General features: G+C 39.2%; 4 protein-coding genes across 55 annotated transcripts in view; 1 reads left to right on the plus strand and 3 right to left on the minus strand.

Moving 5' to 3' along the window:
• LOC106875637 (protein O-mannosyl-transferase TMTC3) overlaps positions 1-49,053 on the plus strand; it is a 79,501-nt gene extending 30,448 nt beyond the window's left edge. For all 3 annotated transcript variants that reach the window (XM_052977273.2, XM_089343244.1, XM_052977271.2), the window contains 3 exons: positions 46,049-46,153; positions 47,286-47,369; positions 48,695-49,053. In XM_052977273.2, coding sequence (XP_052833233.1) covers positions 46,049-46,153; positions 47,286-47,369; positions 48,695-48,907 — 402 coding nt within the window. In that variant the 3' untranslated portion in view covers positions 48,908-49,053. The remainder of the gene's footprint in view (positions 1-46,048; positions 46,154-47,285; positions 47,370-48,694) is intronic.
• Positions 49,054-53,920: 4,867 nt separating this feature from the next.
• LOC106870520 (CCR4-NOT transcription complex subunit 2) lies at positions 53,921-99,587 on the minus strand. Of its 48 annotated transcripts, none has more exons than XM_014916638.3 (20): positions 99,543-99,587; positions 79,930-79,965; positions 78,794-78,962; positions 77,490-77,555; positions 77,064-77,124; positions 76,108-76,164; positions 75,137-75,205; positions 74,663-74,804; positions 74,209-74,316; positions 73,184-73,239; positions 71,854-71,952; positions 69,469-69,555; positions 68,805-68,845; positions 68,171-68,288; positions 67,394-67,550; positions 63,925-63,990; positions 59,633-59,694; positions 58,898-58,947; positions 56,578-56,702; positions 55,411-55,867 (listed from the first exon to the last, which is right to left on the minus strand). In XM_014916638.3, exons 3-20 carry the CDS (start codon positions 78,896-78,898, stop codon positions 55,645-55,647), a joined length of 1,692 nt encoding a protein of 563 aa, XP_014772124.1. In that variant the 5' UTR covers positions 78,899-78,962; positions 79,930-79,965; positions 99,543-99,587; the 3' UTR covers positions 55,411-55,644. The 48 variants fall into 48 exon arrangements, with proteins under 48 accessions (XP_089199395.1, XP_014772127.1, XP_089199375.1 ...); XM_014916636.3 differs by having other exon boundaries at positions 71,842-71,952; XM_089343247.1 differs by lacking the exon at positions 99,543-99,587 and adding an exon at positions 88,780-88,918 and having other exon boundaries at positions 56,578-56,678; positions 71,842-71,952.
• Positions 99,588-106,640: 7,053 nt separating this feature from the next.
• Positions 106,641-120,976, minus strand: LOC106870517 (putative H/ACA ribonucleoprotein complex subunit 4). Of its 3 annotated transcripts, none has more exons than XM_014916632.3 (15): positions 120,941-120,976; positions 118,601-118,638; positions 117,865-117,951; positions 117,004-117,095; positions 116,094-116,343; positions 115,841-115,967; positions 115,199-115,329; positions 114,744-114,887; positions 114,024-114,144; positions 112,890-113,008; positions 111,135-111,235; positions 110,791-110,842; positions 109,201-109,314; positions 108,700-108,822; positions 106,641-107,522 (listed from the first exon to the last, which is right to left on the minus strand). In XM_014916632.3, the coding sequence occupies exons 1-15, from the start codon at positions 120,957-120,959 to the stop codon at positions 107,466-107,468; spliced, it is 1,575 nt and encodes a 524-aa protein (XP_014772118.3). In that variant the 5' UTR covers positions 120,960-120,976; the 3' UTR covers positions 106,641-107,465. The 3 variants fall into 3 exon arrangements, with proteins under 3 accessions (XP_014772118.3, XP_089199539.1, XP_089199540.1); XM_089343413.1 differs by having other exon boundaries at positions 120,746-120,976; XM_089343414.1 differs by lacking the exon at positions 120,941-120,976 and adding an exon at positions 119,726-119,890.
• Positions 120,977-122,815: 1,839 nt separating this feature from the next.
• LOC106870513 (protein C-mannosyl-transferase DPY19L1) overlaps positions 122,816-136,524 on the minus strand; it is a 25,674-nt gene continuing 11,965 nt past the window's right edge. Inside the window, exons 6-22 of the mRNA XM_089343412.1 lie at positions 136,154-136,247; positions 135,293-135,350; positions 134,708-134,799; positions 133,802-133,874; positions 133,160-133,264; positions 132,665-132,751; positions 131,542-131,598; positions 130,638-130,718; positions 129,616-129,717; positions 129,047-129,118; positions 128,437-128,507; positions 128,093-128,120; positions 126,964-127,083; positions 125,817-125,991; positions 125,041-125,140; positions 124,273-124,398; positions 122,816-123,526 (exon numbers count right to left, since the gene is read on the minus strand). Of these exons, the coding sequence (XP_089199538.1) occupies positions 123,376-123,526; positions 124,273-124,398; positions 125,041-125,140; positions 125,817-125,991; positions 126,964-127,083; positions 128,093-128,120; positions 128,437-128,507; positions 129,047-129,118; positions 129,616-129,717; positions 130,638-130,718; positions 131,542-131,598; positions 132,665-132,751; positions 133,160-133,264; positions 133,802-133,874; positions 134,708-134,799; positions 135,293-135,350; positions 136,154-136,247 (1,592 nt within the window). The 3' untranslated portion in view covers positions 122,816-123,375. The remainder of the gene's footprint in view (positions 123,527-124,272; positions 124,399-125,040; positions 125,141-125,816; positions 125,992-126,963; positions 127,084-128,092; positions 128,121-128,436; positions 128,508-129,046; positions 129,119-129,615; positions 129,718-130,637; positions 130,719-131,541; positions 131,599-132,664; positions 132,752-133,159; positions 133,265-133,801; positions 133,875-134,707; positions 134,800-135,292; positions 135,351-136,153; positions 136,248-136,524) is intronic.

A 136,524-nucleotide genomic window follows, 5' to 3' on the forward strand; every position in this document is an offset into this window, starting at 1 on the left:
TACTTACATACGTACGAATGTTCGTTCGTTCGATCGTTCGTTCGTTCTTACGTAAGTACATACGTTCGTTCTATCAATCGTTCGTTCGTACGTTCGTTCCCTAGTTCCTTCGTTCGTATGTACGTACGTACGATCGTTCATTCGTACGTACGTTCGTTCCTTCGATCGTTCGGTCGTACGTTCGTTCGTACCTACGTACATCCTTACGTTCGTTCGTTCCTTCATTCGTTCTTCCTTTTGTTTGTTCGATCGTTAGTTCGTTCGTACGTACGAACGGTCGTTCGTTCTTACGTACGTTCGTTCGTTCGTACATACTTACGAATGTACATACGTATTTACATACGTAAGTTCATTCGTTGTTCGTTCGTTCGTGCGATCGTTCGTACATACGTATGTTCGTTTGTTCATTGTTTCGTTCTTTCGTTCGTTCGCTCGATCGTACGTACGCACGTACGTACCTTCGTTCATTCGGTCGTTTGTACGTACATACGCTTGTACGTACGTACGTTCGTTCGTTCTTTCGTTCGGTCGTTAGTTCGTTCGTACGTACGTTCGTTCTTTCGTTTGTTCGTTCGTACGTACGTACGTTTTTTCGTTATTTCGTTCGTTCGTTCTTTTCTTCGTTCGTTCATTCCATCGTTCGATCCTTCTTTCGTTCGTTCGTTCCTACGTACGTACGTATGTTCGTTCGTATGTACGTACGTACGATCGTTCATTCGCACGTACGTTCGATCGTTCGGTCGTACGTTCGTTCGTACCTACGTACATCCTTACGTTCGTTCGTTCCTTCCTTCGTTCTTTCTTTTGTTTGTTCGACCGTTAGTTCGTTCGTACGTACGTATGTTCGTTCGTTCTTACGTACGTTCGTTCGTACGTACTTATTTACGAATGTACATACGTATTTACGTACGTAAGTGCATTCGTTGTTCGTTCGTTCGTGCGATCGTTCGTACCTACGTACGTTCGTTCTTTCATTCGTTCGTTCATTCATACGTAAGTGCGTTCGTTCGTTGGTTCGCTTGGTCGTTCGTACGTACGTTGGTTCGCTTGGTCGTTCGTACATACGTTCGTTCGTACGTATGTACGTTCGTTTGTTCATTCGTACGTTCGTTCGTTCATTCGTACATATGAACGTACGTACAAACGTTCGGTCGTTCGTACGTACATACGTATGTACGTACGTTCGGTCGTTAGTTCGTTCGTTCGTACGTACGTGCGTACGTTCGTTCTTTCGTTTGTTCGTTAGTTCTTTCGTACCTTCGTTATTTCGTACGTTCGTTCGTTCGTACGTACGAACGTACGTCTGTTCATTCGAACGTACGTACGTTTTTTCGTTCGTTCGTTCTTTTGTTCCTTCGTTCGTTCATTCCATCGTTCGATCCTTCTGTCGTTCGTTCCTACGTACGTACGTATGTTCGTTCGTTCTTTCGTACGTTCGTTATTTCGTACGTATGTACATACGTTCGTTATTACGTAAGTACGTACATACGTACGTACGTTCGTTCGTTCCTTCGTTCGGTCGTTAATTCGTTCGTACGTTCGTTATTTCGTACATTCGTTCGTTCGTTCTTTCTTACGTTTGCACGTGCGTACGTTCGTTCGTTTTTCGTTATTTCGTTCGTTCGTTCGTACGTACGTACGTTCTTTCATTTGTTCGTTCGTACCTACGTACATCCTTACGTTCGTTCGTTCCTTCATTCGTTCTTTTTTTGTTTGTTCGATCGTTAGTTCGTTCGTACGTACTTACTTACGAATGTACATACGTATTTACGTACGTAAGTTCATTCGTTGTTCGTTCGTTCGTTCGTGCGATCATTCGTACCTACGTACGTTCGTTCTTTCATTCATTCGTTCATACGTAAGTACGTTTATTTGTTCATTCGTACGTACGTACTTAGTTACGTATTTACGTACGTACCTAGGTACGGTACTTACCTACGTTCGTTCGTTCGTTCATTCCATCGTTCGTTCGTTCCTACGTACGTATGTTCGTTCGTACGTACGTTATTTCATTCGTTCGTTCGTTCATACGTACCTAAGTAAGTACGTACGTATGATCGTTCGTTCATTCGTACGTATATACATACGTTCGTTCTCTCGTTCGTTCGTTGGTTAATTCGTTCATTCGTACTTACGTACGTACGTTCGTTCGTTCATTCGTTCGATCGGTCGTTCGTCCGCACGTATGTACGTACCTTCGTTCGTTCATTCATACTTACATACGTACGAATGTTCGTTCATTCGTTCGTTCGATCGTTCGTTCGTTCATACGTAAGTACATACGTTCGTTCGATCAAACGTTCGATCAAACGTACGATCGTTCATTCGTACGTACGTTCGATCGTTCGGTCGTACGTTCGTTTGTACCTACGTACATCCTTACGTTCGTTCGTTCCTTCATTCGTTCTTCCTTTTGTTTGTTCGATCGTTAGTTCGTTCGTACGTACGAACGGTCGTTCGTTCTTACGTACGTTCGTTCGTTCGTACATACTTACTTACGAATGTACATACGTATTTACGTACGTAAGTTCATTCGTTGTTCGTTCGTTCGTTTGTTCGTTCGTGCGATCGTTCGTACGTACGCACGTACGTACCTTCGTTCATTCGGTCGTTTGTACGTACATACGCATGTACGTACGTACGTTCGTTCGTTCTTTCGTTCGGTCGTTAGTTCGTTCGTACGTACGTTCGTTTGTTCGTTCGTTCGTACGTACGTACGTTTTTTCGTTATTTCGTTCGTACTTACGTTCGTACGTCGTTCGATCGTTCGTTCGTACTTACGTAAGTACGTACGCTCATGCGTTAGTTCGTTCGTTTATTCCTACGTTTGTACATACGTTCGTTCTTTCGTTCGTTCGTTGGTTAATTCGTTCATTCGTTCGATCGGTCGTTCGTCCGCACGTATGTACGTACGTTCGTTCTTTCGTACGTACGTACTTTTGTTCGTTCGATCGTTCGTTCGTTCTTACGTAAGTACGTACGTACTTACGTAAGTACGTACGTACGTTCGTTCGATCAATCGTTCGTTCGTACGTACTTACGTACGTACGTTCGTTCCCTAATTCGTTCGTATGTACGTACGTACGATCGTTCATTCGCACGTACGTTCGATCGTTCGGTCGTACGTTCGTTCGTACCTACGTACATCCTTACGTTCGTTCGTTCCTTCCTTCGTTCTTTCTTTTGTTTGTTCGACCGTTAGTTCGTTCGTACGTACGTATGTTCGTTCGTTCTTACGTACGTTCGTTCGTACGTACTTATTTACGAATGTACATACGTATTTACGTACGTAAGTGCATTCGTTGTTCGTTCGTTCGTGCGATCGTTCGTACCTACGTACGTTCGTTCTTTCATTCGTTCGTTCATTCATACGTAAGTGCGTTCGTTCGTTGGTTCGCTTGGTCGTTCGTACGTACGTTGGTTCGCTTGGTCGTTCGTACGTTCGTTTGTTCATTCGTACGTTCGTTCGTTCATTCGTACATATGAACGTACGTACAAACGTTCGGTCGTTCGTACGTACATACGTATGTACGTACGTTCGGTCGTTAGTTCGTTCGTTCGTACGTACGTGCGTACGTTCGTTCTTTCGTTTGTTCGTTAGTTCTTTCGTACCTTCGTTATTTCGTACGTTCGTTCGTTCGTACGTACGAACGTACGTCTGTTCATTCGAACGTACGTACGTTTTTTCGTTCGTTCGTTCTTTTGTTCCTTCGTTCGTTCATTCCATCCTTCGATCCTTCTTTCGTTCGTTCGTTCCTACGTACGTACGTATGTTCGTTCGTTTGTTCGTTCGTTCTTTCGTACGTTCGTTATTTCGTACGTATGTACATACGTTCGTTATTACGTAAGTACGTACGTTCGTTCGGTCGTTCGTACGTACATACGTACGTACGTTCGTTCGTTCCTTCGTTCGTGCGATCGTTCGTACATACGTATGTTCGTTTGTTCATTGTTTCGTTCTTTCGTTCGTTCGCTCGATCGTACGTACGCACGTACGTACCTTCGTTCATTCGGTCGTTTGTACGTACATACGCATGTACGTACGTTCGTTCGTTCTTTCGTTCGGTCGTTAGTTCGTTCGTACGTTCGTTTGTTCGTTCGTTCGTACGTACGTACGTTTTTTCGTTATTTCGTTCGTTCGTTCTTTTCTTCGTTCGTTCATTCCATCGTTCGATCCTTCTTTCGTTCGTTCGTTCCTACGTACGTATGTTCGTTCGTACGTACGGTTATTCGTTCGTACGTACGTACCTACGTTTTTTCGAGAATTCGTTTGTACGATCGTTCGTTCCTTCTATCGTTCATTCGTTTGTTCTCTCATTAATTCTTTCGTTCGTTCGTACGTACGTTCTTTCATTCGTTCGTTCATTAGTTCGTCCGTTCATACGTACGTATGATCGTTCGTACGTACGTACATAATTACGTTCGTTCGTTCGTACTTACGTTCGTACGTCGTTCGATCGTTCGTTCGTACTTACGTAAGTACGTACGCTCATTCGTTAGTTCGTTCGTTTATTCCTACGTATGTACATACGTTCGTTCTTTCGTTCGTTCGTTGGTTAATTCGTTCATTCGTTCGATCGGTCGTTCGTCCGCACGTATGTACGTTCGATCGGTCGTTCGTCCGCACGTATGTACGTACGTTCGTTCTTTCGTACGTACGTATGTTCGTTCGTTCGTACTTTTGTTCGTTCGTTCGTTCTTACGTAAGTACGTACTTACGTAAGTACGTTCGTTCCCTAATTCGTTCGTATGTACGTACGTACGATCGTTCATTCGCACGTACGTTCGATCGTTCGGTCGTTCGTACCTACGTACATCCTTACGTTCGTTCGTTCCTTCCTTCGTTCTTTCTTTTGTTTGTTCGATCGTTAGTTCGTTCGTACGTACGTATGTTCGTTCGTTCTTACGTACGTTCGTTCGTACGTACTTATTTACGAATGTACATACGTATTTACGTACGTAAGTGCATTCGTTGTTCGTTCGTTCGTGCGATCGTTCGTACCTACGTACGTTCGTTCTTTCATTCGTTCGTTCATTCATACGTAAGTGCGTTCGTTCGTTGGTTCGCTTGGTCGTTCGTACGTACGTTGGTTCGCTTGGTCGTTCGTACGTACGTTCGTTCGTACGTATGTACGTTCGTTTGTTCGTTCGTACGTTCGTTCGTTCATTCGTACATATGAACGTACGTACAAACGTTCGGTCGTTCGTACGTACATACGTATGTACGTACGTTCGGTCGTTAGTTCGTTCGTTCATACGTACGTGCGTACGTTCGTTTGTTCGTTAGTTCTTTCGTACCTTCGTTATTTCGTACGTTCGTTCGTTCGTACGTACGAACGTACGTCTGTTCATTCGAACGTACGTACGTTTTTTCGTTCGTTCGTTCTTTTGTTCCTTCGTTCGTTCATTCCATCGTTCGATCCTTCTTTCGTTCGTTCGTTCCTACGTACGTACGTATGTTCGTTCGTTTGTTCGTTCGTTCTTTCGTACGTTCGTTATTTCGTACGTATGTACATACGTTCGTTATTACGTAAGTACGTACGTTCGTTCTGTCGTTCGTACGTACATACGTACGTACGTTCGTTCGTTCCTTCGTTCGGTCGTTAATTCGTTCGTACGTTCGTTATTTCGTACATTCGTTCGTTCGTTCTTTCTTACGTTTGCACGTGCGTACGTTCGTTCGTTTTTTCGTTATTTCGTTCGTTCGTTCGTACGTACGTACGTTCTTTCATTTGTTCGTTCGTACCTACGTACATCCTTACGTTCGTTCGTTCCTTCATTCGTTCTTTTTTTTGTTTGTTCGATCGTTAGTTCGTTCGTACGTACTTACTTACGAATGTACATACGTATTTACGTACGTAAGTTCATTCGTTGTTCGTTCGTTCGTTCGTGCGATCATTCGTACCTACGTACGTTCGTTCTTTCATTCATTCGTTCATACGTAAGTACGTTTGTTTGTTCATTCGTACGTACGTACTTAGTTACGTATTTACGTACGTACCTAGGTACGGTACTTACCTACGTTCGTTCGTTCGTTCATTCCATCGTTCGTTCGTTCCTACGTACGTATGTTCGTTCGTACATACGTTATTTCATTCGTTCGTTCGTTCATACGTACCTAAGTACGTACGTACGTATGATCGTTCGTTCATTCGTCGTTCGTTCGTGCGATCGTTCGTACATACGTATGTTCGTTTGTTCATTGTTTCGTTCTTTCGTTCGTTCGCTCGATCGTACGTACGCACGTACGTACCTTCGTTCATTCGTTCTTTCCTACGTACCTACGTTTGTTCGTTCGTTCATTAGTTCGTCCGTTCATACGTACGTATGATCGTTCGTACGTACGTACGTAATTACGTTCGTTCGTTCGTACGTCGTTCGATCGTTCGTTCGTACTTACGTAAGTACGTACGCTCATTCGTTAGTTCGTTCGTTTATTCCTACGTATGTACATACGTACGTTCGTTCGTTCGATCAATCGTTCGTTCGTACGTACTTACCTACGTACGTTCGTTCCCTAATTCGTTCGTATGTATGTACGTACGATCGTTCATTCGTACGTACGTTCGTTCCTTCGATCGTTCGGTCGTACGTTCGTTCGTACCTACGTACATCCTTACGTTCGTTCGTTCCTTCCTTCGTTCTTTCTTTTGTTTGTTCGATCGTTAGTTCGTTCGTACATACGTATGTTCGTTCGTTCTTACGTACGTTCGTTCGTACGTACTTATTTACGAATGTACATACGTATTTACGTACGTAAGTGCATTCGTTGTTCGTTCGTTCCTACGTACGTTCGTTCTTTCATTCATTCGTTCATACGTAAGTACGTTTGTTTGTTCATTCGTACGTACGTACTTAGTTACGTATTTACGTACGTACCTAGGTACGGTACTTACCTACGTTCGTTCGTTCGTTCATTCCATCGTTCGTTCGTTCCTACGTACGTATGTTCGTTCGTACGTACGTTATTTCATTCGTTCGTTCGTTCATACGTACCTCAGTACGTACGTACGTATGATCGTTCGTTCATTCGTACGTATATACATACGTTCGTTCTCTCGTTCGTTCGTTGGTTAATTCGTTCATTCGTACTTACGTACGTACGTTCGTTCGTTCATTCGTTCGATCGGTCGTTCGTCCGCACGTATGTACGTACGTTCGTTCGTTCATTCATACTTACATACGTACGAATGTTCGTTCATTCGTTCGTTCGATCGTTCGTTCGTTCATACGTAAGTACATAGTTCGTTCGATCAAACGTTCGTTCCCTAGTTCCTTCGTTCGTATGTACGTACGTACGATCGTTCATTCGTACGTACGTTCGATCGTTCGGTCGTACGTTCGTTCGTTCCTTCATTCGTTCTTCCTTTTGTTTGTTCGATCGTTAGTTCGTTCGTACGTACGAACGGTCGTTCGTTCTTACGTACGTTCGTTCGTTCGTACATACTTACTTACGAATGTACATACGTATTTACGTACGTAAGTTCATTCGTTGTTCGTTCGTTCGTGCGATCGTTCGTACATACGTATGTTCGTTTGTTCATTGTTTCGTTCTTTCGTTCGTTCGCTCGATCGTACGTACGCACGTACGTACCTTCGTTCATTCGGTCGTTTGTACGTACATACGCATGTACGTACGTACGTTCTTTCGTTCGGTCGTTAGTTCGTTCGTACGTACGTTCGTTCTTTCGTTTGTTCGTTCGTTCGTACGTACGTACGTTTTTTCGTTATTTCGTCCGTTCGTTCTTTTCTTCGTTCGTTCATTCCATCGTTCGTTCGTTCCTACGTACGTACGTATGTTCGTTCGTACGTACGGTTATTCGTTCGTACGTACGTACCTACGTTTTTTCGAGAATTCGTTTGTACGATCGTTCGTTCCTTCTATCGTTCATTCGTTTGTTCTCTCGTTAATTCTTTCGATCGTTCGTACGTACGTTCTTTCATTCGTTCGTTCATTCGTTCTTTCCTACGTACCTACGTTTGTTCGTTCGTTCATTAGTTCGTCCGTTCCTACGTATGTTCGTTCGTTTGTTCGTTCGTCCTTTCGTACGTTCGTTATTTCGTACGTATGTACATACGTTCGTTATTACGTAAGTACGTACGTTCGTTCGGTCGTTCGTACGTACATACGTACGTACGTTCGTTCGTTCCTTCGTTCGGTCGTTAATTCGTTCGTACGTTCGTTATTTCGTACATTCGTTCGTTCGTTCTTTCTTACGTTTGCACGTGCGTACATTCGTTCGTTTTTCGTTATTTCGTTCGTACGTACGTACGTTCTTTCATTTGTTCGTTCGTACCTACGTACATCCTTACGTTCGTTCGTTCCTTCATTCGTTCTTTTTTTGTTTGTTCGATCGTTAGTTCGTTCGTACGTACTTACTTACGAATGTACATACGTATTTACGTACGTAAGTTCATTCGTGCAATCATTCGTACCTACGTACGTTCGTTCTTTCATTCATTCGTTCATACGTAAGTACGTTTGTTTGTTCATTCGTACGTACGTACTTAGTTACGTATTTACGTACGTACCTAGGTACGGTACTTACCTACGTTCGTTCGTTCGTTCATTCCATCGTTCGTTCCTACGTACGTATATACATACGTTCGTCCTCTCGTTCGTTCGTTGGTTAATTCGTTCATTCGTACTTACGTACGTACGTTCGTTCGTTCATTCGTTCGATCGGTCGTTCGTCCGCACGTATGTACGTACGTTCGTTCGTTCATTCATACTTACATACGTACGAATGTTCGTTCATTCGTTCGTTCGATCGTTCGTTCGTTCATACGTAAGTACATACGTTCGTTCGATCAAACGTTCGTTCCTAGTTCCTTCGTTCGTATGTACGTACGTACGATCTTTCATTCGTACGTACGTTCGGTCGTACCTACGTACATCCTTACGTTCGTTCGTTCCTTCATTCGTTCTTCCTTTTGTTTGTTCGATCGTTAGTTCGTTCGTACGTACGAACGGTCGTTCGTTCTTACGTACGTTCGTTCGTTCGTACATACTTACTTACGAATGTACATACGTATTTACGTACGTAAGTTCATTCGTTGTTCGTTCGTTCGTTTGTTCGTTCGTGCGATCGTTCGTACATACGTATGTTCGTTTGTTCATTGTTTCGTTCTTTCGTTCGCTCGATCGTACGTACGCACGTACGTACCTTCGTTCATTCGGTCGTTTGTACGTACATACGCATGTACGTACGTACGTTCGTTCGTTCTTTCGTTCGGTCGTTAGTTCGTTCGTACGTACGTTCGTTCTTTCGTTTGTTCGTTCTTTCGTTTGTTCGTTCTTTCGTTTGTTCGTTCGTTCGTACGTACGTACGTTTTTTCGTTATTTCGTTCGTTCGTTCTTTTCTTCGTTCGTTCATTCCATCGTTCGATCCTTCTTTCGTTCGTTCGTTCCTACGTACGTACGTATGTTCGTTCGTACGTACGGTTATTCGTTCGTACGTACGTACCTACGTTTTTTCGAGAATTCGTTTGTACGATCGTTCGTTCCTTCTATCGTTCATTCGTTTGTTCTCTCGTTAATTCTTTCGTTCGTTCGTACGTACGTTCTTTCATTCGTTCGTTCATTCGTTCTTTCCTACGTACCTACGTTTGTTCGTTCGTTCATTAGTTCGTCCGTTCATACGTACGTATGATCGTTCGTACGTACGTACGTAATTACGTTCGTTCGTTCGTACTTACGTTCGTACGTCGTTCGATCGTTCGTTCGTACTTACGTAAGTACGTACGCTCATTCGTTAGTTCGTTCGTTTATTCCTACGTATGTACATACGTTCGTTCTTTCGTTCGTTCGTTGGTTAATTCGTTCATTCGTTCGATCGGTCGTTCGTCCGCACGTATGTACGTACGTTCGTTCTTTCGTACGTACGTATGTTCGTTCGTTCGTACTTTTGTTCGTTCGATCGTTCGTTCGTTCTTACGTAAGTACGTACGTTCGTTCGATCAATCGTTCGTTCGTACGTACCTACGTACGTTCGTTCCCTAATTCGTTCGTTCCTTCGATCGTTCGGTCGTACGTTCGTTCGTACCTACGTACATCCTTACGTTCGTTCGTTCCTTCATTCGTTCTTCCTTTTGTTTGTTCGATCGTTAGTTCGTTCGTACGTACGAACGGTCGTTCGTTCTTACGTACGTTCGTTCGTTCGTACATACTTACTTACGAATGTACATACGTATTTACGTACGTAAGTTCATTCGTTGTTCGTTCGTTCGTGCGATCGTTCGTACATACGTATGTTCGTTTGTTCATTGTTTCGTTCTTTCGTTCGTTCGCTCGATCGTACGTACGCACGTACGTACCTTCGTTCATTCGGTCGTTTGTACGTACATACGCATGTACGTACGTACGTTCGTTCGTTCTTTCGTTCGGTCGTTAGTTCGTTCGTACGTACGTACGTTCGTTCTTTCGTTTGTTCGTTCGTTCGTACGTACGTACGTTTTTTCGTTATTTCGTTCGTTCGTTCTTTTCTTCGTTCGTTCATTCCATCGTTCGATCCTTCTTTCGTTCGTTCGTTCCTACGTACGTACGTATGTTCGTTCGTACGTACGGTTATTCGTTCGTACGTACGTACCTACGTTTTTTCGAGAATTCGTTTGTACGATCGTTCGTTCCTTCTATCGTTCATTCGTTTGTTCTCTCGTTAATTCTTTCGTTCGTTCGTACGTACGTTCTTTCATTCGTTCTTTCCTACGTACCTACGTTTGTTCGTTCGTTCATTAGTTCGTCCGTTCCTACGTACGTACCTATGTTCGTTCGTTTGTTCGTTCGTTCTTTCGTACGTTCGTTATTTCGTACGTATGTACATACGTTCGTTATTACGTAAGTACGTACGTTCGTTCGGTCGTTCGTACGTACATACGTACGTACGTTCGTTCGTTCCTTCGTTCGGTCGTTAATTCGTTCGTACGTTCGTTATTTCGTACATTCGTTCGTTCGTTCTTTCTTACGTTTGCACGTGCGTACATTCGTTCGTTTTTCGTTATTTCGTTCGTACGTACGTACGTTCTTTCATTTGTTCGTTCGTACCTACGTACATCCTTACGTTCATTCGTTCCTTCATTCGTTCTTTTTTTGTTTGTTCGATCGTTAGTTCGTTCGTACGTACTTACTTACGAATGTACATACGTATTTACGTACGTAAGTTCATTCGTTGTTCGTTCGTGCGATCATTCGTACCTACGTACGTTCGTTCTTTCATTCATTCGTTCATACGTAAGTACGTTTGTTTGTTCATTCGTACGTACGTACTTAGTTACGTATTTACGTACGTACCTAGGTACGGTACTTACCTACGTTCGTTCGTTCGTTCATTCCATCGTTCGTTCGTTCCTACGTACGTATGTTCGTTCGTACGTACGTTATTTCATTTGTTCGTTCGTTCATACGTACCTAAGTACGTACGTACGTATGATCGTTCGTTCATTCGTACGTATATACATACGTTCGTTCTCTCGTTCGTTCGTTGGTTAATTCGTTCATTCGTACTTACGTACGTACGTTCGTTCGTTCATTCGTTCGATCGGTCGTTTTCCGCACGTATGTACGTACGTTCGTTCGTTCATTCATACTTACATACGTACGAATGTTCGTTCATTCGTTCGTTCGATCGTTCGTTCGTTCATACGTAAGTACATACGTTCGTTCGATCAAACGTTCGTTCCCTAGTTCCTTCGTTCGTATGTACGTACGTACGATCGTTCATTCGTACGTACGTTCGATCGTTCGGTCGTACGTTCGTTCGTACCTACGTACATCCTTACGTTCGTTCGTTCCTTCATTCGTTCTTCCTTTTGTTTGTTCGATCGTTAGTTCGTTCGTACGTACGAACGGTCGTTCGTTCTTACGTACGTTCGTTCGTTCGTACATACTTACTTACGAATGTACATACGTATTTACGCACGTAAGTTCATTCGTTGTTCGATCGTTCGTACATACGTATGTTCGTTTGTTCATTGTTTCGTTCTTTCGTTCGTTCGCTCGATCGTACGTACGCACGTACGTACCTTCGTTCATTCGGTCGTTTGTACGTACATACGCATGTACGTACGTTCGTTCGGTCGTTAGTTCGTTCGTACGTACGTACGTTCGTTCTTTCGTTTGTTCGTTCGTTCGTACGTACGTACGTTTTTTCGTTATTTCGTTCGTTCGTTGTTTTCTTCGTTCGTTCATTCCATCGTTCGATCCTTCTTTCGTTCGTTCGTTCCTACGTACGTACGTATGTTCGTTCGTACGTACGGTTATTCGTTCGTACGTACGTACCTACGTTTTTTCGAGAATTCGTTTGTACGATCGTTCGTTCCTTCCATCGTTCATTCGTTTGTTCTCTCGTTAATTCTTTCGTTCGTTCGTACGTACGTTCTTTCATTCGTTCGTTCATTCGTTCTTTCCTACGTACCTACGTTTGTTCGTTCGTTCATTAGTTCGTCCGTTCCTACGTACGTACGTATGTTCGTTCGTTTGTTCGTTCGTTCTTTCGTACGTTCGTTATTTCGTACGTATGTACATACGTTCGTTATTACGTAAGTACGTACGGTCGTTCGTACGTACATACGTACGTACGTTCGTTCGTTCCTTCGTTCGGTCGTTAATTCGTTCGTACGTTCGTTATTTCGTACATTCGTTCGTTCGTTCTTTCTTACGTTTGCACGTGCGTACATTCGTTCGTTTTTCGTTATTTCGTTCGTTCGTTCGTACGTACGTACGTTCTTTCATTTGTTCGTTCGTACCTACGTACATCCTTACGTTCGTTCGTTCCTTCATTCGTTCTTTTTTTGTTTGTTCGATCGTTAGTTCGTTCGTACGTACTTACTTACGAATGTACATACGTATTTACGTACGTAAGTTCATTCGTTGTTCGTTCGTTCGTTCGTGCGATCATTCGTACCTACGTACGTTCGTTCTTTCATTCATTCGTTCATACGTAAGTACGTTTGTTTGTTCATTCGTACGTACGTACTTAGTTACGTATTTACGTACGTACCTAGGTACGGTACTTACCTACGTTCGTTCGTTCGTTCATTCCATCGTTCGTTCGTTCCTACGTACGTATGTTCGTTCGTACGTACGTTATTTCATTCGTTCGTTCGTTCATACGTACCTAAGTACGTACGTACGTATGATCGTTCGTTCATTCGTACGTATATACATACGTTCGTTCTCTCGTTCGTTCGTTGGTTAATTCGTACTTACGTACGTACGTTCGTTCGTTCATTCGTTCGATCGGTCGTTCGTCCGCACGTATGTACGTACGTTCGTTCGTTCATTCATACTTACATACGTACGAATGTTCGATCGTTCGTTCGTTCATACGTAAGTACATACGTTCGTTCGATCAAACCTTCGTTCCCTAGTTCCTTCGTTCGTATGTACGTACGTACGATCGTTCATTCGTACGTACGTTCGATCGTTCGGTCGTACGTTCGTTCGTACCTACGTCCATCCTTACGTTCGTTCGTTCCTTCATTCGTTCTTCCTTTTGTTTGTTCGATCGTTAGTTCGTTCGTACGTACGAACGGTCGTTCGTTCTTACGTACGTTCGTTCGTTCGTTCGTACATACTTACTTACGAATGTACATACGTATTTACGTACGTAAGTTCATTCGTTGTTCGTTCGTTCGTGCGATCGTTCGTACATACGTATGTTCGTTTGTTCATTGTTTCGTTCTTTCGTTCGTTCGCTCGATCGTACGTACGCACGTACGTACCTTCGTTCATTCGGTCGTTTGTACGTACATACGCATGTACGTACGTACGTTCGTTCGTTCTTTCGTTCGGTCGTTAGTTCGTTCGTACGTACGTACGTTCGTTCTTTCGTTTGTTCGTTCGTTCGTACGTACGTACGTTTTTTCGTTATTTCGTTCGTTCGTTCTTTTCTTCGTTCGTTCGTTCCTACGTACGTACTTATGTTCGTTCGTACGTACGGTTATTCGTTCGTACGTACGTACCTACGTTTTTACGAGAATTCGTTTGTACGATCGTTCGTTCCTTCTATCGTTCATTCGTTTGTTCTCTCGTTAATTCTTTCGTTCGTTCGTACGTACGTTCTTTCATTCGTTCGTTCATTCGTTCTTTCCTACGTACCTACGTTTGTTCGTTCGTTCATTAATTCGTCCGTTCATACGTACGGATGATCGTTCGTACGTACGTACGTAATTACGTTCGTTCGTTCGTACTTACGTTCGTACGTCGTTCGATCGTTCGTTCGTACTTACGTAAGTACGTAAGTACGTACGCTCATTCGTTAGTTCGTTCGTTTATTCCTACGTATGTACATACGTTCGTTCTTTCATTCGTTCGTTGGTTAATTCGTTCATTCGTTCGATCGGTCGTTCGTCCGCACGTATGTACGTACGTTCGTTCTTTCGTACGTACGTATTTTCGTTCGTTCGTACTTTTGTTCGTTCGAGCGTTCGTTCGTTCTTACGTAAGTACGTACGTACGTTCGTACTTACTTACCTACGTACGTACGTTCGTACTTACTTACCTACGTACGTACGTTCGTTCCCTAATTCGTTCGTATGTACGTACGTACGACCGTTCATTCGTACGTACGTTCGTTCCTTCGATCGTTCGGTCGTACGTTCGTTCGTACCTACGTACATCCTTACGTTCGTTCGTTCGTTCGTTACTTCGTTCTTTCTTTTGTTTGTTCGATCGTTAGTTTGTTCGTACGTACGTATGTTCGTTCGTTCTTACGTACGTTCGTTCGTACGTACTTATTTACGAATGTACATACGTATTTACGTACGTAAGTGCATTCGTTGTTCGTTCGTTCGTGCGATCGTTCGTACCTACGTACGTTCGTTCTTTCATTCGTTCGTTCATTCATACGTAAGTGCGTTCGTTCGTTGGTTCGCTTGGTCGTTCGTACGTACGTTGGTTCGCTTGGTCGTTCGTACGTACGTTCGTTCGTACGTACGTTCGTTCGTACGTATGTACGTTCGTTTGTTCATTCGTACGTTCGTTCGTTCATTCGTACATATGAACGTACGTACAAACGTTCGGTCGTTCGTAAGTACATACGTATGTACGTACGTTCGGTCGTTAGTTCGTTCGTTCGTACGTACGTGCGTACGTTCGTTCTTTCGTTTGTTCGTTAGTTCTTTCGTACCTTCGTTATTTCGTACGTACGTTCGTTCGTTCGTACGTACGAACGTACGTCTGTTCAATCGAACGTACGTACGTTTTTTCGTTCGTTCGTTCTTTTGTTCCTTCGTTCGTTCATTCCATCGTTCGATCCTTCTTTCGTTCGTTCGTTCCTACGTACGTACGTATGTTCGTTCGTTTGTTCGTTCGTTCTTTCGTACGTTCGTTATTTCGTACGTATGTACATACGTTCGTTATTACGTACGTACGTTCGTTCGGTCGTTCGTACGTACATACGTACGTACGTTCGTTCGTTCCTTCGTTCGGTCGTTAATTCGTTCGTACGTTCGTTATTTCGTACATTCGTTCGTTCGTTCTTTCTTACGTTTGCAGGTGCGTTCGTTCGTTCGTACGTACGTACGTTCTTTCATTTGTTCGTTCGTACCTACGTACATCCTTACGTTCGTTCGTTCCTTCATTCGTTCTTTTTTTGTTTGTTCGATCGTTAGTTCGTTCGTACGTACTTACTTACGAATGTACATACGTATTTACGTACGTAAGTTCATTCGTTGTTCGTTCGTGCGATCATTCGTACCTACGTACGTTCGTTCTTTCATTCATTCGTTCATACGTAAGTACGTTTGTTTGTTCATTCGTACGTACGTACTTAGTTACGTATTTACGTACGTACCTAGGTACGGTACTTACCTACGTTCGTTCGTTCGTTCATTCCATCGTTCGTTCGTTCCTACGTACGTATGTTCGTTCGTACGTACGTTATTTCATTCGTTCGTTCGTTCATACGTACCTAAGTACGTACGTACGTATGATCGTTCGTTCATTCGTACGTATATACATACGTTCGTTCTCTCGTTCGTTCGTTGGTTAATTCGTTCATTCGTACTTACGTACGTACGTTCGTTCGTTCATTCGTTCGATCGGTCGTTCGTCCGCACGTATGTACGTACGTTCGTTCGTTCATTCATACTTACATACGTACGAATGTTCGTTCATTCGTTCGTTCGATTGTTCGTTCGTTCATACGTAAGTACATACGTTCGTTCGATCAAACGTTCGTTCCCTAGTTCCTTCGTTCGTATGTACGTACGTACGATCGTTCATTCGTACGTACGTTCGATCGTTCGGTCGTACGTTCGTTCGTACCTACGTACATCCTTACGTTCGTTCGTTCCTTCATTCGTTCTTCCTTTTGTTTGTTCGATCGTTAGTTCGTTCGTACGTACGAACGGTCGTTCGTTCTTACGTACGTTCGTTCGTTCGTACATACTTACTTACGAATGTACATACGTATTTACGTACGTAAGTTCATTCGTTGTTCGTTCGTTCGTGCGATCGTTCGTACATACGTATGTTCGTTTGTTCATTGTTTCGTTCTTTCGTTCGTTCGCTCGATCGTACGTACGCACGTACGTACCTTCGTTCATTCGGTCGTTTGTACGTACATACGCATGTACGTACGTACGTTCGTTCGTTCGGTCGTTAGTTCGTTCGTACGTACGTACGTTTTTTCGTTATTTCGTTCGTTCGTTCTTTTCTTCTTTCGTTCATTCCATCGTTCGATCCTTCTTTCGTTCGTTCGTTCCTACGTACGTACGTATGTTCGTTCGTACGTACGGTTATTCGTTCGTACGTACGTACCTACGTTTTTTCGAGAACTCGTTTGTACGATCGTTCGTTCCTTCTATCGTTCATTCGTTTGTTCTCTCGTTAATTCTTTCGTTCGTTCGTACGTACGTACGTTTTTTCGTTATTTCGTTCGTTCGTTCTTTTCTTCGTTCGTTCATTCCATCGTTCGATCCTTCTTTCGTTCGTTCGTTCCTACGTACGTACGTATGTTCGTTCGTACGTACGGTTATTCGTTCGTACGTACGTACCTACGTTTTTTCGAGAATTCGTTTGTACGATCGTTCGTTCCTTCTATCGTTCATTCGTTTGTGTTCTCGTTAATTCTTTCGTTCGTTCGTACGTACGTTCTTTCATTCGTTCGTTCTTTCCTACGTACCTACGTTTGTTCGTTCGTTCATTAGTTCGTCCGTTCCTACGTACGTACGTATGTTCGTTCGTTTGTTCGTTCGTTCTTTCGTACGTTTGTTATTTCGTACGTATGTACATACGTTCGTTATTACGTAAGTACGTACGTTCGTTCGGTCGTTCGTACGTACATACGTACGTACGTTCGTTCGTTCCTTCGTTCGGTCGTTAATTCGTTCGTACGTTCGTTATTTCGTACATTCGTTCGTTCGTTCTTTCTTACGTTTGCACGTGCGTACATTCGTTCGTTTTTCGTTATTTCGTTCGTTCGTACGTACGTACGTTCTTTCATTTGTTCGTTCGTACCTACGTACATCCTTACGTTCGTTCGTTCCATCATTCGTTCTTTTTCTGTTTGTTCGATCGTTAGTTCGTTCGTACGTACTTACTTACGAATGTACATACGTATTTACGTACGTAAGTTCATTCGTTGTTCGTTCGTGCGATCATTCGTACCTACGTACGTTCGTTCTTTCATTCATTCGTTCATACGTAAGTACGTTTGTTTGTTCATTCGTACGTACGTACTTAGTTACGTATTTACGTACGTACCTAGGTACGGTACTTACCTACGTTCGTTCGTTCGTTCATTCCATCGTTCGTTCGTTCCTACGTACGTATGTTCGTTCGTACGTACGTTATTTCATTCGTTCGTTCGTTCATACGTACCTAAGTACGTACGTACGTATGATCGTGCGTTCATTCGTACGTATATACATACGTTCGTTCTCTCGTTCGTTCGTTGGTTAATTCGTTCATTCGTACTTACGTACGTACGTTCGTTCGTTCATTCGTTCGATCGGTCGTTCGTCCGCACGTATGTACGTACGTTCGTTCGTTCATTCATACTTACATACGTACGAATGTTCGTTCATTCGTTCGTTCGATTGTTCGTTCGTTCTTACGTAAGTACATACGTTCGTTCGATCAATCGTTCGTTCGTACGTTCGTTCCCGAGTTCCTTCCTTCGTATGTACGTACGTACGATCGTTTATTCGTACGTACGTTCGATCGTTCGGTCGTACTTTCGTTCGTACCTACGTACATCCTTACGTTCGTTCGTTCCTTCATTCGTTCTTCCTTTTGTTTGTTCGATCGTTAGTTCGTTCGTACATACTTACTTACGAATGTACATACGTATTTACGTACGTACGTTCGTTCGTTCTTTCGTTCGGTCGTTAGTTCGTTCGTACGTACGTTCGTTCTTTCGTTTGTTCGTTCTTTCGTTTGTTCGTTCTTTCGTTTGTTCGTTCGTTCGTACGTACGTACGTTTTTTCGTTATTTCGTTCGTTCGTTCTTTTCTTCGTTCGTTCATTCCATCGTTCGATCCTTCTTTCGTTCGTTCGTTCCTACGTACGTACGTATGTTCGTTCGTACGTACGGTTATTCGTTCGTACGTATGTACCTACGTTTTTTCGAGAATTCGTTTGTACGATCGTTCGTTCCTTCTATCGTTCATTCGTTTGTTCTCTCGTTAATTCTTTCGTTCGTTCGTACGTACGTTCTTTCATTCGTTCGTTCATTCGTTCTTTCCTACGTACCTACGTCTGTTCGTTCGTTCATTAGTTCGTCCGTTCATACGTACGTATGATCGTTCGTACGTACGTACGTAATTACGTTCGTTCGTTCGTACTTACGTTCGTACGTCGTTCGATCGTTCGTTCGTACTTACGTAAGTACGTACGCTCATTCGTTAGTTCGTTCGTTTATTCCTACGTATGTACATACGTTCGTTCATTCGTTCGATCGGTCGTTCGTCCGCACGTATGTACGTACGTTCGTTCTTTTGTACGTACGTATGTTCGTTCGTTCGTACTTTTGTTCGTTCGATCGTTCGTTCGTTCTTACGTAAGTATGTACGTACTTACGTAAGTACGTACGTACGTTCGTTCGATCAATCGTTCGTTCGTACGTACTTACCTACGTACGTACGTTCGTTCCCTAATTCGTTCGTATGTACGTACGTACGATCGTTCATTCGTACGTACGTTCGTTCCTTCGATCGTTCGGTCGTACGTTCGTTCGTACCTACGTACATCCTTACGTTCGTTCGTTCCTTCCTTCGTTCTTTCTTTTGTTTGTTCGATCGTTAGTTCGTTCGTACGTACGTATGTTCGTTCGTTCTTACGTACGTTCGTTCGTACGTACTTATTTACGAATGTATATACGTATTTACGTACGTAAGTGCATTCGTTGTTCGTTCGTTCGTGCGAACGTTCGTACCTACGTACGTTCGTTCTTTCATTCGTTCGTTCATTCATACGTAAGTGCGTTCGTTCGTTGGTTCGCTTGGTCGTTCGTACGTACGTTGGTTCGCTTGGTCGTTCGTACGTACGTTCGTACGTATGTACGTTTGTTTGTTCATTCGTACGTTCGTTCGTTCATTCGTACATATGAACGTACGTACAAACGTTCGGTCGTTCGTACGTACATACGTATGTACGTACGTTCGGTCGTTAGTTCGTTCGTTCGTACGTACGTGCGTACGTTCGTTCTTTCGTTTGTTCGTTAGTTCTTTCGTACCTTCGTTATTTCGTACGTACGTTCGTTCGTTCGTACGTACGAACGTACGTCTGTTCATTCGTACGTACGTTCGTTTTTTCGTTCGTTCGTTCTTTTGTTCCTTCGTTCGTTCATTCCATCGTTCGATCCTTCTTTCGTTTGTTCGTTCCTACGTACGTACGTATGTTCGTTCGTTTGTTCGTTCGTTCTTTCGTACGTTCGTTATTTCGTACGTATGTACATACGTTCGTTATTACGTAAGTACGTACGTTCGTTCGGTCGTTCGTACGTACATACGTACGTACGTTCGTTCGTTCGGTCGTTATTTCGTTCGTTATTTCGTACATTCGTTCGTTCGTTCTTTCTTACGTTTGCACGTGCGTACGTTCGTTCGTTTTTCCGTTATTTCGTTCGTTCGTACGTACGTACGTTCTTTCATTTGTTCGTTCGTACCTACGTACATCCTTACGTTCGTTCGTTCCTTCATTCGTTCTTTTTTTTGTTTGTTCGATCGTTAGTTCGTTCGTACGTACTTACTTACGAATGTACATACGTATTTACGTACGTAAGTTCATTCGTTGTTCGTTCGTTCGTTCGTGCAATCATTCGTACCTACGTACGTTCGTTCTTTCATTCATTCGTTCATACGTAAGTACGTTTGTTTGTTCATTCGTACGTACGTACTTAGTTACGTATTTACGTACGTACCTAGGTACGGTACTTACCTACGTTCGTTCGTTCGTTCATTCCATCGTTCGTTCGTTCCTACGTACGTATGTTCGTTCGTACATACTTTCGTTCGTTCATTCGTACGTATGAACGTACGTTCGTTTGTTCGTTGTTTTGTTCCTTCACTCGATCATACGTATGTACGTACGTACGTTCGTTCGTTAGTTCGTTCTTTCGTTTGTTCGTTCGTTCTTTCATACCTTCGTTATTTCGTATGTACGGTCGTTCGTTCGTACGTAGTACGTTTTTTCGTTATTTCGTTCGTTCGTTCTTTTGTTACTTCGTTCGTTCATTCCATTGTTCAATTCTTCTTTCGTTCGTTCATTCCATTGTTCGATTCTTCTTTTGTTCGTTCTTTCAAACATACGTATGTTCGTTCGTTTCTTCGTTCGTACGTACGGTTGTTCGTTCGTACGTACGTAGTTCTTTCATTCGTTCGTTCCTACGTACCTACGTTCGTTTGTTCGTTCATTAGTTCGTTCGTTCGTACGTACGTACGTATGATCGTTCGTTCGTTCGTTCGTACTTACGTACGTACGTTCGCTCGTTCGATCGTTCGTACGTACGTTCGTTCTTTCGTTCGTACTTTTCTTCGTTCGGTCCCTAGTTCCTTCGTTCGTACGTACGTACGTACGATCGTTCATTCGTACGCACGTACGTTCGTTCCTTCAATCGTTCGGTCGTACGTTCGTTCGTTCTTACGTACGTACGTTCGTACGTACATACTTCCGAATGTACATACGTATTTACGTACGTAGGTTCATTCGTTGTTCGTTCGTTCGTATCTACGTACTTTCGTTCTTTTCTTCGTTCGTTGGTTCGCTCGGTCGTTCATACGTATGTACATTCGTTTGTTCGATCGTTCGTACGTACTTATCTACGCACGTACGTTCGTTCGCTAGTTCCTTCATTCGTTTGTATGTACGTACGTTCGTTCGTTCTTACGTTCGTTCGTTCGGTCGTTAGTTCGTTCGTACGTACGTTCGATCTTTCGTTTGTTCATTCGTTATTTCGTAGGTACGTACGTTCGTTCTTACGTTTGCACGTGCGTACGTTCGTTCGTTCATTCCATCGTTCGATCCTTCTTTCGTTCGTTCGTTCCTACGTACGTATGTTCGTTCATACGTACGGTTCTTCGTTCGTTCGTTAGTACGTATGTTTGTTCGAGAATTCGTTTGTACGATCGTTCGTTCGTACTTATGTACATACGTACGTACGTTCGTTCTTTCGTTTGTTCTTTCGTACGTTCGTTATTTCGTACGTTCGTTAGTTCTTACGTTTGCACGTGCGTCGTTCGTTCGTTTTTTCGTTATTTCGTTCGTTCGTTCGTTCGTACGTTCGGTTGTTCATACGTACGTACGCACGTATGTTCGTTCGAACGTGCGTTTGTTCGTACGTACGTACGTAATTACGTTCGTTCGTACTTACGTACGTACGTATGTTCGTTCTTTCGTTCGATCGTTCGTTCGTACTTACGTGCGTACGTACGTACCTTCGTTTGTTCGTACTTATGTACATACGTACGTACCTTCGTTCATTCGTTAATTCGTTCTTCCGTTCGTTCGTACGTACGTACTTACGAATGTACATACGTATTTACGTACGTAAATTCATTTGTTGTTCGTTCGTTTGTTCGTGCGTTTGTTCGCACATACGTACGTTCGTTCGTACCCACGTACTTTCGTTCGTTAGTTCGTTCGTACGTATGAACGTACGTACAAACGTACGTTCGTTGTTTCGTTCGCTCGATCGTACGTACGTTCGGTCGTTCGTACGTACGTTCGGTCGTTCGTACGTACGTTCGGTCGTTCGTTCGGTCGTTCTTTCGTTTGTTCGTTCGTTATTTCGTACGTACGTTCGTTCGTTCTTACGTTTGCACGTGCATACGTTCGTTCGTACGTACGTTTTTTCGTTATTTCATTCGTTCGTTCTTTTGTTCCTTCGTTCGTTCATTCCATCGTTCGATCCTTCTTTCGTTCGTTCCTGCGTATGTTCGTTCATTGCTTTGTTCGTTCGTACGTACGGTTGTTCGTTCGTTCGTACGTACGTACGTACGTTTGTTCGAGAATTCGTTTGTACGATCGTTCGTTCCTTCTATCGTTCATTCGTTCGTTCTTTCGTTAATTCTTTCGTTCGTTCGTACGTACGTTCATTCGTTCGTTCCTACGTTCATTAGTTCATACGCACGTACGTACGTATGATCCTTCGTACGTACATAATTACGTTCGTTCGTTCGTACTTACGTACGTTCGTTCGTTCGTTCGTACTTACGTACGTTCGTTCGTTCGTTCGATCGTTCTTACGTACGTTCGTTCGTTCGTTCTTTCGTTCGTTCGTTCGTTCTTTCGTTTGTTCGTTAATTCGTACTTACGTACGTATGTTTGTTCGATCGGTCGTTCGTCCGCACCTATGTACGTACGTTCTTTCGTACTTTTGTTCGTTCGTTCTTACGTAAGTACGTACGTACTATCGTTCGATCAGTAGTTCGTTCGTACGTACTACGTTCGTTCGTTCGTATGTACGTACGTACGATCGTTCATTCGTACGTACGTTCGTTCGTACCTACGTACATTCTTACGTTCGTTCCTTCATTCGTTCGTTCTTACCTACGTTCGTTCGTACGTACATACGTATGTACGTTCTTTTGTTCATTCGTACGTACGTATTTACGTACGTACATTCGTTCGTTCGTACGTACTTATCTACGTACGTACGTTCGTTCGTTTGGTTGTACGTACGTACGATCGTTCGTACGTACTTACGTACGTTCGATCATTCGTTCGTACATACGTACGTTCGTTCGTTCATTCGTACGTTCGTTCTTTCGTTCGTCCGCTCGATCGTACGTAGGCACGCACGTACGTACGTTCGTTCGGTCGTTCGTACGTACATGCGCATGTACGTACGTTCGGTCGTTCTTTCGTACGTTCGTTCGTTCGTTCTTACGTTTGCACATGCGTACGTACGAACGTACGTGTGTTCGTTCGTACGTACGTTTTTTCGTTATTTCATTCGTTCGTTCTTTTGTTCCTTCGTTCGTTCATTCCATTGTTCGATCCTTCGTTCGTTCGTTACTACGTACGGTTGTTCGTTCGTTCCTACGTACGTACCTACGTTTGTTCGAGAATTTGCTTGTACGATCGTTCGTTCCTTCTATCGTTCATTCGTTCGGTCCTTCGTTAATTTTTTCGTTCGTACGTACGTACGTTCTTTCTTTCGTTCGTTCATTCGTTCGTTCCTACGTTCGTTCGTTCGTTCATTAGTTCGTCCGTTCATACGTACGTATGATCGTTCGTACGTACGTACGTAATTACGTTCGTTCGTTCGTACTTACGTTCGTTCGTACTTACGTACGTTTGTTCGTTCGTACTTACGTACGTACGTAGTTCGTTCGCTCGTTCGTTCGTACTTACGTGCGTACGTACGTACCTTCGTTCGTTCGTACTTGTGTACGTACGTTCGTTCTTTCGTTTGTTCGTACGTACGTTTATTCGTTAGTTCGTTCATTCGATCGTTCTTATCTACGTACGTTCGTTCGTTCTTTCATTCGTATGTATGTACATACGTTCGTTGTGCGTACGTACCTACGTTACTTCGTACGTACGTACGTTCGTTTACTCGTTCGATCGTTCCTACTTACGGATGTATGTACGTACGTTCCTTCGTTCGTTCACACGTGCGTACGTTCGTTCATTCGTTTGTTCTTACGTACGCTTGTTCTTTCGTTCGTTAGTATGTATCTACGTTCGTTCGTTCGTACGTAGGTATGTACGCACGTTCTTTCGTTCGTCCGATCGTTGTATGTACGTACCTTCGTTCGTACGTACGGACGTATGTACGTACGTTCCTTCGTTCGCTCGTTCGTACGTACGTTCGTTCGTTCGTTAGTACATAGGTACGTACGTACTTTCGTTCTTGCGTTCGTTCGTTCGTACGTACGTACGTTCTTTCATTCTTTCGTTCGTACGTACGTATGTACGTTCATTCGTTAGTTCGTTCATACGTACATGCGTATGTTCATTCGCTCGTTCGTTCTTTCGTACGTACGGACGTATGTATATGTTTCCGTTCGCTTATTCGAACGAACAAAGAAATGAATGTACGTATGTACGAATGAACGAACGTACGTATTTATGTACGAACAAACGAACGTACGTAAGTAGGTACATATGTACGTACGTATGAACGAACGAACAAACTAACGAACGATTGAACGAAAGAACGAACGAACGTACATACGTACGAAGGAAGGAGCGAGCGAGCGAGCGAACGAATAAAATGAACGAACTTACGTACGTGCATCTGAAAGAACGTACGAACGAAGGAAACTATGTACGTTCGTACGAATGAAAGAACGGACGTACGTAAGTTACGAACGACCGAAAGAATGAACGTACGTACGTATGTAAATAAGTACGAACGTAAGTAAGTACGCACGAACAAAGGAACGACCGATCGAACGAGTAACGAACGAAAGTATGAACATACGTACGAACGAACGATCGTACGTACGTACGGAAGAACGAAATAAACGAACGAAAGAACGATCGAGCAAATGAACGTACGTACGTACGATGGAACGAACGTACGTACGTACGAACAAGTGTACGTACGAATGAACGAACGTACGTATGTTCGTACGTACATATGTATGAATGAACGAACGAATAAACGTACGTACGTAATTACGACCGAACGAACGTACGTACGTATTAAGTAAGCAGGAAATAACGAAAGAACGTACGTACGAACGAATGTGCGTATGAACGAACGAACGTACGTACGTACGAACAAACGAATAAGCGTACGTACGTACTTACGACCGAACGGACGTACGTAAGAAGGGACGAACGTACGTAATACGTAGGCAGGAAATAACGAAAGAACGAACGTACGCATGAACGTAAAAACGAACGAACATAAGTATGTACGAAAGAACGAACGTACGTACGTAAGTACGAACGAATGTACATATATACGTACGAACGAACATACGTACGCAGGCAAGAAATAACGAAATAACGTACGAACGAATGAACGTACGTACGTACAAACAATCGAACGAATTAAAGATCGAACGTACTTACGTAAATAAGAACGAACGAATACACGACCGATCGTACATACGTACGATTGAAAGAAAGATCGAACTAACGAACGTACGTTCGTGCTAACGAACGAACATACGTACGAACGTACGTTGGAACGACCGAACGAACATACGTGCGAATGAAAGAACGATTGAACGAACGAACTTACAATCGAACGTACGTACGTATGTAGGTAGGAAATACTGAAAGAACGTACAAACGAACGAAAGAACGTACGTACGTACGAATAAACGTACGTCAGTACTTACGTAAGTACGGACGAACGAACGAACTTCCGTACGTACGTATGAACGAACGTACGTACGTACGAACGAACAAACAAACGTACATATACACGTACGCAGGAAGCAAATAACGAAAGAACGTACGAACGTACGTAGACAGGAAATAACGAAAGAACGTATGTACGAACGAACGTATTACGTAGGCAAGAAATAAAGAAAGAACGTACGTACGTATATAGGCACGTACGAACGTACATTCGTACGTATAAACGAAGGAACGAACGAACGTACGTATGTTCGTTCGTACATACGTACGAATCAACGATTAAACGAAAGAAAGAAGGAACGTACGTACGAACGAACTAAAGAACGAACGTACTTACGTAAGTACGAATTAACGAAGGATCGTACTACGTACGTTAGATTGAACGAACGTACGTAGGAACGAACGTACGTACGTACGAATGAACGAACGATCGAACGAACAAACGAACGTACGTACGTAGGCAGGAAATAACGAAAGAACGTAAGAACGAACGTACGTATGAACGAACAAACAAACGAAGGAAGGAACGAACGTACTTACGGACAGACGAACTTACGTACGTATGTACGATCGAATGAGAGAACGAACGCACGTACGTAAGTACGAACGAATGTGTATATATATACGTACGTACGTACGAACGAACGTATTTACGAACGAACGTACGTACGCAGGCAGGAAATAACGAAAGAACGTACCTAAGTACGAACGAACGTACGTACGTACGATAAAAAATCAAATGAATTAAAAAACGAACGTACTTACGTAAGTAAGAACGAACGAACATGTGTGCGAATGAACGAACGAACGTACGTAAGAACGAACGTACATACGTATTATGTAGACAGGAATTAACGAAAGAACGTACGTACGGAGTACGTACAAAAGGAACGTACGTTCGTACATATGAACGAACGTACGTACGAACGAACAAACGTACGTACATACATAGGCAAGAAAGAACGAACGTACGTACGAAAGAACTAACGAACGTACGAACAAACGAACGAATAAACGTACGTAAGTAATTACGACCGAACGAACGAGCGTACGTACGAAGGAACGAACGTACGTACGTATTAAGTAGGCAGGAAATAACGAAAGAATGTACGTGTGAACGAACGTACGTACGTGCGAACAAACGTACGTACAGAAGTACGTACTAACGGACGTACGTTCGTCCGTATGAACGAACGAACATACGTACGTACGTAGGCAGGAAATAACGAAAGAACGTACGTACGTATTACGTAGGCAAGAAATAAAGAAACAACGTACGTATATAGGTACGTATGAACGAACATACATTCGTACGTATGTACGAACGAACGAAAGTACTTACGTTCGTCCGAACGTACGAACTTACGAACGTATGAAGGATCGAACGTATGTACGAACGAATGAAAGAACGAACGTAAGTACGAACGATCGCACATATATACGTACGTACGTACCAACGATTTAACGAACGTACGTACGAACGAACAATCGAACGAATTAAATTACGAACTAATTAACGAAGGATCGTACGTACGTACGTAAGATTGAACGAAAGAAAGAACGAACGAATGTACGTAGTCGCGTTTGTACGAACGTACGTACGAATGAACGAACGAACGAAGAAACGAACGAAAGAACGATCGAACGAACAAACGAACGTACGTACGTAGGCAGGAAATAACGAAAGAAAGTACGAACGTACGTATTACGTAGGCAGGAATTAACGAATGAACGTACGTACCTAACAACGAACATACGAACGTACGTACTTACGTAAGTAAGAACGAACGATCGAACGTACGTACGAATGAAAGAAAGAAGGAACGTACGTAGTTACGTTCGTACGAACGAACGGACAAGTGAACGTACGTACGTACCAACGAACGAATGAACCAAGGAACAAACGAAACAACGAACGAACATATGAACGAACGGACGTACGTAAGAACGAACGTACATATGTATTATGTAGGCAGGAATTAACGAAAGTACGTACGAACCAACAAACGGAGGTACGTACTAACGAACGTACGTTCGTACGTATGAACGAACGAACATACGTACGTACGTACCTACATAGGCAAGAGATAACGAAAGAACGAACGTACGTACGAACGAACGAACAAAGAAACAAACGTAAGTACGAACGTACGTATTACGTAGGCAGGAAATAACGAAAGAACGTACTTAAGTACGGACGAACGTACATATATCCGTACGAACGTACGTACGAAGGAAGGAAATAACAAAAGAACGTACGTACGTACGTAGGCTGGAAATAACGAAGGAACGTACTTCCGAACGAATGTTCGTACGTATTACGTAGGCAAGAAATAAAGAAACACCGCACGGACGAACGTACGTACGTATATAGGTATGTATGAACGAAAGGTACGTACATACGTACGAATCAACGACCAATCGAACGTAGGTACATACGAACGAACGTACGTACGAACGAACGTACGTACGCAGTCAAGAAATAATGAAAACGTACGTACGAACGAACAATCGAACGAATTAAAGAATGAACGTACTTACGTAAGAACGAACGTACGTACGTAGTTACGTTTGTACGAACGAGCGTACGTACATACGTACGTAGCAACGGCCGCACGAAAGAACCAACGATCGAACGTACGTGCGTACGTACGAAGGAAGGAACAAACGAATGCACGTACGAACGACCATACGTACGTAGGCAGAAAATAACGAAGGAACGAACGTACGTATTACGTAGGCTGGAAATAACGATAGAACTTGCGTACGTACGAACGTACTTATGAACGAACAAACGTGCGTACGTACGAACCTACGTACGAAGGAACGAAAGAACAAACGAACGAACGAAAGTATTTGCGTACGGAAGAACGAACTTACGTACGAACAAACGAACGGTGAAACGAACGTACGCATGAAGGAACGAACGAACGTACGTACGAACAAACAAAGGAACGTAATTACCTACGTATGTAAGAACGAACTTACGTACGAACGAACAATCGAACGAATTAAATTACGAACTAATTAACGAAGGATCGTACGTACGTACGTAAGATTGAACGAAAGAAAGAAAGAACGAATGTACGTACGTACATACGTAGTAACGTTTGTACGAACGTACGTACGAATGAACGAACGTACGTACGTAGGCAGGAAATAACGAAAGAAAGTACGAACGAACGTACGTGTTACGTAGGCAGGAATTAACGAAAGAACGTACGTACCTAAGAACGAACGTACGTACGAAGGAACGAACAAACCAACCTACTTACGTACGGACGGTCAAACGAACGAACGTACGTACGTATGAAGGATCGAACGTACGTACGTAAGTACGAAGGAACGTGTATATATATACGTACGTACGAACGATTGAACGAACGAATGTACGTACGAATGAACGTACGTACGCAGGCAAGAAATAACGAAGGAACGTACCTACGTACGAAAGAACGTACGTACGAACGAACAATCGAACGAATTAAAGAACGAACGATCGAACGTACGTACGAATGAAAGAAAGAAGGAACGAACGTACGTAGTTACGTTCGTACGAACGAACGAATGTACGAATGAGCCAAGGAACAAACGAAAGAACGGACGGACGTACGTAAGAACGAACGTACATATGTATTATGTAGGCAGGAATTAACGAAAGTACGTACGAACGAACAAATGTACGTACAGAGGTACGTATGAACGAAGGAACGAACATACGTACGTACCTACATAGGCAAGAAATAACGAAAGAACGAACGAACGAACAAAGAAACAAACGTAAGTACGAACGTACGTATTACGTAGGCAGGAAATAACGAAAGAACGTACTTAAGTACGGACGGACGAACGAACGAACGTACATATATCCGTACGAACGTACGTACGAAGGAAGGAAATAACAAAAGAACGTACGTAGGCTGGAAATAACGAAGGAACGTACTTACGAACGAATGTTCGCACGTATTACGTGGGCAAGAAATAAAGAAACACCGCACGGACGAACGTACGTACGTATATAGGTATGTATGAACGAAAGAAGGTACGTACATACGTACGAATCAACGACCAATCGAACGTACGTACATACGAAAGAACGAACGTACGTACGTACGAACAATCGAACAAATTAAAGAACGAACGTACGTACGAATGAACGTACGTACGCAGTCAAGAAATAATGAAAGAACGTACGTACGAACGAATTAAAGAATGAACGTACTTACGTAAGAACGAACTATCGAACGTACGTAGTTACGTTCGTACGAACGAGCGTACGTAGCAACGGTCGAGCGAACAAACGTACGTACGAATGAACGATCGAACGTACGTGCATACGTACGTACGAAGTAAGGAACAAACGACCGCACGTACGAAAGTTCTTACGTACGGACGAACAAACGAGCTAACAAACGAACGTACGTACGAAGGAACGAACGAACGTACGAGCGAACGAAGGAGCAAACGTACTTACGTAAGTAAAAACGAACGATTGTACGTACATACGTACGTAGGAACGAACGTACGTACGTACGAATGAACGAACGAACAAACGAACGTACGTAGGCAGGAAATAACGAACGAACGTACGTAATACGTAGGCAGGAATTAAAGAAAGAACGTACGTACCTAACAACGAACGTACGTATGAACGAACGAACGTACGTACGAAGGAACGAACGAACATACGAACGTACTTACGGACAGACGAACTAACAAACTTACGTATGTACGATCGAATGAAAGAACGAACGCACGTACGTAAGTAGGAAAGAATGTGTATATATATACGTACGTACGTACGTACGATAAACAATCAAATGAATTAAAAAAACGAACGTACTTACGTAAGAACGATCGAACGTACGTACGAATGAAAAAAAGAAGGAACGTACGTAGTTACGTTCGTACGAACGAACGTACAAGTGAACGTACGTACATACGTAGGTCGGAACGACCGAACGAACGAACATATGTACGAATGAACGAACGAACGTACGTAAGAACGAACGTACATACGTATTATGTAGACAGGAATTAACGAAAGAACGTAAACGTACGTACGGAGGTACGTACAAAACGAACTAACGAACGTACGTTCGTACGTATGAACGAACGTACGTACGAACGAACGAACGAACAAACGTACATACATACATAGGCAAGAAATAACGAAAGAACAAACGTACGTACGAAAGAACGAACGAACGTACGAACAAACAAGCAAACGTACGTACGAACGAACGAATAAACGTACGTAAGTAATTACGAACAAGCGTACGAACGAACGTACGTACGTATTAAGTAGGCAGGAAAGAACGTACGTACGGACGGACGTATGAAGGATCGAACGAACGAATGAAAGAACGAACGTACGTAAGTACGAACGATCGCACGTATATACGTACGTACGTACCAACGATTTAACGAACGAACGTACATAAGATCGAACGAACGATCGAACGTACGTACGTAGTTGCGTTTGTACGAATGAGCGTATGTACATACGTACGTAGCAACGGCCGGATGAACGAACGTACGTACGTACGAATCAACGAACGAAGTACGTACGTAGTTACGTTTGTACGAACGAGCGTACGTACATACGTACGTAGCAACGGCCGCACGAACGAACGAAAGAACCAACGATCGAACGTACGTGCATACGTACGTACGAAGGAAGGAACAAACGAATGCACGTACGAACGACCGTACGTACGTAGGCAGAAAATAACGAAAGAACGTACGTACGAACGAACGAATGTACGTATTACGTAGGCTGGAAATAACGATAGAACTTGCGTACGTACGAACAAACGAAACTACGTACGAAGGAACGAAAGAACAAACGAACGAACAAAAGTATTTGCGTACGGAAGAACGAACGTATGTACGAACAAACAAAGGAACGTAATTACGTACGTGCGTAGGAACGAACTTACGTACGTACAAACGAACAATCGAACGAATTAAATTACGAACTAATTAACGAAGGATCGTACGTACGTACGTAAGATTGAACGAAAGAAAGAACGAAGGAATGTACGTACGTACGTAAGATTGAACGAAAGAAAGAACGAACGAATGTACGTACGTACATACGTAGTTACGTTTGTACGAACGTACGTACGAATGAACGAACGAACGAAGAAACGAACGAAAGATCGAACGAACGTACGCACGTAGGCAGGAAATAACGAAAGAAAGTACGAACGTACGTACGATGGAACGAACGTACGTATTACCTAGGCAGGAATTAACGAAAGAACGTTCGTACCTAAGAACGAACGTACGTATGAACGAACGAACGTACGTACGAATGAACGAACGTACGAACGAACAAACCAACGTACTTACGTACGGACGGTCGAACTAACGAACTTATGAACGTACGTACGTATGAAGGATCGAACGTACGTACGTATGTACGATCGAATGAAAGAACGAACGTAAGTACGAAGGAACGTGTATATATATACGTACGTACGAACGATTGAACGAACGAATGTACGTACGAACGTACGTACGCAGGCAAGAAATAACGAAGGAAGTACCTACGTACGAACGAACGTACGTACGAACGAACAATCGAACGAATGAAAACGTACGTAAGTACGAACGATCGTACATATATACGTACGTACGTACGAACGAACGTACGTAAGAACGAACGTACCTACGCAGTCAAGAAATAACGAAAGAACGTACGTACGAACGAACAATCGAAGGAATTAGAGAACGAACGTACTTACATAAGTAAGAACGAACTATCGAACGTACGTACGTACGAATCAACGAACGAACGTACGTACGTAGTTATGTTTGTACGAATGAGCGTATGTACATACGTACGTAGCAACGGTCGGACGAACGAACGTACGTACGTACGAATCAACGAACGAAGTACGTACGTAGTTACGTTTGTACGAACGAGCGTACGTACATACGTACGTAGCAACGGCCGCACGAACGAACGTACGTACGAACGAAAGAACCAACGATCGAACGTACGTGCATACGTACGTACGAAGGAAGGAACAAACGAATGCACGTACGAACGACCGTACGTACGTAGGCAGAAAATAACGAAAGAACGTACGTACGAACGAACGAACGTACGTATTACGTAGGCTGGAAATAACGATAGAACTTGCGTACGTACGAACGAACGAACATACTTATGAACGAACAAACGTGCGTACGTACGAACAAACGAAACTACGTACGAAGGAACGAAAGAACAAACGAACGAACGAAAGTATTTGCGTACGGAAGAACGAACTTATGTACGAACAAACGAACGGTGAAACGAACGTACGCATGAAAGAACGAACGAACGTACGTACGAACAAACAAAGGAACGTAATTACGTACGTGCGTAGGAACGAACTTACGTACGTACAAACGAACAATCGAACGAATTAAATTACGAACTAATTAACGAAGGATCGTACGTACGTACGTAAGTTTGAACGAAAGAAAGAACGAACGAATGTACGTACGTACATACGTAGTTACGTTTGTACGAACGTACGTACGAATGAACGAACGAACGAACGAACGTACGCACGTAGGCAGGAAATAACGAAAGAAAGTACTCACGAACGAACGTACGTACGATGGAACGAACGTACGTATTACCTAGGCAGGAATTAACGAAAGAACGTTCGTACCTAAGAACGAACGTACGTATGAACGAACGAACGAACGTACGTACGAAGGAACGAACGTACGAACGAACAAACCAACGTACTTACGTACGGACGGTCGAACGAACGAACTTATGAACGTACGTACGTACGTACGTACGTATGTACGATCGAATGAAAGAACGAACGTAAGTACGAAGGAACGTGTATATATATACGTACGTACGAACGATTGAACGAACGAATGTACGTACGAACGTACGAATGTACGTACGAACGTACGTACGCAGGCAAGAAATAACGAAGGAAGTACCTACGTACGAACGAACAATCGAACGAATTAAAGAACGAACGTACTTACGGAAGTAACAACGAACCAACGGACAAGTGAACGTACGTACTAACGAATGAACGTACGAATGTACGAACGAACGAACATATGTACGTAAGAACGAACGTACATATGTATTATGTAGGCTGGAATTAACGAAAGAACGTACGTACGAACGAACAAACGGAGGTACGTACAAACGAACGTACGTAAGAACGAACGAAGGAACGAACATACGTACGTACCTACATAGGCACGAAATAACGAACGAACTTACGTACGTACGGACGTATGAAGGATCGAACGAACGTATGTACGAACGAATGAAAGAACGTACGTACGTACATACGTAGTTACGTTTGTACGAACGTACGTACGAATGAACGAACGAACGAACGAAGAAACGAACGAACAAACGAACGTACGCACGTAGGCAGGAAATAACGAAAGAAAGTACTCACGAACGAACGTACGTACGATGGAACGAACGTACGTATTACCTAGGCAGGAATTAACGAAAGAACGTTCGTACCTAAGAACGAACGTACGTATGAACGAACGAACGAACGTACGTACGAAGGAACGAACGTACGAACGAACTTATGAACGTACGTACGTACGTACGTACGTATGTACGATCGAATGAAAGAACGAACGTAAGTACGAAGGAACGTGTATATATATACGTACGTACGAACGATTGAACGAACGAATGTACGTACGAACGTACGAATGTACGTACGAACGTACGTACGCAGGCAAGAAATAACGAAGGAAGTACCTACGTACGAACGAACAATCGAACGAATTAAAGAACGAACGTACTTACGGAAGTAACAACGAACCAACGGACAAGTGAACGTACGTACTAACGAATGAACGTACGAATGTACGAACGAACGAACATATGTACGTAAGAACGAACGTACATATGTATTATGTAGGCTGGAATTAACGAAAGAACGTACGTACGAACGAACAAACGGAGGTACGTACAAACGAACGTACGTAAGAACGAACGAAGGAACGAACATACGTACGTACCTACATAGGCACGAAATAACGAACGAACTTACGTACGTACGGACGTATGAAGGATCGAACGAACGTATGTACGAACGAATGAAAGAACGTACGTACGTACATACGTAGTTACGTTTGTACGAACGTACGTACGAATGAACGAACGAACGAACGAAGAAACGAACGAACAAACGAACGTACGCACGTAGGCAGGAAATAACGAAAGAAAGTACTCACGAACGAACGTACGTACGATGGAACGAACGTACGTATTACCTAGGCAGGAATTAACGAAAGAACGTTCGTACCTAAGAACGAACGTACGTATGAACGAACGAACGAACGTACGTACGAAGGAACGAACGTACGAACGAACAAACCAACGTACTTACGTACGGACGGTCGAACGAACGAACTTATGAACGTACGTACGTACGTACGTACGTATGTACGATCGAATGAAAGAACGAACGTAAGTACGAAGGAACGTGTATATATATACGTACGTACGAACGATTGAACGAACGAATGTACGTACGAACGTACGAATGTACGTACGAATGTACGTACGAACGTACGTACGCAGGCAAGAAATAACGAAGGAAGTACCTACGTACGAACGAACAATCGAACGAATTAAAGAACGAACGTACTTACGGAAGTAACAACGAACCAACGGACAAGTGAACGTACGTACTAACGAATGAACGTACGAATGTACGAACGAACGAACATATGTACGTAAGAACGAACGTACATATGTATTATGTAGGTTGGAATTAACGAAAGAACGTACGTACGAACGAACAAACGGAGGTACGTACAAACGAACGTACGTAAGAACGAACGAAGGAACGAACATACGTACGTACCTACATAGGCACGAAATAACGAACGAACTTACGTACGTACGGACGTATGAAGGATCGAACGAACGTATGTACGAACGAATGAAAGAACGTACGTAAGTACGAACGATCGTACATATATACGTACGTACGTACGAACGATTTAACGAACGAACGTACCTACGCAGTCAAGAAATAACGAAAGAACGTACGTACGAACGAACAATCGAAGGAATTAGAGAACGAACGTACTTACGTAAGTAAGAACGAACGTACGTACGTACGTACGAATCAACGAACGAACGTACGTACGTAGTTACGTTTGTACGAATGAGCGTATGTACATACGTACGTAGCAACGGCCGGACGAACGAACGTACGTACGTATGAATCAACGAACGAAGTACGTACGTAGTTACGTTTGTACGAACGAGCGTACGTACATACGTACGTAGCAACGGCCGCACGAACGAACGAAAGAACCAACGATCGAACGTACGTGCATACGTACGTACGAAGGAAGGAACAAACGAATGCACGTACGAACGACCGTACGTACGTAGGCAGAAAATAACGAAGGAACGTACGTACGAACGAATGTAAGTACGAACGTAGGTATTACGTAGGCAGGAAATAACGATAGAACTTGCGTACGTACGAACGAACGGACGTACTTATGAACGAACAAACGTGCGTACGTACGAACAAACGAACGTACGTACGAAGGAACGAACGAACGAAAGTATTTGCGTACGGACGAACGAACTTACGTACGAACAAGCGAACGGAGAAACGAACGTACGCATGAAGGAAAGAACGAACGTACGTACGAACAAAGAAAGGAACGTAATTACGTACGTACGTAAGAACGAATTTACGTACGAACGAACTTACGTACGTACGAACGAACAATCGAACGAATTAAATTACGAACTAATTAACGAAGGATCGTACGTACGTACGTAAGATTGAACGAAAGAAAGAACGACCGAATGTACGTACGTACATACGTAGTAACGTTTGTACGAACGTACGTACGTACGAATGAACGAACGAACGAAGAAACGAACGAAAGAACGAACAAACGAACGTACGTACGTAGGCAGGAAATAACGAAAGAAAGTACGAACGAACGTATTACGTAGGCAGGAATTAACGAACATACGAACGTACGTACGTACGAAGGAAGGAAATAACAAAAGAACGTACGTAGGGTGGAAATAACGAAGGAACGTACTTACGAACGAATGTTCGTACGTATTACTTAGGCAAGAAATAAAGAAACACCGCACGGACGAACGTACGTACGTATATAGGTATGTATGAACGAAAGAAGGTACGTACATACGTACGAATCAACGACCAATCGAACGTACGTACATACGAAAGAACGAACGTACGAACAATCGAACAAATTAAAGAACGAACGTACGTACGAATGAACGTACGAACGAACGTACGTACGCAGTCAAGAAATAATGAAAGAACGTACGTACGAACGAATTAAAGAATGAACGTACTTACGTAAGAACGAACGATCGAACGTACGTAGTTACGTTCGTATGAACGAGCGTACGTAGCAACGGTCGAGCGAACAAACGTACGTACGAATGAACGAACGAACGATCGAACGTACGTGCATACGTACGTACGAAGTAAGGAACAAACGACCGCACGTACGAAAGTTCTTACGTACGGACGAACAAACGAGCTAACAAACGAACGTACGTACGAATGAACGAACGAACGTACGTAGGCAGGAAATAACGAACGAACGTACGTAATACGTAGGCAGGAATTAAAGAAAGAACGTACGTACCTAACAACGAACGAACGTACGTACGAAGGAACGAACGTACGTACGTACGATAAACAATCAAATGAATTAAAAAACGAACGTACTTACGTAAGTAAGAACGAACGAACGATCGAACGTACGTACGAATGAAAAAAAGAAGGAACGAACGAACGTACCTAGTTACGTTCGTACGAACGAACGTACAAGTGAACGTACGTACATACGTACGTCGGAACGACCGAACGAACGTACGTACGAATGAACGAACGAACTAATGAACGAACGATCGAACGAACATATGTACGAATGAACGAACGTACGTAAGAACGAACGTACATACGTATTATGTAGACAGGAATTAACGAAAGAACGTAAACGTACGTACGGAGGTACGTACAAAACAAACGTACGTTCGTACGTATGAACGAACGTACGTACGAACGAACGAACGAACAAACGTACGTACGAAAGAACGAACGAACAAACAAACAAACGTACGTACGAAAGAACGAACGAACAAACAAACAAACGTACGTACGAACGAACGAATACACGTACGTAAGTAATTACGAACGAGCGTACGTACGAAGGAACGAACGAACGTACGTACGTATTAAGTAGGCAGGAAAGAACGTACGTACGAACGAACGTACGTACGAACGAACGTACGTACGATCGAAAGAACGAACATACGTACGTACATAGGCAGGAAATAACGAAAGAAGTACTTACGAACGTACGTATTACGTAGGCAAGAAATAAAGAAACAACGTACGTACGAACGAACGTACCTATATAGGTACGTATGAACGAAGTAACGAACGTACATTCGTAGGTATGTACGAATGAACGAAGGTACGAAATGATAGAGCGAACGAACGAACTTACGTAGGTGCGTACGTACATACGTACGAATCAACGAGCAAACGAAAATACGTACATACGAACGTACGTACGTACGAACGAACAATCGAACAAATTAAAGAATGAACGTACTTACGTAAGTAAGAACGAACGAATTAACGAACGATCGTACGTACGAACGAACGAAAGAACGTACGTACGTAGTTACGATCGTACGAACGAACGAAAGTACTTACGTTCGTACGGACGAACGAACGAACTTACGTACGGACGGACGTATAAAGGATCGAACGAACGTACGTAAGTATGTACGAACGAATGAAAGAACGAACGTACGTAAGTACGAACGATCGCACATATATACGTACGTACGTACCAACGTTTTAACGAACGTACGTAAGAACGAACGTACGTACGAACGAACGTACCTACGCAGTCAAGAAATAGCGAAAGAACGTACGTACGTACGAACAAACACTCGAAGGAATTAAAGAACGAACGTACTTACGTCAGTAAGAACGAACGATCGAACGTACGTACGTAGTTACGTTTGTACGAATGAGCGTATGTACATACGTACGTAGCAACGGCCGGATGAACGAACGTACGTACGTACGAATCAACGAACGAAGTACGTACGTAGTTACGTTTGTACGAACGAGCGTACGTACATACGTACGTAGCAACAGCCGCACGAACGAACGAAAGAACCAACGATCGAACGTACGCGCATACGTACGTACGAAGGAAGGAACAAACGAATGCACGTACGAACGACCGTACGTACGTAGGCAGAAAATAACGAAGGAACGTACGTACGAACGAACGTACGTATTACGTAGGCTGGAAATAACGATAGAACTTGCGTACGTACGAACGAACGAACGTACTTATGAACGAACAAACGTGCGTACGTACGAACAAACGAACCTACGTACGAAGGAACGAAAGAACAAACGAACGAACGAAAGTATTTGCGTACGGAAGAAAGAACTTACGTACGAACAAACGAACGGTGAAACGAACGTACGCATGAAAGAACATACGAACAAAGGAACGTAATTACGTACGTGCGTAGGAACGAACTTACGTACGTACAAACGAACAATCGAACGAATTAAATTACGAACTAATTAACGAAGGATCGTACGTACGTACGTAAGATTGAATGAAAGAAAGAACGAACGAATGTACGTACGTACATACGTAGTTACGTTTGTACGAACGTACGTACGTAGGCAGGAAATAACGAAAGAAAGTACTCACGAACGAACGTACGTACGATGGAACGAACGTACGTATTACCTAGGCAGGAATTAACGAAAGAACGTTCGTACCTAAGAACGAACGTACGTATGAACGAACGAACGAACGTACGTACGAAGGAACGAACGTACGAACGAACAAACCAACGTACTTACGTACGGACGGTCGAACTTATGAACGTTCGTACGTATGAAGGATCGAACGTACGTACGTATGTACGATCGAATGAAAGAACGAACGTAAGTACGAAGGAACGTGTATATATATACGTACGTACGAACGATTGAACGAACGAATGTACGTACGAACGTACGTACGTACGCAGGCAAGAAATAACGAAGGAAGTACCTACGTACGAACGAACGAACGTACGTACGAACGAACAATCGAACGAATTAAAGAACGAACGTACTTACGTAAGTAACAACGAACGATCGAACGTACGTACGAACAGACAAGTGAACGTACGTACTAACGAACGAACGTACGAATGTACGAACGAACCAAGGAACGAACGAACATATGTACGTAAGAACGAACGTACATATGTATTATGTAGGCTGGAATTAACGAAAGAACGTACGAACGAACAAACGGAGGTACGTACAAACGAACGTACGTTCGTACGTATGAACGAACGAACGATTCAACGAACGAACGTACGTAAGAACGAACATAAGTACGTACCTACATAGGCACGAAATAACGAACGAACTTACGTACGTACGGACGTATGAAGGATCGAACGAACGTACGTACGTATGTACGAACGAATGAAAGAACGTACGTAAGTACGAACGAGCGTACGTACATACGTACGTAGCAACGGCCGCACGAACGAACGTACGTACGAACGAAAGAACCAACGATCGAACGTACGTGCATACATACGTACGAAGGAAGGAACAAACGAATGCACGTACGAACGACCGAAGGAACGTACGTACGAACGAATGTAAGTAAGAACGTACGTATTACGTAGGCAGGAAATAACGATAGAACTTGCGTACGTACGAACGAACGGACGTACTTATGAACGAACAAACGTGCGTACGTACGAACAAACGAACGTACGTACGAAGGAACGAAAGAACGAACGAACGAACTTACGTACGAACAAGCGAACGGAGAAACGAACGTACGCATGAAGGAACGAACGAACGTACGTACGAACAAACAAAGGAACGTAATTACCTACGTACGTAAGAACGAACTTACGTACGAACGAACTTACGTACGTACGAACGAACAATCGAACGAATTAAATTACGAACTAATTAACGAAGGATCGTACGTACGTACGTAAGATTGAACGAAAGAAAGAACGAACGAATGTACGTACGTACATACGTAGTTACGTTTGTACGAACGTACGTACGTACGAATGAACGAACGAACGAAGAAACTGAACGTACGTACGTAGGCAGGAAATAACGAAAGAAAGTACGAACGAACGTACGAACCAAGGAACAAACGAACGTACGAACCAAGGAACAAACGAACATACGAACGTACGAACGAACAAACCAACGTACTTACGTACGGACGGTCCAACGAACGAATTTACGAACGTACGTACGTATGAAAGATCGAACGTACGTACGTATGTACGATCGAATGAAAGAACGAACGTAAGTACGAAGGAACGTGTATATATATACGTACGTACGAACGATTGAACGAACGAATGTACGTACGAACGTACGTACGCAGGCAAGAAATAACGAAGAAACGTACCTACGTACGAAAGAACGTACGTACGTACGAACGAACGAACAATCAAACGAATTAAAGAACGAACGTACTTACGTAAGTAACAACGAACGATCGAACGTCCGTACGTATGAAAGAAAGAAGGAACGAACGAACGTACGTAGTTACGTTCGTACGAACGAACGGACAAGTGAACGTACGTACATACGTACGTACGAACGACCGAACGTACGTATGTACGAACGAATGAAAGAACGAACGTACGTACGTAAGTACGAACGATCGTACATATATACGTACGTAAGAACGAACGTACGTACGAATGAACGTTCGAACGAACGTACGTACGCAGTCAAGAAAGAACGTACGTACGAACTAACAATCGAACGAATTAAAGAATGAACGTACTTACGTAAGAACGAACGATCGAACGTACGTACGTAGTTACGTTCGTACGAACGAACGTACGTAGCTACGGCCGGGCGAACAAACGTACGTACGAACGAACGTTCGAACGTACGTGCATACGTACGAAGGAAGGAACAAACGACCGCACGTACGAACAAACGAGCTAACAAACGAACGTACGCACGAAGGAACGTACGAGCGAACGAAGGAACAAACGTACTTACGTAAGTAAGCACGAACCATCGTACGCACGTACGTACAAATGAACGAACGAACGTACGTAGGCAGGAAATAACAAAAGAATGTACGAACGAACGTACCTACGTATTACTTAGGCAGGAATTAACGAAAGAACGTACGTAAGTAAGAACGAACGATCGAACGTACGTACGAATGAATAAAAGAAGGAACGAACGAACGTTCGTAGTTACGTTCGTACGAACGAACGAACAAGTGAACGTACGTACATACGTAGGTCGGAACGACCGAACGAACGAACGATCGAACGAACATATGTACGAATGAACGAACGTACGTAAGAACGAACGTACATACGTATTATGTAGACAGGAATTAACGAAAGAACGTACTACGTACCAACGAACAAACGTACGTACGGAGATACGTACAAAACGAACTAACGATCGTACGTTCGTACGTATGAACGAACGAACGTACGAACAAACAAACAAACGTACGTACGAACAAACGAATAAACGTACGTACGTAATTACGAACGAACGTACGTACGTACGTATGAAGGATCGAACGAACGTATGTACGAACGAATGAAATAACGAACGAACGTGTATATATATACGTACGCACGTACGAACGATTTTGCGAACGAACGTATGTACGAACGAACGAACGTATGTACGAACGAACGAACGTATGTACGAACGAACGTACGTACGCAGGCAAGAAATAACGGAAAAACGTACCTAAGTACGAACGAGCGTACGAACGAACAATCAAATGAATTAAAAAACGAACGTACTTACGTAAGTAAGAACGAACGATCGAACGTACGGACGAATGAATAAAAGAAGGAACGAACGAACGTTCGTAGTTACGTTCGTACGAACGAACGAACAAGTGAACGTACGTACATACGTAGGTCGGAACGACCGAACGAACGAACATATGTACGAATGAACGAACGAACGTACGTAAGAACGAACGTACACACGTATTATGTAGACAGGAATTAACGAAAGAACGTACTACGTACCAACGAACAAACGTACGTACGGAGATACGTACAAAACGAACTATCGATCGTACGTTCGTACAAATAAACGTACGTACGTACGTAATTACGAACGAACGTACGTACGAAGGAATGAACGAACGAACGAACGTACGTACGTATTAAGTAGGCAGGAAATAACGAAAGAACGTACGTACGTATTAAGTAGGCAGGAAATACCGAAAGAACGTACGTACGTACGTACGAACAAACAAACAAACGAATAAACGTACGTACTTACGACCGAACGAACGAACATACGTAGGAAGGAACGAACGTACAAACGTACGAACGAACGTACGTACGCAGGCAAGAAATAACGGAAAAACGTACCTAAGTACGAACGAGCGTACGAACGAACAATCAAATGAATTAAAAAACGAACGTACTTACGTAAGTAAGAACGAACGATCGAACGTACGTACGAATGAATAAAAGAAGGAACGAACGAACGTTCGTAGTTACGTTCGTACGAACGAACGAACAAGTGAACGTACGTACATACGTAGGTCGGAACGACCGAACGAACGAACGATCGAACGAACATATGTACGAATGAACGTACGTACGTACGAATAAGCAAACGAATAAACGTACTTACGACCGAACGAACGTACGTAGGAAGGAATGAACAAACGAACGTACGTACGTACGGACGAACGAACGAACTTACATACATATATACTACGTGCATACGAACGATTCAACGAACTTACGTACGCAGGTAAGAAATAACGAATGAACGTGAGTACGTACGAACGAACGTACGTACATAGGCAGGAAATACCGAAAGAACGTACGTACTAACGAATGTACGTACATATTACGAAGACAGAATTGACGAAAGAACGTACGTACGAACGAAGACACGAACGTAAGTACGAACGAACGTACGTACGTAAGTACGAACGTACGTACGTACGTATTTCGTAGGCAGAAAATAACAAAAGAACGTACGTACGTATAAACGAACGAACGTACGCATGAACGATCGAACGAACGAACGTACGTAGATAAGTACGAACGTACATATATACGTACGTACGAACGATTGAAGGAACGAACGTACGTACGCAGGAAGGAAATAACGAAAGAACGTACGTATGGACGAACGAACGAACTTACGTACGTACCTATGAACGTACGTACGTATGTACGAACGAATGAAAGAACGAACGAACGAACGTACGTACGTATTACGTAGGCAGGAAATAACGAAAGAACGTACGTACGAACGAACGAACAAACGAACGTACGTACATATGAACGAACGTAAGTACGAACGAACGGTTGAAGGAACGAACGTACGTACGCAGGACGGAAATAACGAAAGAACGAACGAACGTACGTACGTACGTAGACAGGCAAGAAATAAAGAAAGAACGTACGTACGTATATAGGCACGAACGAACTAACGAACGTACATTCGTTCGTATGAACGATGGTACGAATGAACGTACGTATGTGCGTTCGTACATACGTACGAATCGACGACCAAAGGAACGTACGTACGAACTAACGAAAGAAAGAACGAACGTACGTACGTACGAACAGTCGAACGAATTAAAGAACGAACGTACTTACGTAGGTAAGAACGAACGTACTTACGTAGGTAAGAACAACGAATTAACGAAGGATCGTACGTACGTACGTAAGATTGAACGAAAGAAAGAACGAATGTACGTACATACGTAGTTACGTTTGTACGAACGTACGTACGTAAGAACGAACGAACGTAGTACATACGTACGTAGGAACGACCGAACGAACGTACGTTCGTACGTACATACGAATGAACGAACGAACGAAAAAACGAACGATCGAATAAACGAACGTACGTACGTACGTAGGCATGAAATAACGAAAGAACGAACGAACGTACGTACGAAGGAACGAACGAACGATCGTACGTATTACGTAGTCAGGAAATAACGAAAGAACGTACGTACCTAAGAACGAACGTACGTACGTAAAAACGAACGTACGTATGAACGAACAAACGTGCGTACGAACAAACGAACGTACTTACGTACGGACGAACGAGCGAACTTACGTACGTACGTACGTATGAAGGATCGAACAAACGTACGTACGTATGTACGAACGAATGAAATAACGAACGTACGTACGTAAGTACGAACGAACGTGTATATATATATACGTACGTACATACGAACGATTGAACGTACGAACGAACGATTGAACGAACGAACGTACGAACGAACGTAAGTACGAACGAACGTAAGTACGAACGAACGTACGTACGCATGCAAGAAATAACGAAAGAACGTACCTAAGTACGAACGAACGAACGAACGAACAAAGGTACGTACCTACATAGGCAAGAAATAACGAAAGAACGAACGAACGTACATAGTGCGAACGAACGTACGTATTACGTAGGCAGGAAATAATGAAAGAACGTACTTACGTACGGACGAACGTACGTATGGACGAACGAACGTACGTAAGTACGAACGAACATACATATATCCGTACGAACGAACGTACGTACGTAGGCAGGAAATAACGAAAGAACGTACTTACGAACGAACGTACGTACGTATTACGTAGGCAAGAAATAAAGAAACAACGTACGTACCAACGAACGTACGTACGTATATAGGTACGTATGAACGAACGAACGAAGGTACGAAATGATGCAGCGAACGAACAAGCGTACGTACATACGTACGAATCAATGACCAAACGAACGTACGTACATACATCCGTACGTCGGAACGATCGAACGAACGCTCGAACGAACGAACTAACGAATGAACGTACGTACGAACGAACGAACGTGCGTACCTACCTACGTACGAACGTACGCACGTGCGAACGAAAGAAAGATCGAACGAACTAACGTACGTACGTACGAACGAACGTACGTACATACGTACGAATGAACGAGCGAACGAACGTGCGTACGTACGAACGATCGAATGAATATATATATATATACATATACACATATATATACATATATATATATACATATATATACATACATATATATACATACATATATATATATATATACATATATATACACACACACACACACACATATATATATGTATATATATATATACACATTTAGTGCTAATAATATGTACTTTCTTACAGCTTGAAGACACTATGCGCAGTGCTCTCTTCAATTTGGCATTGATGCTGGTGAATGATTTAAAACAACCCCATGAAGCCGTTCCCTATCTCCAGAAACTCTTAATGGTAAGTTGTTCCTTTTGCTCGTTTCTTGTTTGTGCCATCACCTCTCTCTTATTTCCTCTTTGTTACATGACAATAGTTTCCTTGGTTCTCCTTCTCGGTTGTCAAACCTCACTGTGAACTGAATTTGTTGATGTGTGCTGTAATTGACCTGAAGGAGTAGCACCTTTCAGGACCTCAGTAATGGGTTAATTAGCATATTAGGGTTTCCCTGCCTATGAATGTGAGGACTGGGTCTAGCAGATTCTGTGGAAGAAACTCTCATGGTTCAATAGAAGGGAAGGTGGCTTCAGCAATGCAAGTGCGGTGAGTAAGACCTCTTGGTCATCCACTGCATCAGTCTTCATTCCTGGTCATCTTGACCTGGTCTTGCCACGGTTGCAGACAAGAGTGAGTTTGACACTTTAAACTTTAGCACTCTGCATTTTCTCTGGAATTGTTTAAATAAAGTGTAATGGGTGCTTTTAACATACCACCAGCGTGTTTTCTCCAAGTGGTCACGTGATGGTCAAGTCCTGGTTTTACGCTGGCTCTTGCAATCCCATCACATGGCAGACCAGCTTAGTGCAGGCAAATTGTTTGTTCACTGGAGCTCAGTGTGGTGGGAAGACGAGGTTAAGTTCAGATCTCGGTCTGGAGAGAGGAGAGTTATTCAGCAGAAAGCTGTGACGTGCTGTTCTCTTCCGCCAAGTACACTTCACCAAGTTCCAACTGCATCAGAAACCAACATATTTTCTGACAGAATCATTCAAGATGTACCATTTTTTGCTGTACTTTTGTTTAGGCGTTTAAATTATAGTGTGGCAGTCAATTACACCTCTTGTCCTCGTATTTCTTTTCGCTGTTATATACCTGACTCGTTTGGAACCAGGAAATTATAATGTCACCAGGGCCAGAGCCACGCTACTCAACCTCCTAAAGAACTTGTCACTTCCTGTAATACACACATACATTGATATGACCCCTGTTAAAGGGGTCATAAGCACTTTCACACATACACGAAGGAAATTTCCACCTACCAATTCAATGCCAAGGCTTTGGTCAGCCCAAGTCAGCACGCAGTGACACTGAACCAACCTCTTAACCCCACAGCCACGCCTGCACCTGTCTATATTGATTTCTGTTTTTATTTCAGTACTATCCGAATCACACGAAAGGTCTTATCTTGATGGGTGACATCAATATCAACATCCTTAAAGATCTTAACAGTGCAGAGAAGGTAAGTTCACTTGTCTGGTTTATCTTATTACAAGGTGGTATGGAAAAGTTCCCCGTCTAGTTCTATAGCACACTAACAGATGGCAGCACACGGTTACGTACATAGCGAGAGTAAGCAGTGACCTTCATGAGGCAGTGTGCCAAGTGACCACGTGCATATGCTGTTGTCTGCAAGTTTAACACAAAGTTCACGCTGGCTCTTTGTCCCACCTTCCTGTCCATGATCGAAATTACAAAGTCTTCTACAGAGACAATGTGCATGCTTCAACAAGCTTATTGCAACAAAGCAATGGGTCATACGCAATGTCTCGAGTGGCACGGGTGCTGCAAAAGTGGGAGAGCATCCCTGGAAGACCTGCCATGAGTGTCACCCCTGGAAATGTGAATCAGGATTGTCAGAGGACAATCAATGACATTTTGCAAAAGCGACCAGATCTGTGGAGAACAAAGAATTGAATTTTTCAGGACGACAATGTCACGGAACTCTCCTCGTGAGTTTCTTGCTAAAAACAACACAGTGTCACTTCCACACCCACCTTATTTGCCATATTCAGCACTTGCAGACTTCTATCTCTAACCCCAAGAGGAAGATGCAGCTCAGAGGTCACCATTGTCGAGATTCAAAGTGAATTGCAGAAGGTCCTCTACTCACCATAAACGACTTCCAAAAGTGGCAGGAACGCTGCAACCAGTGTATTACTGCACAAGGGGACTATTTCGAAGGTGCTGATGTGAAAACTCAGGTAAATAAGTTATTTTCTATTAACCATAACTAGTGTGGGAACTTCTTGGCACCACCTCCAATAAACTCATTTCTTCTATTATTTCATTTCCACAAAAGACACCATCCTTGTATATCTGATCTACAATATCAATAGCTCCTAGACTAAGTAGTGACACGATTAATCTACACTCATTAGTCAATATGTGTGTGTTGCCCATGTGTATGTGAGTGTTTTCATATATGCTTTGAATGTATAAGACCACAGCAGCATCCAGACGATTAGTAACATGCATTTTTTTTTGTACGTGTTTTTAAGTAAAAATCTATGATGTATCCACAAATCATCATCGTTTAACGTCCGCTTTCCATGCTAGCATGGGTTATTTATCCCCACTTAAAAGTGTATGCTCTATTAGAATAAAGTATTTACCCGGAGAGAAACTCTCATATTGGCATTTTGGCAGGTGGAGGACTTTGTTGCTGTGGCCTGGGTTGGAACCCCACTATAGTAGTAAATAATAATGCTGCAGGGTAATTTCTCTAAAGCTCTACCAATTCTGCCAGTTCAATATATTAACCATGTCTCTCTCTTTCTCCTTCAGAATTTCCTAACAATTTTAAAGAATGAACCAGGAAACGTGCAAGCCATTCACAATCTTTGTGTGGTCTATGTGGAACGAGGGGATATTCTGAAAGCAGAGAAGTGCCTGCAGCATGCCCATAGCTTGGCACCCTCAGAATCTTATATTCTTCAGCACTTGAACATCGTTAGGAATAAAATCAAGTCTATCAAAGCAAAGAAGAAACCTCAGTGAGGGGAAATTTTGTCAAAAAAAAAAAAAAAAAAAAAAAAAAAAGGATCCTTCTGCAGCCAAAGACATGACTAACAAGAACAACAATGAAATAGTTAGGTACGAAGTGGAGCAATGCTCATCGCTTTCTAAGACTGAAATATCTGAGAAAAGTGATTGTAAGTACTTAACTCATTATTTAGATGCTATGATTCATTAAGGAAATTCTCACACAAACAGCTAACCCTAACCCTAACCCCCGTCTCAACATGAAGATCTTGGCTTGTAAGGGTTTGACAATCAAAACAGGATTTGTTAAAGTGTCTGCAGCATATTGCAGCCATGTTCATTTTTCTTATAATGTATTTTTCACCCAGTGATGCCAAATGGTTTTAGTAAAAGGTGTCGTCTGCCAAATACAAACCCCATTTAACCCCTGCGATACACACCTTTGATAACATGTTGTCTACCTATCACATTCCACACCTATTCCCCAATATACACACACACACATACATAACACTTGACAACACTGTGTAACAATTTTTGTTCTTCAGTAGCAACTGTTATTTCCTATGTGCTGACCCTTAGAAAGTATGAAAAATGGCTAATATTTCCATTAGACTTTACTTTTGTTACATTTATTCAAAGCCCAAAGAATCCCTCTCAACACATGGCTATGATGCTCCTGCTCATGGTAAGAGATGCACATATTGTCAACCACTAAGGGACATGCTCAGTTGGTTATGGTCAAGCAATGGACAAGAAACTCTCTGGTATTGAGCAGAACATTTGCTATAACAATATTTCTGCTTCAGCAACTCATCACTGAATGTGTCCGCAATGTAACGGAAAATAGGTCAGTTTCAAAACATTGATGTCCAGATGACAAAAAGCAAAATCTGAAGGAAATAGTAATCTTTTCCTTTGATTTCTAGATAAAAGCAAATAAGAAATAACACTTACTGACCAAAGACAGAAAAAATAAAATGGAATTTGTTAGTGTTATGTATGTTGTCAGATGATGTGAGAAGTAAATTTTGTCTTGACTGAATACGTTTACCTTGGTCATCTCTCAATCTAAAACAAAACTGGGGAAATAATAATCATGTAAAATGTTTCTCTTCTCCAAAACCTACAATTTTTTTATTTTTATACCAATCACAAACACCAACTGATTGAAGTTGATGTTATCTTTGGTGTAATCAAAGACAGTTCCAATTGGAGAGATTGATTATTATTATTATTATTATTATAGCACAGTTGGAAGTGCTCAGAGACAAGGTGTTTTGATAGCACCTCAATCAGGGTTGGTGACACTGAAATTCAACCTTCCTCGTCTCCTGTAAGTTTACCTGAAGACGTTCAGGTTGATCAACTCATTCTCTCATCATCGTTAGTTGGTTGTCTAATACTGTTTGATGAACAATGAAGAGTCAAAAAAAACTATATGTATGTGCGTATTTTAAATAACAGTTTGATTTAGCTCCAGGCCATAAAAGGCCCCTAGCATCTGTTGAAATAGATGTGACGCCATATGCACCCATAAAACTTTAACCCTTTAGCATTTAAATCAGCCCCACCCAGCCAAAATATTCTTCAAACTGGCCAGATCTGGCCTCTCACATTTATCCTACAATATCATTCTAAAAAGGTAATCACATTATTGAAATCTCAAAGCCGGGAGATCATGCAGCATTCATTCAAAACACTAACCTTCTAGCATTGAGATTATTCTACGCAACGTAATGCTTATTTACTCACATTGTCTTAAATTATCAGGCATCATCTTGTAGATCTCAGATTTTGATGATGTGGTTGTTTAAGAACATTGTAGGGGACGTGTGAGAGGCCAGATCTGGCTGGTTTAAATTAATAAGCACAAGCTGAATGCTAAACTGTTAAGTCAGAGCTGAGCAAAACCATTAAAAACCTACCAAATGCGTTGGATGCTACTTTCTTTTGTTTACTTCCTCGTATGTGTCAATACACACACATATATATATATATATAGTATGTGTCAATACACACACACACACACACATATATATATATATATATATATAGTATGTGTCAATACACACACACACACACACATATATATATATATATATATATATATAGTATGTGTCAATACACACACACACACACACATATATATATATATATATATATATATAGTATGTGTCAATACACACACACACACACATATATATGTATATATATATATATATATATATATATATAGTATGTGTCAATACACACACACACACACACACATATATATATATAGTATGTGTCAATACACACACACACACACATATATATATAGTATGTTTCTACATGTTCAAATGTAAATATTTTCAAATCATTGAAAGAGAACTTTAATTTTTTTTTGTTTTTCCGCCATCCTCTTACAGTTCTAAATTTATTTTTGAAATGTCTTTTCTATGACCTTCTGTTATCAAAGGTTTTAATCACATCGGTGTTGGTCATTAGCCACACAAGTAATTCACATCCCTTGTACACAAAAGAATCAGCCTTAATAAAGACCCCCTACACATCACCCTGCATTGACCCCTCCCTCTTTGTTATGAACAATAAAAGTCCTTTAAAGAACAAAAATTCTGTCTTTGTGCCTAGATAAAACTGAAATATTTAAATTTTCCTCTGAATCTCAAATTTCTTGCATTTGATGGTATCCCCCCCCCCTGCTCGCATTGCAAATATTTAAAAAGAAAGAAAAAAATCAATGGTATGTTTGTTCCCCCCCCTCCTAACATGGAGGAAATTTTTCTTGACTCATTTTAATCTTTGGAAAATAAAATTTTATTTTCTATACATGGTTTTTCTCAGTTTTTTTTTAACCATATTTCTTAGGTACATGTGTTTAAGTTTGCTTCCCAACCACATGGTTCCAGGTTCAATCCCACTGCATGGCACCTTGAGCAAGTGTCTGCCTCAACCCAGCCAAAATATTGTTTTATGCTCAAACTAACCAGATCCAACCTCTCACACCTACCCTATAATGTCATTCTAAAAATAAATCACATTAAAATCTCAAAGCTAAGAGATACTGTATGACTAATTCAAAACAATGTGAATAAAGAAGCAGCACATTTAACAATCTGAACATTGAAAGATTGAATCGGCTCAAAATGGCCAGATTCAGTCTCACACCAACCCTAAACAATCCCATCGTAGAAATCTCAAAGCTACGAGATAACGGATGACTAATTCAAAAGAATATAAATAAATACGCATTACATTTGACCGAGTTATCTAAATGCTAAAAATTTAAAAGCATCTTACTCCAAACTTTCCATCAATATTTCACATTTATGTATTTCAAGCAGCAGCTCCACAGCAACTGTCATTTTGCTAAATACTTTGTTAACTACAAAAAAAAAATAAAACAAAAAGCAGTGTATTTCAAATGAAATGGGGTCATGAAATAATAGTTTAAATGAAATCAGGAAGAACACAACAAAAACAAAAATACCAATTTAGATATTTGCAAGAAGATCAAAATTATGACCTTATTTTTTTTCTTCTTTTCTTTATTTTATGTACATGCAGGTCTCCCCTGGAGACAAATGCATCAGGTTCTTTAACCAGATACAAACTGATGGTAGTGGTGGCGGTGGTGGTGGTGGTGGTGTTGTTATTGTTGTTGTTGTGATGGATGGAGACAGACTAACCTCCTGGTCTCTTCTACAGCTTTACATGTTCTATAGACCAACCAACAAAGGATTAAATTAAACCAGCAAGGAGCCGTTTTTTTTTTGTTTGTTTATATTTGTCTTTTGGTGGTGCTGTTTTTTTTTTGTTTCATTTCTTTTTTTCTTTCTTTCTTTTTAACACTATCACAGTGTGGGTGGGCAGGAGGGGAAGGAGGAGGGAGAAAAGGGTCATAAATGGGGGAACAGTGTCCACACTATGGCAAGATAACCATCTAGGTTGAGGCTAGAGTGAGTGGGGAGGGGGAAGTCCTTTTGGTGTTCATAATCCAACAATGAAAGACAAGGAATTTAGTCGATAAATAGAGGAAGGAAGGGAGGAAACAGAAAGGGCAGGGGATAAACTAAGGGATCAACGAACAATTACCATAGAAACAGGGAGAAGTGGGAGGGAGAAAAAACAAAGGGTGGAAGTGGTTAATAATTAAACATTTAAGACTTAAACCACACATACACACATACATATAAATATCTACACACACATTCATGCATGTACGCGCACACCTATACACACCCATACTTACGCGAATGTATGAATGGGTTACTCACATGTAGATTATACACACACTATACACACTCATGCATGTGCATGTTTTGATATGTATATGTGAGTGTGTACATATATACAATATATGTAAAATACACAAAAAATATAAACAAATGTACATGTATTTGTGTGTGTGTGTATGTATATATACATGCATATATAAATACACACTATGTTTATAGCATTTGCTTATATAAACATTTACATATACACTCTCTTCCCGTCTCTACATAGACGTGTGTTACACACACAATATATACATAATATAAACATATATGTGCATATTTCATCCACTACTCTCTCAGTATATACATACACACATTCATGCTCCCCCCCACTCACACTGATGTACACATGTACATATATGTGTATAAATATGTTTATATTATATACATATATACACAATGCATGCTCCCTGTCTCATTTCTTTGCACTTCTGCATGTACACACACCACACAGTTCTGTATGCATATATACATAGGTACACACACACACACACACACACACACACAGTATATGTTTATTTTATAGATATATTAAAGTCTAAATGTTGAGAGAAAGGGGGGCTTTGAAAGCAAGCGGCTGCAAGAGAAAGAGAGAGCCAAGGAGAGAGAGTGAAATTTTCGAGGGACAATGAGAACTAGGAAAACAAATGACATTCATTTCAACGATTATATAAATTTTAAGCAAACTTCATTCAGTAAATTTGTGTATTTACTTTTACTAAACCCGTGTACGTGTGCATGTATGTTTCTGTTTTTTTTTGTGTAAGCATGTCTGTGCATTAGTGTGTATGTTTGTGTGTGTGCCTTTGGACATGTAAGCCTTCTTTTCAATATCAATCGTTTGTGTTTCTTTGTATGTGTGTTAGATACGTTTCCTGTCTACCTGCACTTCTTTTCACTTTGTAGTGTATACGCATATGTCTTCGTATGTATGCATTCTGAATGATTTGTCTTTGTATTTAAGATGTTTGTGTGGTTAGGTATACACAACAGATAACAGGTTTGTTTCAATTTTCTTTGGTCATCAAAAATTGTCAATATTTCTGTGAATGTTGCTATAATATTGATGAAAATTCTTGTTTTGAGGTTTCTGGAAGTCTAGATTTGCTAGGAATTTTTTCAGGCACAAATGCTTACATCTAAGAGTACATAGTTGAAACATTTTATCACAACACTGCCTCACTCACACTTGCATGCATAAACATATGTACACATACACACATGCCTATATATATATATATATATACACACACACACACACATGCATATATACACATACACACACACACACACACCTACAGATATATACATATGTATTCATACATGCATGTATCACACACACACATGCATAAATACACACAGATCCTTTATATATATATATATATATATATATATATATATATATATATATATATATATATATATATACATATATATATATACATATATATATATATATACACACATATATATATATACACACATATATATATATACATATATATATATACATATATATATATACATATATATATATACATATATATATATATATACACACACACACGGAAACTACACAGTTAACACTCCAATTGCTGGAAGACTTGCAGTATTGCTTCACTGAACCTTATTTGGAATGTGGGTGAGGGGTGAGATGGAATTAACAGAAATATCACATGAATATAAAGCTGACAAATTTTCGTTTTTTTTCTTTAAACCATAAATAAAGTGCTGGAGGGGTGTTTTACAACTGAATATCCTAGACCTGTGATTGTTTTGCCCTCTCAGAGTTCTGGTTTGAAATGGACTGGTCCAAACAGGAGTAAACTCACAGAACTCCTGATGGAGAAAATATATATACTCTCAGATTGGATTTGGCAGGCAGAGAGAAGATATTATCTACAAGGGTATAGTCACTAATATCTACCCTTAGAGAGAGAGGAAATTAGAGAAAATATACTCTGAGAATGGCTATCAACAACAAAATACCCAGGCAGAACTCTTAAGGGTAGATATCAACTGAGAAAATACCCAGGCAGATCTCTGAGGGTAGATGGAAACAGGAGAAAAATGCAGAGAGAAAGAAAGAAAAAAAAAAGTGTTACAAGGTGTATTGCTGCTGAAATAGCAACGGTCTATATTTTGCTGAAATCTTTTTTTTTTTTTTAATATTTGGTTTATAAAAGAAACGGCCGAGAGCTGGTCTGTCTCTCGGGGGTGGGGGGGGGGGGGGGGTTGCATTGCCTGCTGCTCCTTCAGGCAAGTTACATCACAAAAAATATTTGTGAATCTTTAACCTGGTGAGAGCCTTTCGCCAGGAGGATATGAAAAGCAGCAATAACATTGGCATGTTGTGCCAAAGTCACTACCAGGCCTGTCACACAGAGTGAGAGAGAAAAGAGAGAGAGAGAGAGAGAAAGAGACATAGAGAAGAGGAAAGAGAGAGAGTGAGAGAAAGAGATAGAACTGCTAATGTGTAATGATATGCTGGTTGGAATTGTGCGTTAGAGGCTTGTCTTCGAGTTTGTCATACTCTAGATGAAATTCCTTCGCTACCTTCCGCCAGTTTGTGGCATCAAAATAGAAATAAGTTCCTCGCTCATAATTCAGAGTTTTCATAACAGGTTCCATCCCTGGTGCTCGTGTGATCCACACCCTTTCTTCTTTGTGAAACCGCCAATCTCTATTGTATCTGGAATGAATTTATGACAAAAGTAGAACATTAGCGTTCAAAATATGGATTCTTTACATCAAAATAATTAATTAGGTTTAGTGGCTGAAGTTATTCAAGTGGCAACATATAACCGATTCCTTTCTTATTCAAAAGGTATTGTAAATTTTTTGTGAGGTGTCTAGGTGACTGGATAGACCTGTAAATGACAGTCACCATCATTATAAGCAAGGTTGTTTGTTCCCAGTCTTCCATGAAAAGCATGTTTGGTCTTGAGAAAATATTATATTGCCTGGAAACAGATGAGAGTTGGTGACAGGAGGGCATCCAGTCAGAGGAAATCTACCTCAATGAATTCGGATTGATTCATGCAAGCATAGAAAAGTGGAAGTTAAATGATAATGATGGTGAGTGTCAACATGTTCTATGTTCAAACTGACCAGATCTGGCCTCTCACACCTACCCTACAATATCATTCAAAAAATAAACAATCACATCATCAAAATCTTGAAGCTCTAAGAAAACGACTGATCAATTCAATACAATGTGAATAAATAAGCATTATTTTTAACAGAATAATATGACTGCTAAAGGGTTAAGTTATTTCACGTCTTGTATTCTTCTTCAAATGCTACTATGCCCCCCGCCCCACCACCTATTATTCTATTTGATCCCACAACGTCGACAAAGAAAACCAGAACTCTTTTCTTTTAAATGGTTTGGCAACTCACAATTCAGCAGCAGCCTTTAACTGCATCTCATCGCCCCCGTTCATGTAGAAAAGGAAAAACAGAAGATCTTCACCATATCGGCTGAGCTTTACTTGGGATAACTGCAAAAATGCATGGAAAGGAAGCTTCATTAGGGGCATGATAGCTAGGATCATGCTCACAGACCCGGTGAAAGTTAGTTAACATATAAAAACAATCAACACAAGTACAAGCCTATGTCTGTGTGTGCGCACGCGCGCATGAATTATGTAAATGTGTGTGTGGGTGTGTAAGTTGTAAAAAAAGCTACAATATCAAAATCTCCTTCCAATACAAAATCAACTGCAGCAGTATACCACATGAAAATGCTACATGAGAAGAGCTGAGTATGCTGGGAATGTTACTGATAATGGGTAGCCTACAGTGGGGAGTATTACATGGAAGGGTTAGCTGCGCTGAAAATGTTACATGGGAACACTACATATAAAGGGTAGACTACATGTAGGAATGCTACATAAGAGTTGAGTGCACTGGGAATGCTACATGTTAAGGGTAGACTACAGAAGGAATGCAATATAGTATATATATATATATAAGACTAACTATAGCTGTATTTCAGCCTCAAGTCAAGCCTGATCAGAGGAATCCAACCATGAGCATCCCTCCTTTTTGTAGATCAAAGAATACATAATTCAATGTGTCCTTCATTTTCTAAGATAGTAACAGGAAATTTGGAGGAGAGTTGATTGCTATTCCTAGCAAGTTAAAACAACTGCATGGAGGCTCCTTTGTTGGCTTCTAAATACATGTTACTGCTACATGTTGATGATTAGCTGTGCAACATTACAGAAAAGTTATGATGGATGTGCTGCATGATAGTTTGGACAGAATGGGTCAGCTACATCAGCATCACCAGTGTTGGACGAAATTGGTTGAGGCCAATTTTCCTACAGCTGATGTTCTTCATGTGATCAACCCTCACCTGCTTCTGAGCAAGGAAAGATTTCACATGGCTGCACATGTTTCACACGGAAGACTGAAAAGCAACATTGCTTGTATGACGACAACACCCATGTACAACCATCACATGATGCCCAAGGGTGCTTTTGACATGGCACCAGAACTGTCATATGCAAGGTGACTGGCATTAGGAAGGGCATCCAGCTGTGAAAACCATGCCAAAACACCGACCCTAAAATGTCATTCTAAAAATATACAATCACATCATTGAAATCTCAAAGCTACAAGATAATGCATAATCAATTCAAAGCGATATGAATAAATAAGCATTACATTTGACAAAGTAATCTGAATGCTAAAGGGTTAATCTTTTAACTGTATATATATAATGGTCTAGTTTGTTATATAAATCAAATACATTCATTTATATATCATGGCTATCACCGGTGGCTCCTGCAGTACAGAACAAATATTATATTCACTAGTAAGCCCCGTCAGTATTTCACTGTTAAAATTCCCATTATATGTCTGTCTATGCAAATTTTTTTCTTTCCCTACAGATTATGTTAATGGATAGTTTGTTTTTATATTGCTAATTTTATTGAAATTATACTATATTCCAGTAGTACATTAGAAATGTATTAGAATAAAGCATAAATAACAACACTGCTTTACTTATCAAAGACATTATTTTACCCGGTCCTACTTCAGCTTATATTGTTTCAAATTGAAAAACAGTCGATACAAAAAACAAAACGATTTTGTACATTTCCCAAAATTCAAATAAGTAGTTTGAAGTAGTGTAAGGCTCAATAATAAGACCATTAAGCATCCCCGGTGACATGCATGGCACATAAAGAATCTGGAGTAGAGAGTAAACAATGATTCTGGTGGTAGAATAATATGGTGTGATTAGTTACCAGTAACTCTCAGAGTATACCAAAAATATGTGGAGAGTCACTGGTGACTCCTGTGATATGTCACATAGGAAACACCCATGCTGGTACAAAGTAAAAAGCACCCAGTATAGTCTGTGAAGTAATTGGTATTAGGAAGGGCATCCAACCATAGAAACTTTGCCAAAACCAACAACTGGAGCCTGGCACAGCCTTGCGGCTATCCAACCCATCCCAGCATGGAAAACTGATGTTAAATGATAACGATGATGATAATCAGGGGTTTAATTTATGTTACAAATGAATTGTGCAGAGAGGAGCTAACTTCTTTTACAACTTCCACAAATCTGAAGCTTCCAAAAATTGTGGGATTTTTTAAATTTTTATTTTTCACAACTCGTCAAGTTGGAGCTTCTAGACCGTAGTAGAAAACGAAATAACAGCTGAAAACGGTAAGACAGCTGACAGCAGTTGCTTTTACTCACTTTATCTCGTATATATATATTGGTTAAATATTCACAGGGAACATGGAAATCTGAAAAGATAGAAACAAAAATAAACATCAAGGAATTTGTCAACAGCAAATTTCTACATCTAAAATAAGAAAAACAATGGTATACATTCATGAGCGTTGAAGATGAGTGACTAACATTATAGAAAGGATTTTCTGTTGTAGAAGACAAGACAGAAATAGCTGCAGATGAGAGCGTTAATACACAGCTGAACTTAACCGTTTAGCATTCAAACTGGCTGCATTCTACTTCTCTTTTTTCATAATTCAAACCGACCCAACAACTGGAGTCTAAACAATAACAATGTTGTATAAATAGTCAAATCCAACCTGCTTTTCATCTCACCAGGGTCTATGAAACAGTGTTTACTGTAATATTTACTATAGGTTATTTTAACTAATTATAATTCCTCCCCGTAATTGTGTAGCCTTGTGTTAATGTAAGAACAAAAAATGACATGAGAAAGACAGAGAGATGACAAGAAAGAAAGAAATATATACAGAAATACAGATACAAAGATCTAAGGAAGATAATGGAGAGAAAAAGGAAGACACCAAGACAGAGAGAGAGAGAGAGGGACAAAGAGAAAGATACGGAGAGTGATGAGAGAAAGAGAGAGAGAGAGATGATGGTGACAAAGAGAGAGAGAGAGAGAGAGAGAGATGCATGGACAGTGAGAGAGACAAAAGAAAAGAAATCAATACAAACCAATATCTTGCGGTCTGCACGGTGAATCAGCCCATGGACTTTGAAATGTACTATAGAGATTTCTGTGGGAAGAGAAAAAAACAGAACATAATTTAGCTTTGATGTTTATCAGTTGTTGACAGTAAAATAATTTTGGTGCTTCTTTAAAGGGATATTTCTGGATTAAAGTGTTTAGTTATAAAAGATGGTGATGGTAATGACAAGAATATAAGATTTAGAGACAATAAGTTAAATTAATTATATAACTAGTACTTAGTTTATTAAACACTATCCCTTGCCAAAGGAATTAACTCAGAATATAAAATCTATGGCTGTCACTTGGAATTGATGAAGACTTTGTAGTATGCTTTTGTTGAATTGTTTCAGGTGCCTCTGCAATTGCAAACAGGACATAGACATCCCACCCCCACCCCCAGTCCTGATGTTCTTGACAGAGTAGAAACATCTAGGATGTTTGTAAAGAGCGTTAATGCTTCACACACTCCATCACCATAATGGGCAGAATGTCAAGTTCCAAGGGAGGCGAGTCTACGTTGAAGCCAGTTCTTCATACAGGAACAACAGAAGCTCATAACGAAAGATGGGGATTAAGCAGATGAGAAATCTTCCCCCATCTTTAGGACACAAAAGAAAATCCATCTCATGCAGTGACTCCAGACAATCTTTACAAATCTATTTCTTCACAGCATGATAATTAACCCATTTTGATACCAGATCTCTGCTCACATAACACCACTTTGGTTTCAATTAATTTTGGAAATAATGAAGAATTTAGTGAAATAACTCATTATTAAGCAAGTTTTTGGAACACAAATTAACATGAAATTTTGATGGAAAGATTTTAATTCACAGATCAAGTTTTTTTATCATAAAACCAGAAGTGGTATCTGCCAAGTTGGTACCAAAAGGGTTAATGAAATGTACACTTAAGGAATCCTCCTTAAAGCAGAACAAGGTGCCAATAGTAGATGTGACCTGCTTTTAGATCCTGCATTGGTTACAGGTTTATAACAGGCTCATCACTGCATTTCCAACAGTGAGATTGATAAAGGGGTACCTGTACATCCTAGGACAAATAAACACATGGCATTAGGGATTGCTGCATTAGTTTTTGTTTTACATTTACACATCGATCTGTGTCTCTATCAATATATGTTATACACACACACACACATTCTCTCATACAATGGGTTTCTTCAATTTCTGTTAACCAAATGTGGCACCCAAAGAATTGGCCAACACAATACAATGGCAGAAAGCCCTTCCCAACGTACCCCACAATGGGTACCCCACAAAGCAAACTTCTTGCTCACACATCCATGACTTTCCCCAAAATTATCAGCAAACTGAATGTTGGTTCCAACTCAAAATGTAATTACAAAAAAAAAAAAAAACAACAAAAAAACAAAAACCTCATAACTATAAACTCTTAATTATTATAATAATTAGTGTTTAGCTTGCATGATAAAATGCTTGGAGCATTTCTTCCAGCTCTTTACTTTCTAAGTGCAAATCCATCTAAGATCAACTTTGCCTTTCATCCTTTCGGGGGTCAGTAAAACAAAGGACCAGTTGATCACTGGGGTCGATGTAATTGACTGACTCCTTCCACCCCCGAAATTGCTGGCCTTGTGCCAAAATTTGAAACTGTTAATTATTATTAAGGCAAGCTGGCAGAATCATTAACACACTGGAAAAATGCTTAGCAGCATTTTGTCTGTCTTTAAGTTCTGAGATCAAATTCCGCCGAGGTCGACTTTGCCTTTCGTTCTTCTGGGGTCAATAAATGAAGTACTAGTGTAACACTGGGGTTGATGTAATCAACTAGTCCCCTCCCTCCGAATTTCAGGCCTTGTGCCTATAGTAGATAGGATTATTATTATTCCCAAAATAGGTACAGAGTCTGAAATTTTGAGGATGAAATATTGTTGTTTTAATCAAGATTAATATTTGGTTGGTACTTATTTTATTGACCCCCCCCCCCCCCCACAAAAAAAAATGAAAGCAAACTTGACCTCAACATAAAAAGTGGTTGGTAAGTACTACAGGGCATTTCATCTGATACTCTACCAATTCTGCAGCCATGGTCCTCATTAATAATGATGCTTGCTACTTAAATTTGAACTTCAAGGCAAAATTCCGTGCTACATATACAGAATTTTCTACCAGCCTCGTTAAATGACAGACAAAATTCTTGTAAAACTTCAGTATATAATGAGCTTACACACACACAACAAAATCTTTAATAAAACATTAGATAATTAAACCATAAGTTTCATTAATAAAAATGTGATTTGAGAAGCTAAGAAGTCACGCTGATTTAGTTATTAATTAATGTCATCATAAGATGTAATAAAAGAGACCATCGTAGACTTTGTAATTAGTACAACAGTAAATTTGTAGTTGATACAATTGTCTGTGATACTAAATCACATCAACAAATTAAACATAAAAATACAAAGAAAGTTCCAGAAAATAACAGTAGTTATCCCATTATTAATACTGCAGCAGACCAAGGTTTAAGGAATCATTTCCTGGATTTTTGATTTCTGAGAGGTTTTCTTTTATTTCACTGTTTTTCTAAATTTAACACTTTGGGGATAATGAGGTAATAGAAATAAATTATTTTACTGTCAGAATATAAAGAAGACACTGCATAAAAAACATGCAAATGTGTCAATAAACCAATCAACAGCCTCAGCTGAAATGATCAAATTGTTGTCAATCGAAAGTTTGAAAAGTTTATATATGCAAACATTTGGAAAACTGTTGTTTAGCGTAATTCATTATGATTTTAAATTGACAGCAATGACTAGTAATGCTTGATTGCTCAAAGAGTGGCACAGTTCAATGCTCATTGGGGAATTAACTGATTTGCAGCGAACTGGACAAGGATTAATTTTGGCCCTACTGTATCTCTAATTATACCTTTAGCATTTAAACTAACCATATCCGGTCTAAATATTGTTTTATGTTCAAATCAGTCAGATCTGGCCTCTCATACTTACTCTACATTGTCATTTAAAAAATTTACAATCGCAGCATTGACATCTCAAAGCTATGAGATAATACAGGATTAATTCAAAACAATGTGAATAAATAAGCATTCCATTTGAGAGAGTAATCTGAATGCTAAAGGGTTAAACACTAAAGGTTCTTAAAGAGACGTCTTAAGGACGGACCCACAGTCTGCTACAGGTTCTCAAATCATAGAATGGTTTTGTAATGACTTTACTGGTAAACTTCATCAATAAATGGAAAAAAAAAATGTAAATATGATGCTTACATAGGACTTAATTACCAACAATATTTCTTAGTTATTTTCCTACATAAATAATTACAAACATTAATTAGCAAATATATATATATATATTTATTAACATGTAAAAAAAAGGTGACATAGCAAATGATGCCAAACTTAGTCCATTCTAATTCTCATTTCTTTAATTACGACAATTGTATTCATATTACTACTTATACACCAGGAAATATGTTTGTGCATAAAAGACATTGAAGGTTAGTGTCTTCAAACTACAGAAATGCAACCTACAAATAAAGAATTTCACACATCTTTTATGATATACTTGGCAAAATTTTAGCTATGGATAATAATTTACCATACCTCCTTGCAACATAACCTCCCCCAAACTGTTTATGTGTTTGTGTGTGTGTGTGTGTGTGAGCATGCATAAAAATAGTGTTACAGAATCTAAAATATATATATATAGAGAGAGAGATACAAAATATTTGTTGTGTGTAATAAAAAGAGGATTACATATACCAAGGAAGGTTTGGAACAATGGATCTTTTGGTTGACTGTACACGTCGGCAGAGTCAGAAGAACCATGATTGAACAAAACCCAGGATTTGGATATGCAATTCTATCTATCTTACATTTATGACAAACAGACATTTATATATTACTAACATAAGGGTGCATTCAGTGTTTTCATGTTCTTGTATCATAAATGAAACAAAAGCAATTAGTAATTACGCACACACGCACGCATATATATATATACATATATATATATACTCTGAATATAAGTTAGTAATAAGTGTGAAATTGATAAAGTGGGAAGTGATGGAGATGTTTGTGATTGTGACAAGAGAAAATAGAGGGATAAAGAGATGACACAATATGATGAAAATGATGTAACTAGGAAGAAATGACTGCTTAAATATTCATCTTGAAAGAGGCAGAGGGCAAGGGTAAAAGTGTATGTTGTTGTTGATTCTAAGCCCATCATAGTCTATCTAACCCCACTACATACATTTAACATTTTACATACATTATATGCTGTCTTTGTGGTTTTCCTGTGCAAAACCTCATGCTTCTCTGATGTGCAGATAGGGCACTACAAGTTAAAATGAAACAGGGAGAAGAAACATTTAGTTCCCCAGAAAACAAAAAAAAAAAGGAAAAGAAACACAATAGCCAAATGAAAGATTCCTCAATAGCAGAATGGTAAAGAAACAGTAAAAACACAAAAAAAAAAACAAAAAAAATAGTTAAAAAAAAAGAAAAACAGACAAAAAGTCAAGTGAAAACACCCCCAAAACGAGAAATAAAAGGTTAATTGAAAAACTGCTGAGCTCCATCGTCAAATACCAATATAATTATCACATTATTTTATGTTAGACATTTATACCAAAAAGTCAACAGTGGGTGTACCTCAACACTGAAACTCCAACATGTTACTGATAGAGATAATCTCTCACCAAAGCTCCATATAAATAGATAATCCTGGTTACATATAAGTACCATGAACAGAGTTTCCTAGCAGAGGCAGTGGAGGTTCTGGGTAGTCAAAGAATCCATTAGTTCACTCCATGCCATGAGACACATAAGGCCACAACATGAAGCTCTCCAATCAGCTCGGTTTCCTGCCACTGTTACTCGTCTCATTCCAATTTCTCCACCTTTATCGTCTTCTTTCCTCGTCAATGGTCCTTCACCAAGTGGTTTTAGGGCACCCTGCCGTTCTTTTCCCCTCAGTTCCACTAGATAGTGATGATGCTGGAACTGAATGATAGCAGGGCCATAACTACGATTTCACTTGGCTTGATGAGTTTTCTCAAGCACAATATATCGCCAAAGGTCACAGCCACTTATCACCTACATGAGGCCCAAAGTTCACAGGGTACTTCTTACAGCCAAGATCAAGAAAGCAATTGTAATCTTATCAATGGTATTGTGTGCATCTGTCAACTGTTTAATGCCAGAGAAACTTTTGATAACTTCCAGAATACAGTTATCATCATTATTTTCATTTAGTATCTGCTTTCCATGCTGGCATGGGTTAGATAGTTTGACTGAAATTGGTAAGCTGGTAAGCTGCACCAGGTTCCAATCTGATTTGGTATGGTTTCTAGTTGGATGCCCATCCTAACACCAACAACTCCAAGAGTGTAATGGGTGCCAGTTACGTGCCACCAGCATCGGCCATAACTACGATTTCACTTGGCTTGATGAGTTTTCTCAAGCACAATATATCGCCAAAGGTCACAGCCACTTATCACCTACATGAGGCCCAAAGTTCACAGGGTACTTCTTACATGCCTGTTACATGACACTGGCATCGGCCACGACTACATCAAATGTGTACGAATAATGAGTATTATACTTGATATTCTCTTTACTTCAGTTCTGTATGGGTTAAGTCAACCAAGTCACCCCTGCTATCATCAAACCTTGATCTTGTGGGTCGCCAGCAATTGTGTCGTATCCTTATGTCATCTACACTCATCATCATCGTTTTAATGTCCACTTTTCCATGCTTGCATAGATCAGGGGGAATGTGTTGAAGCAGATTTCCTATGCTCAGATGCCCTTCTGCTTACCAACCACCATCCGTTTCCAAGCAAGGTAACTAGCTTATATGAATGACAAGGATGGTCATTTACAGTCATCTTGTGATGTCTAGACAAGGGCGCACACACACACAAAGATTTCTTTCAGTCTCCATCACCTGAATCCACTCACAACCCTTTGGTTGGCCAGGGGCACATTTTCAAAACAAGAATTCCAAATAGATCGACCAACTGAACTACCTACATATTGTATCATGAAATCACTGGCTGAGTATTCCGCAAACACCTTAACCCTTTACTCTGTCAAATGTAATGCCTTTTATTCACATGGTTTCGAATTAAACATCCATTATCTCATAACTTTGAGACTTCAATGATGTTATTGTTTATTTTGAGGACATTGTATGGTAGGAGTGAAAGGTCAAAGATGAATGCAATCTTTAGGCAGAATCAAAGGGATACTGCGTGGTAAGGCTAGGGTCCTCGGATCATGACTGCCATCAATCTGATGGGTTTTCATATTGCTTGTGTGTCTCACTGTGGTTGAAGAGACTATAGACATGTTGACCTCAAGATCAGTGACATTGCATGTAACAAGACTTAAGCTTTCAAATTAGGTGTAGTACATCTGACGAGTTACTGCACACAGTAGCACAGCTAGAATGCGTGCAGCCCTTTGTACAACTACTACTGAAGTTATATTTATCAACAAGTACTTATCTGCTGTTCTCACAGTCTCCGATGTAATTGCTGTTGGTGTGTTACAGTTGAAGTCCCCAAACAGAGGTTTTCCTCAGTACCATTTCATGATTCTTATTCGTTTATGTTGAAACTTCTCATCACGTCCATTTTGGAGAGTTCAAGTGAAGTTAAACAAACTATCTCATACCTCTCAGAATAAAACTGCAGCTCAAAACTATTCTGTTCTCTGTTGCTCTCCAAGCCATGTAAAACCCAAACATATCTTTTGTTTTTTAGACTGCAGCCATGCTGGGCGAAATCAACCCCAGTATTTATGTTTTTTTGTTTTTTTAAAAGTTTCATACTTATTCTATATTTTGCCAAACTGCTAAGTTATAGGGATGTAAACACATCAACATAGGTTGTCAAGTAGTGATGGGGGACAAAAATAGACACATAAACACACACAGGTTTCTTTCAGTCTCCGTCTACCAAATCTACTCAAGACTTTGGTCAGCCCAAGGCTACTGTAGAAGACACTTGCCCAAGGTGCCGCACAGTGGGACTGAACCCAGAACCATGTGGTTGGAAGGCAAACTTCTTACCACTATCAACCCTCCACAAACTATACTTTCATTTCTTCTTCAAACCAAGTCACTTATTTACTACTGCTTCATTCCACCATTAATTACAAACCATTCAACAAAAGAGCCTCCATGTGATCACTCAACCTACTAGAAACAGCAACTAAACCTCCCTCCATCTTGGAAAGAGAAAGAACACACTGAATAATGTAGTCCTAGATATACCGATATAATGATGCCTGGTTAGGACAAAAACACCTGTCATCATAGAGCTGAGCTGCGACTAAGCAACAATCACTATCTCCCATCCACTGTCCGGTTGTTATTATCTCTGCTGTGTACAAAACAACCTACCTGTGATTACAGGTAGGTTGTGCTTCAAGAATAGCCAGCAATATAAGTGTATGTGCGTGTGTCTGTTTGTTTTTATGTAACTAAGCTATGAAATGATATCTAATGGTGGGGGAGAGAGAGAGAGATGGAAAAATGAGGGAGACGGGGGAGCAACATATAGGAAATGACTATGCAGAGAGGAGGTGCACATATAAAACAGTTAATGATAAGGTAAAAGTGATGGAAATAATTCCACTGGAAAAATGACCAACAACAACAACAACAACAACAACAACACTTGCAGCAGCAATGGTTAAGGGTAGTGGTAAGAAAAGCAGGGAATACTTACTCAGGAGAATTCATATTAAGGCCTAGAGTAGTGAGATCTATTCCGGGAGCTAAAGCAACTAGATTAGGATCATTTTCAGCAGCTCTGATGAATGTCAGAAGCCCAACAATTCCAAACTGATCGGTGACCATTCCAGAGGGGATATTTGACACAGTACCTGAAAGACAGCAAAAAAAAGAAAAAAAAAAAGGAGGAGGGGAGAAAAGAAAAAAGGATGCATTATAGAATACTGTTAAAGTACAGCTTCTAAATATGGGTGGATAAAATTTTTTTTTAAATATCATTATCATCGATACAGGTGGAGCTAGCAAAAATTAGGGAAGAGAAAAAGAAAACAAACAGGAGATAAATAGGTTTGATCTACAGGATCAATAAGAAAACTATCTTAAGCATAAAGACCTAGGATGGATACAATATAAAGACAATTTCAGCAGTATTTGAACACAGAACAAAAGCTTCAAACCAGTGGTTCTCAACCAGGGGTCCACATGACCCTTTGTTGTTAAAAATTATGTCCAATAAGTTGGTCATACTTTTACAATTCACCAAAATATTTTAATTTGCATTGATACACTTCCTAATAACATTTAATTATCAAAATATAATTATAATAGGATTTTTTTAAAACAGTGAATTGCTATGAGGATCCACTTGAGTAAATTAGGGATTAAAGGAGTCCAAAGGTAAAAAAAAAAGGGTTGAGAACCACTGCCTTAAACAAAAGGCTTTGGGAGTTCAAACTCTCTCACACACAAAGGAAGGAAGGAATGAACTTACCATCATGGTGTGTTTGTATACCGCGGTTAGGTTTAGTACAGGATGTTTTTTCAACCTGGAACTTATTACCATCTTTACTAACAGCTTGCTCGTATGTTCCCGATACTGAACTGGTTGGCTAACAGAGACAGCAAGATAACAAACAGTCATTATACGGTTCATTAACAGAATTTTACAGGAGGGCAAGGGGGAGGGGGAAAGGTTCATATAATGGTCTCCAACTTTACAAAAGGATACTTCAGCTAATTACCTTTACAGCTACTAGTTACATGAACCCTTTACTCAGACATTCCAGCCATGTCCATCCCATCTTTTACTCAAACATAGCATCTAGAATTACATTAACCCCTTTGTTACCATACATGTCAAAATACACTGTCTTAATCATCATTCATATATTCTCTACATTTTTCCATGTCAGAATGGGTTGAACATGTCTGCAATTTCTACATCTCACAGTGAAAGTTTCAATCATAACACAAGACAATTGAGAGTTAGTTTCAAGTCCTGCCCCCACAAATAGAAGAGTAAGGTTGGGAAGTAACTATACACCCTCCTCTTAACACCATCCTGCAAAAGTAAGTAAACAACAGGAGACACTTCAAATAATTAAAATAAAACCATGTATACTCACAGTTTTTCGTGAAAAATCATTTGTCGTTGACACAGGTGGATCTAACAGAAATGAGGGAAGGCAAAAGGAAAACAGACAGGAGATAATTAGGTTTGATCTACAGGATCAATAATTAAAATATCCAATAGAAAACATTCATACACACACAGTCGAAGACAGTAGGGATTATAATTTTTGTATGACTTTTGTTGTCGCTGTTTAGTTATGTATTCAGGAGTGGTTGTAATTTACTTATTGAATTTATTTATTGATATATATATATACTACATTCTAAATGACCATCATGTTTGTTAAATGTTTGACACTAAATAAAGACTTTATATATATATTTTTTTTAAATGTTGATATAATATGCTTTATCTAAGGTGAAATTTCTAACAGCATATTTCCTGGACACATATAGAGACATACTCAAGTTCTAAACTTAAAATGTTGAAAGCAATCAGAGGTAGAGAAGTATAAATGAAAGAAAAAAAAACAGGACAAAAAGAAAATAACAGAGATAAGTAGAAAGGGAGAGGGGGAAGCAAACAGAGAGAGGTGAAGGGGGAAGAAGAAATGAGGAAGACATTAAAAGACAATGAGCAGAATGAGAGAGAGAGAGAGAGAGAGCAGGGGTGAGGGAAGGAAGAAAGATATAAGAAACAAAAAAGGTTAAACATACTCTGAGAGCCAGGTAATGCTGGAAAATCTTCTTGTTGAATTTGGAACTCTGGTGTTTGTTCTTGAACAGGTTTGTTTACCATTCCAACTGAATGAGAGAGAAAAAAAAGTCAATTGTTTCACATTTCTTCAGACAAATGCTCACACACAAATACAGAAGGCCCGAGAGAAATTTATGGTAACAAACTTATCAATGGTTATTAAAACCACTGGCCCTTATTCAACACAAGTTTAAGGGAGCTACACATACACAGCCGAAGCTGTTATTAGACAATGGCTATGCTGAGGATACATAATGTTTTGAGTGGCACAGGGGCTTCAAAAGCAGAAGACTGTCCCTAGAAGGCCTGTCACAAGCATCACTCTTAGAAATGTGGCATTGTGAATTGAGGGCTCATCCCTCAGGGATGAGATCATAAAGGGTTCTGCTGTGATGTTTTGAAACATTTAAGAGAAGAGATTTGGTGAAAACGACTGGATCTGTGGAGTGTGCCATGTAAAAAGCATCCAAGCTGGCGTCACATTATAGGCACCAGTGCTGGTGCAACATACAAAGGCACCCCATGAAAGCAACCAGTACACGCTGTAAAGTGGTTGGCATTAGGAAGAGCATCTAGTGATAGAAAACATACCAAAACAAACAATTGGGGCTACAGTCAAACCCTCCAACCCAGGCCAGCATGGAAAACAAATGTTAAATTACAATGATACTCGAGTTCAATCCTAATTGAAGGAAATGTGTATATTTTTAAATATGAGAACACTAAACGTAACATGGTAAGAGTCAAAATACAGTAAAAACTATAAAAGAAAATGTGATGTGACATATGTCAGATTGCTATTTACTACTTTAGTAAGAACATCAAATCAGAAATAGAGAAAAGCAGAAATTACTTTAATACATCAAACAGATGGCCATGCAAGACTACAAAATAAGCAACAACATCTACTAAATGGCTTCAAATTTTAGCAAAAGGTCAGCAGATAACAAACTGTGTGTTGCAGTACATATATATTGTGCATTGATGAAAAAGATTTTCTTCTCTACAGCAGAACAAGATGCAGGCATGACTATATGGTCAAGAAGTCCACTTCAAAACCACATGGTTTCAGGTTTAACCAGGTTGTGCAACACCTTGGACAAGTGTCTGTTACTGTAACCTTGACTTGACCAACCAATGCCTTGTAAGTGAAATGAAAACTGTATGAAACCCATTCCAAGAACAAAACTTCACACTTCTTAACCCACTCAGACCTAGGTGGCCCACTTAAGTTGGAATTTCTCCATTTTGACAGGAATTTTTCAGATTTTGTTTCACAGGACCTGTGATCTAGAGCATCTTTTAAAAAAACTTTTAATGTTCTTTGTATAAAACTCCTCCCCACCTTCCCTATGCCAAACCAATTTCGTGGGCACTATGTGCTAAAAAACTATAGAAGCCTTTTTGGTGAAAAAAAAAAAAAAAAAAAATTTTTCAGATGCAAAAGTGTGCGATTTAAGGGAGATTTGGCTGTTGTTTCTAGGGTTGATAAAAATCAAATTTTCAAAAAATTTTTTAATAACACGAGTTTATGCTATTAATGGGGAAAAAATATTGAGAAACATCAATACTTGTCGGAGTGAGAAAGAAACAAGGTGGTCATGGGATATGCTAGAAACAACAGCCAAATCTCCCTTTAATCACACCTTTTTATCTGAAAATATTTACTTTTTTTTCTTTTTTCAATCAAAAAGGCTTCTCCAAGACCTTTTAAATGCATAGCGCCCACAAAATCGATCAAAATCGGTCTAAAGAGGGGAAGAGGGGGGGGACCATTTTCCAAAAGAAGAAAAATATTTTTCAAAAAGATGCTCCAGATCATTGAGAAAATAAACTGAAAAATCCGTCAAAACAGAGAAATTTCAACTTTATGTGGGCCACCTATCACTAACGTCCACTGGCTCCCAAGCAAAAGAAAATTAATAGTTGCAAAATACAGCTAAACAGTAATGAATCCAACAGATTCTGCTACAGTGGGAATCAATGGTTTCATTAATTCCCACTTTAGCAGACACACAGGATGACAGGGTTAAAACAACTGGCAGACAAAATGAAAACAAACACAAAAGAAATTTCCAAACTTCTAAAACAGCAAATAATTACAAACAAACACTGAACTATCAATCACAATTCTCATTGTTTTTTGCAGCAAAAGCATGTGATGGGGGTGCAGTAACTGCTACTCGCATTTACTCACTGTATGAGGGATATGATGGAATTTAAGATTTTTGGAACTGATGGCTGGTTGATGGTGGCAGCAGAGACAGGTGATTGATGATGGAGGAGCAATGAAAAGTAAGTGTTAAAAATAAATTAAGAAATTGATAACTAACATGCCAGCTTACCATAACTCCTGGCAGATGGAACAGGATTTGATGGAACTGCCCGATTTCCGAGAGTAGGAAATTCAGATAAATCCAAGCTGGGTTGTGAATTTTCTCCAGCTGAAAGAAACAGAAGTTCAGTTTAGGGACCAACTCAGTACGGGACATGATGATTGAGTGACAGTGTTTAAGCCTAGCAGTTCTCAACCACAGCTCCCAGGGCCACATATGGCCCTCAAGCACCCCTCCAAGGACTCTTGACAGTCTTCCTTCTATAGATACAGGGTGAACCAAAAGACGTGCACCAAAATATTTTATATTGAGCTGGGCAACATGCTTCACAACATTTCATCCAGTTTTACGCTCTGAGTTCAAATTCCACCGAGGTCAACTTTGCCTTTCATCCTTTCAGGATCAATAAATTGAATACCAGTTGAACACTGGGGTTGATTTAATCAACAACCCCACCCAACTGAACTTGTTAGCCTTGTGCCAAAATTTGAAACCATTATTATTGAAAATGTTGAGAATAACTGGTTTAGCTAATAATCACAGGATCATAAGTTCAAATCTTACAACTTTTTGATTTATGAAAATTTTGTAAACTAGAAAAATTTGATTTATAACTGAAGGTCTTCTAAAAGTCAACCACTACCTTCTTGACTAATTGAATATGTAGAAAAACTGAGATAATTAGAGTAATTTATTAACCTATAACACAATGGATTCAGCAAAGTAAGAATCCAGTCCTTCAGCACCTTTAACTTCGTTATAAAAGTGTTAATGAATAATTTTAGCACAAGGCCGGCAATTTTGAGAGGAGGGGTGGTTGATGATACTGACCCCAGTACACCACAGGTACTTTCAGAGCCTTATTTCATCAACTCCAAAAGATAAAAGCTAAGGTCTCTGTTGCATCGAAGAAGAAATGGGGGTTTGTCTTTCTCAAATACGTCCCAATATTGAAAACCCTTTTGAATAAGTTTTAGAATTTATGTACTAAGTGCGCCAAAATATTTTGGCTTCTTGTAAGGTGCACCATGAGTACAAAAAGCTTGGGAACCACTGGTCTAGAACTTCCATTATTATAATTGCAGATACTTAAAGATGACTATGATATTCTGATGCATTTAGGGTGAAAATGAGGTCCCTGATTATATCATGTTAGAAGGTAGAACAAGTAGCTTCCTTCTTATTTTATTTTCTGAAATAAATGTTTACAGAATTGAAGTTTTACATGTTTGTATTGTATGGCAGATGTGAGAGAGATTTTTTTTTCAAGGTGAAGTAGAAAGGAATAACTGTAAAGCTATGTTGTGTGCAAAGATATTCAAACACAGATGATATTTACCTCTAGCTTGTGATAACCCAAAAGATCCAGATATACTCGTAATAGGATTGCTGGAGCTAGAGATAATACAAAGATTAATTAAGTAAAAGAAAAGTTGCTAAATATGAAATGTTTAAATATTAACCCTTTCATTACCAACATGTCTCAAATCTTTCCACGATATAGTGTTAAACCACCTGAAATGACCAGTAATTTGAACTGCTTTCAGACAAAAAATAATACAAATTAACAATCATCTCAAAATATAGTAACGAACAGGTTTTATATACATTATATGCTGGTACATGTATATGTGTGTGTGTGTATATATATATCATTTAACATATGTTTTCCATGCTGGCATGGGTTGGACGGGAGCTACCAGGGTAGAAGATTGCACCAGGCTTTACTGTTTTGGCAGTGTTTCTACAGCTGGATGCTCTTCCTAACACCAACCCCCCCTGCAGAGTGGACTGAGTGCTTTTTACATGGCACCAGCACAGGTGAGGTCTCTGTTTTAGCCCTTCCAAATGCCAACCACTTTACAGTGTGGGCTGGATGCTACATTATATACATATATATCAATTTCAATTTAGCTAAAATGCTAATAAACCTTCAAAAAATATTCTTGGTTCAATAAACGTACAGGTGTAGCTGCATGATAAGAAGTTTGTTCCCCAACCACCTGGTTTGGGGTTCAGTCCTACTGTGTAGTATGTAGGGCAAGTACGTTCTACTATACCCCTGGTCAACCAATTCCTAGTGAGTGGATTTGGTCAGCAGCAAAACTGGAAGCAGCCCAGTAGCTCTCTCCTTGTTGCAATATTGAATGATAGTTGCAGGTGAGTGTCACCATCATGCAAGCATCTATCATTTCCAATCTTCTGTGAAAATGTACTTTAGTCATGGAGATATGTAACCTTGCTTAGAAACAGGTGTGAGTTGGCAATAAAATATCCATTTTGAACAAATTCAGTTTGACCCATGCAATCATAAAAGGTGAACACTAAAATAACAATTATGATGATGATGATAATGGCACTTACTTTCCAAGAGCAGAAGATATGGATGACCGCTTCTGTAAACCCGTTATTGATTGGTTGCTTTGTGTTTGCCCAAGAAGGTTCCGATGACCAATACTTGAAATTAAGCTCCTGAAAAAGAGGGATGTTTTTAGAAGAGAAAAGTTGCATAAGACCTAAAAAGGGTGGGAACTGAGATAAAGACTACTTAACCCCATTAGAAATGATCCCCACCCCCAAGCTTATCTTTCATTTATCAAACACACCCTCTCCCACTGTTAATCCTTTAACCCTTTAGCATTCAGATTCCTCTGTCAAATGTAATGATTATTTATTCACATTGTTTTGAATTAATCCTGTATTATCTCGTAGCTTTGAGGTTTCAATGACGGTGGTGGAAAGCAAGGGACCTTGATGTTAAAGTAACAGTAAATAATAAAATGTGTATATGACAAGGAGAAAAGCCAATAAATTTTACCTGCTTGGGGACGCTTGCGTCAATGGTGGTAGACCTAAAGAAAAGTTCGGGTTTATATTTGTTGGTGTAACATGACCCTGATTAGTGCGTGGAAACTGTGAGCCACCTAGACTTCGAGGAGGCATCTGTGAACTGTTGAGATCTAAAAACAAAGAAATTAAGTCAGCAATTATAATTCTATAATATCTAATTCATCTGCATGAACAAGAAAGTTATCTATTGTTCTTTTCTATTTTATTTAAAGATTTGAAAAAAAATTAAATTTCATTAAACACAATCATTTTAATGTACTTTTCTATGCTGTATGGGTGAAGCAGAGTCAAAGCAGATTTTCTACTGTCTTGTGTAACCTATCATTAACTGGTACATGACCCGAGTCACAGTTGAATGGCTGACAACGGATAGGATTACATGTGAGCTAATAAACAACAATAAAACAGACTAGAATAAAAAAAAAAAGTTCTTTTTACAAACCAGGCCATCCATTTTGTGACATCCAGTCTGTATTAGGGTTTGACAAGGGCATCGTGTTCGTATATTTCACTGGCGGGAAGGGAAAAAAAACATAATATAATAAAGACACTGTATTACCAATATTTATACTTTACACAAGAAAAATGAATAAAATGAGAAATAAGGAAAGCTTCTAACAATGCACAAGGTTTTTAAAAAATAGTCAGTCATATCAAATCATCAGCAACAAAACAGCTGGACCAAACTGTGTCACAGGGTCAGCCCATGACACTTCACTACTGAAGGTGTAGCACAGTAGGACTGAACCCAAAACCACATGGTTACAAAGCAACCTTTTTAACCACACAGCCATGACTGTAACTGTATATATTAGTACTAAATGTTGAAGCTGATCAATTGAAACCTCATTTGTCCATCATACTATAAGATCATCATCATCATTCCATGTCCATCTTCCATTCTAGCATGGGTTGGCACCAGGTTCCAATGTCTGTTTTGTCATGGTTTCTATGGCTGGATGCCCTTCATAACACCAGTCACTTTACACAATGTACTGAGTGCTTTTTATGTGGCACCAAAACCAGTGCTGGTTTAAATATTATTTAATTTTTTGAAATATATTTTTACTTTAGAAAATATCATTTATCAAATATTATAAGTGTATTTATATATGTTGCTGTCTCGTTGGCCTTGTGGATAATAAAGGTGTTTGCAGACAATGACGCACATAAAAGTGGAGAGTTCAATCTCTGCTACATATAGCAAAGGTGTCTTATATACATTGTGTATATGTATATATATATATATATACACCATATCTCATGGTATAAAACACACATGGAAAGATTAAATGCATCCTCAATTTCAGCAGGTGAAAACGTTTTTAATACATTGAAGCATATAACATAGACCAAGCTTCACATAGAGGACCTGGGGTGAATTTTTCGAGGGGAAAAAAGTGTCTTACATACCATCAAATTTGGTTAAAAGCTGTGTTTTTACAGATGAAACTTCAGAGTCCTCACATCCTACAACACACAAACTTTACTAAATCAGAATATGACAACAAGCCAATGAAGGAGCTTCTAAGTCAGTCAGGGGCAAACTACAGCTTCTGGGACTTTCTGAATGGCACAGTCAAACACTGTGAAGTGGTTGGCATTAGGAAGGGCATCCAGCTGTAAAAACCATGCCAAAACTGACCTCGCCTGTGCTGGTGCCATGTAAAAAGCACTCAATACACTCTGCTCGGTGGTTGGTGTTCAGAAGGGCATCCAGCCATAAAAACCATGCCAAAAAAGACACTGAAGCCTGGTGCAGCCTTCTACCAAGCCAGCTCTGGTCAAACCGTCCAACCCACGCCTGCATGGAAGGTGGGTGTTAAACGATGATGATGATGGTCCACCTCATGATAACAAATCCTATGTGACCCATTACTCAAAAAAAAAAAAAAATTCGAAAATGTCTGGACTAAGAGGTCACTTAAACTGCTGACAATAGCAGCCGAAATACCCCTCAAATCACATGCAAATGGCTGAGAAAAGAACTCCGGGAATAATATTAATTGCTTGTAAGGACACCGTATTTCATTATGCAACCATAATATACTACCGAGCACATTAAAGGCTTGTAAGTCAACCCTGCGGCCCCACCTGTGTTAACAATGCTATTCAATTATGGTTTTCCATAGAAATTCAAGCCAACACTGATGTTTCTATCTTTGATTGCAATGCTTACATTGCTGGCTCTAATTTCTATAGACAATCTGTAGAGAAAACTTTAATCAGAGAATAATGTCTCAACAAAACAGACCAGATGGTCATGGCTGGAAGCCTTTGATCACAGATCTACTCAATCAGGACTAACCTAAGACTAAACAACAATAACACTAAGAGAATCAATAATAAACTATTATAAAACCACTTACTCTGGTTATAAAAGTGACTTGTTAATGTAGATAACTGTGATGGGGATTGTGATGTCAAAACCTGTTGTAAAGAGAAATGAAACTTAAATTCTAAATCAACACAGCAAGTACCAAAACTACTATTATCATTATTATAATTATTAAGGTGATGAGCTGGCAGAATTGTTAGCACGCTGGGCAAAATGCTTTCAGGATCAATAAATTAAGAACCAGCAAAACACTGGGGGCCAATGCAATCCACTAGTCCTCTCCCCCAAAATTTCCCTCTTGGTTACGAAAACAGCTTTAATAAATGTTATTAAGTAAATTCATTGCATTGCTTTCCTAACAAAAGGCTTTTTAAATAAAGATTTTTTTTTACAACTATGTTGGTTGTTAAATGAATGCCATTTTAAAAACTATTTAAATGTTCAGAAGAAATCTTACCTCTTTGTCAGGTCTAAAAATTGGGGGCATATAAAAACTAGGTTCATCCTCCTCATCATAAAAAGTCTGGAAGAAAAAAAATTTCAATTAACAAATAAAAAGAATGGCAGTTATTTTCTATTTGCCACAAGGGCAATGGAGGAGGAGGGTATTATGAGGACAAATTACAAGAAAGGGAAAAAAGGATGCTGAAGAAAATGGTGGTTTTTATAGAAATGAGGAGAAAAGAATTTCTGTGTGTGTGTATCCACCCTGACACCTCATCTCCACCATCCTTGATACCCCTATGTACCTCTTCTATGTCAAGACACCTGTCTCTGCTCCTCAATTTCATGTAGCAGGTGTCTGCCAATAACATTTATGTAGGTAAGTGATCTTTGTCCCCTATCAAGAGATGGAAGTCTCTAAATTATAACCTCTGATACAGTCAGGGGTTCAGCACAATAACAGCAACCAACAAACATTATTCTGTATTGAATGATTATCCTAGAAATGAGTGGAGTGTATCCCCAAAATCTCCTCTTTGGTCTTATGCTCAAACCAGATGTCTTCAGTCCTTATGAGTAACCTGGTCTATACATTCTTCATTATCACTCATTTTTACATCAGCTTTTCTTCGCTGGCATGGGTTGGATGCATCATCACAGTCTGAGCCACAATTTATTTGATGTTATCTGCTTAAACAGGTTAGGAGATCACTTCTCTCGTACATTTTAAGCCTGGTATAATTTCTACCATCAGATGCCTTTTCTAACACCAACCACTTTACAGAGTAATTGTGAGTAATGGAAGAGGGAGTGGAGGTAGAATGTAATGAGAGAAAGATAGGGTGTCCATTTCGGCAAAAGGCCCAGATGGAGAAATATATATTAGTGACGGAAGCAGTATTAATATGGGGATGTAATACTTATCCCCACTTAAATATGGATGTCCTTAGAATAAACTTTACTGTGGTAGTTACCAGGAGAGAAATTCCCATACTAGCCTTTTGGTGCAAAATGCACTCTTTAACCTCCATCATTGTTTTCATGCTTGCAAACGTGTATCGCCAATTAACACATTGGGTTATCAAATAAATTCATTTGTTTCTTTCCAATGTTATTTCAATTCACACAAAAGATATTTTAATCATAGCATTTTATGGGGTTTAAAAAAAAAAAATTTTGTAGCTATATTCTTCCTCTACAACTTTTGTTTAATGAAATTTGAATGAATGAATGAATACCTCTTCACAGACACTTTGGTGAAGTGACTAACATGGTTCCAAGACTAGAACTGAAATTAAGAAACTAAGCACTGGTTACCTTTCTGGCTTTAGGTGGTTGTTGCTGCTGCTGTTGTTGTTGCTGCTGCTGCTGCGATGGTGGTGGCGGCTGCTGCTGTGGTTGCTGCTGCTGTAGTCCAATCATATTTGGAGTTGTGTTGCTACCAGCAGATAAGTCACCTGTTTCTCCTTTTCTTTCTAAAGGATATCTGGAAGAAATAGCATTTAAGATGGCCACATTTAGAATTGGTTTTATATTTTCTTTATTTGTGAATTAAGGCTACCATTGGTTTCATGGTGGCTTTAATTCACAAATGAAGAAATTAAACATCCTCCAATGTTGAGCACTCATTTCCTCGTTCTACATCTACGTATATTACACACACAAAGACACATTCTCATCTTTTACTCGTTTCAGTCACCTTCAAGGGATTTTTTTTAGTCACACAAATCAAGCCTGGGACTTAGATTTTAAGCTTAGCATTTATTCTATTGGTCTTTTTTGCCAAACCGCTAAGTTACAATGGTATAAACACAATGCCAGTTGTCAAATGGTGGGGGGAGGGCAAACAGACACACACATATATATATATATATACATATACACGACAGGCTTCTTTCAGTTTCCATCTACTAAATCTGCTCACAAGGCTTTGGTCAGCCAGAGGGTATAGTTGAAGACACTTGCCCAAGGTGTCACACAGTGGGACTGAACCCAGAACCACGTGGTTGGGAAGCAATTCTAGCCACACCTGTACCTGCTTGCACATGCAAGAAAACAAAGTATGAAAAAAAATATATTGCATGGCTGGCTGTACAGTTAAGATGTTCGAATCACAACCACATGGTTTCAGGTTCAGTCCCACTGTATGGCACCATGGCCCCAGTGGCTTCTGCTACAGCTTGGAGCCAATCAAAATGTGGGCTGATTTAGTAGAGGGAAACACACAGAAGCCCATCATCATCATCACATGAGGTATTGAAAATCTTGTTGAATGTTGGGAAGAAGTTGTAAACAACAAGGGTGAATACATTGTTGATTAATTAGTTGTTATTTTTTATCAAACCTTTTAAAAAATTTTAATTTAATAAAACGGTGGGAACTTAGTTGCCAACCCAATATTATAAAGAGATGCACTCTCTCCCAGTCCCTTACAAAAATGGCATTATACTTACTGAGCATTCCAGGAAAAGTGGTCAGCTCCAAATCTTCTGTAGATAGAAGAAGAAAAAGAAATTTAGTAAACAATTCTAAGTAAAAATATACAAAAAGTCACTGAATCAATACATTTTAAAAAAAACTTTTGATCTCTTCTTCAGAGATAAAAGTGTTTTCTTTTGATATTTGTATCTATTCAGTAACCCTTGAACGGCAGACTAAGCCATTCAAACTTTCCAGGTGGAGAAAAAAAAAATATTTTGTAGTTTTTAGTTACATCTATTTGCTTTAAGCCTTTAGCATTTAAGCAGGCTTTATCCAGCCCAAACATTCTGATTTATGTTCAAACTGGTCAGATTCAGCCTCTCACACCTATCCTACAATGTTGTTTGAAAAATAAACAATCACATCAAAATCTTGAAGCTGCAAGATAATGAATGGTTAATTAAAACAACACGAGTAAATAAGCATTAATTCCACTGAGTAATCTGAATGCCAAAGCCTGTCGTATGTGGGTCTATTACTGACCCCTCTGGCCTGGACATTGCCTGATGGTTGCAGACAAATGTTGCAGCAAGGTAAGCGATGTCCTTTGTTTCCAATGTTCTGTGAAAACCTGTCTGACCACGAAACAGTTGAGGGTTAATGACAGGAAGGCATCCGGCCACAGAAAATCAATCTCAACATATTCAAACTTATGCAAAAGTGGTAAAGTGGATGTTAAAACAATGACAATGGTGGTGACTGCTTCTCCACAATATTCCAGGCCCTGTGCTTTCATGAAAAAAAATCATGAAGCAAACGTTAATCCAGTCTACGAAGTGTATCCAGGATGAGGTTTAATGCTTGTTAAAAATTATTATTATTACATGTGAAAATCAAAATATTTAAGATTTGCCAAAGTGTATTTTAGACTTTGCTTAGTAGAAATCATAAACAATATCAGCTGTTAGTAAATATTTGTAATAATTGACTAAATATTTGTTTGTTATTCAGCACCAGGTAATAACTCACATTTAGCTTTCATTTGGCACTTTTTTCTGAATAGTCGTTGACCAAAAACAAGGCTACTATGAAAGGTACGAATGTAAAATGGATATCAAAATACATATGTGTTAACTCCATGAACACAGGATTACACTAAGTCAAATGTTGCAATGATTATTTATAAGAATGATTAAGACTATGGAGATGGATAAGGGAACAAATACAAACAAATGTAAAAAGGGAAGAAAAAAAATCGATAACCGGAAAGATAGTTGGTGATAATGCTATTTAGCTCCAGGTCAACCTTGTCTGAGCAGCTCTATAATCAGAGGCGTTCCAGTCATGACTATCTCATCAATTATGTATCTAGGACTGTTTTGCCCAACATATTACTTCTTATTCATTCAACAGTAGGGTTAGCTCCCTCGTTAGTGAGCCAGGTGGTTATATTGGTTTTACGACTATATATACATATATATGTGCGCGCGCGCACCGTCCATGTTAATACACGCAGATCTACTAATCAATGGTCTAATTAATCAATGTATAGAACACAAAACGCGAACTCCTAACAATATAAGGTTCCCCAACCCTGCAAGCCCCAAAGCCATTTATATTTCACACTGGACACATAAACAATCAATCCCATGATCTTGTTAGGTTTATTTCTATGAACGAACAGAGAAGCAATGAAAGACAATGTTTATTTTATGATTTTCTGTGTGAAGTGAATCCAGAACAAACGAGCAGACATCGTCAACCGTTCTCAGCTCACCACATCGACCGAGAGCCAGCATAAGAGCCTCTTTACGTGGACGACCGATCTGCTAGAAATAGTAACCAAATTTCCCTAAAATCACACTCCGACGAAGTAAACAAAAAAAAAACAACCATATTTATTCGTGATTAAGTCACACCTTTAATTCAGTATTACGTCTCAGTACAAAATTCCCCCCCACTTCATAGTTTTAGCGTTACCTCGTGTATATTTGCGCCCTAGTTTTTTTGTTTTGTTTTCACTATAAAACAGTACGACTTAACCAGTAAATACGGTACATTGGATAATTTAGACAAGGAAGAATACATTGTGATCTTATATAAATAAAAACCGGACTGCCATAGCTAGAATACCTTCGATCATAAGCTGACCTGGTGCTAAACAACTCACAGCCAGTCGTTACTCGAGTAAATACGATTTCCTACATAAACTTGAAACCGGAAATTCTCTAGATTTTCCTCTCACTGTTTTTCCTATCTCAGTGGCCTAAAAGGAAAACATAAGCTACCAGCACTGAGTGAAACCAACGAAATTAAAGAGAGACTTGGCTGGAACCGTCGTCTTAACTCTTAATTTAGGAACAAGGCCACACTCGTTGCAAATGAGACGGTGGTCTTTCTCCCAGAACCAGAGAGAGGGGGTGTGCAGTTGTAATTAACACTGCACAAGACAAAAGCATTGATTCATAAAAACTTGTTGAGTATTTTAAAATAGAAATAAAAGTACGTTTTTTTTTTTTTTTGTACGAGTGTTCTTGATAGAAGCAGGTGTAGAAAAGATTAAATATTTCTGAAATTTTAGAGAATAACTATTTAAAATGGGGACGTGAGGTTTAGAATTGCAGAAAGAGAAAATGTCATAGTGACTAAAAAAAATAAATAAATAAAAATGAAGTCCTAATTGCGAAGAAATAGGGTGATGTGTGATAGTCATGTAAGAAATATTTCGCCTGGACAAAATTACATACATACATACATAAGACACATGGTCTGAAATCTAAAGTGGGATAATTAATACGCTCACAATTAGCCGAGCATCACCAAGTTTCACGAGCCTGGTTCGATTCCCGTCTGCATTCCGTTTCACTCTATGTTGCTGATGTTCTCGCAAAAGGCGTGAATATCACACGAGCTTATATTTATTTCCCTTCCGCCGTGTAAATTCCTGCAAAGTCTCGTGTCTAACTTTACTATTATTATTAAAAATCAATAACAATAATCTTAATAGGAGCTACAATGATAATTTAGTTTCGGATAACTGTGATAATTGTAATGGCTCTAACGAAGATAGAAAGAAAGAAAAGAAAAGAAGACCCACCACCGGTTCAGGTTCAATAGATTAAATTCACCATCAGCACCAACAACACCATCATTAAACTACACCAGATTATTTCTATTTACCGATTAAAAACACACACTGAGATGCGAGCGGAATCGTGTGTATTATATATATACGTATACATAAAGAAATAGTAAATATGTTGATTGTGTTAGCACGAAAGTGAACATTCTACGACTACACAAAAAGAGAAAGAGAGAGAACAGAGACAGGGAGGAGGTGGTGGAGCGAAACGAGATTGGGGGAGACACAGAAAAAGGAACACCACCACAACACATACACTAAAGGGGAAACGAGAGACAGGCACAGAACATATATACAGGGGGAAAAAACAACAAACAATTTAACAAGCACACGCACACAACTGCGAGGAACAATATCGACAAAGAGAGCAACACGAAACGAAATAAACAATTTAATATATTACACACACTAAATCGCCAACATTTACGAACCGAGATTATAAATTTATATATAAATATATATACATATATATATATTCTATCCAAAGCGGTTTTTAACCCAATATATAGCTTTATTTGCTTCAAGATCCACCATCCTCCCACAAAAAGATGTGTGTGTGTGTGTGCGAAGAAAAAAGAACGATATACATACAAGATAGGTAAAAGAAAAAACAGAAAAATATACAGATTATGTGTATGTCGATAAATATAAATATAATGTAAGAATGTATATAGTTACATTTATGCGTGCGTGTGAGTATGCAAAGTACTACAAAAGAAAAAAGCAGAAAGAAAAGCAGGGAGGCATGCCCCCCCCCCCCTGGAGCATGTTTTAAATACCTGGAATCATGAAGGAAGGTGCTTTGTGTTTAAAGTATCACAAAAAAAGTGTCGCTTGTTGCAGGTGAAACAGTAGAAAGTTGGGCGGAATGGCTCTGGTTAAACAACGAAGATGTTGAAGTGAAAGATAGAGAAATTCGACTCTAACTGTTTGGGGTAACTCAATAAGAACGAAGACAATACCTCACTCACACGCAAAGATAATACACATACATATATATATTCATACATATAAAGATGTATGGTTGCATACTACGCGTGTATAATATATATATATATATATATATATATATATATATATATAAATATATATGAGGATGTGTATAATAAATATTATATAATATATATATTTATAGAAGATTGTCAAGTTAAAATGATTTACGAAGACAACCGGAAGTACTCTTATAACTCAAACTAGACGGAACCGGAAATAGAGCATGGAAGAAGGCTTTTTTAAATGGTGGGGGTAAGAGGAAAATAAAATGAAAACAACTCGATTAGCAGGGGGGGGTCCAGTTTACACCGAAAAAAATTAAAGGGGGTGGAGGACGTTGTAGCATATTTTTTTAATAAATAAAATAATCGTTAGCGTAATGATAACGATGATTGAATAATTAGCGGAAAATGAAAGTAGAGACAAGAATAAGCTTTGTGGAGTGTCTTGAATGATGGGAAATAATAGACAGATAGGAAATTATGGACGAGGAGCGAGTTAGAATGGCAACTCTATTTTTATTGTCTTGTGTAGTCAGATGATGAAATCTCGTATCGATTTCGACAAATGAGAGTTCCAGTTGTTCCGTGAATAAAACTACCTTATTCTTTGTATAAGTGGCTGAGTACTCTACGGAAACTTATAGCGACAAAGGTAATCTTCGGGAAGACTCAACGTCACACTGTGTGATAAGACAAGGATGTGTCTAATTACAGTTGAAATTTATAACAAACGGGCTTCCGCGTTGTTTTCGTCGATCCAGGATATAATAGAAGGGTGACACAGTAGGATCGATACCGGAACCATGCGAGTGAGAAATGAATTCAGTGCCATGCTACGTACTGAAATTTGATTACGAATAGTAGCATAGCCAGCTAAACACACACACACACAGGTAGAAAGAGAGAGAGAGATAGATAGATTGGACAGACAAACAGACTGACAGACAGACACAGATAGATAGATAGATATAGATAGACAGACAGATTGGACAGATAGATAGATCGATAGATAGATAGACAGGCAGATAGATTGGACAAATAGATAATCAGATAGACACACTCAGACATAGAAATTGAGGCGATAATTTATAACCCTGCCTATGTGTGTTTGTATGTAAATCTGTGTGTATATATACATATGTATATACATGTATGTATGTCGGAGTCTTTGCCACCATCATGTATTTCTCCCTTTCTTGTTCCCTTTCCCCTCACACTTTTCATCCATGCTCACCCTTAAAATGTGGGACAGCTCTGGAACCATCCCCTGCACACAAAACCTCATCATCTTCCTATTAGTCACTAACCTTCTCTCTCTCTCTCTCTCTCTTTTGTCCTTTCCTTATCACCTCCAGGGTCAACAGGGTCAACCTTGTTACTCTCCACTACCATCATGTTCTTTTTATTATACCTTACCCTCCTTTATCACCCTGCCTAGAATCATCACATCCCGAACCACTTTCGGCCCTTAGTCTTGGGAGTTGTAAGACAACCTCACTGATGCCAATGCCACCAAAGAAAGCCTATTGCTTTAAGCGTTAGTATAAGCATCCAGCTGCAGAAACATGCCAAAGCAGATACTGGAGCAGAATGCAGGCCCACAACTCGTACGATCCAATTAAACCATTCAACCCATGGAAGACAGATATTAAATAATAATAATCATCATCATCATATTTATTATAACATCCACTTTTCTTTCCTTGCAAAGATCATATGGATCTTTGTTGTGGCAGATTTTCTATTGCCAGATGCCATTCATGTCACAAAGCCTCACCTGTTTCCAGACATGTTTTCACAGAGGATTGGAAACTCATTTAATGGGATATCAACACACACACACACACACACGCACGCACAATGGTCTTCTTCCAGTTTCTGTCTACCATATCCATTCAAATGGTTTTGGTCGACCAAGGGCTACAGTAGAAGACACTTGCCCAATGTGCCAGACAGTGGGCCTGACCCCAGGCATCTCAAACACACAGCTCACACCTGCACTTGTCTTTTGAAATTCCCTTCTCAGCAAATCGTGCAGTAGCTCTACACTTTCGATATGTGTAATGAAAACTTGAAAAACAGGTAAAGGTTAGAAGCAGGAAGCACTTCTGATTGTAGAACAATACTTGAGCAATAATTATTGTCTGAATCCATATTGTCATGGGAAAAACGGATGTGAAAACCATGGACAAATGTGAGCCAACAGAAATATGTTTAACCAGTGGCACAAAGAAGAAGACAAGTAAAGGTCTATTAAATACCATATAAGATAAACAAATATTTGATTTATAGAAATTATCTCTTGTCTGTTCTTTTTTTTTTTATTTTTACTTGTTTCAGCCATTCGACTGTGGCCATGCCGGGGCACTACCTTGAAGGGTTTTAGTCAAACAAATCAACCTCAGGACTTATCTTTGTTTTTAAGCCTAGTACTTATTCTGTCGACCTCTTCTGCTGAACCACTAAGTTACAGAGACATAAACACACCAACACCAGTTGTTAAGCAGTGGTGAGGAGACACACACAGACACAAAGACACACACACATAGATATATACATTATATATTCTGGGTTTCTTTCAGTTTCCATCTAACAAACTACAAAATCCACTCACAAGGCTAGAGTTGATATATATAAATATATATATATATATATACGACAGGCTTCTTTCAGTTGCTCCTGCGAACCAAAATAAAATTTGGGATTTACGGAGGGTCAAAGTTGGTAACAGAAACAGGACATACAACAAACCAAATGAAACGAGAACAAAGAGGGAGGGCCGTTTGGCCAGGACAAGCAAGGTAAGGTAGCAAACTCTGGAAGAAGATTCTTTGATAAGAGAAAAGATAGGAAAGGAGACAGATAAGAATGCGTCTGGACTGTGTGACAGACCGAATGAAAAGATAGATGACCACGTGAGGAAAGGAAAGATGGAACACCGCTTTGAAGAATTTGGAGTCAAATGAATCAGCCCAGGACGTTTTTTTTTAAGTTTGGTACTTATTCCATCAGAGTGTTTTTGCCAAACTGCTAAGTTACAGGGACCAATGACATGGATTTTGACAACAAAGACAGAAGAGAAATACCATATTTGTTTCTATTTATATCAATATGTGTATTTATATTTATAATGTAATATTTTTAAACCCATGTTGATAAGCAACTTTGGATATATATAAAAAAAAAGACACTTCATGTAGAACTCAAAGAACAAAGACAGAAACAGGTGCATTAATGCATGCATGCACGCATGCACACGTACACACACACGTACACACGCACACCAAAACAGCTTCTTTTCAACATATCAAATTTCAATTCAAACACCTACCTACATTTGAACTATTGACCTGCAGATAATAATGTTTACTCACCCTCCTATAATTTATCATACACTTTTCTTTCCTCTCACTCATCCTACCACTCTATATATTTCCCTCCCTCTCCAATCCCTCTTGCTGCTCTCTATTTCTCCTTTCTATTTATCTTTCTCCCCTTTACCTTCACCTTTTCTTTGTTTATTCTTGTTGTTTTCTTATTCTATTCATTTTACTTTATTTAATCTCTCTGTACGACTTTCACAATATTATTTGTAACACAAGTTATCAATCCTGGCCCAACGCTTGTCACCTGTTTGCTTTCTCTAATCTGTAACCACAAACCAAACAACCTTATCTCTATCTGTCCATCAATACATTGAATTCAATGTACTTAATAGCTTTTCTTAATTTTCTGCATGTTAATTACAAAAATAACATTCAGTTTTTGAGAAATCAATAAGAATAATAACAGACACAGGCATGGCTGTGTGGAAAGAAACTTGCTTCCCAAGCACATCATTCCAGGTTCAGTCTCACTGCTTGGCACCTTGGGCAAGTATCTTATACTGTAGCCTTGTGGGTGGATTTGGTAGACAGAAACTGAAAGAAGCTTGTCGTGTGTGTGTGTGTGCTCAAGCCTTTACCACTGCTTAACAGCCAGTGTTGGTGTGTTTATGTTCCAGTAACTTAGCATGGGCAACTGCTGGTCTTTCATCAACAATTTTGTCCAAACTCGTGCCTCAGAGGGGAACTTTCTAGGTGCAATGCCATGGTCATTCATGACCAAAAGTGGGGTCTTTACCCTTTTATCTTGCAGTTTCAAAATTGTGATGATATGATTGTTTACTTTTAGAATGATATTGTAAGGTTGGTGTCAGAACCCAGTTTGAAAGAAAAGCAGGTTAAATATCTGAGCTGGATATGGCCATTCTAAATGCTAAAAAGTTAATAATAAGAAGACAGAGATAGAATATGCTTAAGATATTTGGCAAAATGGAATACAGATTTGTCAGTCAAATTGTCAAGTAATACAAGGCAGAGAGTCACACTCAATGACAGGTACAGAAGCAGTACAGTAAACAGTTAGAAAGGCAGCATTAGAGAGAGAGATGTAACATGAGAGGTTTCAAATGGTCGAACCAGGCCGTGAAAGTTACGGGAAAGAGTTATTACAAAATTGATTAGGAGTTAGGATTAAGAGTAAATGATATGCAGTTTGGCTTTGTACCAGGAAGAAGTACCACTAATGTCATCTTCCTCGTGAGCTGAGATATATATAAAATTAGTGTACATTTAAGTACAAAGAGGTGAGCCATAACAGGTTGTCTAACATACTAGAAAGAACAGTCAAAAAGTCCAAACCACATTTAAAAGCAATTTCAAAGGGAATGAAAAATACAAACATATATATTCACAAACACACACCCATGTATGTTTTCTAAAATAATGTAGCAAAAGAGCATGAAGCATAGTCCTGTCACACCCTGGGACCACCCTATTCAATCCAAAATGAATATCACAAAAATCTTAATTCCAATTTGAAAATAGCTTGATAATAATTTGATTTTGTTGTCTATTTTGAAGGCTTCAAGATGGCTGTCATCCTGTTTCAATACAGGATGATGACATATTCACTGCAGTATGCACTTCCTGTCTACTCACTTCCATTTCATGAAGAGGACTACAAATTTTAATGTTGACATTTTTTTTTTCTCTTTCAGACAAATGCAGAGATTTACAGAGTACTTTTGGAGTTTTGAGGAATGCGTAAAGGAAACCCAAGTTTTCTCTACATATAAAAGAAGTAGAGAAATATATCAAGTAAAAAATATATGTTAAACAAACATTGTTGTTTAGTTGAAATGGTGAAATGAAAAAATATTGTTTGCTACAAGAAGACAAAAAAAAAAATGTCATTTTAAAAGCAATAAATATCATATTTGTGAAAATGACTATAAATTTTTATGTTAACATCTTTTTTTTTCAGGTAAAACATTCAAGTAACTGATTAGTATTTAATTAAGAACAATACTTGGATCTATTTTAAAACGGGGGCCACATTTTTCATTAATGTTTTACGTAGTGTTTTTGGTACCGAAAGACTTTCAAACTGGATATGGCCATTCTAAATGCTAAAAAGTTAATAATAAGAAGACAGAGATAGAATATGCTTAAGATATTTGGCAAAATGGAATACAGATTTGTCAGTCAAATTGTCAAGTAATACAAGGCAGAGAGTCACACTCAATGACAGGTACAGAAGCAGTACAGTAAACAGTTAGAAAGGCAGCATTAGAGAGAGAGATGTAACATGAGAGGTTTCAAATGGTCGAACCAGGCCGTGAAAGTTACGGGAAAGAGTTATTACAAAATTGATTAGGAGTTAGGATTAAGAGTAAATGATATGCAGTTTGGCTTTGTACCAGGAAGAAGTACCACTAATGTCATCTTCCTCGTGAGCTGAGATATATATAAAATTAGTGTACATTTAAGTACAAAGAGGTGAGCCATAACAGGTTGTCTAACATACTAGAAAGAACAGTCAAAAAGTCCAAACCACATTTAAAAGCAATTTCAAAGGGAATGAAAAATACAAACATATATATTCACAAACACACACCCATGTATGTTTTCTAAAATAATGTAGCAAAAGAGCATGAAGCATAGTCCTGTCACACCCTGGGACCACCCTATTCAATCCAAAATGAATATCACAAAAATCTTAATTCCAATTTGAAAATAGCTTGATAATAATTTGATTTTGTTGTCTATTTTGAAGGCTTCAAGATGGCTGTCATCCTGTTTCAATACAGGATGATGACATATTCACTGCAGTATGCACTTCCTGTCTACTCACTTCCATTTCATGAAGAGGACTACAAATTTTAATGTTGACATTTTTTTTTTCTCTTTCAGACAAATGCAGAGATTTACAGAGTACTTTTGGAGTTTTGAGGAATGCGTAAAGGAAACCCAAGTTTTCTCTACATATAAAAGAAGTAGAGAAATATATCAAGTAAAAAATATATGTTAAACAAACATTGTTGTTTAGTTGAAATGGTGAAATGAAAAAATATTGTTTGCTACAAGAAGACAAAAAAAAAAATGTCATTTTAAAAGCAATAAATATCATATTTGTGAAAATGACTATAAATTTTTATGTTAACATCTTTTTTTTTCAGGTAAAACATTCAAGTAACTGATTAGTATTTAATTAAGAACAATACTTGGATCTATTTTAAAACGGGGGCCACATTTTTCATTAATGTTTTACGTAGTGTTTTTGGTACCGAAAGACTTTCAAACTTCGTATACTTATCTATTTTGTGTTATAGAACAGAAAAATATTTTTGTATTCGAATTTATTTCATGTAAAAAATTGTCTTATTTCGATAATTTCAACCAATCACTGACAAGTATTCAGTTGTTTATATTTACTCCTTTGGCTCATTAAGCGATGTAAAGCGTATTTAATCTCCATACCTTCGTTTTATTTGCTTTTTTCATTTTAAATTTGCTTTAACCCTAACCCTCACCCTAGGGTTAGGGTTAGGGTTAGGGTTAGGGTTAATTGTTTCAGAATCGTTTGTTTATGTAGTCGGCACTTAATGTATATCGGCTGAATGGACGTCAGTGATTGGTTGAAATTACAGAAATACGACAACTTTAACATGGAATAAGTTATGGATTTCTTTTTTTTTAAAGAAGACTAAGAGAAAAAGATGTTTTATATGACACATTCTACCAGTGTTCCAAGTTTCAAAGTGTTTTGTTAATGAAAAATGTGGCCCCCGTTTTAAAAAAGATCCCAATACTTATTTAAAAATTAATTTTCAGATGTACCTGATATTTTCATTTTAAAAACCGGCATTACAAGAAAGAAAAGCACTTAAGTAACGTAGAAATATTTAGTTAACCCTTTTGAGAGACAGTGCTTTGGTATGTGTAGCCAAAAAGACCAAAGTTGTTTTTTTTTTTTTTCTGTTGAGATTGGAGTTGATGGGTGCATGTAGAAAACGAAGGATAAAATGCCTAAAACTCTTTCATTAGTTTATAAAACTATATATATATATATATTATATAGTTTGATATGATATTTACTGAAAGAACATCTCTGATTGGTTATTACACTTCAAAACATTTCATTTGGGCCAATCAAAGACAGTATATAATGAAGGTAAATAAAAGAGAAGTAGAACGGGGACGGTAAGTTAGTTCCTGCTGTCTCTCATCACCTGGCAAAAAACCTCCTCCTTCAACACTACTCCCTATTTCAGTCTTGCAAGTTACTTAATGGCCTCATTGGAACTGTCATCTTTAAGGCAGTACAAGACCAGCTAGTTCCAAGGAGCAGAAGACATTATGACATTGAAAGAAAACAGAGAGAGAGAGAAGGTGAAACATGTTAGGGGCCAGAGTCTAGAACATATCTGTGAGTGATTCAATGCAAATCAGTTGAAAGGAACTTCTCTAGAGTAGTCCAGTGTGTGCATACAGTGCTCCATCATGGGCTTCATTCAGCTTTATAGAGTGTCAGGAATTATTGTGGGCTAAAATAGTTTCTGTTCCTAAAGTGGCAATGCTAGGGATGCAGTTGTGACTATGTGAATGACGGTCTCTTCTTGTCAAGAGAAATCCTCTGAAAAATCTGTACAGGTGAAAAATGTAATTAAATTAGGGTGTTTTTTTTTTGTTTTTAAAGATAATCTCAGTTTTTTGAAACAGAAGAATACCACCAAATGAAGTGAAATTCCACTCCCAAAACAAAAAAATAGGGGTTACACCAAAATATGAAAAAATATATTTTGAACATTAGAATACAAAATTAAAAAAATAAAAAAAAAAGTTGTTATAAGGAAAAACTATTCCAAAACTCCATTAATGTGTTTTTGCAAAAAAAATCTAATTTTATTTTTTGAAGTCAAGAGAGAAGGCTGTACCCATCAGCCTAGGAAGATGGAAGAAGATATCAGTGATAGAGAATGAGGGGGTGAAAGGAAGATCTGATAAGAAAATTAGGTGAGGGCCCCCATTAACCTCATTTTCACCAAGATAGGTCGGTTGTCTTGAGCACCACACATTGACAGTCGTTCCAGTTCTTTGCCATCACCTGTAGAGTCAAACTCACGAGATAAGCTTTCACCACTTCGTCCTACATCTTCCTGGGTCTCCTACCACAAGAGGAGCTGGCATCGACTATGATCGGATGGTGTATTTTATGTGCCATTGGCATGGAAGCCAGTCAAAGCGGCACTGGCATCGGCCATGTTCGGATGGTGCTTTTTATGTGCTACCAGCACGGGGCTCACAACTACAATTTCCATTTGATTTGATTTTGATATTGCTGTTGATGTTGAGTTGATGTACTTGACTCAATAGGTCTCCTCAAGCACGGCATGTCACCCTACGATCCAAGGTACTTTTGAGTGGTCTGGTTATGCGACACTGGTGGAGGTTACAGCTATGGACTCATTGTATTTGCCTAGTCTTCTCAGTCACAGCATACCTCCAGAGGTCTCTGTCTTTTGTCATTCCCTCTGTGAGGCTCAACGTTTGATATACTCAAGTGGACTTTTCCACTTCGATCTTTGCTTTTATCAGCCACAGAAAAAGTTTACAATCCAATAATATTTTATTTTTGGTTTTTGCAACTATTATTACTGCTACCACTATCATTATGTCTACTAAATACTAGCATAAGTATTTAAATGCATTGTTATTTTGTTTCTAGAAATTTACCTTTCAAAAAGATGGTGTATTTACTTGAAGTGTGTGTGTGTGTAAATTCAAACATGCACACACATCATCATCATCAGACTATAATAAAGAAAGTTGCTAATTGGTTTGAAGTATGTAACTTTTACTTTAAAAAAAGTAATTATTGAAGTCTACTCCCTCTAGAAATATTTTTAAAAATCCTAATTGTCAGATATTTTTGTCAAAATGTGGTTTTAAACGTCCTTTTATTATTGAAGATTCCAACTACATAATTCAATTTTAATTCACTGAACGAGAGAATTGTTTTTAATGTCTTCCTTCCTTCTCTCTTTCTATTTCTTTATTTCCCACTTCTATTCCTCTTCCTCTATAACTGTCCCTTTCTCATCCTAGCACCAGTCTCTCTCCTTGCACTCTCTTTCTCTCCTAACCACCTCTATTTAACTGTTTCCATTAAAAAATATATGATCACAAATTCTCTTCTCTTCTTCTCAGTCTTTATAACTTTTCCTCATATCCTCACTGCAGTATCATTTAAAGTCTTACTCGCTTCTCTCTCCCTCTCTTTTTATTTCATCTCTTCTTTTGTTTACTGCTTTTATTATTTCAATGTCGTTAAGGTGGTCAGCTGGCAGAATCATTAGCATGCTGGACAAAAGGCTTAGCAGTATTTTACCTGTCACTATGTTCAGAGTTCATATTCTGCTGAGGTCAACTTTGCCTTTCATCTTTTTCGGGGTTGATAAATTAAGTACCAGTGAAACACCGGAGCTTCTTCCAGTTTCCGTCTACCAAGGCCACTCACAAGGCTTAGGTCGGCCCAAGGCCATAGTAGAAGACACCTGCCTATGGTGTCACAAAGTAGGACTGAACCCAGGACCATGTGGTTGGTAAGCAAACTATTTGCCACACAGCCATTGTTTAACGTCTGTTTTCCATGCTGGCATGGGTTGGACGGTTTGACTGAGGTCTAGAGAGCCAGCGGCTACACCAGGCTCCAATCTGGTCTGGCAATGTTTCTACAGCTGGATGCCCTTCCTAACGCCAACCACTCCGAGAGTGTAGTGGCTGCTTTTTACGTGCCACCGGCATAGGAGCCAGTCAGGATACACTGGCATTGGCCACATTCAGATAATCCACTCACAAATCTTTGGTTAGCACCAAGACTATAGTAGAAGACATTTGCCCAGGATGCCACACAGTAGGACTGAACCTAGAACCATGTGGTTGGGAAGCAAACTTCTTACCCAACACCCACACTTGAACCTAAACTGTTGAAAGACATTTTATAGGATATTTTATCTTCCCACCAACATTAAAAAATTTATTGCCTTTGAAAATTACTTCACTAATTAATCCCAAAAATTATAATCTTATTAATAATGACACACCTCAAGTATTTATCTATTTAACAGTAAAAAGCAATTACACTACAACAATCAGAAATAAATGTGTCACGATAAAGCTAGCTGCAATAATAGTTGCACTTTGTCGGTAATATGAAAGTTATAATACAAGGCCAATGAGTAGCACAATCTTGAGGATGAATGATTAAATACCTTGTGGTATTTAGGTACAACCATTTATGTCCTGCAATCATATCCCATTTTCACATTCTAAGCTCAAATTCTGCCACAGTTGACTTTGCCTTTCATCCTTTTGAGGTCAATAAAAAAGTGTACAAGTTGAGCAGTGGGGGTCAATGTAATCAACTTACTCCCACCCCCAAACTTGCTGGCCTTGTGCCAAAATATGAAATCATCATTATTATTATTAGTTTATCTGTCAGAGTTCTTTCGTCACACATTCTGTGACCTCTTCAGTGACTTTCTCTCCCATATGTTGCCTCTTGTCCTGTCTGTTCCATGGAAGACATTACAGAATTTATGACAAAAGAAACTAACAAATTAACTAGTAATAATAATAATAACAATAATAAGCCTTTCTACTATAGGCACAAGGCCTGTAATTTGGAGGAGGGGATAGTCGATTACATCAACCCCAAAAGGATGAAAGGCAAAGTCGACCACGGCAGAATTTGAACTCAGAATGTAAAGACAGATGAAATGCTGCTAAGCATTTTGCCTGGCGTGCTGACAATTCTGCCAGCTTACCACCTTAACAATGATAAAAACATGAAGACCAAATAAATAGTGCTTGTGTTTCATTGGCCAAAAAAAGACCATCCCCAAATATATAGATGTTTTCGATCTAGTTTGGATTCTTTGCCATCAAATTTGAATTCTTTGCAACCAAATTTGATGGCAAAGAATCCAAACCAGATCGAAAACATCTATAACAATATCTGTTTCAGCACACAATTTCACATCAGGAATCTTGCAAACACAAATACATAAACACATACAACATCATTTTAACATCCATTTTCTATGCTGGCATATATATATATATATATATATATATATATATATATATATATACATATATATATACAGAGAGAGAGAGAGAGAGAGAGAGAGAGAGAGAGAGAGAGAGAGAGAGAGATGCATAAAGAAGCAAGTCAGTCAACAATAAACAACACATACATACACATAAATTTTATTGATCTATCATTTTTTCTTTCAAGGATTCTATACAAGCCATATGCATACTAAATGCTAACGAGCCATTGATCACGGTCTCCTGGATCTTACTGAAGTGATCCACACACACACACACACACAAATGTACACAGAAACACTCAATACTGAAACTATAGCATTTGTTATTTTATCTGTTTTCTGTTTATTGTAGTAACCCAGTATGTAGTAACCCTTGCATCAACTATTTTAAAAAGCCAATAAAGAATTATTCAGACCTAATTCATCCTTGTTATTCCATTACTGTCCCCTGTCATTGCATATTTATTTCACTAATCTATTTAGAATCCTTAATCATATCAGTTATACATAAAATAAAATAATTACTATTACTTTGGTTATAATTATAATTATTTTGTTTGACTTGTGGCAAATGATAAAAATAAACATTGTTCTTATTGTCTTTGCCATGGGCAAACATTTACAATGGAGTTCCCGAAGGAATTAGAAGTTAATCGTGATTTATTTCATTAAAAAAATTTGTTTTTTAATTAATTTGCCAAGAGAAAGCTTTGGAATGTTCAGGTGTCCTTGGAGTGGAAAGAAATAAGATTTGTCTGTGGACATTTAGGCATTTTTATGCTTTCACAAAATGGCTTCTTCTGACAGTGAAGTGTTAATAGGAGCTTACCACTGTGGTGGTAGTGGTAATTTAAACAAATATCTCCTCTCTCTAAAACAAAATTAAACACAGAAAATTCAGGCACTTATTCATACATGCATCACAATACAGCTCACAAAGGAAAACAGTTTAACCAAATATAGAAAATTTAGATATAAATACTTGCCCAGTACAGAACAATTCAAATGAAAACATCATTGATAACATTAATAGCAGCAGTTTCAGTCATTGCCAGCCAACAGGGACTCCTTAATGCAGGTCACCTCCCAGAACATAAAAGTGGTATTTTGCAAGGGCACAAAGGACAGTGGCTTCTTATCTTTGAAATATATCAGGGGAGTAGAAATTAAGAGAATAATGTACCTCTATCCTGCCAGAAACGGAAAAGGCTTCCATTTGCCCACAAAACAATAGTTGAATACAGCCTGGAATGATGTTAGAGGTGATGCAATTTCCACTGACCAGAGTAGGGGTGTATGGAGGTATGTACCTAGTCTTCAAGACCAGGCATCAGGATAGGTTGGTATGTGACATGCACATGTCCACAGGTTGGTGCCACAATACATAGGACAGCTGGACACAAGGATCAAAATGAAGGACATTGGCAGTAAACATTGACCTTTGATTTAGAATTTTTTCAGTACCGTACAGGCAAATTGTGAATGATGAAAGGCAGCGTTTAGAGAACTGCATGAAATGCAGATCTTGACGACTCCCTGCTCTCAAAAGCTACAGAGCCAGTCTGCAGCTGTACCTCATCATAGGTGAAGAAAGAAAACCCAAAGAAAAGCCATTTGGCTGGTGGTGTAGGGTAACAAGCCCAGTCATTAGACAAATGGCAGTAAGAGTCATTTGAAAACTGTCGAGGAACCAGAAAAGCAAATAAAGAAAGCAATGGATGACAGCAAGCCTCAGAAGCTAGTTTCCTAATCATTACCAATTGCAGCTCCAAGGATGGCAAGGGTAATCACTTCATCCTCAATACCAGGGGTTGTTGATGCCCAAGTCTCCCAACTCCCAACATCATGTGATGACGAGGAGCAAATGGAAGCTAGAGAGATGTGGCAAGTGAACAGCAAAGAGAGGAGAGTGGCAAAGAAGAAAAGTAATGAGTCCCAACCAAAGGTGTCTATAATAAATGGAAGTGGGGGGGGGCATCTCTTCTTTCTAAAGACACAGAGGGATTAAAGTGGGGGATCCATGGAACAACCCTAGGAGAAGCACATGGATGAAGTAGTAGCTGTGAAGGAATTAGAATCTGAATGCAAGAAACTCGAGTACAAACAGGTTGGAGTCATGAAGGGATCTGATCCAGTCTGAATGTCTGCCTTTATTTGTTTCTCTTGTCCCTGTTTTAATCATATTTATTTACAAGTGTTCAACTGTTTTCACACGCACACATACACACAAACATATATACATACATACACACACATATATAGTTGCATATTTACTGTTTTATTTGCAATTAAATTCTTTACGTCTTTAAACATCTTTGTTCCCTCTTCGTTCGTAATTAACCTATTTACTCGTGTATAAGGCGCACCCCTAATTTAGTGTTAAATCTTAATACAAAGTGTTCTTCCTTCACTGATTCAGTTTTACCTCCTATGTAAGTCGCACCCAGTTTTATCAGTTTAAAAATCAAGTATAAAATAATGCTGTTTACACATGAGTAAATACGGTAATATATTCGTGCATGCTCACACATCCAATAATCCATTTTATAACACGTTTTGTTATAAAACGAATGGCTCCAAGTTGCAAATAAATAATAAGAACAATTTCTAATATAGGCATAAGGCCAAAAATTTTGGGGTTAGTGGAATAGTCGATAATATTGACAATACTTAATTGGCACTTTACTTAATCAACCCCGGAAGGATAAAAGACAAAGTTGACCTCAGCGGGATTTGAACTCACAACGTAAAATTACGTTTAAAAAAACACGATAGACTATTATCAATATTTTAGTATTATTACAACAATATGATTATTATACAATAAAATTACATTATCATATCTGCTATTTTACAACTATATTCGTTGTTATTGCTATATAACATATCCTTATTTCTATAATACTAATATTATTCTATTACTATTCTTCATATCGTATTGTATTACTACTCTATATATTTTATTAATACTACAATACTACTATATATTATCGTTATTATACTACTACTATATATTATCATTATCGATGCGTTACTATACGACCATATAGTATTCTTATTGTTGAATTACTATATATTATTCTTTTTGCTATCGCATTACTACTGCTACTACTAGATATTAATCTTTATTGTTGTTTACTATAATTTTTAATATGATTTATAACTTGCATACTACTACTACTACTACTACTACAACTGTTAGACAAAACACACCCCACACTTTGTTATACAGTATATGTATTGCATTGTACTTCAGTAATGTTAGAACACCTTACACTTTGTAGAATATAAAAAAGTGACCATTGCTACTAGAATCACAATTTTTATAGTATTATTTATTAGAAATATCATCATTATTTTTAAATATGACTAATTATTGCTGTTAGTTGTTACTATTACTATTTTTATTGTCGTTATTTCAAATGTTACTGATTGCTGCTGTTAATTATTATGACGATTATCTCCTTTCGTCGTATGCTGCTATTTCAAATATTCCTGCCGTTATTATGATTCATTATTGTCGTTATTATTATTGTTTTTTTACATCAAATGTTTCTAATTATTGCTGATCATTAGTATTAATCATTATTATTATTATTATTTCATCCCAGCTTCAGCTGTGGGACAAAATGGCGGCCCTCAGGTTTCGCCTTGACCTTTTCACTGTGACAAAAACACCGTTTACTTTGGGCTTTAGTCTTTCCATTCTTGCCTCTACAATCTACCTGGCACACCATAAAAACCGGATACATAACACAGAGTGGGAAACAAAAACGGAAAACGACTGAGAGAAAGCCAGATGCTTGATGGCAGCTAAGCAAGTACAATGTTGTGATGGTGAAGGTGGTGGTGGTGGAGACAGGAGATGAAGAGAGAGAGAGGGAGGAAGGAAGGGGGAACCGAGAGGCTGATCATTGTAGATGACTTATAGCGAGCCTTCTTTTAATTATTACATACAATTAACCAAATAAAGTGATAAACAAGTGACGAGACAAACGACTGGCTTAAACAATATAGAAACACGCTAAACATATATAAATATATTTATAAATATATAAACGCACTTACCATGAACTTGTGAATCTTGGAAGCAGAAAGGGAACTCTTCTTACTGATGAAACCAATAAACTCCAACAGCTTTTATGCTGCAACTCAACTGCACCTCCACTGCACCCTTTCCAGCATCTACTTTTCCATCGTCTCTCTCTATCCTAATCACTCTTTCTCTGTCGTCTCTCTCTATCCTAATATCTTTCTCTGTCTCTCCTTTCTCTTTATCTCAAGCGCTATCTTCGCCGTTATTCTCTCTATTTCTTTACCACTCTAATTTTCTTTCTTTCCCAGTCTCTAATAAGTTACCATTTTCCCTTCATCTCTCTCTCTAATTCTATCTCAGTCTCTACTTCCTCTAAGTTTATGCCATCTTCATCTGTTTATATCTCCACCTTATTTGCCTTGTTTTTTTCTTTAAGTTTCCTTCACTCTATTTTTACATCGTCCTTTTCTTTCTTTCCCTCGCTCTTTTCTGTTGTCTTCTTCCTTTCTGTCTCTAATTTTGTGCTCTCTCCCTTTCTCTCATTTTAACTAATAACTCCCTCAATCTATTTCTTCCTTTCCTTCTAGCAATATCCTTGTATTTGTCATATATATATATATATATAAATATATATATATGATGAAATAATCCTGCTCACCCACATACAAGTATATCTGTGTGTAAATTCTTTTTTTATTGCTGCTCTACTTCATTTTTTCCAGCATCTAGTTTTCCATCACTTTACCAATCTGTTTCTCTCTCATATATAAATGTATGTATGTTATGTGTGTGTTGTTCAGTTAGTGATATGTGTGTATGTGTATAGATAGAGAGATAGATAACTTGCTTTATTGGCCCCACGGGGCTGAACACAGAGGGGACAAATACAAATGTACAGCTCTTCTTTTCGAAAATGAAAAAGAAAAAGGGGAAAAAATGAGAAAAAAGAAAGGTAAAATTTCGATCAAAAGGGATCGTGTAAAAAGCAAGATTAGGTTTATCCATGGAAAGAAAAGCCTACAGAAAAGACCACGGTAACCTCAGGCAGGGGGGGGGGGGGAATAAACACATGAGCAAAGTGCTCTCTCTCTCTCTCTTTTCGATTGACAGGAGCATGCTCAAAGTGGTTTCATCACTTGTATGCACCATCTTTGCTACATTCACTCACCTTTTTTTTTAAAACCTTCAACATAATGGGCTCTTTCAGTTTTCATTTCCCAAATCCACTTACATGGCTTTGGTCAGCTCAGAGCTATAGTAGAAAACACTTACCCAGGGTACTATGTAAAGCATTTGATATTAAGTCTGACATGGGAGCTTTCTAAGGTGCCTGGTTATGATTATACCATTACGAGTTCAACCGGGGCAGTAGTGTAGCTAGTGAGGGAGCAAGGGGGACAGTCAACTCCAGGTGATGCTTTTAAGAGGGCAGTACTTTTGAGCCTGCAGTATAAACTTGTATAGGCTGTATTGGCTCTGGGAGGGAAGCAAACTCATGGGCTATCACAAGTGGCACATACTCTAGCTATGTCACTGTGCTGTGCCTTTTCTGCCACACTTTCTACCAAATCCAATTCATCCTAACATTTAGCGATGTCTCTTCTATATTAATGACCTACTTACTTTCAATTTCAATGCTAACTCCTTTGCAGAGTCTGGAGATGAAGCACAATTAAAAGAGTATACAGATAGCAATGGTTTGTGTAATCACTTGATAGAGCAGAGGTGCCAGGCTGTTGGGGAGCAATAATGGTTGAATTCTCCAAGCTGGGACTTTAGCCAGAAATGAGTTGTTTTCCAAAAGCATCACAAGCTCAAGGTGTGTAAGCCTTAGTTCAGTGAGCACCATCTGCATGGTGAGTGGCAACATTGCTCTTCTGGGGCGTCACTTTGGAACCATCCTACCCAACTTGTTTGAAGAGATCAAGGCAAAAAGGATTGCTTGCATATGACTCAACTAGCCATTCAGAATGTCATGCTTGAGTCTCTTCTTGCGAACAACACAATTCACCCCTCAAGGGGCATCTGGTGGGTGGCAGCAACTACTTTGTTGGTGATGGAGGAGACAAAGCAGAATTGTCGTTGGCATGTAGTTCAACAGCAAGCCACCATGTGCAATGATGTGTGCCCTGTAAAGTGCTTTTGTCTCTCAAGTCCCACTCTGCAGTGTAGCTGACCTTTTCAGGCCAAAGTTTACAGCCAAAAAATGTCGGTTGACTTATACACCAAGACGACTTTGGAGGACCAAACATTCCATGTGAAATGCAGCAGGATTTGAGAAAATAGGGACAATGTTTGGATGTTTACACTGCATACTATATTGACTTGGATGCTGGAAAATAGGGTATTTTATAGGAGACTAGAATATGTAGTCTCCTATGAGAAATTTCCTAAGAAACTATGTATTGTAAGGGGTAGAATTAATAGTGTTGCTGAGTGGATAACTGTTGATTAGTTAAATGGCCTTCTTTTGCTTATAGTCTAGAATGACTGTGTTATGGTAGCACCGTTCTTTACATATGAGCTGTATTCAAATTGAGATTTTACTCGAGTTTTATATTTCATCAGCAACTAACTAAAGCTGATATCTGTTGGCTTGACAAAGAATCCAGTTTTTGTGATATAGTTTTGCAATGTTGTACATAGCTTGATCAAGATTAGCCCAGGGTTAAACGTCAGTGGAAGCTCTTACAAGCAGCAGCTGAGATACAGGGGAGATAAATACAAGTGGATTTGATTTTGATGGCATACGGAACGAGGAGGAAAATCGGAGCAGTGGGTGTGTATGCTTTCACTTGTTTCAGTCATTTGACTGTGGCCATGCTGCAGCACCACCGTGAAAGATTTTAGTTGAACAAATTGACACCAGGACTTTACTTATTCTGCAAGTTTTTTTTTTTTGCTGAACCGCTAAGTTACAGGGGATGTAAACACACCAACATTGGTTGTCAACTGATGATGTAGGGACAAACACAGATACATATGTATATATCTATGTGTCTGTGTTTGTTATATATCATGGGTTTCTTTCAGTTTCTGTCTACCAAATCCACACACAGGGTTTTGGTCGGCTCAAGGCTATAGTAGAAGACACTTGCCCAAGGTGCCATGCAGTAGGACTGAACCCAGAACCATGTGGTTGAGAAGAAAGCTACTTGCCACACAGTCACGCCTGTGTATATATATATATATATATATATATATAAATACTTTTACTTGTTTCAGTTATTTGACTGTGGCCATGCTGAAGCACTGCATTTAGCCGAACAAAACTGACCCCAGGACTTATTCTCTGTAAGCCTGGTATTTATTCTATTGGTCTCTTTTGCCAAACCACTAGGTTACAGGGGACACAAACACACCAACACCGGTTGTCAAGCGATGGTGGTGGGGGACAGACACAGACACGTCCTTATATATAAACACCATATCTGGAGCCTTCCCTTGTTGGATTGTGAACCTGAATGCTGGTGTGCATTTATGGTTATATGCATGTGTATATTTGTGCATAGAAGTATATGTATGCTGAGGTGTAAGGACATGTCTGTATATACACCATATGCAATTCTAAAACGCTTAGTTTTAGAATGGTTGCAGCTGATGAAGATGTTCTCTATGTGGCTTATGTGTTTTCTGTGCTCTGCTTTTCATTTTGTCTACGTTTTTTTTGTGCCGTCCTGTACCCAGATATGCATCTATATATACATGTAGATGTAGGTATGTACATACATGTATATATGCATATACACACATTATTTGCATTATACATATATATATATATATATATATATATATATATATGGAGCGAATCAATTTAGATGAGATGCAGTTTGGGTTCGTGCCAGGTAAAAGCACTACTGATGCCTTATTTCTAGTGAGACAGCTGCAGGAGAAATACCTAGCTAAGGATAAACCTCTGTACCTGCCTTTCGTTGACATGGAGAAAGCCTTTGACAGGGTCCCCCGATCCCTTATCTGGTGGTCAATGAGGAAACTTGGGATAGAAGAATGGTTAGTGAGAGCTGTGCAAGCCATGTACAGAGATGCTGCCAGTAAGGTGAGGGTTGGAAATGAGTACAGCAATGAATTCCGGGTAGAGGTAGGGGTCCACCAAGGTTCCGTCCTCAGCCCCCTCTTATTTATCATAGTCCTCCAGGCAATCACAGAGGAGTTCAAGACAGGTTGCCCCTGGGAGCTCCTCTATGCTGATGACCTTGCCCTAATTGCGGAGTCACTATCAGAACTAGAGGAGAAGTTTCAGGTGTGGAAGCAAGGTCTAGAATTGAAGGGCCTTAGAGTCAACCTAGCTAAAACCAAAATCCTAATAAGTAGGAAGGTAGATAAAACACAAACCCCTTCAGGTAGATGGCCCTGCTCAGTATGTAGAAAAGGAGTAGGTAGTAACTCTATAAGATGTACCCGGTGCAAGCTATGGACACATAAGAGGTGCAGCAACATCAAAGGCAGGTTAACTAGCAAGTTAGTTTTTGTTTGTGGCAGATGTTCAGGTGCAATAAAGACTGTAAACAAACAGGAAACAACTTCTATCTCATTCCAGGGTGAAAAACTAGAGGTAGTCGATAGCTTCCGCTATCTGGGCGACCAAGTTAGTAGTGGGGGTGGGTGCGCTGAAAGTGTAGCTGCTAGAATAAGAATAGCCTGGGCAAAGTTTAGAGAGCTCTTACCCCAGCTGGCGACAAAGGGACTCTCACCCAGAGTAAAAGGCAGACTGTATGACGCATGCGTACGAACAGCCATGCTACATGGCAGTGAAACATGGGCTGTAACTGCTGAGGACATACGTAAGCTCGCAAGAAATGAAGCCAGTATGCTCTGTTGGATGTGTAATGTCAATGTGAATACCCGTCAGAGTGTAAGTATCTTGAGAGAAAAGCTGAACATTAGAAGCATCATTTGTGGTGTGCAAGAGAGACGATTGCACTGGTATGGACATGTGGTGAGAATGGATGAGGATAGCTGCGTGAAAAAGTGCCACACCCTAACAGTTGAGGGAACCCGTGGAAGAGGTAGGCCCAGGAAGACCTGGGCTGAGGTGGTGAGGCAAGACCTTCGTACATTGGGCCTCACCGAGGCGATGACTACTGACCGAGACCTTTGGAAATGTGCTGTGCGTGAGAAGACCCGGCAAGCCAAGTAAGATCGTTGCCAGTGCCCCTGGACTGGTTCTTGTGCGGGTGGCACATGAGATGCACCATTTTGAGCGTGGCCGTTGCCAGTACCGCCTGACTGGCTCCCGTAGGATTTTCGAGCGAGATCGTTGCCAGTGCCCCTGGACTGGCTTGTGCGGGTGGCACATAAAAGACACCATTTCGAGCGTGGCCGTTTTCGTGCGGGTGACACGTAAAAGCACCCACTACACTCTCTGAGTGGCTGGCGTTAGGAAGGGCATCCAGCTGTAGAAACTCTGCCAAATTAGATTGGAGCCTGGTGTTGCCATCCGGTTTCACCAGTCCTCAGTCAAATCGTCCAACCCATGCTAGCATGGAAAGCGGACGTTAAACGACGATGATGATGATGATGATGATGTAAATAACCGTTTACCATATTTATATTGAACTGCACCGCTTTTGTTTCAATGCATTTGGGAAATATATGAAAACAGCTTTGTCAGTGCCAACCTGTTTGAAATGAAATTTTGAAGGAAGGTTCGTCTTTAGACCACTTTTACATCAGGAAGTTTGTAACATAGAACCGAAGGTGACCTGAGACAGGTTGGTATCAAAAAAATTACGAGGACTGGTGCTACAAAAAGAAAACAACACATATCAATTCGGTATTTAATCTCCTTCGAAGTTGTCCACTTCTGAAGCCAGACATTTTATCCAGTATCTTTCCACTGATAGAAGCATTCCTGGAACTCCTTTTTAGGAATAGCAAGCAGTTTCCCCCATCACATTCCCTCGGATTTCCTCAGGGTCTTGAAATCTTGTTCAAGTGGGATTTTCAAAAAGTTTTCATCCTTCTTGACAAACCCAATCTTCTTTTGGAGCTGACCACACTCTACGCCCTTCACTTCCAAGCACTGCTTATAAACAACAAAAGCAAGGAAGGTCATAACTGGGTGTGCATGCGTGACAGAGTTAAAGGACAATCTGGGCCAAGTGGCTTCACTTTGCTCTGTTACCACAGCAACATTCCTGATACATTTTCATCAGACCTCGTTTATATGTTCAATGTAGCACAATCCAACCAAAGGGATCTGAAGCATGATATCACAAAGTGCTTAATGAATGGCCATCAGTAAATTAGGATAATTAGAGCTGTGACACGATTGATATGGAAGTGAGTTCAAAAACTCACATGAAACGTAAAAATACCTATTTAAGTGCAGGAACAGGACTTGTTTTAACAAAATGAACTTGTGACTTGCTTCATCAACCAGCTTCAAATATGAAACAATAGTAATCGCAAGATACTCTTTTTATCTTGTGAGCACAACATGGCTTTTATTTAACCACCATTTTGGATTTGCTAATCATCTTGTTATGGCAAAAATACTTCCAGAGAATTCCACAGATGTTTAATGCCATTTGATTTGAGTATGATTTTCTTTCATTTGTTCACCAACCTGGGTGTGTGTGTACCCAATCACCATCACCATTTAACACCCATTTTCCATGCTGGCATGGGTTAGACTATTTGACTGGAGCTGCATCAGGCTCCAGTTGTCTGTTTTAGCTTGGTTCTATGGCTGGATACCCTTCCTAAGGACAACCACTATACAAAATGTACTGGGTGTTCTCTATGTCACTGGCCTGGGTGCCTCTGTGTGCATATATGTTTGTTATAAATATTATTGTTAGGAAGAGCATCTAGCTGTAGAAACCAGCCAAAGCAGAAATTGGAGCTCGGCAGTCATCGAGCTTCTCAGCTCCTGTCAAACTGTCCAACCCATGCCAGCATGGAAAATGATCATTAAATAATGATGACGATGATGAAAATTTTACAAATAGCCTCTCACTAATTTTCTTTAATTTGCCCACATAACTTAACATGTGTTTCCATGTAGATTAATCCATAAATCCACAAAACAAGATAGAATTGTTTTACTTCTCCAACCAATTAAGGCTTAATCTTCCCCAAAACCCAAACATAACAACACCTGAAGATCTTTTTTTTGAAAAAGAAAAATAAAAATTCAAAATGATTTATTGCATCCATTGATGTAAAGTTCTAACAATGACCAGCTGTAAATATGATGTAAGAATGGTGAAGAAAAGGTATTGTCTTTTTAATGTCAATGAAATCCATTAGAGTCCATGATTTGTTGAAGAACAAATAATCAGTGCAAAATTTCATGAAAGAATTCAATGTAGCACAAAAATGATCTCAATAAATCTTTTGTAAGTTTACATTGACGGAAAAGCAAATATATATATATATACATATATATATATATATGTACACACACATACACACAAACATACATGTATACATATATTACACACACACACATATACGTATATATATATATATATATACATATATATATATATGTACACACACATACATGTATACATATATTACACACTCACACACATATACGTATATATATATATATATATATATATATAGATATAGATATACACACACACACACACATATATATATATATATATATATATATATATATATATATATATATATATATATATATATATATATATCAAAGTAGAATAGTGCTTTTAAGTAAGTCAGTATGAGAAGTACACAGAAGTCTATGCTATTTGTAATCCAACAATATTACAAAAGCCTTCGAGTGCCTTTAGAAAATTAGAAGTGGGGCACTAAGGAATGAGACAGGCTAAATCATCTTTGCAGGAATGGAGGAATGGACTTCCCTGCTAAACCAAATTAGCCTTTTTCACCTTACCTCGGTGTGCGTCTCCTAATTTGCTATGTGTACTTCTCGTATATACATACATATATATTATTTAGTCATCGTCTTTGCTTTCCTTTTTCTTCTTTTTCTTCTTCTTCTTTTTTTCACCCTACAAATATTTGAGAAATATTTTAAAGACTTAAGTTATGAAAAAGACAAAGAGAAAGGAAGATATAGAAAAATTCAAAGGAAAATCTGTTATAGAAGGAGAAGCCCTGAGACAAGAAATTCGCTGTCAAATTATTTTTGTTAAGGGGGGGAGGGTTAAATAAATTCACATCACAGCATTAAGATTTAAAGGGGAAATGAATCAATGAGGAAGATTGCTAAGAATAGCAACCAAATTTCCCTCAATTGTTAAAGAAACCTGATAACAAAAATTGAGAAAATCATAGAATGTCTTTGGTCATAGAACTTGTAGGGAATGGACAGCTAATTGCAACAAACCAAAGCTAATGTAGGAGACTGCAAGAAATAGCAACCAAATCACCTTCAAATTGCAGCATACTATCTTTACCCTTTACCCTTCAGATTCTTCTGTCTAATGTAATGGTTATTTATTCACCTTGTTTTCAATTACTCATGCATCATCTTTTTGTATTGAGATTTCAATGAAGTGTTTGTTTGTTTTTAGGATGAGAGTGAATAGTGTTGAAGACAGCTGCATAAAGAAATGCTGATCTCTAACTGTGGAGGGAACCTGTGGAGGGAACCTGAGGTGGGCCCAGGAAGACATGGAGTGAGGTGGTGAAACACACTCTCTGGATGTTGGGTCTCACAGAGGTGATAAATGATCGAGACCTTTGGCAATTTGCTGCACTGGAGAAGATATGTCGAGTCAAGTGAAATCGTAGTCGTACCAGTGACATGTAACAGGCACCCGTGTTGGTGACACAAGAGGCACTCTCTACACTCTTGAAATGGTTGGCGTTAGGAAGGGCATCCAGCCGTAGAAACCAAGACAAATCAGACTGGAGCCTGCTGCAGCTCTCCAGCTTACCTGTCCCAGTCAACCGTCCAACCCATGCCAGCATGGACAAAGGACTATAAATGATGATGATATGTGTGCGCGCAAAACTGTTGTACAGTTTCCATCTACCAAAATCCAATTACAGGGTTTTGGCTGGCCCAAGGTTATAGTAGAAAGCATTTGCGCAAGGTGCTATGCAGTGGGACTGAACCTGGAACCATGTGGCTGGGAAGCAAACTTCTTACAACACAGCCACGCAATTTTAATTCGTATTATTTCCTATTGTGACCTTCGTACAATAACAACGGCTTCTTACCTCTTCATCCCCTTCATCATCGGTTTTCTTCTTTTTCTTCTTCTTTTCTTTCTTCACAGAACTCTTTATTGCCTCTTGAGGCGATGCGTTATCCTCGGAACTGCTCTCAGCTTTACGTTTGACCTGAACAAGCAGAAAAACATGGATAAATTGTTCAGAAAAAGACCGAGCACATACATACACATCCACTGGCTTGATTGTGCACCTAATTACCAGACACACACATTCATAACTATGAAATGTAGTTGACTTCTACAGAGTTTCAGGAATGACTGAACAGGTAAATGGTATGTTGTGGAGTACTCAGCCTCTTATATGTTAATTCAATGCACTACCGATTCTGTCAGCTGAGCCCAGTCAATTTAATTGTCCCAGTACTTGATTGGTTCTCATTTTACTAAAGTTATTTCAGGATTTAAACTCAGAATGTAAAAGAACAACTAATGAACTGCAAGTAATTTCGACTGTCCCCCCCCCCCCCAACAACAACAGATTTCTTACCTGTTTTACTTCCTTTTCGTCATCGCTTTTCTTCTTTTTCTTCTTCTTTTCTTTCTTCACAGAACTCTCTGCTGCTCCGCCTTCATTGGAACTGACGCTCGGTTTGCGTTTCCACTGAACAAACAGAAAACACGGACAGCATGAAGAAATAGTTTGGAAAAGGGCAAAACACACATTTGTAACCGTGAAATATAGTTGGCATCTACAGAGTTTGTATATGCTAGAGATAGCAGCGAAATACCTCCCGATTATCTTAAAATGTAGGTACAATATACTGAGATGGGAAAAAAAGAAGAAGACTGGATGATCCCAACCGGAATGCTTTTGATCAAAAGTGTATTCACCTAGGGGCTAAACAAGACAAAGACCCAAGCTAACAAGGGATGGGATCTTCTATGAGGTTGCTCAACCTGCTAGAAAGAACACACACATATCTTCTTTTAGTTTTAACTTGTTTCAGTCACTTGACTGCAGCCATGCTGAGGCACCACCTTGAAAAATTTTCAGTCAAATGAAGCGATCTCAGTACTTATTTTATTTTTGAAGCCCGGTGTTTATTTTATTGGCTACTTTTACCAAACTGCTAAGTTATGGGAACATAAACAAACCAACACTGGTCGCCAAGTGGTGGTGGGGTACAGAAAGACACAAAGACACACACATACACATGACTGGCTTCTTTCAATTTCTGTGTATCAAATCTACTCAAGGATTTGGTTGGTCCAAGGCCATAGTAGAAGACACTTGCCCAAGGTGCCACACAACCACACCTATACCTATACCTATATACGCACACAGATATATATATAGAGAGAGACACACACACACACACACACAGACACTGATATACACACTCGCACACACATCAAAAGAAAAAATGGGATTCATAATCCAAGCAAAACACTTAAGCTCCCTGTACAGGCAGATACACCAGGCTAACAAATATATCCAGTGATAGACGATAGAATCCAGGTAATCCGGTCTCAACAAGCTGTCAATAAACCAATTATGTGCATTTGAGGTACAGTCACCGCGTTAAATTGGTATGTTGTTACTGAGTAATAGAGAAACTGCACCCAGGCACGGAGGTGGGGCACCTGGTTCAGTGTCATTGCATGGCATCCAGTGTTGACTCCAAAAAGATGAAAGGCAAAGTTGATCTCACCAAAATCTGAACACAAGTTGAAGACACACAAAATACTGCAAAGCATTTTGCCAGCCAACTCCCTTAGTAGCAGCAGCAGCGATGATGATGATGGTGGTGGTGGTGGACTTTCCTGTTGAAGAAGACGCAAGAGTGTTCAGCTGTTTTGCCGAATGACCTGCACAAATGATTTGTTTATTAAGGATCAAATGTTTGTGCTGTACATTAGCTAACTCCCTCCATCGCATTGACATTGCCTGATCAGGTACACAGTGTAACACGCATCAGGTGTTGAAGTGATGCAGAACAATGCGAGATGAAGTGTTTTCCTCAATAACACAGCACACCACCCAGTCTAGGAATTGAAACCATGATTTCGCAATCAAAAGTGGAACACCCTAACCACTAGGCCATGTGCCCTCAATAATAATAATAATAATACTTACTTTCTTTATTTTCTCATCATCTGATGACTTTTCAATTTTAATTAACTTCTTTCTGCAACAAAATTTTTAAAAAAATGTACCGTTAGTCCTTTGTCTTTCACTTCAGGAAAGGAAAAAATCTATATAAATATCTAACTTGTAATAAGTACCCCTATAACTACTGCTTTTGATGTTTTATCAAATTGCAAATAACACTTTATTAAAATATTTAAAGAACAGCTAAAAGGAGAAACTGAGGACATATTGATATTTTGTGATCTTTTTGTTTGAGAGAAGTTGGTAAAAGGCTGGTAATTGGAAAGGAAGGGGTACAGACAAAACAGCAAATGAAAATTTTAACTCACATCGATTCTTTGTTTTCGTCCCAGTCTGCTGGTGTATTAGCATTACGTCTACCATATTTATCAAGTAAACCACTGGAAATCATGTGTTTCCTTATAGCTGCCTGAAATAGAAAAAATAGAATGAAATCGTTTGTGCTTTGTGTTACACTATCATTTCCTCAAGTGTTTACCAACCTGTTTATCATAAGATTGTCAGAGCTGAGAACCAATGAGATTTTCAACAATTACAGATTATGGCTAACCCTTCAGCGTTCAGATTACTGTCAAATGGAATGCTTATCTATTCACATTGATCTCGTAGCTTTGAGATTTCAATGACATGATTGTTTACTTTTAGAATAATATTGTAGGTTAAGTGTGAGAGGCCAGATCTGGCTAGTTTGAAGATAAAATAAGTAGATTAGTTTGGTCAAATATGGCCTGTTTAAATACTAAAGGGATAAAGATGATGACCTTATATGACTAAGCAAAATGTCTTCTGTGACCTTCTGCAAACCAAAGCTTTGTGAGTAGATTCAGTGAAGTCTGAAAGATGCTTGTGTGTGTGTGTGTGTGTGTGTGTGTGTGTGTGCCTATTGCATGAGTGTTGCTGTCATGCAAACAGTGTCATTCATGAGCAAAATTCTACAAGAACATCGCCTGGCCATGGGGAAATATTACCTTGCTTGGAAACAGGTAAGGGTTGGCAACAGGAAGAGCATCCAATCCCATAGAAAATCTGCCTGAATAAACTCCATGAGACCCATACAAACATGGAAAATTGGATGTTCAAACGCAGAGTAGATGAAACAGGGACAACTGACGAAGGGGTATACTCTTTATGTTGCACATCTCGTTTCTGTTTGACTTTTTCGTTGTTCGAAAAAAGTTCGTTTTCTATGTTTTTGTTTCTCATTGTGTTTAACGTTTTTTTGATGTCCTGTACCCATATATACATGTATGTATACATATAGATGTAGGTATGTACATATATGTATGGATATATGCATATATTATTTTATATTATTTATATTATATATATATATATATATATATATATATCATCATCATCATCATCGTTTAACGTCCGCTTTCCATGCTAGCATGGGTTGGACGATTTGACTGAGGACTGGTGAAACCGGATGGCAACACCAGGCTCCAATCTAATTTGGCAGAGTTTCTACAGCTGGATGCCCTTCCTAACGCCAACCACTCGGAGAGTGTAGTGGGTGCTTTTACGTGTCACCCGCTCGAAATGGTGTCTTTTATGTGCCACCCGCACAAGCCAGTCCAGGGGCACTGGCAACGATCTCGCTCGAAAATCCTACGGGAGCCAATCAGGCGGTACTGGCAACGGCCACGCTCAAAATGGTGCATCTCATGTGCCACCCGCACAAGAACCAGTCCAGGGGCACTGGCAACGATCTTACTTGGCTTGCCGGGTCTTCTCACGCACAGCACATTTCCAGAGGTCTCGGTCAGTAGTCATCGCCTCGGTGAGGCCCAATGTACGAAGGTCTTGCCTCACCACCTCAGCCCAGGTCTTCCTGGGCCTACCTCTTCCACGGGTTCCCTCAACTGTTAGGGTGTGGCACTTTTTCACGCAGCTATCCTCATCCATTCTCACCACATGTCCATACCAGCGCAATCGTCTCTCTTGCATATATATATATATATATATATGGTAAAGGGGCCAAGCTATTAATCAGAATTATTTCACTTCTACAAAGACAGCTAACAGTAACAACAATATAATAGCAATAAAGTTATACGTACTTTTGGTCCAAGACCCCACTTTCTTGGGTAAGTATCTCGCTCCATTATTACCCTCTTTATTTTAGCAACAATTCCATGATCACAACTTGCGATAACAGTCGTCGTCATCAGGGCAATGGCTAGAGAAAATGAGAAAGAAACGAAAAGAAAAGTTTTAAAAATTCAATCTTTAAAGTAAATCATGGTAATTGTCTTTCTGTAAATATCAGTTTTGGTGCAAACAGCAGCCTAACCGGTGACAATGAACTGGCTTCATAATCACATGGTTCATAGTTTGATTCAACTTTGCATTGCAGGGTGTTTGGGCTAAATTCGATCATTCATTTATGTCTGTTTTTCCCAAGAACAGCTTGATGTATTGGTGAACAGTCAATAGCACTGGAAAGCATAAAGACCAAAGCCGTAGTTGATATGGAAGACTGGAAGCCATCTGAATATTGGAAAAGAGTTACTTGTATCATGATTTGTGTTGGGTATCAAATGGTGACATTATGTCCGGTGCCCAGAGCTCTGTGAATACCTTAAAGGCTGTAAAATGTGACATGCATATCATGGAAACCAACTTCTCGCAACCTGTGATGGTCTCTGGGTGTGTCTCCAGTGAGGGGGATGTCATCCTGTCCCACATCCTTCAACAGGGCCTTAAGCTTTGTGAAGCTGCTGGAAGGCTTATGTGTAGTAACGGGACCTGGCTCCTTGCCAAACCTCTAGAAAATGGATGGCAGAGAATTTCACCAGACCCAGTTTCTGGCCTCCTAATTCTCTTCATTGTAATCCTGTGGATTACTCTGTGTGTGTGTGTGTGTGTGAAGGGGGGACAGTTGAGAAAGACACCAATCTCTGCCTGCTACACCAAGACTGAGCTGGTGGCAAAGAAACAAATCTTTCGAATTGGCTTAAAACCAGCTCTGTAATAAGTGTGTGTGTGTCATTGTCTCCCAACACTGCTTGAATGATGATGGCAATCACTAAACCACACTAACACTTAACTGACCTTACATAAAAAAGAGTGGCTAACTTTCCAAAATAACAAAGTTGCTAAAGCAACAAAAGCAAAACAGATGATAGTTTTTAGACCCAAACACAAAGGGGTGAACGACTAAATTCTTTGTACAGACAATTGAGAGAACTCACCGATGCAAACAGCTTCTCCTTTGGTAGTGACTATCACAATTTCCTGGTTGATTTCAATGCCATCATCATAGCGGAGGACTCCTGGTAACATGATTTTGGCGCCATAGCACACAGCATTTATCTAAACAGAACAAAACAGAGAACCAATATTATTATCATTTAATCTTCTAGTTTGATACCCTTCTTCCATTCCCACTGGCCAATCTGCTTTGAAAACTGGTCCCTACATCTAAAAAAACAGAAAAATAACTGTACATTCTCATACATTGATGTGAACTTCTCTTGATTACGGCAAATCAAGATGTTACTTTTTCACTATTTTGTCCAAATTCTACCGTTTTAAAATCCTTTTGATACGAACATGTCTGAAACTATCCCTGGTTCTGTGATACAAAATTCCTGTTTCAAACGGATCTAAATTAAAACCTTCCAAATGTTAGGAATCGATATTATTGTGTTGGCAGTAAGCTGGCAGAATGGTTAGCAGCATTTCATGCATCTTCACATTCTGTGCTCAAATTCTGCCTAGGTGACGCCACCACCAGGCTGAGCAACAGAATAACAAGCAGAAAGATGCTGTACATTAGTCTATCACAACTAAATATTGTCATATATTAGCTTATCATTAGTTTATTACAACTAAATACTGTAATACATTAATCTAAAGCTCTATTGCCTGAAATACTAACAAACTGTATAAAATGAAATAAGAATACATACGGCAGAATCTTTCATGATGACTCTCTTGTGTAAAACAAGCAAAGCTTCAAGTGGTTTTATGACCCTCCGCAAATAAGACTCATCTTTGTGGTTATCATAAACCCATTGGGCATCCATGGCATCGTGCATTGTGACCAAACCATCCTGTCAAGTGAAAATAAGCAAAGCATTTTTTAAATATTTCTTTTTTTTTTTTTTCAGTTTCTATCTATCAGGTCCACTCACAAGGCTTTGGTCAACCTGAGGCTACAGAAAACAATTTCCCAAGGTGCCACGCAGTGGGACTGAACCAGGAACTATGTGGTTAAGAAGCAAGCTTCTTAACACACAGCCATGACTGCACCCATTAAGTTATGTAAAGTTTGTACATTCAAATATATGTAAATGTGAATGTGTGTGTGTGTAGTTAGAGGAGAATGTGTGGCTGTGAGAGTGAAAGAAGGAGAGACAAAAACCTTTTCTGATTGGATCCCAGACCGCACTCTTCGTAATTCTTGCATTTGACCACCAACACCAACCATAAGTCCCAAGTGAACACACATGGTACGGATGTAGGTTCCGGCTTCACAGCTCACCCAAAATATCCCTGAAAATTAAATTATACAAAACAACAATTAATCCTTTAGCATTCAGATTATTTTGTCAAATGTAATGCTTATTTATTCACATTGTTCTGAATTAATCATGTATTATCTTGTAGCTTTGAGATTTCAATGTGATTGTTTATTTTTAGAACAACATTCTAGTGTTGGTGCAAGAGACCAGTTTGGACATGAAACAGAATATTTTGACCGGACATGACTGGTTTAAATGCTAAAGGGTCAACTCTTTAGCATTCAGATTACTCTTGTCAAGTATAATGATTTAAACGTAGGTGGAGCCCTGCGGACTTGCAGGTTTATGAGGAGGACATAATCACTTTAATAAGATTAAATAACACTAATTTGTTGGGCTTTAGAAAATCTTTGGAGGCGATGAAGGAATATCTCAGAATTCTTTTGCTAATGAGAGTTGTGCTGCTTCTAAGTTCAACAGTTTGTGTCATTTTCAGTACATTAAGTCAAAGATTAGTGACAACAACATCAAAACATTCTTACCAAGGGCATTGTCAGCATCATATTCAAGTAATTTACACTCATACACTGTCCGAATCCGAAGTTGTCGCTTAACTGCAGAAATAAGGGGAGGGCGTTGAAACAAGGCTCCCTTTAGTCGTTCCAGGCACTAAAAAAAAAAAGGAAATATAAAAAGCTCCTGTCGGCCCATCCAACCCATGCCAGCATGGAAGGAGGATATTAAACGATGAGGATGATGATGATGATTAGCAGATTACGTAAAATTTGATCTTACCTGAATAATTTTTGGCTCTTCTCTCACGATACTGTGAAGCTTGAAAATGCAAACATATTCTTTACCCGCACTCTGTTGAGATTTCACAATACGAGTTGCTCGTCCGATGCATACAATAAGACAACCTGTGACTTTTGGATCAAGAGTACCACCATGACCTGTTTTCTCGACACGTAAAATCCGTTTTAACCAAGCCACTACTTCATGGGACGATGGATTGGCTGGTTTGTCCAAAGTCATAAAACCAGCACTAAAAAACAAAAGACGAAACAAAAGTGATAAACAAATCGAAGAAGACAGAGGAAAAGTTGTATAAGTTTAGCCTTTGGTCAGCCATCATTGAATCAAAAGTGTTTCTCCACCCTTACAACTCTATTGTATGGAAGGCGGACATTGAACGATGGTGGCAATGATGAATGTTAATAGAATAATAATATGTAAGATGGTAAGCTGGCAGAGTCGTTAGTTCACAATTTATTAATTGAGCATGATCGACACCCTTCTTCTATTAATTCAACTGACTACATTCCTTCCCCCTAGATACATATCATTTTATATAATGTAGGTAGGGTAAAATCCAAGTTGTCCCTCAATGCTTTGAGTTCAAATTCAACTCTGTCTTTCATCCTTTCTGGGCCAGTGAAAAATAAGTACCAGTTTATCACTGGAGTCAATGAAATTGACTGCCCACCACAAAAAAAAAAAAAAGCCTTGTGCCAAAATTTGAAATTAATAAAACAATAAACATAAACAAAACCAGCCAGATCTCCTGATCTGGCCTTTCACATTCACCCTACAATCACATCATAGAAATTTTGTAGTTACAGGATAATGTATGTTTAATTCAAGTTTATTTTTTTTATGGCACTTTAGGGGAGGAGTTAAAACAAGGCTGTAATGTGTCACTTACTTAACATATTCAGCTATAGGCCGTTGGAGAGGTGAGCAACCATTTGGAATTGGAGTGAAGTGATTTGTACGAGAATTTAACCGGTCAAAATTCTGCAAGAACAAGAGTGACAAAATAAGAATTACAGAGTTATGACACAAAATAAACAAAAACAAAAATTCAATAATGAAATTTCATTAGAAACACCAGGTCTCAATTCTTGATCACAGTTAAATTAGTGTCCTTAACCCTTTGGCTCAGTGGTTAGAGCATCAGGCTTACAATCATGAGGTAGTGAGTTCAATTCCCAGATGAGGCTGTGTTGTGCTGTTGAACAAGACACTTTATTTCACATTACTCCAGTCCAATCAGCCATAGAAATGGGTTCTGACATAACTGGTGCCAAGTTGTAATTGGCTTTTGATTTTCTCTTGGATAACATCGATGGTGCGGAGGAGGGGCTGGTATGCAGACTGGTCCTTCATGAATAACCTTGCCTGCATTTGTGCCTCCGAGGGGATCTTTCTAAATGCAATCTCATGGTCATTCATGACCGAAGGGGGTCCTCCTTTGATCCTTTGGAATCTCTATATATTACTGCCCCCTCTTTTAATATCTTTTACCTGTTATTTGTTTCAGTCTTTGGGTGGCAACCATCCTGGGGCACCATTCTAAAGGGTTTAGCGACACAAATCAACCCTGGTACTTATTTTATCAGTCTCCTTTTGCAAACCGTTAAATCACGAGGGTGTAAACAAACCAAAATAGGTTACAAAGTGGCAGTGGGGGACAAACACAAACTTACATACACACACACACATACAAGGGGGTGCTGAAAAGACGTTGAAGAGAGAGAGAGGGAAAGAGAAGTTTACAACTTACCTTCAATAATAAGGGCCAATCTGAGGAGTCTAATTTCTCAACAGATTCTGATGGTTTTAATTCAAAAGAAGAAGATTGCTGGATTTCCTGAAGGATACAATAAAATTAAGGCATTAACAAAAAAAGAAAAGAAAGAAAAAAAAGCACACATACAGAGAAAGTAAAACAAGAAAGAAAATGTGCAGTGGGGGAGAAACAGGAAAATGGGAAAATGCAAGCTTCCCTCTTTAAACAAATACAAGCTTGGCAAACTGTTTATATCACCATTTTTTTTTTGCATGATCTGGGTTGGTGGATGTGTTCCAGTAGACCATCACTGTTTTTAATGTCCACTTTCCAATGCTTGCATGGATCAGATGGAGTCTACTGATGCAGATTTTTCTACTGCCAGATGCCCTTCCTATTGTCAGCCCTCACCTGTTGCCAAACAAGGTAATATTTCCCCATGACCAGATGTGTTCTTATGGAATATTGGAAGTGAATGACACTGTATGACTGTGACAATCATTCTACAAACACACACAAATATATATATATCATCATCCAGATCTGGCCGGCAACATCAACCCCAGTGTTCAACTGGTACTTATTTTATTGATCCCAAAAGGATGAAAGGTAAAGTTGGCCTTGGCGGAATTTGTACACTTAGAACGTGAAGACTGACAAAATGATGCTAACGATTCTGCTAGCTCACCACCTTAGCAACAATAATTAAAAAAAAAAAAATTATATTTACAGCAATATTCATTTTGGCTTTCTTTAGTTTTTCGTCACCTGCAAGAAGAAAAATAATTTTGAAGTGTTCATGATGTTATAGTGAAGATGGTCAAAGACATTGCAATAAAAAAAAAAACAAAAAGGGGAGAAATCTTTACAAACATAAACGAAATGGAAATATACAAAAATAAACATAATTGTCGTCTTACTCTTAGCTTTGTTTCATTTCGAAAATTAAACGTATTTTATGATTTATTACTGTTTATAGTTTGAATTACATATAGGGACACCAAGATCTTTGTGCTGTATGGGTCTTAATCCGGCCCTGCTTTTAATCATAGGTTTGCTAGATGAAAGCTGACCAGGGGTTAAACACAACATGGATAATGTAAGACCCCAATTCCAGTAATATACTTTCGTCAAACAGACGACGAAAAGACAGAAACGAGGTCAAAGACACTGTTATCCTTTGTTGCATCAACAAGTCCATATGTTTAGCACAGATTGGCAGAATGACATCAATAATTTAGTTCTAACCACGGGCAAACATCGCAATAACGAATTCACTGCATTTCCTCAATGTTATTTTACCTTTAAACAACATCTTATGTAAGCAGACCTATGACAAAAACTCTTCCATTCGTGACTATCCTGACTTTTGAGAGGTACGAATGACTACATTACCCAATGTCCTTTTCTTAAGGACATATTAACCTCATAGTGACTCCCTTAAAACTTAGGTCCAGGATCAACCCTGATCGAGCAAACTTATAATTCCAACTGTCACATCCCTATCCTTTAAAGGTTTGTATGACTAACATAATCCAATGCCTTTCCCATATTTAAGAGGGTAAGGTGATTTACAGGTACTTTGGCTGCTATATCTAGCAGGGTGTGCGACTACGTAGAGGCATTTGTTGGCTCATTACAACAATTCTTGTTGGAATCTTAGGTAACCAGAACCAGTAAAGTATCGCTGTGACCCTGACTAGGTACCATCCATGTAGGACATATAGATATATCATGAATTTATTTATCGAAGTTTAGCCGCCTTTTTTTTTTTAAACTACACGGAGTTTTGGGTCTGTAATTTTCGAATCTATAAAAATCGATAAAAAGTGGTTATTACTGAGAAAAACTTAACTGTTTTTCTTTGCGATCACGTAGTCTTCCTTTCTGCAGGTGTGTGGAGATACGAATGCCGATGCCCAACGTTAAAAGAGGTGTGGATAACCAAGTCGACCCCACCCGCTTCAGGTTAATATTACACAAAATCAACAACTATTACAAAACTAACAGAACGTTGTTTTCGTTGATAGGTGTATTAGAGTAGCGGTCCCCAATCTCTTTGGCACCACGGACAGATTACATGCAAGACACTTTTTCCACGGACAGTGGGGGATCACATTGCATAAAACAATAAATGCAAAAATACCCCTACACACTGCGATAATCAAATAAGATGTTATTTTATTAATGCGTTCGGTGGCTGGGACCCCTGTAGTGACAACTCACTGTTACACTCTAGATACTCTGGCTGATACAGAATGTAATTAGCGCTGTGGAGTGAGGATAAATACAATATAATAGGTCATGCAAAAAGAGGGAAAAGTAAAGGAAACCTTTAAAAAAAAGCACTACTTGTTAATTACATCATGAAATTTCAAGTTACTTAATTAAACACATACTTCATAGAAATTTTGACCGAAATTTTATATGTATTTCACCTCCTGCCTGTCCCAGGTGGTGCGAAAATCTTCAAACATCTACATAGCTTTAAATCTTTTCATTTTTGCTAATCCTTATTAAATGATTTTGTATATCATCTAAGATACCTTCTTTTTCAAAACATTGACAATTATTTATATAATCATTCAAACAATAATAAATTTTTTTTTTAGTAATTTTAAAACCAAAACGAGACAAAAAAAATCCACGCCGAAAAGTAAGTGATCAAGGCGTGTATATAATGTGTACCCGTGTGTATATGTATATACTTAAATGTAACACAAACAAGCCTAAATATATCTAATATCACAAAAATTATAAATTAGTAAATGCCTTTAGCACTACAGTTCACTAATTATTAAAATAATAACGCCTGTCTGCGTATGGGAAATAAGAAATGTGAGCACGTGGAGATAAATTGTGTATACAAATGTACATTTCATGTGTGTGCGTGTGTACTACCATATATATATAAATTAGCGCACTGCTCTGTAGAAATAAACAATCGGAATGTAATGAACATATCAGAAACAGACATTCGATCATAGTTGCCTTAATTTAACAAAGAACCAGTATTTATATTAAGAAGGAAAACATTTAAATGGAAGCGATGCCGGCAGAATTCACTTACTCTTCGTGGGTGAAGACATGACGCCTTGTGTAGTCCACGTGGTATTTAATAGCTTGGCTTCACGACCTAACCGCCTTGTAACGGCGCTGTTCATTGGCCAATTGGTCTATAAACAACGTTATTACCGTTAGCTTGAACCCTTTGCCTGTTAAACGTTGTCATTTCTGTCCGGTGGTTAAATACTGGACATATTTCCCTGATATTGGTGCATCGGATATGATACTCATCTTTTTATCATGGTTTGTTTCAGGCGTTGAATTGCGGCTATGCTGGGGCACCGCCGTGAAGGGTTTTACTCGTACGAATCGACCCCAGTATTTATTATTTTTTTTTAAACGTGGTACTTATTTAGTCGATCTCTCTTTTGCCGAAATGCTGCGCAAGAGTTGGCTTGTTCCCGTAGCTTCAACAGAACCTTGTGGTGTGTGACCAATTGAAACATTTGGTATTGCAGTCATGTTTTTTTACCCCCCCCCCCCCTCCACTCACTTTCTTTTGCAAAAGCTTACATTATGGAAGAATAAAAAAAAGATAATAGATTTTTTTTATAATTTGCGCTGAGGGCAATCTCACCTGTGGCCTGCCCACTCTACATCATTGATATAAGGTCTACCTATAAAAACTACTCAAATATGTTTATTGGCTATGAAATCCTCAGTGTTACCTTCTTGTTTTGTCTCAGACAATATTTCTCAACCATTTTTACCCATGGACCCCTTTCATTACTATCTGATGGACTTACATGGACATTTCATGTCTAAGAACTAGTTTTCCATACGCTTCTTTCAAAATTCGTTTTATGTCTATCTTTTTTTTTTGTTTCAGTTATTAGACTACGGCCATGCTGGAGCACTCGAATGAAACAACTTCAGTACTCTCTTGCTGTCCCCTATCACCTCCTTCTCCTCCCTGATCCACTCTTATTCCCTTTCTTTCACTTCCCCTTTCCCAAACTGATCACCATTACATCCAACTCAATCTCCATCTCTAATCCCCTCTTTTAAATTCTAGCACACTTACCGACTCACTGTTTCTGGTGGTCCTCAATCCTTTTTCTCTCTCTCTCTCTCATATTCCCCTTGAACCTTGACATCACATCTCTCTCTCTCTTTAGATGAAAAAGTCATATAGTCACCTCTTCAGCAAGAATCTTGTTCATCATCATTTAACGTCCTTTGTCCATGCTAGCATGGGTTGGACAGTTTGACCAGAGCTGGTAAGCCGCACCAGGTTCCAGTCTGATTTGGTATGGCTTTTATGGATGGACGCCCTTCCTAACCCCAGCCACTTTCAAGAGTGTGCTGGGTGCTTTTTATGCGGCACCACACTGGCACTTTTACATGGCACCATATTGGTGCTTTCATGTAGCACTGCATTGGTGTTTATACATTCCTGTCTCTCTAGCATACTTTCATACCCCTCAACACTATACTCCACACAGTTGAGGGGCCTTGCCAGTGTTTGGTGACCTCACTAGTGCTGGGACCATGAAAAAAGCACTCAGTACACTCCATGAAGTGGCTGGCATTAGGAAGGACATCCTGCCAAAGCAGAAACTGGAGCTTGGCATAGTCCTCTGGCTTTTTGATTTCTGTTCAACCATCCAATCCATGCCAATATGAGGAAAGGAACATTAAATGATGATGATGATATAGACAACAAATTTCTTTTAGTTTCTGTCTAGAAAATTACCTTACGAGACATCAGTCAGCCCAGGGCTATAGTAGAAGACAGTTGCCCAAGGTGTCATGCAATGGGGTTGAACCTGAGACCACATGGTTGAGAAGCAAACCTCTTTACCAAACAGCCATGCCAAAGTAGGCACAGACATGGCTGTTTGATTTTTCAGATTAAATGAATAACACAAAAGGCTCGTTAAGATTACAATGGTACTATGTCATTTATTCAAATATACCTTACATTAAATGCTTAATGGAAATCATGTATATGTGTGTATGTATAGATATATATATATACACACACACACATGTATGAGTATGTATGTATATATATATATATATATATATTTACACATACATATAAATACATACACACACATACATATACCATAGCATATATTAATATATATATATATATATATATATATATATATATATATATGAATATGTATGGTAAAATAAACATCAACAAATGTGTGTGTGTGTGTGTGTGTTTATATGATAATATTTATAAAAGTATGTTGTTGAAATGCATTTAGTAATGAAATGCTGATGAGAACAGACTCTCCATTCTGTTTTAAATCTAAAGAGAAAATTAACAGTAAAAAAAAAAAGAAGAGAAAATGGCAGGGGGGCAGGGGCAAGGAGGAGGGTCTTCTCTCCACAGGAATGTTTTATTTCCTAACCACCCATGTTTAAGGTTCAAACTCAGACAGATTCATTAGTGTGTAGGGGATGAGGGAGGGTGGAGGGGTGTCATTGCACTTTCAGCACTGTGTAAACTTCATTTCGATAGACCGTCTTGAAGTAGGGTTCGGCATTCTCATTTAGTGTCAAACAAACTGGTTTCTTGTTTTGGTTCACTTTGTCACTCAAATCCCAGATTTCTGGCATGGCGCAGCCCTCTCTGGAAGAGAAAAGAATGAAAATAAAACGTTTATAGTTGAAAACAAGAACAAAAACTGGTGCGGGTTGTGCCTGACAAATATGTTTGAAGTATTTCTCAACATATGAAACTATTATTATTATGCATGCATGTGTTAGTATACATTGTTGGTGCACTATCCCCAACTCTACCTTGGCAACAAGTATAGTGAAGAATTCTAAGTAGAAGTAGGGCTCCACCAAGGATCAGTCCTCAGCCCTCTCTTATTCATCATAGTCCTCCAAGCAATAACAGAGGAATTCAAAACAGGATGCCCCTGGGAGCTCCTCTATGCTGATGATCTTGCTCTAATAGCTGAGTCACTATCAGAAGTAGAGGAGAAGTTTCAGGTGCAGAAGCAAGGTCTAGAATTGAAGGGCCTTTGAATCAATCTAGCAAAAACCAAAGTCTTAGTAAGTGGGAAGGCAGACAAATCACAAATCCCTTCAGATAGATGGCCCTGCAAGACAATACAGGATTAATTTTATAGATAAGATGAATAATTAAGCATTACATTTGACAGAGTAATCTGAATGCTAAAGGATTAATAGAAGAGGAAGTTGGGTTTGATAAATGAAAAATAACTTTGGGCAGGATCATTTCTCACTCTCCCCCCCTCTCTCTTTCTCTCTCCATACACATTCTCACTGCCTTAATACTTTGATGTATAATTTTGTTGTAATTGTTATTGTTGTCTATAGTTGGAGTGAATCAGAAGAATTTCCTACCTTGACCGTTTTCGGCACCATGACCCCTCCAAGATAGCATAGTCCACATGTAAATCAACCAGGTTCTTTTTCACATCCTTCACCGGTTTCCGACTGTACATTGAATAAACTTTCATTGTCCGTTCCCTGCAATTAAACATGTAACGGTGAGATAATGTAAGATATAAACCAATCAATGACGTTCAAATATAAAACCGTGTAATAAAATTAAAGTTTTATTTTTGTCTTTGGTCAGTAAATGCCTATGGATAGGGACAGCTGCATCATGAAGTGCCAAGCTCTAATTGTGGAGGGAACCTGTGTCAAGGGTAGACCCAAGAAGATGTGGGATGAAGTGGTGAGAAAAGATCTTCGGATGCTGGGCCTCACTGAGGAAATGACAAGGGACCAGGAGTTGTGGTGATTTTACTGTACTTTTACTGAAGATACATCAAGCTAAGTAAAATTGCTGCCCTTTGCAGGTGCCACTGCCACATGAAAGGCACTCGTGCTGGTGCTGCATGAACACACCCGTACTGGAGGCACGTAAAAAGCAGCCAGTCCACTTTCTGTAAAGGGGTTGGTGTTAGGAAGGGCATCCGACTATAGAAGCCATACCACAACACACAATTAGAGTCTGAACAGCTCCTGTCAAAACCATCCAATCCATGCCAGCATGGAAACATGGATGTTAAACAATGATGAGGGTGATGGTGGAACAGATGGTGTTAAACATGAATCCTGGAACACACATGTAAAAACACATAATGGAATAGACTGTCCACTTACCTTAGACCAACATCTTCATAATGTGGATGATTCACTATGGGTCTTTTTGTGCAAAGCTTTACCGTTGCCATTGTTGGCATGGCACCAGCAAACACAGCATCTGGGAGAGGAAGCAGACAAATTTGGTTAAAGTTGAGATACAGAGTTCACAAATATGTTTGAAGACCAAAGTTGTTTATATATGTAGAGTAAGATACACAGGATCTACCAAATGACAACTTCATCACAGAATCTAAGAATTTCTACAACCAGCGCAGGGTTTAACTCTTTAGCATTCAATTTATTCTGTCAAATGTAATTCTCATTTATTCATATTGTTTTGAATTAATTACACATCATCTTGTAGCAAAGAAAATTTCAATGAATGCAATTGTTTATATTTAGAATGAGATTGTAGGGTAGGTGTGAGAGGCGAAATCTGGCCAGTTTGAACATAAAACAGGTAACACATTCAGGTTGGATCTGGCTAGTTTAAATGCTAAAGAGTTAAACACAGACCAAATAAGTCACTGGTTGGCAGTGCCATGCCCTGTCGTTTGTTTGCAGTGAGCCACAAATTAGCAGCACTCACTCATTGTATGATGACAGGAGTATCATAAGAGAGAGAAGATCATTTGTTAACTGGTGATGTCCTTCCTCTATACACACATATAGCCAGAGAAAGGAGTTAACTTATGCGATTGGAGTAGAGAGAAGAAGGGACAGAAGAGGAAAGAGAGAAGTAGTGAGAGACACTTTGATCAATTCAAGAGAGAAAGAGAGAGAGAGAGACTTACTCTTATCAGTGTTGTACACAATCCATTCGACCAGTTGCTCCAGGGGGACGTTGCTGAATTCACCGACAATGCTAAGCTGATGACTGATATTCTTGTAACCCTGATACATTGTTCCAGCTAAGTAGAGGGCCAGCAGAGCAAAGTGACGTTCTTTGTTGCCAACCCATCCAAACAGCTAAAACAGGGGTCATAAAAAAAAGTTATAATGAAGTTAGTTAAAGTTCTGTGATGTTTAATCTAACACAAAATATTTCCATATTTTAAAGGTAGTATTTTTAAGAAGGTGCCTTGGGTAGCTTCAGGATACAAGTCAGTACCTCAGAAATTTGAATGGTACAAAACAGTACAGTACCTCAGATAACTGTACGTCACAACAGAGTACACATCAGCTACAGGCCCCAAAACAGTGTTTCAAATGCCTCTATGTTCAAAATAACTGAGTTATCTGTTTGTCACAAAACCTGAGATAATTTATAGTTCACAAGATGACGATTCATAGCTGTGGGTCAAAAGATAGCCCTCTCGGGTCACCAGATAGTAAAACAGGTATCTTGAGGCTATAACAGTATGTCAGTTACTTCAGTATCACAAAATGGTACCTTAGATATTTGTGGACCATATTACAATACTTAAGGAGTGTGTGGATCACCTGATGGTACCTCAGATGTCAGACAGTCACGTCATAACACTTAAAGCGCCGTGTGTCACATGACAGTTCCTCAGATGTCAGTAAGTCTATCATTGTCATCAACATTAATTTAGTTCTCTGTTGATCCATCATTTTTCATGCGTAGTGTCAATCAGGCCCACCGGTGCTCTCCATCAACTCTATGGTCAGCTCTACGCACACCGCCGCCTCTGAGACCATTAACCTGGGATGACCCCCAGTTCCATCAAGCAAGAGCATGAAGCAAACAAGCAAGTTGATCCATGATGGTGTCTTTATTCCATATGGAAATATCTCAGATGTTTGTGGGTAATGTGGCGGCAGCACCACAGGTGACTTGAGATTAAATGGCAGTAATCTACTTGTCTGTAAGTAAACAGGACTGAAATTACAGTTTGGTGATGTAGTGAGGACAGCACCTCACCTCATCAGACTGTCAGTGGAAAAACAGAAAAACAAAAAAAAAAACAAGAGCTTTACCTGTCTGTAGGCTAACAGTGAAGTCATAAGACACAGGTGTGGTGTCCAGAAAAGCTTCAACCTCATTATCAGTACAGCCATAGCTGTAAATGCTAACAGCTGGAAAATATGGTAGACCAACTGATGGGAGAAGAAGAAAAAGAAACAGATAGGAAAACAAAATTATTAAGCATTGAGACGATTGAAAGAGGAAAATTGATTTCTGATATGTTTGGGATTTTTACAAAGTTCGTTACATTGACAACAGCGTTTACATGTTACACTCGTTCCATAACAGTTATAATTCTTAAACAGTGATAGTATTAACGAACATTAATGAAACCATTAAATCATACAGACTCTCTGAACTTGGATGTTTTTGAACTTGAGTACCATATGTCATCTCACTGACAAATAATTTAACTCTAAAACAATTATTTGGGCATAAAAAATCTGTTCGTGCAATGATTAAAATCTGCTCCCAAAATCGCAAGTTTTAACATTGCATAAATTTCATAGAGCAGGGGACACAACTCTCTTTTTTTATTTGAATTCTAAAGTAGCGTGCTTGGCTGATTCGTAAGCATGACGGACAAAATGCTTAGTGGCACTTCCTCCGGCTCTTTACCTTCTAAGTTCAAATTCGGCCGAGGTTGACTCTGCCTTTCATTCTTTTGGGATCGGTAAAATATGTACCAATTAGTTCCAAGCATTATATAAATGTAAAAATTCCCCAATAATGGTGATGACTACAATAGTGCGTTTGTGTGTGTGTGGGAATGATCTTATTTCTGTCCATCCATTTTCTCTGTTCACAATACCTGGCTTGGTTGTGTGGACAGAGTTCTCAGACACAGAGACTCTAGGGTCCTATCATAAGCAACTGTCCCCACCAGAGATTATGAACATTATCCAACCATCTCGCCCTTGGTCTACCCCTAGGCCTACTGTCGTTTGGCTCAGCTTGGAGAATTGGACTTGTGATTCCATCCTGTCACATTCTAACCACATGTCCTTAGCGTCAGAGCTGTGATCTCTCGATGCAGCGGTGATGATGGCAGTGATTGTAGCGGTGGAGGTGGTGGTGGTGGTGGTGGTGGTGGTAGCAGAATCAAAAAAACTAACATGTGATAAATGCAGAGTTATTTACCTCAGCATATGGTTTGCTTTTATCATCTCTGGAAATATTTCAGGAAAACAGGAAAAATAGAGAGAAAAAAAAACAAAGTTTAAAACATTGAAATTTTATAAAACATAGCAAAAAGATTAATCACATTATAAAGAACAACAACACTAATTGATTTCAAATTTTGGCACAAGGCCAGCAATTCTGGGGAGCGGGGTACGTCAATTACATCAACCCCCCCTCCCTCAACTGGTCCTTATTTTATTGACCCCTGAAAAGATGAAAGGCAAAGTTGACCTTGGGGGAATTTGAACTCAGAAAGTAACGTACTCTAGCTATGTCACTGCTTCTCAGTTGGGATTACTTACCGTAATATATCATCAGATTTTCCTTTTGCAGACTTTTTCCTCTTCCAGGATAACCATTCCTGATAAACAACCTGCAATGTTTCACAGAAAAGACAACATTATTTGGTGCGAAACAGCAGTAAGCCATTAAGTAGTGGTGGTGGTGGTGGTGGTGGTGATGACGACTGCTGTCTCTGTCACCATCCCTGACACTACCACCACCACCAACAACAACAACAACAACAGAAATAACAACAACATGGTGGCCTTTTAGCCATATTAACATGGGTTGGATAGATCTGCAATACAACAACCTTGCACATCAGTCATCAATCCTCAGTCATCACTAACCAACAAAGAAGCCTCTACATCAGTCATGGACAAACTGCAACATGAGGACCTTTCTAAATGGCATGCAAACAGAGAAATAGATGGACAAAGAGAATAATGGACAGATAGACAGGCAGGCAGACAGATGGACAAATAGATAGATAGATGGATATATAAATAGACATGCAGAAAATTAGGTAGATAAATAGAAATAAGGAGAGACAGATAGAGAGATGGATAGATATGGAGAAATACAGACAGATAGAGATACCTATCAATAAATAGACAAAGAGATACTTACTAAAATGATTATTGCAAGGACGGCAACAAGCACTCCTGGAGCCAGAAGAGTTTTTAAAACACGTATTGGAGTCTGGGAATAAAAAGGTGTTAAAAGAAAATACAATTATCAAATAATAATTAAGCCATGTTAGTCATAGGGTTTGTTGAAGCAGCATCCAATCGCAGGACTTATTGAACATCACATGACCGAATGATAAAGTAACTGAAACTTCATAGCAAAAATCTTGCTCTTTTGCTAATTCATGATCCTCAAAGTAATAAGACTTAATTGAATGAATCAAGGATCACAACAAAAATACTAAGAGAACAAGCATTTAACCAAAACCAACAGAAGAATTAAAGCAATTCATCTTAGGGTCATGAGTTCAATATCTGGCAGTGTGTTGTGTCCTTGAGCAAGACACTTTATTTCACATTGTCCCAGCCCACTCAACTGGCGAAAATGTTGTGTAGTTCCTGTATTTCAAAGGGCCAGTTTTGTCACATTATGCATTATGCTGAATCTCCCCTGCCAGGTTGCTGCCCTTATAAGAGACAAGAAGAAGTAAGAAGATAGCAGCCACTCACTTCGGCCTCCATGAAGTCAAACTCCACAGCACATGTATACAACATTGTGTGGAAATTCTTGAAGTTGGTGAATTTTGTTAAGAGTAAATCTCCAATGTGAGCCTGGAAAATACAAAAAAAAAAAAACATTAAAAAAAACATTAATATTATGCTGTATAAGAGAAAATGGGCTTTCTGCATGTCACACCTAATGAAAAATTACCTTGAATTTGATTTTAGTAGTGCACCCACCTGATAATGCCAAGTCTCATGTGGCCCTCTTCTGATCTAGGTATTACATTATCCAATGTGTCCACTTTCTAGCATGAAAAAGTGTGATTTGAAGGAGCTTTAGCTGTTATTTCTTGCAAGTTCACAAAGTAGCTATCTTGTTGGCAAGTGATATGCACAGGTAAATATATATCTAAGTGAATTCCTTCAGTCTTTGGATCTTTTAGATGTAGACGAGTGATTTCGTTGGACTTTTTGAGTTGATACATTTTCCTTTTCGTTTACTTGTATGTGACAGAAGGAAAGAGTCGTGCAGATGGTTCCTGGGAAGGTGAGTGTATATAAGGTGTTCGGTGCCTTTGGTTAGGTTGTGTTGTGGTTTTTGGTGACTGATTTGGGAGAAGTGTTTGATTTGATAAGGATGCTTGCTTGCTGAACCTTTGTGATGAAGAGATATGGTGTGGCTATTGTTATAGATTTAGTGATGTCACTGCTAATAAGCTGATAATGTTGTATAGTTGGAGAGAGAGAGGGGAGAGAAGGAGAGAGAGAAAGAAAGGAGGAGAAAGATGAAAAGAGACAGAGAGAGGAAGAGGAAAGGATGTGAAAGAGAGGAAGAGAAAGAGAGGAAGAGAAAGACAGGAAGAGATAGAGAGGTAGAGAGAGTATAAGAGAGGAAGTGAGAGGGGAAAAGCATGGGGAGAGAGAGAGGAAGAGAAAGAGAGAGAGAAGGGAATAGGGGGGAGAGAGAGATAAGCAGTGAGAATCTGAGAAAAGAAAGAGAAAAGAGTAGATTAAGCGAAACGACTTACATCGTCAGCTATTTTTAAAACTTTTCCAATCAGAATCTTGAATCCAACGGTTCCTGTCAAGAGGAGACAACCCTGGGTAAACTTGAAAGAGAAGAAGAAAACCACGAGTACAATAACATCATCATCATCATCATCATGAAAGACAAAGTTGACCTCGGTAGACACGGATGCCTCTTGCTCAGCATCTTGCCTGGTATGCTAAAACCTCACCAGCTCACCGCCTTAATAATAATATCCAAAGATAGTGCTCATCGGAACTGCCCATATCCGACGTAAAATACTGTCGATGTAATCCTAAATTTTAAAACAAACTCATCATTTTCTTGTTTTCTCAAACAGTCTCTGGAACAATTCTGTGTGCAAAACCAAATATATGACATCCTAGGCATAACACCAACATGAACTTCGAACTTGTTGTCTCCTGAGGTCTCTGGGTGAGACTTGGAGCCAACTTGTACAAATGAGGAATTCTTTCGGATTTGGATAATTCACTTCTGGAAACATGGGTGTTTTGTTCAACATCCTTAAACAACCCTTATTCAGGGACCTTTTGAGCAGGATGGGCTCCTCGACCCGAAGGAAATTCTAACTGGGCCCCACCTGCGAGGTCATGCACTGTTTATCTTGATATGAGATCACCATGTCTCGCACACATGGTTGTGAGGCATGTGCCTGGTGTACCCTTATCAGACGGGTAGTCGTGATGGGTATACTGGGCTTCGTATATCTGTACCCCAGTGTCACTTTGATGACATGCACTGCTCTCTCACTCAACAACAATAATAATCTTTTCTCAGTTTATGTTAGTTTATTAAACACTAGCCAAAAGTCATAAGAACTTAAGTTAACAGAATGGAAACATCCTGACAAGTCTATAAATTTATAACCAATTAAACTCTCTTACCATAATTAAGATCCGGAGCCGTAATTTCACAAGTAATGGTTCCAGAAACATAATCACCTAAAAAGAAGAAAAAGAAATGCTATAAAGAATAGCACAAGACACACTCACACACATATATATGAGGTTCTAAAGTTAGAGGGAGGGGAGCACATAAAGAAAGGATAGTGTGACACCTACCAAGCAATTTTATTCTATTTGTTATAATATACATAATTGCATTCTACAGTCATTAATTTCATGTTTCATTATTGTACGAAACTTAAAACTATTGATACCAATAACTAAAGGGTTAAAAAGAAATTATTGAAAAGGCACCAATTTTGAAAAATGTGCTCAGGGGGAGCAGTTGTTTCCCTACCTCCTCTATTAGCTATGCCACTGATGTGTGTGTGTGTGTGGGGGGGGGGCACAATGGCCCAGTGGTTAGTGCAGTGGACTCGCGGTCATAGGGTCGCAGTTTCGATTCCCAGGCCGGGCGTTGTGAGTGTTTATTAAGCGAAAACACCTAATGCTCCACGAGGCTCCGGCAGGGGATGGTGGCGAACCCTGCTGTACTCTTTCACCACAACTTTCTCCCACTCTTTCTTTTCTAGTGGCCTAGAATCTGTGGTAGAGCTGCTCAATTTGGAGAGGGTGGTAGTTTCCAATTCGCCAACAGGAACTTAGCCATCCGTTTACAACCAATGTGGGATGGATGAGATGGAAAGCCTTATTCTTTGATACTACACTATCTCCCACTATTATGGAACATTACAATTTAAAGACATGTAAATACCGTCCAACGGCTCAAGACCTAGCCCCTTCTGAGGCAGACCTCCTTGATCAAGTTACCAATACCAGATTGCTGATCTATCCCATGTGTTACTTGGTACATAAAACTGAAGCCAAGAACCACTTCATCTCAGATAACGAAATACAAGTCCAGAGCTGGAGTTTGAAACCAAACAGATAATGGATTTAATCTTTGTTGATAACAGCTAGATTGTCCTTAAGTAATCCAAGCGTTTTTCTTTGCAAGCTGATCTTTGTCAGCGACGTGACATAGATAAACATCCCTGAAGTGGTCCCATTAAACCTTTAACTGAGATAAACGATTGAAGCCAATCGAGAGATATTTACTTACCAACACTGTAATTAGACAGGAGAAGTAGAAGGATGTGAGTAACATTTCATTCATGAACAACAGAGTCCAACTGATCAACCAACCTAACTGAAGAGATAATAATAATAATAATAATAATAATAATAACAATAATAAGAAGGCAGTATATTTCAACAGAAATATGCCAATAAAAGGCTTCAAGTGATCTAAACTAAAAGTTTCCATGTTAATTTATGTTAATTCCATGTTAATTTATGTTTGCAACACCAACTTAATTATGAGAGAGTTATTTCACTAAATTCTTCATAATTTTCAAAAGGTTTAAAGGGGTCTAAAATTAAAAGTTTCCATCAAAAATTCTATGTTTACTAAACACCAAATTAATAATGACAATTCTTCATAAATTTTGAAATTAATTGAAACAAAAGCTGAATATCTCATCACAGATATGATAAACAAAGGAGTTAAAGAATGATTCTTTCCAATTCTAATGAAACAGCAGAAATGAATATTTACCAACTGGCCAAACACAATGAATTTAAGTTTCCGAGATCCAATGAAGTTTAACATATAAGTAGCAAAAACTGACATTGTTTGGGTCATCAGAGCAAACTGAGCAAACTGCAAGGAGAGACAAAACAAAAAAAAGAAAATCATAGAAAGAACAAACAATTTGTTAGAGTTTAGTGAAATCTCTGGATTAATATTAATTCTCACTTCACCCTTTTAGCATTCAGATTATTCTGTCAAATCCATTGCTTATTAATTCACATTGTTTTGAATTAATCCTGGATTATCTCATAGCTTTGAGATTTCAATGATGTGATTATTTATTTTTGGAATGACATTGTAGGACAGGTGTGACAGGTTGAATCTGGCTTATTTGAACATAAAGGGTAAAGAACTCCTTTGGTCACAAATGACCATGGGATTGCACCTAGAAAGTTCCCCTCCAGGGTACAAGTCTGGGCAAGGTTGTTTTCATGGAAGACCAGCAGTGGGTTGGCAGCTTATTATGGTTACTTCAATATGGTTCTCGTTCTCTTTTTTTAACAACTACTACATTGACTACTATTCAATCAAAGTACTTGGTTGGATCTTCTACAATCCTCAAGTGAGTAACTTACTACCTAAAGACATGTTTCAACTGATGCCTACCTGCCATGGGATCATGAACAATGTAGCTGCTATGGCAACAAGAAGACTGTGGCGCCACATAGGTCGATTTGTTCTGAAATTTAGAAAGATTCAATATACTAGCAATACTCATGGACACTCCACAATTATTTGGAAAACTATAAAATTGCTGGAAGTTAACAGAAAACCATGTGTGTTTTTCTTGGCACAAAGTTTATGTAGGTGGTTTACATACAGCGCTGGATTAACCATTAAGTAAAATAATCATGTGCTTAGAGCACCAAGGGGAGTGGGCAGTCACAGAAATAGTAAACAGTTGACCTCTGATATTACAATGGTTACATTTCTAGCATAGTGTACCCAGTCAGAATGGACTGAGGTACCTCTGATATTATAGTAGTTATATTTCTGGCATAGCGTACCCAGTCAGAATTAACTGAAGTACTTCTGATATTACAATGGTTACATTTCTGGCATAGTGTACCCAGTCAGAATTGACTGAGGTACCTCTGATATTACAGTGGTTATACTACTGGCATAGTGTACCTGGTCAGAACCTTAGAGTATAGCAGTTATACCTATTGTACACTCTGCACACTCAAAGCTAACAGAGGCGATTCAATATCGAGCTCCATCAAAATATGGAGGTCAGCTCTGAAGAAAGAGTCCCACAGCACAAAGGCAGACCAGCAAGAGATTAGGTTTGATCTCCATACCTACAGTTCCATATCTAACATATCCCCAGCAAGAAACTGAACGATTACACATGGGTTCATTTTCCAGTAATTCGTACACAAGTGTAAATCTTTCCAGATCTACTCAATCTTTGCTAAAACATGAAGACATTTTAATTCGATTCCTGACACATGCACAGCATGATTTCTCTGCAAGACATGAATTATAAAACACTGTTGAATGATGACTCACCGTAAGACATGCGTGACTATAAACATTTCCATGATGAAGAATGGGAAGGCAAAGCTCTCACGCAGAGGAGGAGTCCAGTGGACACGTGTGCACTGCAATGAGAGAAACGAATGAGTTAAGACAACCCAATGAATCAATGTTAAGAAATAGGCTATAAACCCACGTCTGCACTGTAATTATCAACATAAAAAGCAATTTGGTGTCTGCCATACAGCACTGGATTGGATTGGATTGCCTTTGGCATGTTGGGAAAATATCAAAGTGTCTTCCACTTATCATATGTGGCCTACAAAGGTCTTATGAATGAGTTCGATAGATAGAAACTGTGAGGAAGCCCATTGTTTGTGTATGTCTATGTGTGTGTCTTTGCATTTGTGTTTGTGCCCCGCTCCCAACTACTTCACAACTGTGTTGGTTTGTTTACATCCCTGTAACTTGGTGGGTCAACAAAGGAGATCAATGATTGTAAGATTGTGGTTCTGATTCCTGGACCAGGCAATGCGTTGTATTCTTGAGCAAAACAAATTATTTGGAGAAAATAAAATATTTAATAAATATAGAAAAAAATAATAAAATCAAACCAACCTCTCCATGATTACAAAAGAAAGCTGTTACGGCAAGAATTCCACCAAAAATACTGTCACTGGAGAAGAAAGACAGAAATTAGATTATCCTACTAAAATTATATTAAAATTATACTAAAATGGTACTAAAATTATACTACAATTAGATTAATTAAAATTATGCTATAATTGTACTAAAGTTGTAACAAGTTATAGTAGAAGATATTTGCCCAAAGTGCCACACAGTGGGATTGAACTCAAAACCATGTGGCTAGGAAGCAAACTTCTTACCTTACAGCCTGCACCAGGTCATGAGAATAAAATATATCCAAACTGCAGTTTTGCATCCCAGAAGGTGCTGTATTACCTTCAATCAGTCAAAGGTATGGCATCCCAGGTGCATTAGGGTCTGTGTATTAGATCTGGTTGTTTGGTCAACAACTGGTGCACTATAGGGATATTCAACCAGGAGTAAACTGGGGCTGCACACCACCATCACCACCACCACTACCAACAGCAGCAATTCTTACACTAAATAAAAAGCCCGTCCTCCTAACTTAAGAAAAACACATATTAGACAATGTGGTCCATAATATCAAAAAAGGACAGGATGGTCACACATGAAATAATATAGACTTGATTATTGTGGTTGGTGATTTCAACAGACATGTGGGGCAACACTGCCATGGAGTTCATGGAGGTTACAGCTTTGGCTCTATAAATAAGGTGGGCGTTCCATTAGAGCTGATCTCTGATTAAACAACAGCTGCTGAAATAGTCTGACCACTCTCTACACGCATACAATTAGAATCCTGTGTCCCCCAAACAATATTAACAAGTCCTCCCTCGCTTGTACCGCTGAAAGCAGAAAGGCTGTTTTTACCTGAAGTAGACTCCAAACAGGAAGAAGACAAACATCATGACTCCATGCAGGGCGAAGACACTTTCAACATAGAAATAAGACGGTTCCCCAAGACCTGGCAAATATACAAACATGAGAGGAATTGAGTTTTGGGGTTGGTTGGGGTTTTTGGTTAGGATGGAGGTGTGGTAGGAGTTACAGACCATTGCAGTATGGGTGGAGGTAGGGTGGCAGTGGGGAAGTGGGCGGTGTAGTGGTGGTGGTGGTGGTGTGTGGTAGTGACAGTGTGTGTAGTAGTAGTGGTAATGTTTCTTGGTGGTAGTAGCAGTGGTAGAGGTATGTTGTGATGATAGTGGCAATGTGGTGGTATTATGGTAAAGGCAGTAGTGTGG

Source organism: Octopus bimaculoides, chromosome 27 (assembly GCF_046866305.1).
Source record: "Octopus bimaculoides isolate indiv1 chromosome 27, ASM4686630v1, whole genome shotgun sequence".
Lineage (NCBI taxonomy): Eukaryota > Metazoa > Mollusca > Cephalopoda > Octopoda > Octopodidae > Octopus > Octopus bimaculoides.

What these genes read in the sequence shown, in the direction of transcription:
- LOC106870520 (XM_089343245.1), bottom strand. Translation starts at nt 88,817, where the DNA reads ATGCTCTTTTGCTACATTATTTTAGAAAACATACATGG. An exon ending in GCTTTTAACCAAATTTGATG is followed by an intron (nt 75,206 to 76,107) that starts GTATGTAAGACA and finishes CCTTCCCGCCAG; the next exon opens with TGAAATATACGAACACGATG. An exon ending in CCACAAAGACAGCATATAAT is followed by an intron (nt 59,695 to 63,924) that starts GTATGTAAAATG and finishes CTCTTCCCACAG; the next exon opens with AAATCTCTATAGTACATTTC.
- LOC106870517 (XM_014916632.3), bottom strand. An exon ending in CCTATAGCTGAATATGTTAA is followed by an intron (nt 116,344 to 117,003) that starts GTAAGTGACACA and finishes TTTGTTTTTTAG; the next exon opens with TGCTGGTTTTATGACTTTGG. An exon ending in ATGATGAGAAAATAAAGAAA is followed by an intron (nt 109,315 to 110,790) that starts GTAAGTATTATT and finishes CTGTTTGTTCAG; the next exon opens with TGGAAACGCAAACCGAGCGT.